Source organism: Emys orbicularis, chromosome 2 (genome assembly GCF_028017835.1).
Source record: "Emys orbicularis isolate rEmyOrb1 chromosome 2, rEmyOrb1.hap1, whole genome shotgun sequence".
Classification (NCBI taxonomy): Eukaryota; Metazoa; Chordata; order Testudines; family Emydidae; genus Emys; species Emys orbicularis.
In genome coordinates this window covers 56,394,243-56,538,421 of record NC_088684.1, presented here as the reverse complement: position 1 = coordinate 56,538,421, position 144,179 = coordinate 56,394,243, and the positions used below count along the sequence as shown (strand labels likewise).

Sequence of the window (144,179 nt, the reverse complement as noted above, 5' to 3'; positions counted from 1 at the left end):
ACCAGATACTGGGGAACCTCGCTGCTGCTGCCTCCGCTATGTTGTCTTTCACTGGAACCCTGTACCCACACCAGGTCTAAAGCTCAGTCCCCTAGATCTGCTCAGCAGTGATTTCATCTCCAGTAGTAACTGAGAAGAGACAAGGACGCTCAATTGAGTTTGATCAGCTCTGTCTTTACACATTGGAGGGGGAGGATCAAATGGCATCTAGTACTCGTTAAACAGAGTCCTCATTACACTCTGACTTTCACTTGCACCTAAGACTTTTAATCCAAAACAGCCACGATTGATCACCTTGGAAAAGCAGAGCAGTTTATTGATCACCTTCACTGAGGCCTGGGCTACACTAGCGGGAGGGGGGAGGTGTCGAACTAAGATACGCAACTTCAGTTACGCTATTTGCGTACCTGAAGTCGAAGTATCTTAGTTCGACTTACCTGGCCGTCCTTACGGCAGCAAGTCGACCGCCGTGACTCCCCCGTCGACTCCGCTTACTCCTCCTGCCGAGGTGGAGTACAGGCGTCAATTCGGGGATCGATTTATCACGTCGAGGCGAGACACGATAAATCGATCCCCAATACATCAAACACTACCTGCCGATCCAGCGGGTAGTATAGACGTACCCTAAGTATGTGTGTCTATGCAAATAAGGTCTGCTCCTGAGGTCTTTTCTTCCATTTGATCAATAGATGGCAGCAGAGAGCTCATTCAGACCACTGGCTTACACTTGTTAAAACCCTCATGTAGACAGGGCAATCTGTATCTTCACATGTGTTAACTTGTAAGTGTCAACCCTGGGGAGGAACGCAGGGTTTTGCTGCAACCAGTTAACATGCCTTAAAACTAGAACTTACCTTGTCTACACTAGGATTTTAGCACATGCTAGTTAACCCATGTTAGCTAACACATGCCAAAATTAACTTTTTTCCTAATGTAAACGTGTCTATAGGTGAGGGGAAGTGGGCTCAGGGACCACAGCCTCATTATGCTCATGAAAAGTGGAGACCCAAAATCCTATAGCCAGATGCACTGACCAGCTAGTGGATCAGGGGGCTGATAGTGGAAGGAGCGCAAAAGGGCACTGCAGTTGCTGCTCCCCAGTGCACTCCCAGAGCACCTATGGGAACTGCCATTGGTGCAGTTCTACTCCCATCCCTGCATGGAGGGCCCAGTCCTGTCAGGTGCTGAATGCCTCCTGAAAGGTGCCGACTAAGGCCTAGATTTTTCAAGGTATGTAGGGACCTAACTCCCACTAATTTCAGTTAGGCGCCTACATACCTTGAAAAATCATGCCCTAAGTATTTTGCAGAATCAGATCTGAACTATAGCAATAGCTTTATTAGCCACAAGAGAGCCCACAGCAAGTTCCATACTGACATAGGGAATGAGACGTTTATTTTCACATTAGGATTAAAAATCACTTTAAAATAATCTTGTATTTCAAACAGTCATTTGCAGCAAAAATAAAATGAAAATACTGGAGCAGAATGAAATCACAGGAATGCAGGCAGACACTATTTTTACAACAGCAACATTGTCATTATGAAAGATTCTAGGATTCAGTCTTCTTTGCCAAAATACACATGTAGGAATATTAATTAAATGACTTGTGCTGCTAACACCTAACTATAGAATCATATGCAAACACTTTTATTAAACCTACAGTTAGGTGATAATTCGAGATTCCTTATCCACTTATCTCCATGCTCATTAGCTCCTTGCCAGTGGCTTGTTCTCCTTACCTTGAGACTGGTGCCTGGCAATTCCACTGTCACTAGGTTCGTGGGGTTGAATGGGGGATGGCCACTTTTATTAATGCTCCATTGCTTCTACCTGAGATCAGGTCTTAGACTTTTGACCTGTAAAAAAGACTTGGACCCATAACCCATCTACAGGATTGAAGGAAATGCCATGGACTCCAATGCCTTCCATGGAGCTAGAAAGACACCAGTGGACTCAGGCCTCCCATGATGGAGGAGCTACTTTTGAACCACTGGAGAACTACCAGTAGTTCATTACAGATACGTTAGTGACAAGCTGTATACCGAACACTGGGTATTTCAGCAGGTAGAAAAACACCAATCAGTGCCAGGCCTGCTGCTGGAAATAAGCACTGACCAGTAGCTACTGGCTGACACATTGTTTTTTGTCCCTAGATTAAACTGTAATTATTTGAATAAGATACTGGTTGTTTATATGTATAATAGCAAAAAGGCTGGAGCCTTTACGAAATCAGTCAAAAACATGTGGTTGCTGATATTTTCTCTGCTGACACAGGAGAGACTTTTTGACTAGAAACTTTGAATATTAAAACATATATGTGGCTCCAACAAAAAAGTGTCATTTTTGCTACTTTGCTACTTTGTTTTCAGATCATTTTTTGTTACAATAGGAACACACACGTATGCATATTATGTATAAAAAATGCTATGAAACATTACTATGTGTTTTACAGAGGTTGATTTTAGGCTTCAATAAAACAAGAGTTTTAATTTAAAAACAAACTAAAATTAATTAACTTGCATTATATGGATTATTTCAGCAAAAAAGGTGCAAAACAGCATCTGAAACAGACACTTGTAATTTTGTTTCTCCTGGCATTCTTTTAACTTAAACTACTAGAGAGATTTTATTGTTTTTTTTTATATCTATATATCATGTGGGAGTGACAGACCCTGAATGCCAATTGCCAAATATGGTTGAGGCAAAATTCACACTGTTACAACCTAGATATAACCCCCAAGACTTTTTTTGTCTGCATGGCCTAAATCATCTAATTCTACCTGAATTACATGTACAGACAAATTCAATAACTAAATGTTATTCCCTTGTTTAATATACTCCAAATTATTGGAGCAGAACACAAAACTGAAATTAACATTTTAATTTTGTAGCAGTAGTAATACAAGAGGACTTTGGGGCTTAATCAAGGAACACACTGTGCTAGCCACACATGAGGAATAGAAAGAAAGCCTTTGCCCCAGAGACGTCATAATTTAGGGTTATGACAAGATGCAACAAGTAAATTAAACAGAAGGCTGGAAGGAAGGATGGGAGGACAAGGGAACAGTAAAATAGCATATTTTTGCATAATAAACAGTAGTCTTAGCTCACCACCTTATCTCCCCATTTTACATCTCTGAGCAGCTATTTGGCCATAATCTACAAGAACAAGAGAACAATGAGAAGTTCCAGTTATGATGAAAAATACAAAAGGGGCATGATGATCCCGCTCTCTTTGAAATCAAAGGAGACACTCTCATTGATTTTAGTGTAAGTAGGATAGGGCCCAAGGTGATGCTCCTGATCTTTCCTCAGTGTCATAAGATAATGTAATGTTCTGATGGCACTACAGGAATGAATGCTTCTAATGTTAGATTCTCAATAGTCACTCAGCACCATCACAAGATTCCAATGCACACTGATGTGCAAAATTGGCTATTACTTATCATTCCAGTCATATACACCATGTTGGATTGCAAAAACCATAAATGCTATGGAATTGAATTATACAATTCAGTTGACAGGGACTGTCTTCACTGCATTGTTAGCTCAAGGCGTAACTTGAGTTTTGCCCCTAACCTGACTCCAGTCCTCCCACAAAAATCTGTAGCTTGAGTTAAGTGGTTACTTTAAACTCAAGCTAGCTGGCCCATTGGTGTGTGTCTACACTGCAGCAAGGAGGTGCGATTCCCAGTGCAGGTGGACAGGCTCACACTAGCTCTACTCAAAAAATAGTGTGGACATTGCAGCATGGGCAGTGACTTGGGTTAGCCACCCAAGCTTGGACCAAGGGAGTTGAGTGGGCTTGGACTCAGGTGACAGCCTGAGCCAGCACCCATGCCACAACATCCACATTGCTATTTGTCTGCCTACACTGCAAATCAGACCTTCCAGCTGGAGTGTAGACATAGCCTCAGGGGATGGGTTGAAGCTCCAGGGCTACTGATGCTTGATCCAGTAGTGCAGTGTGGATGCAGCAGCTCAAGTTACAACTCATCACCTGCTGATCCAGTCACGCTGCAGCTGGAGTGTTTCATAGTATGACTGCTCTCGCTCAACTAGGCTAGCTTGAATGAGTGGAGTAACTTGAGTATTAACTTAAGACAAGCCAAGTGAATTGTTTAACACAGTAGCAAATTGCTAATGCAATTTGATGGAAGATATTAGTTTTCTTTTTTCTCCACCTTCTCTCAGTGCTCCCTTCTCCTCTCATGTAATGCTGGAGAGGAGAAAACACTTGACTGATCTGGGTTAGTGTTTGTGGGCCTCATTGAAGAAGTTAGTTATTAGAACATAACTGAATGAGGAGATAGTGGGAGCATGGTGCATCGGGGTGCTTGTTTGATAGAAGACATAGCAGAAGGCTCAAAGACAGGAGTGGGAGAAAGAAACAAAGGGAATATCATGGCTTCTTTATTCATTTGCTCCACCTGAGCTATGTTTCTTTTATCCCTGATCAGTAATAACCAGATCTTCAGTTTGTGTAAATTGTCATAGCACAGTTGAACTTAATGGAGTTATGACACTTTACACCAGCTGAGGATCTGGTTCTAACCACTAACTTTAAAAAGCTTTAATTGAAAACTGTGTATGAACAATATCTGTAAGTAACACAAACGCTTCTACTAGTCAAGTACAAAGCAAATTAAATGAGATAAATAGACTAATTTTAAATGCTTTGGAAGTAGAATATGTAATCAAAGCATCCAAAGAGAATCTCATTGCAATAATTTCTTGTGTTCTATTATCTCTTTACTCGATTACAAACTTTTTTTAACTCATAAATTTGAGGCTCTTTGTTATCTCAGTTCCCCTAAAAACCAACCCAGGGTCACACTTGTGTTAGTTTTATTATGATGCCACTGTGGCGTCAGATAGAAAAGAGATGGAGCTTATCCACACATGCACACATTCACCGCATTCATACCCTCATGCACCCACACACTTACACAAGCGGAGAGTTACCGGTGACAGCAAGGAAGCCGAGAAGCCACAACGTGGTAGATCTGGTGTGTCCGCCTGCGGTCATGAATCCAAGCTGGTGAGCAGGTCAAGGAGCAGCAGCTTGTGTGCATGCCTTCTTCCTTTTTCTGGAACTGAGTGGCTCCTGTCACGTACACTGAGTTTTTCTTCTGTGTCCATCATCGAGAAGCATTCCCAGACCAGATTCTTTCATGCATACCAGGTTCTTCTTTTCTTTACAGCACCCCATGATTGCCTTCTCAGGGCAGATTACATCAGGCATCCTTAGCTTCTGTTTCCGGGCTCTTTTCTCCTTGCAATTCCTCTCCACCCAGTCACACATACACTTCCTTGTTCCCACTCCCTTATCTTCCCAACACACTCCCTCCTTCACATTCTCTCTGATTGTGTGATTGGATATTACAAAGCTTGGAAGTTCTTACAAGTGGTAACATGAAAAGGTTACAGAGCTTGCAAAGATTACAAAACTTAAAAGGCTATGTTAACAATAACTGAAGTTACAAAGTCTGCAAAAAGGTTGCAGAACTTAATGATACAAGTTACAGATCTTACAATCACATTTGAGCGGAGGCTTTACATAACACTCTTCATATTACTGCAGTCTGTTTTAAAAGGGACCAAGCATGTTCCAAGGCTGCTATCAAATACAGATCTTCTGTTCATTGACAGTGGTTGTGTAAGAAGCTTTTACTTTGTTTAGCCTTCCAGTACCTGTTAATGATGTGCTTACTGGAGTGTGGGCGCCACATTAGAAACTCAGTGGACCTGCTCATGAGTACAGCAGTTTCTTCTACTCATCAATCTAGTGAAGCCACTCTTTCGCCTCAGAGGGTGGAGGTTTGCGGCTTTGGAGCCTGCGGTTAAATCCCAGTGCTATGTTTGTAGTTGGCTGATGATTCTGGGGACAATATGTATGTGGCTATGGATCATTACACTATGCAAACTGCAGCTCTTGTAGCATATCACCAAAAATTATACACTGTGGACACAGCAGTGACTCCTAAACCCTCTGGCAAGTTTTAATCTTAAATCACTCTTTTATTGAATGTGTACACCTGAATTAGTTTTGTGTTTCTGGAAATAATGGAAAAACAAAAAATTAACTCCAAAATCACATATCAAAAATAAGGAAACTCTGTATAGTCTATTAAAATTCCCACACAATTTATCCAGTATGGGAAAACTACAAATGCTTCATAAAATATCCCATTAATGACAATGGGCTGTGGATCAGAGGTTGTGGAAGATGACTGATCCAAGCTCAAGGCATGTGCAAAGATAATTATGGGCCAAGTCCTGTTCACCTTCCTCATGCAGCATTACCACTGAGATGAATGGCTGTCTTCCATAAATCAAGTAGGATCTGAACTTATTTGATTAATAGTAGCCCCCGAATGACTAGACTCACAGAGTCAGTTCACACACCTGTAATCTTCAGACTGAACTAGGAGATTTCCAGAATAAAAATAATCTCTCAAATTTCCCTACCCCCATCCTCTTGCTCTCCCAAAACATAGAAGGGAGAGGAATTGCAGCAGACCATCTGTATAACCTAACAGAATTAAGGTTAGTTGACATGTGCTTAATAGACAAAGGCCTGGTCTACACTGGGGGGGGGGGGGGGGGGAGAATTAATCTAAGTTACGGAACTTCAGCTACATGAATAACGTAGCTGAAGTCGACGTACTTAGATCTACTCACCGTGGTGTCTTCACTGTGGTGAGTCGACTGCTGTCGCTCCCCCATTGACTCTGCCTGCGCCTCTCATGGTGCTGGAGTACAGGAGTCGACGGGAGAGCACTCGGGGGTCGATTTATCAGTTGTGATAAATCAACCCCCCCAGATGTGATAAATCGACCCCCCGCTGGATCGATCGCTGCCCGCCGATCTGGCGGGTAGTGTAGACATACCCCTAGAGATTAAGCTACAACATCTACAAGTTAAGGATTTTAATAAACAGGAACCTTTTGAATGATGAGTGCATTGCTAGTTTACCAGAAAACGCAGATGGCTTTCCTGTGAGTCTGTTAGTATACTGCTTGATTATTATTATTATTTTTTATCAATTAGCTGAAAGAACTGGCTCAGAATTTGGTCATGCTAATCTTGTGCTTCCCCCAACTCCTGAAAAAGAAGAATGAAGAGTAGTGCCAAATTTTGGAGTCTCTCTGAAGAAAAATTGATACCATGCTCAGATATCACTATCTTAAGACAATTCCAGTCCAGTCACCCATGATCTTTCAAATTGTATGTGTAGCACTACCTGCTTAGCTATTAATAATGTAACCATATTTTCAAAATAAAATATGGATGCTTTTTCTGGCAACATTTTTATGGTGTGAAATACTCAAGTGCTCTGTATTTTCATCCTTTCTTTGATCAACTATGTGCAGAGAAGCAGAGCTGATAAGAGAGAGGCTGAGCTCCACTCCCTCCTCTTGCTATCCTTCTTTCCTTCACTTCCTGCCTCTCTCTGATTCTGGTGTCTGTAGATGGAAGGAATCCCCCAGGCCACTGGGGGGACAAAGCAGGCATTTTGCACTGACTAGGCAGGTTTTTGTCTCAGACTCATACTGAAAGGTTGTCACCTGACAAGTTATGATAAGCTTAGGTGTGGAACAATGGTTGATGCAACACATGCATGCATGCAAGACATGCACTTTAAAACACAGCCCAAACATTTTGTATTACTATAGCAATCTTTTGTCGCAAATACATTTTGTAGTTATAAAAATTTTTTTTTTGAAAGATGAAATAAAAAAAACCCAGGACTCTTCAGGTACCCTGAAAAAAAGGTCTTAGGACAATGGGACATCATATTATAAAGTGGAACTGTCCCAGAAAAAAAGATATTGTCTCTTTAGGTATTGATCCAGCTAGTTGTGGCCTTACTGTACATGGGGATAACTCAGGGACAGCAGGGATTTAAAAAGCCAGTTCATAGGTGACCAGAGGAGCTAGCAAATGGGAGCAGCAAATGGGAGTTTTGTGAGGGAGTTCTCCTCGTGTAGGAGGCATGACTACATGACCCTTGGTGAGTTTGCTGTCTGTTAGTTTGATTGTTGTTGTGTGCTTGCTTGCCTATGCCTGCTGGATGGAAGTTGATAGTGCTATCTGTTTGGGGGGCTGTGTGCTGAGCCTAGCGATCTGCTAGGCAAGGCTGAGCACTTCCTAATGTGGCTCTAGCCTGCCATCCTTTGATCCCTGATCACTTTAGAATACTTTGACAAGAGTGTGGGGCTAACTCAGAGAGAACTGAGGTTTAAAAAGCCAGCCTGTAACTGACCAGAGGAGCTAGCAAACAGGGGAGTTTTGTGAGGGAGCTGAGAGAGAGAGAATGTGAGAACTAGATACACCTAATAAACATTCTCTAAATTTAGGTCAATAACACCCCCCCCCCCCCCAAAAAAAAAAGAAAAAGAAAAACCAGCCATATTCGGGTGCACAAAGAACAAATAAACACAAACACACACAAAACAGGAAGAGTAAAAATAATGCAGGCAAAAATCCAACAGCAGATGGGTGCTATCCAAATTATTGCACTGAATGCAGCATGTATAATTACCTGCCTTGTGGGCATGTGGAATATGTGTGCATTTGGTGCAAGCAGCTCACAGCCCTCCGAGACTGAGTATGGGTTCTTGAGACCAGAGTGGCTGAACTGGAGGAGCTAATGGAGATGGAGAGTTACATAGATGAGATTTTCTGGGACACACTAGATTGGTCTCACCCCCAGTCTGACAACATCTATGCTGTTGAGGAGGATGAAAGTCTTGGAGAAGGAGAATATCAAGCTGGAGTGAGAGAAATGACCCCATAATTGGGCCCTTCCTTCCAGATGATGTCATGGTATCCTCTTGCACTGAGGATACCTCTTCAGGGGAGGGTGCCGCAATGATTAGGAAGAGCCAGGTAATGGTAATGGGGGATTCAATTATTAGAAATACAGAGAGTTGGGTTTGTGATGACCGGAAGAAATACATGATGAATTGCCTGCTGTGTGTGAAGGTTGCGGACGTCTCAAGAAATCTAGGCTTACTGCTTGGGATGAATTGGTGGTCCTGGTACATGTAGGTACTAATGACATAGCGAAAGGTAGGAGAGAGGTCCTGGAGGCCAAATTTAGGCTGCTAGGCCAGAGATTAAAGTCCAGGACCTCCATGGTAGCATTCTCTGAAATGCTTCCAGTTCTACATGCAGGGTCAGTTAGACAGGCAGAACTGCAGGGTGTCAATGTGTAGATGAGATGATGGTGTAGGGAGGAGGGGTTTAGATTTATTAGGAACTGGGAAACCTTTTTGGAAGGGAGGAGCCTGTACAGGAAGGATGGGCTCCACCTAAACCAAAATGGAACCAGATTGCTGGCATGTAAAATTAAAAAGGTCGTAGAGGAGTTTTTAAACTAAGGGCAGGGTGAAAGCTGACAGGTATGAAGGAGCATCCAGTACAGACAGACACATTCCTTTCAAGAGGATTTATTAAAGGGGATTCTCTATATCCTAATAAAAAGGATAGCATAGAAGTTGATAAAGGACAGGTAGAAACTGAAAAGAAACAGTCAAATGAACGAGAAACCTATTCAATTACATTACGTGAAGGCAAACAACTAAATATTGACAAATTTTATAAGTGCTTGTATAAAAATGCAAGAAAACTAAATACTAAGATGGGTGAACTTGAGTGCCTGGAATTAAATGAGGATATTTATATAATAGGCATCACAGACATTTGTGGGAACAATGATAATCAATGGGACATGGTAATACCAGTGTACAAAATATATAGGAAAGACAGAGTAGGTTGGGCTAGTAGGAGAGCGGCACTATTTGTGAAATAAAGTTGAGAATCAAATATAGTAAACATCTTAAATGAATCAAACAGTACCATAGAATCTCTATGGCTAGAAATTCCATGCTTGAATAATAAGAGTATAGTAGTAGAAGTATACAACCAACCACCTGACCTGGATAGTGACGGTTACTGTGAAATGCTCTGGGAGATTAGAGATTACAAAAACAGAAAACCCAATAATGATGGGGGTTTCAACTATTCCCATATTGACTGAGTACACGACACCTCAGGACGGGGTGCAGAGATAAAATTTATAGATACCATTAATGACTGCTTCTTGGAGCAACTAGTCCTGGAACCCACAAAGAAAGAGGCAATACTTGATTTAGTCCTAAGTGGTGCATGGGATCTGGTCCAGGTGAGTATAGCTGAACAGCTCTGTAATAGCAACCATAATGAAATTAAATTTAACATCCTTGTGGAGGGCATACAGAGGAAATACCAAAGAAACCCACCACAGTAGCATTTAACTTCAAAATGGGAACTATGCAAAAATGAGGAGGCTAGTTTAATAGAAATTAAAAGGAACAGTCACAAGAGCAAAATGCCTGTAAGCTGCATGTAAAATAATAGAGGCTTAAACTATATGTATACTCCAAATAATAACAATAAAAAAAAAACAGTGAGAGAACCAAAAAATGTCCCCATGACTAAACAACAGAGTAAAAGAGGGGGTAGAGACAAAGACATCTTTTAAAAACTGGAAGTCAAATCCTACTGAGGAAAATAGAAAAACATAAACTCTGGCAAGTCAAGTGTAAAAGTATAATTAGGTAGGCCAAAATAAATAAATAATAATAATTGAAGAGCAACTAGCAAAAGACACAAAGTAACAGCAATTTTAAAAAAAGTATGTCAGAAGCCGGGACCTCGCCAAACAATCAGTGGGGTCACTGGACAATGAAGGAGCTGCTATAGGCGCACTCAAGGAAGAAAAGGACATTGTGGAGAAGCTAAATGAATTTCATCAGATGAAATTCAATGTTGATAAATGCAGAGTAATGCACATTGGAAACATGATCCCAACTATACGTACAAAATGACAGGGCCTAAATTAGCTGTTACCACTCAGGAAAGAGATCTTGGAGTCATTGTGGTAAGTTCTCTGAAAACGTCTGCTCAATGTGCAGTGTCAGTCAAAAAAGCTAACAGAATATTTGGAGCCATTAAGAAAGCCATAGATAATAAAACAGAACATATCATAATGCCACTATATAAGTCCATGGTACATCCACACCTTGAGTACTGCATGCAGTTCTGGTTGCCCCATGTCAAATAAGATGTCTATATTAGAAAAGAAAAAAAAGCACAGAAGGGCAACACAAATGATTGGAAGTATGGAACAGCTTCCATATGAGGAAAAATTAAAAAGACTGGACTGTTCAGCTTAGAAAAGAGACGATATGATAGAGGTCTATAAAATCATGAATGGTGTGGAGAAGGTGAAGAGGGAAGTGTTATTTACCCCTTCATATAACACAAGAACAGGGATCATCCAAAGAAATTAATAACCAGCAAGTTTAAAAACAAACATAAGAAAGTACTTTTTCACACAATGCATAGTCAACCTCTGGAACTCGTTGACAGGGGATGTTGTGAAGGCCAAAAGTATAACTTGGTTCAAAAAAGAATTAGGTAAGTTCATGGAGGATGGGTCCATCAATGGCTATTAGCCAAGATAGTCAGGGACATAACCCCATGCTCTGGGTGTCCCTAAACCTCTGACTGCCAGAGGCTGAGACTGGACAGCTGTGGATGGATCACTTGATAAATTGCTCTGTTCTGTTTATTCCCTCTGAAGCATCTGATACCAGCCACTGTCAGAAGACAGGATACTGGGCTAGATGGACCGTTGGTCTGACCCAATATGAACATTCTTATGTTCTTATAAAAGTCTGTAAATCTTTAAAAAGTACTTAAGTATTATGGGATTTTTTATGGGGATTCATTTATGGAAGGGAAAGGAAGAGAAACATGGGAAAATCTGTTTATGTAAAGGAACCATGATGATAAACGTAGCTTTGAGAAAGGGAAACTGCAATCTAATCAATGTGCAAAAATACTTCTACCACCAGAGAATTATTTCTAACACTGCAGCATTATAATCATCATCAAGATTAGGGACCTGTTGTGTTAGGCACCATGCGAATGCACGTGAAGACATGGTGCCAGCACTAAAGAGCTTGCAATCTAAAAAGACAAGCAACATCTGAAGGCTGAGAGAGAAAGAATCAACATATACCACTTGAAATACCATGGTTGAAAGCGATGATATTGTCTTAAGAAAGCATACATATGATGTGTGTTTGTGCATATATCTTTAAAATTATATACATAGACAAAGTAGGTGTTAATTATCCCTACTGATGTTTCAATCTAGCCACCAGTGATTACTTGATTTCTTTTAGGGATTGCACTAGAAGTGAGTCTTGAGAAGGGATTTGAAAGTAGCCATGCACTTCTAAACACGAAAAGATTACATAGGTCATAAAAGATACTGTGGGAGAAGGAGACATATGCTTTGCCCTTGCCTAGCCTTCTTTTGCAATGTTGGAGGGTTTTATTGTACAGCATACTAAACTCAGATTTGTACATAATAAGGAGTCTCATTACTTTAACGTTCTAATTAATGTCATTATTATTACTGGCTCTCGCATGTCTGTAATTCTGACAAACTAACAGATTGAGGGCGACTATGTTAGTGTAGTGTATAGCTGTTTGTGGCTTTCCCATTGGAAAGAGTATATTAAAGTTGGACGCAGATTACAAATGTTTAATCTGGCAAAGAGAGTTGATGGCCTCTAAAATAAATATTGTGTCACTAATACAGCAATATCCACAAATGGGCCTGGCAACATATAATGCTGTGTCTATGAATATATTCAAATTATGTTTAGGATCCTTAACTAACCCCATTCTGCCTAGGTATTGCAGCTCCTATCCCTTCAATACCTAAGCATAACAGAATGCGTTGACTGTATTTTTAGCTAGACTCCCTGGAATTCCCTCTAAATTCCCAGGAATTTGTGGTTTTAAATCAGATCCTAGCATTATCTGAACTAAGACTTTTTTTTGTGGTTCAATAGAAAATAAATACTTTTTAATTTTAGCTTTTAGTAGATTTTTTACAATGATATTAAAAATAGCAAAACCTTTCAAGTTTATTCAAGTTGAAATGATGAACCATACTTATACTGTTTAGCACAGTTTATTGTATAAATACAAGTTAAGAATTCTTATGGTGGATTTTGACCCAATGGGCAATAACAGTTCTTTGAACTATTTATGCTGATCATGACATGATACCTGGTAATGTATTATCTTGATCCAAACCACAGAGTTATTACAATGTTCTTATAGGAAAGAGGTGTGGGCCAAAAAGATGTGAGTATTAAAGTTAGGAAAAAATTACTGTACAGTAGCTAATCTTCAAACAATTTGGTCAGTTTTATTATTTTTTAATAGCAAAAGAAGAGCTCAGTCCATATTATGGACTGCAAGCATTGTGGTGTGGCAGTACACTGGACTAGCAGTCACACTGGGTGAAGTAAGGCACTGCAGCTGTGCATCCTGGCCCTCAGATGTTGGAGTGGCTTTTACAGCCCTAAATGTTCCACATACCACCAGCACAGATTCCAAATACATGGGTGTTATTTGGCTGGAATGACCTTCCTCCATTATGCATTCCATGAGACCATATATTATTTATTATTTTCATTACCATAGTGCCTAGGAGCCCTATTTATGGATTGGGACCACACTGTGCTAGATACTGTAAAAATACAGAAGATGGCCCCTGACCCAGTGAGTTTGCAATCTACGTCTCAACCAAGAGATAACAGATGAATACAGACAGACTGATGGGGGAGAACAAGGAAACAATGAGACAGTATTGGTCAGGATGATAACCTGTAATCTCAGCACACCAGCAGTTTAACAATTGTCAAGTTTTTTTGTTTTCTTTTCGGTAGGCATCACAGTGAAAGATTGTTGTAAAGAGGGATTTGAAGGAGGATAGAGAGGTAGCTTTTGCATATTTACAGTGAGTTCCTCCCAAGCATGAGGGGCAAGAAGAGAGAAAGCATGAAGGTGCTTGTTTGAAAATTTTAATGAGTGGGTGATGGAAGCTGGCATCACGAGCTGATCGGAAGTGGAAGTCGACCTCTTGAAAATGAATGATAGATAATAGATTTGGTGAAAGGTCTTGAAAGTGTAGACAAATAGCTTAAATTTGATATGATATAGACGGGGGAGCCAATGGAGGGATGCAATGGAGTGACGTGGTCAAAGCCAGGGGCTAAGAAAATGATCTTTGCAACAGTATTCTGAATAGATAGGAGTGGCACAAGATTGCATTTGGCCTTGAAGTTGTAGTAATTGAGACCTGAGATGATGAGAACCTGGATATAAACAGGCCATATTTTAATTCTCAAATTGGTCATTAGAGACAGTAAAATCTACCAGTTAAGTTAGTGCGTAAAGACTTGCCGTTGTGGAGAGATTCTGCATGTAAAATTAGTAATTACGGTAAGTGAAGCAGAGCCGGAGTCCCGCTTCTTGCTTTCCAGAATTGTCTTCCTGTCTCCATCTTCCCTCACACTATTTTGTTTCTATCAAAGGTTATTCTCTAAATGAGTGCCACATAGTGAAGCTTACCAGCCATTCAAAGAAGGAGAGGACAAAAACTCAAAGCCTTTCAGGAATGTGTAGTAAAAATCTTTAGGCAACCAAAATACAACCACCTTTATATTGAAACTGTAAATATCAGCTCATTATTAAAAATGCATATATTCCATGGAGTGGAAGGAAGGAGAAGGAAAGATCAGAGAGTTATGGATTTCCTAAGTCGTAGTTATTTATTTGATTTATAAAACGTGTGTATCATATTTCATCGGTTATTATATGTTCCAAATATATATGCTTTCATCACACTATATAGCCTTTTTCCTAGTGGTCCTGCATGGTAAATAAATATTATTCTAAAGGCAGATCCAGAAAATAGCCTGTAGATTTATTTTCCTGCAATGCTTTGAAGCTACGTTAGAATGCAAACACAATGGATTAAATTTTTTTTTTTTAAAGTATATTCTGTGGTTTGCTATGCTAAGATGCACACAGACTGGCACTGACCCTGCTCTTATTTACACCAGTGTACATCAGAGAGTAGCTTCACTGAAGTAAATGAAGTTACAGTGGCACCACACCAATATGGGCTTGTCTATGCTAGAATTTTTACCTTGAGTTAATTGAGTGTTCCAGGATACCATTATTTGTTGTGGTTGAGCCCTTGGATTAACCAGCAGAATTAGGGCTCTTGTGTTCAATCAGTCTCCATAGTTCAACACTGCTCACAATATTTGCTCTAAACTGTACTGAACACTTCCCTTCCCCATTACTCAAAGAGTCCGGTTAAGTGTCTTTGAGAGATACAAACAGTAAAACAAGTGGATCATGAAAATCCCTCTTAATGTCATTGATGCAAAGACTTTAGATCAGAGATGGGCAAACTATGGCCCGTGGGACCGTCCTGTCCGGCCCCCGAGCTCCTGGCCTGGTAGGCTAGCTCCAGCCCTTCCCCCGCTGTCCTCCCTCCCCCGCAGCCTCAGCTTGCTTGCTCCACCACAGGTGCAATGCTCTGGGCGGTGGGGCTGTGAGCTCCTGGGGCAGCGCAGCTGCAGAGCCCGGACTGACCCAGTGCTCTGTGCTGCGTGGTGGCGGTGGTGGCGTGGCCCGGCTCCAGACGGGTGGCACGGCTGTAGCACTGCCAGCCACTGGTGCTCCGGGCAGCACTGTAAGGGGGCAGGGAACGGGGGGGGGGGGGGTTGTATAGAGGGCAGGGGAGTTTGGGGTGGTGGTCAGGGGGCGGGGGTGTGGATAGGGGTTAGGGTGGTCGGGGGGAATGGAGGGTTGAATGGGAGCAGGGGTTCTGGGAGGGCAGTCAGGAAGGGGGGGGTTGGATGGGGCAGCAGGGGGCAGTCAAGGGCAGAGGTTCCAGGGGCAGTCAGGGGACAGGGAGAAGGGGTGGTTGGATGGGGCAGGGGTCCTGTGGGGGTGGTCAAGAATGAGAGGAGGGGTTGGATGGGACGACGGGGGTCTGGGGACGGTCAGGGGACAGGGGTGTGTGGAGGGGACAGGGGTCCCGGGGGGGGGGGCTTTCAGGGAACGGGGGGGTTGGATGGGGCAGGAGTCCCAGGGGGGGCAAATAGGAGGCGGGGGCCGGGCCACAACCCCCTCCCCTAACCGGCCCTCCATACACATTTACAAAACTCGATGCGGCCCTCAGGCCAAAAATTTGTCCACTCCTGCTTTAGTTAGTCCAGAATGTGCTTCCATATCTCCTAATGGGAATGGATCGGCAAAAGCCAAATGAGGGTTAAGTAGACTCATTTGGAAAATACACACTCAAACATGTGCACATATAAAACCTTTGCCCATCCTTAGAACCAGTAGTGCAGTTGAGGGTAAACTGAGTTAACCTACTTCTCATTTGGGGTATATAGAGTTTACCCATTTTGCATTTAGGGAATACGACTGTTACATTCCGGGATGCAATCCAGACCAGTGAAGGGTTGTGTCATCTCCTGCCCCACAATGTTGGGTGTCTCACAACGCTTTGCTGCTGTAGCTCCCAACCTGGACTACTCACAAACTGCCTAACAGCATGCAGGTCACACCCTGAGTGTCTGTATACAGCTGCAACCCTGCTCCAGCAGCTCTGACCTTTGCAGCCTGTCAGCAACACACCAATCACACTCTGGTTTCCAGCAGCCTTGGTTACTACTTGCAGGGTGACCCCCCACACACACTCTCAGTCCCAGATTTTCCCCAAAATGTGTATTCTTCACTGTCTAGCCCATTCCTGCACAGTTCAGATATTAAAGGTCTGTTGCCCCTGTAAAGGATCATTATTCAACAGTTTGCTACTTCAGCTGGAGTTACCAAATAGTTCAGTTCATTAAAAAATGAAACAAGTTTATTAATTAAAAAGATGGATTTTAAGTGAATTCAAGTATAAGACATAAAGTTAGAAATGGTAACAAGGAAATAAAAGTAGAAACACACATCTAAAAGTCTAAAACTTAGTCTAGCAAGAGGGCCTTTCTCACCCATAGTCTTCCAGCGAGATGGTGACTGACCCTTTCCTTGGTAAGGACCTCTCTCCCAGAGGTGCAAATGTGCTGGCGTCTTTATTTTCTTTGGTGAAAGAGAGAGAGAACTTTGGGTTCTCTGCCCCTCACTTATAGTCCAGTCAACCTTTGAAGTGGGTTCTTCTGAGGAAGAAATAAAGTTTATTCAAACAGTAAAGAAAGCAACAGGGAATCTGATGGTGAAGGAGCCTCCATGCTCTTTCTTCTCACCTGTGTTTGCTGAAATGCAAATTTGCTTTGCCTCCTGCCATTGCTTCTCCCTGTGGTCTCAAGAACCTTGTTTACTTCTTACATGTAAACTGAGGTAAACACACATTTCTTCATTCAGGATAGACCTGTTGAACAACTTCTGCCTGGGCAGGCTGTGTGGTTTTGAACATGTGCTAATAACATCATAGAGCAGGATTTCATAACTTTACATATAATGTTGCTATATACATTTCACCATGATATTATTGACCAGTGAGTTATTAGTTTTCAAATGAAACCTTATAAGGCATGTTTTGTACAAAGATTATTACAGTGGTATGTAGGCTGTGAGTTTCAGTCACAATGGCACTGAGATTACCCACTTACTTTTTTTTAACCTCTACACCACTGCTTAGAACTGAACACAAACCAAACTTTTTTATTTTTTATTTTGAAAGTTATAAAAAAGATTAGGGATTGTGAAAATCCAATGTGTGCTCAAGGAAAAAAAGCCAATGTATACTTAATGTAGAAAGAGCACTCAGCAAAAGATTTCTGCGTCTCACAATCCCGGAAAGGGGAAAGATAATCAACATCATGAACAGTTTTATCATTCTTAATATCTATACAAGATACTGTACAGACATTAACTAGTTATAAGGAAACAAGGATTTTAATCACAGAAAAGTGTGGCACAGAAGACTTGATTTGTGTAGGAGTGAGCTTAATAGATTTCTCTCTTTTAAAAACCAGGAGGAGAGAGTGGCATACCAATACATTGAAGATACATTGGAAGCAACAGGTTTACTGGCCATCACCTCGAAGACCCTGCAGAGGGCACGCTCATCTAATGAAGAGAACAGAACTGGAAAGGGCAGCCGGCCACAGGGCTTTATTCACAAAAGATCAGCCTCCAAGCAAGAAGATGCCATGGTCTTTTGTGTGAAGGAAAATTGCACAAAGTGGAGAAGGGGAGGGCCAGGAGAGGGAAAGCAGCCTCAAAATTTCAAGAAATTTAGATAGGCTTCCAATATATATCAAAACATCTGGATACATATGGAATGCTAGTCCAAACTCTGGAGAGTTTGAAGTTTGCCTGTCACTAATATATGAAGTAATGGACTATTTTTGCTGCAAAATGCAATAAAATAAACACAAAAAGAGTCAGTGAATTGTCAGTGTTTCACTGCCATCTATTGGATTTAAAGTGAATGTAATGTATTATCATCTTTTAAGTACAAAAAACAATGAAAGTACTTATTCAACAACATAAAGCAAAGGACATGCTTCCACTAGGAAGAAATACTTTAACGCTATCCATGAAAGTAATTGACCTCTCCAAAGTAGGGGCAGAAGCTGTACACGTATCCTGTAGGAAACACAACTTTTCATTTACCCTGATGAGAAATAAACATGTTAGGATGTCAAGGAAAGATGTCAGCTGCTGATAGAATTGAGAATGCCAAGCTTGTGGGGCCGTAGGACAGTTGAAAAGTGGGATATCCTAGTATATGCTCCGTTTGGGAAAGAATGACTAACACGGGCTTTCCTTTACTTTCCAAGAAATTAGCGTTTAAAGAGAAGCCTAGAAAAGTTTGGCAGCAATGGCACTTGGATTGTTTTTATCTCACCTTTGAACCATAAGTAATAAAGAAAGTGCTTGGAGAGAAGCCTTTTACATTGCTTCGCCATGACAGCAACCACTCGTGATCTGCTCACACACAGCCTCCAAACATGTAAGTTACTCCCAGTTATGCTATATGAGTACTATTGCCAGTCACTCATGAATTATACTGCAGAGCAATATCAACAAACTCCCGGTCCCAGATTTTCCCCCAGAAATGTGCATCTTGTACTGCCCAGCACCCTCCTGGACAATACAACGTCATAGAAAGTCTGTCATTTCAATAATAGAAAATGATATGCACAAATCCTGTTATCCCAAATGGAGTTTCCCAAACACTTTAATCCAAACACACTGGTTTAGATAAAACAATACAAGTTTATTAACTACAGAAAGATAGATTTTAAGTGACTACTAATAATGAGGCATAAAATTCAGAATTGGTTACAAGAAAATAAAAGTAAAACAAAACTAATGCTTAACTTAACAAACTAAGTGGATTAAAATTAAAGCTCTCTCTCACCACAGTCCTACTGGCTGAATCCTTTAAAATGTATGAAGCATTTTCTTTAAGCCACAGGGCTTGTGAGTTGACCTGACTTATAGAATGGTAGAGCTGGTTGGAAAATTTCTATTAGAACATTTTTCTTTTGGAAAATGTTGATTAACTGACAGTGAAAAGTTTGGTGCAAACATCAATTTTGATGGGATTTCATCTAGAAAAAACCCTACATGAAGAGATTTGTTAATGTCAAAACATTAAGTTTTGACATGATCGGAATAGAATATTTTGATTTTCATTTTAAAAATGGCTCTTAATTTAAAAATTTCTTTTACTATAACATTTGTTTAAAAAATTAAAATGTCAAAATCAAAACAAACTGTTCTGATGTAATCAAAAAGAAACATTTTGATCAACCCCAAACAGTTTCCCCCCCCAGAATTTGGCTTTGGATTGAACTTCATAATTTTTGTTTTCATTCTCTTTTGGAATAGAATTTTTTTTCAAATTCATAGAATTGTCCATGAAATGGAAAATCCAGTTCTTGCCTAGCTCTTTTGAACAATGGACTAGAAACTAGTCCCAGATCTGAAGCTGATGATTGATGGTAAGTGCTTCACATGCAGGGGGAGTGAGCATATCCCCTGGCTTACAAGTTTGCCCACAGTCAGATATTCCCACAGTTATCTGAGTGCTTACTTCATCCAGGATATGCAGTAGGGGTAGTATCAGGAGGTAGCTGTGTTAGTCTGTATCCACAAAAACAACAAGGAGTCCGGTGGCACCTTAAAGACTAACAGATTTATTTGGGTATAAGCTTTCGTGGGTAAAAAACCCCTCACTTCTTCAGATGCATGGAGTGAAAATTAATTTTCACTCCATGCATCTGAAGAAGCAGTAGGGGTAGGGCTTACTACTGAGAGCAACAGGGAGTTGATTTGGCCAAAGATGCATATCCTTTAGTCGGAGGGACTGGGAGAGAAATTGGTGGGGAGCTGGAGCAAAGGGTAGCAAGATTAAGGCAGCATCTTAAAAATAAACTTACTAGATAGCATTAGAGAATTGGTTCCCAGCTGCTGGTGTGCGTACCAGTGCCAGGTAGATTCCCTCTTCCTACCTTAATTATCAGCCTTTGTACTGGGCCCAAGTGCACCAGTGCTACCAGCCACTCATTCGGTTGTACACACTTGCATCTGCAATGTAGCTTGTGCTGGTCCAAGCCCCAGTCTTGTGGTTGCAAGACTGAGGCTTGGAGCAGCCCAAGCTCCATTATGGGTTAGATAGCACCTAAAAGGCTTGGGAGCCACTAAGATGGATTGTATAGTGGTAGTCATGCTAGAGCTGCACAAAGATTTCAGCTCATTGCTGGGACACAGGATTCAAAATGACAGAATTAGATGCCCTTAAAGCTCAAGGGGAAATAACGTATGTATCAAGTCCCCTGCATTGAACAGGAGACTCATACAAAGACTTCATGCACCAAGAAGCAAACAAATGTTTTCTCGTGGTGTACTTATTCGAACCTGATGCCCCATCCCTACATGCTCCAACAGAAAGACAAGCCTTCAAATGTATCACATACATAGACGTATCTACACTGCTAAACAGAACTTAATTTAAGAATAAATATTGACTTTGGATAATATATTTTGAACATACCCAAGGAACACTTAAAAATAATGTTTTGCGCAGACAACATTCAGATCTGGAAAAGAAAGTTCTTTAAACATTTTAGCCTTTAGATCCAGAACAGAAACAAGCAGTATGTGATAATAGAGAGATGAAAGGTTTCCCCTGGCCTTCCCCATATTACTGGTTCTTCTATTGAAGGAGCAAACAGCTTTAAAATTTTTTAAACTATACTTTGGCCCTCTCTAAATGGTTCATTCAAAAAAGATTAAACATTACAGCCTGTATTACCCATGTCCTCCCTAGCAGCAACACTATGTCTATTTACATCTCCGGGAGCCTGGAATAGATCCAGCACAGTTTTTTCAAATGTTATCCATTTGATTCTTATAATTTTCTGCTGGAGTCTGTTCATTGGTAAGACCAGCTTTGCTCTAGTCCCTGCTCTCGGCATCCTCAGAGATCATTCAGGACTCACATATGTGAGTAGTTCTCACTATTGTCAAAGTCACTGTATGACTTAATACCTTTCTATCCACATGTAGGGCCAGATTCTGTCATGCTTGCAATAAATCTTGCACTCCCTGAGTAAGAGACTGCTCACTGCGAGTAAGGATAGCAGAATTTGTCCCTTAAGGAGTAATAGCTAGTGCTCATGTGAAGCAATGCGTAGAAATATGTTCATAAATATTTGTTTCAATAAATCCAGCAGTGGCTTTCCCTCAGTTATTCATGCATTGTGCTGTCTACGAGCTCTGAAATGGTGCTTTTTTCTAATGATGTCATGATTGCAAAAACACACTCTCGATTTCATGCATTTATGCAAGTTTGAGAAAAAAAATTACATTTTAAAAATAGTGAGTTTAGCCAGTATTTTTGATCAAACAATGAAATCTGACCTATCCCTCTCTCTAGATATATTGTACAGACCAGATTCTCTTGGTCCATGAGGGCCTCTTTGCACTGCTGAGGTGAGGTATAGGGATTATAACGCTGTATTTACTGGACAGATGAGGATTCTTCTGACTTGGGGGAATTCTTAGGTGGCATGGAGCAGGCTACTAAGGCTCTGCAACATGCCCCATACAGCGTCCAATCGGCAGGAAGGGGGAGGGGATAGGCGGAGTGCTGCTGCACTGTGCCTTAGGAGTGGTCAAACTGCTGGGCAGGGAGCTACTCCTTTCAGTGAAGCAGCCACTGCTTTATATTCTGATATTAGTGCACAAAACTTCACCATATAAGGAAGCTGTGTGCTGCTGTTGCTCCCCCAGGCCAAGAAGTGAACACCCTCCCCTCTCCCTGTCCCCGTCCCTTCCACACAGCTGTCTACATCTCCTGTCTGAGGGCATGCGTGCCGCTTGAACACAAGAGCGTGACCAGAGAGATATGCCTGTGAGCCTGGTGTCCGCCCCAATGGGCGGGGCTGGGGGCGGTACAGCTGCGCCGCAGGAGCTGCTGGCGTGGGTGCTGGCTCCTGGGAGCAGCGGCCCCACGTTCTGCTCCTTTTGCCGCTGCGGTTCCCGGGAGAGCCCTGCGGTTCCGTGAAAACCGATTTATATCCGTAGATATCCTCATCTGTGGATATTAATTTGTATCTGTGCAGGGTTCTACCAATCAGCTTAACTTGAGTACTTGGAAAGATAATGGAGCAAATAATTAAGCAATTTGCAGACACCTAGAAGATAATAAGGTGATAAGTAATAGTCAGCATGGATTTGTCAAGAACAAATCATGTCAAACCAACCTAATAGCTTTCTTTGACAGGGTAACAAGCCTTGTGGATGGGGGGAAGTGGTAAACGGGGTATATCTTGACTTTAGTAAAGCTTTTGGTACTGACCTTCTCATAAACAAACTAGGGAAATACAACCTAGATGGACCTACTATAAGGTGGGTGCAAAACTGTTTGGAAAACCGTTCCCAGAGAGTAGTTATCAGTGGTTCACAGTCAAGCTGGAAGGACATATCAAGTGGTGTCCCATAGGGATCAGTTCTGGATCCAGTTCTGTTCAATAACTTCATCAATGATTTAAATAATGGCATAGAGAGTACACTTATAAAGTTTGTGGATGATACCAAGCTGGGAGGGGTTGCAAGTGCTTTGGAGGATAGGATTAAAATTCAAAGTGATCTGAACAAACTGGAGAAATGGACTGACATAAATAGGATGAAATTCAATAAGGACAAATGCAAAGTACTCCACGTAGGAAGGAACAATCAGTTGCACACATACAAAATGGGAAATGCCTGCCTAGGAAGGACTCCTGCAGCAATGGATCTGGGGGTCATAGTGGATCACAAGCTAAATATGAGTCAACAGTGTAACACTGCTGCAAAAAAATGCAAACATCATTTTGAAATCTATTAGCAGGAGTGTTGTAAGCAAGACATGAGAATTAATTTTTCCGTTCTATTCCATGATGATTAGGCCTCAACTGGAATATTGTGTCCAGTTCTGGGTGCCACATTTCAGGAAATATGTGGACAAGTTGGAGAAAGTCCAAAGAAGAGCAACAAAAATGATTAAAGATCTAGAAAACATGACCTACGAGGTAAGATTGATAAAATTGGGTTTGTTTAGTCTGGAGAAGAGAAGACGGAAGGGGGGACATGATAACCGTTTTCAAGGTCATAAAAGATCGTTATAAGGAGGAGGGAGAAAAATTGTTCTCTTTAACCTCTGAGGATAGGACAAGAAGCAATGGGCTTAAATTGCAGGAAGGGTTGGACATTAGGAAAAACTTCCTAAGGGTGGTTAAGCAAAATAAATTGGAATAAATTGCGTAGGGAGGTTTGGAATCTCTGTCACTGGAGATTTTGTAAGGAGTGCGAGAACATATTTTGATTTTTGATAAGGGGTGCGAGAACATATTTTGAGAACCAAAGGGGTGCAGGCTGGAGTAAAGGTTAAGAACCACAGGTCTAGAATAATACTTAGTTCTCCCTTGAGTGCAGGGGACTTGTCAAGGCTGCTTCCCCACTCTGAACTTTAGGGTACAAATGTGGGGGCCTGCATGAAAACTTCTAAGCTTAACTACCAGCTTAGATCTGGTCCGCTGCCACCATTCCCAAAGCTAATTCCCTTCCCTGGGAAGCCTTGAGAAACTTTTCACCAATTCCCTGGTGAATACAGATCTTAAATGGATCTTGGATCTTAAAACAAGGAGAAATTAACCATCCCCCCTCCTTCCTCCCACCAACTCCTGGTGGATCAAGATCCAACCCCCTTGGATCTAAAAACAAGGAAAAATCAATCCGGTTCTTAAAAAGAAGGCTTTTAATTAAAGAAAAAGGTAAAAATCATCTCTGTAAAATCAGGATGGAAAATAACTTTACAGGGTAATCAAACTTAAAGAGCTCAGAGGACCCCCCTCTAGCCTTAGGTTCAAAGTACAGCAAACAGAGATAAACACTCTAGTAAAAGGTACATTTACAAGTTGAGAAAACAAAGATAAACTAACACGCCTTGCCTGGCTGTTTACTTACAAGTTTGAAATATGAGCAACTTGTTCAGAAAGATGTGGAGAACCTGGATTGATGTCTGGTCCCTCTCAGTCCCAAGAGCGAACAACCCCCAAAACAAAGAGCACAAACAAAAGCCTTCCCCCCCCCCAAGATTTGAAAGTATCTTGTCCCCTTATTGGTCCTTTGGGTCAGGTGTCAGCCAGGTTACCTGAGCTTCTTAACCCTTTACAGGTAAAAGGATTTTGGAGTCTCTGGCCAGGAGGGATTTTATAGTACTGTACACAGGAGAGCTGTTACCCTTCCCTTTATAGTTATGACAGGACTAGACTAGATGACCTCTTGAGGTCCCTTCCAGTCCTATGATTCTATGATTCTACCCTCTACTAACAAAAGCCAAAGTGCTGAAATGCTTTTGAAACAAAAAAAATCTGTTCTCAGCATATTTTCAGCCTGATCTGTTCAAAAGTAAAAAGTACTTCTTCTTGCAAGAATTTCAGCACAGCTTTTCAGACTCAAGAGATTCAGATAATTTGTATAAAGCTCAGCTAAATATCCAAACTTTTGTTCTCATCTGAATACAATGGAACCTCAGGACCCTTTGGGATCCAGCTATTACCAGTAAAGAGCTATTAGAGTTTAACTGATAATTTTTCAATATACCATCTGATTTTGCAACTGAGAGCCACTGGAAAAGTACTTCAGTTCTTTTCCAGAACTCAGCCCTATGTCAGGAACATTATTGTTGCTGGGGAAAAATAGACCACAGTAATATCAACATGAGTGGAAAAATTTGACTCATATTCTGGTGAGGTCAAATGAGGTTTTCAAGTGACCTAAATATCAGGGTCATAAGACAGATAAAAAAATATTCACATAGCCTAGAGAAAGGGTAAACATTGAAGAATGTCACCTGATCCCCAAAGTTCAGTATGTGTCAATTTTTGCCTGGAGGAGGAAGAGAATCCATTTTGTCTGTGTTCTTTCCAGATGTTTTTATTGTCTGGCTGCTTCAGCATGATGCAGGGGGCCTCAAAGGGCATGGGAGCATGAAAAGTGAAAATAAAACATTCAGAAAATTACAGAGCAAACCTCTTGCAAGTTCTCCTGTGCTTGTAGAAATGGCAGTTTTCTGTGCCTCAATTTGTCCAAATCTGAGTCTTTTCAGTCTGATGCCAAGACTATTCTCTGCCAAGTTTCAAGTTTCTAAGTGCTAGATTTTTTATTTTTTTTAAGAAAATTTAAGGAAGATTGCTAGAAGTATACTTTTACCCTCATTTTCAAAAACAGCTGAATTGTTTTTTGGTTTTTTTTCTGAAACTTTCCCAAAAACATTTAACCCGAGGCAGCAAAAAGGATCACAAACAATTAAAGTTGGACATTGTTATAAACAATTGAAACCATGCAGTTATGCAGGGAAGTATTAGGCAAAGTTAATAGCAGAGGCTGCTACCACTGACCCCTTTTAATGTTTAGGATCACCTCCACATTAAAAGCTATTAATCACTTCTTCCAAAGATCTAGAATCTTCATCCATGGAGATTCTTGTAACCAAGACAGTTCTTCACATATCAGACCTTCAAGTACCAATAAGTTTTCCATACAGTGGGTACACTAGGGCCCCTCCATCAAAGTAAAATAATGTGTTTAGCACAGGAAATGTCTACTGTTGTCCATTTTCAGTAGCTGCTGATCACCTTCTTGAAAGGCAGCACAGTCATGTAACAGAACCATTTCAGCAAAGTAGGTCTAACTCAGAGCATCCACAGCTGGTCCTGGTGAGTGCTGCAGGAACCAAGTAAATATTGGGAAAGCTAGGGAGATGCATCGTCAAGTTCACCAAGCAACTAAATATATTTCACTAACCTTTAAGAAGAGCCTTCCACTAATATAGCACCAATGTGGGGGACAACGTTCAAAATACTGTGATACTCACAAATATGTTGTGCTTCCTCCTCAGTTTTGTCCCGGTTTCTCTGCTTCCCCTTATCTGTGTTCCCTTTTGAAGGCAGCCAAGCAAAGAAGAAACCCAAAACTCTCCCCTCTTCACTTAGGTTCCCCTCTGGCAATTGAGATTAAAAATATCTTATTTGGAATCTGGGAGTAGTGGGTTCACCTTTGATGCGGAAGATGGAGCCCTATCATGGTCTCCCTACAATGCTGCTTTGCAACTGAACTGCCTCCGACAGGGCCCAATCCTTTGGGGTGCTGAGTGACCTTAACTTTCAGTTGTAGTCAATGGAAGTTGAAGGTGTGAAGCACATGTCAGGGGGCACTCAGCACCTTGTAGGATCAGGATCAGAGGAATGAAACACTTCTTCTGTAGCAGTGAAGGCTCCTTCTTGTAGGTGATGGTAGTGCAAGCTCTCAGGGTACTCCTCTGTTCTTGCAACACCCATTAGTCTGCTGCTCAATAGATCGAATATTTAGCTAAGAAAACTGTGAACAGCTGAGTGGGACACCACAATTAACTCCTGCTCAGTTCATCTGAAAGGGCCTTCTCCTAAACATGCCTTTTATGAGACTGCCACTATTTGATCTAGTCATGGGTTGGAGTGCCTCTTGTAAGTCATCTGACGTGTGCTGCAAAATGCAGATCATTTGGAAAATGCAGGTCATCTGGGAGTTGTTCAGGGCTCCAGCTACCTGTTTTCTCCTCCAAATACCTCCTTCCTTGATGCTAGCTGCCACTGAAGGGCATTCTCTTGTAGCCTTTTATTTTATTTAAAGTGAATTTTGCAATGTGGTATTACACCACCGTGGGTTTGGCTCTGGTGGCTACAGTTTCAAGCTTAACACAGTGAAAATCACCTCTGCTATTTGCTTCAGAGTTAGAGTCTCTAGGAATCAAAAGTAGTGACCACACAGACATTCACAAGTACAAGGTCTAGCCTATTTTACACGTTTTATTAAAGTTACAGTTAAAGTTATGATTACCCAAGCATATAGAAATTCTATACAGACCTATGCAAAAGTTACAAATACAGTTATACTCACATCCTTAATAATAGTGTTAGGGTCTGATGGGTCTCTCATGGCTTGATCATCAGTAGAGGGATGGTGCCTGCTGGAGTCTCCCATAGGGAGCAAAATTTTCCCGTGCTGGGCATCGCCCTTTTATAATGTGATTCTGTCTATACCTACATTCTGCACATGTCCATAAAAGTGTCAACCCTCTTTTCTCTTGTTGGTCTGTGTCCTCTGGAAACTTAAGGGACCCCAATTTTCTATAGGCTGTGTAAGTTCCCTTTATTTTCATTAGCATTGATGCACAACCTGTATCCTGTGGTTCAGACATGTCAGAGACAGATGCGCCTTTACAGTGTTTTTATGATCTAATATTAATCTTCTGAGTAATTTTTCACAATTTTACCAGTTGATACCTCTGTTCCCATAATCTTAGGGTATTGGGTTATTTTCCAGTCACTTATGTCTTCATTTCTTGTCTCCAAGGCCTAAAATAGCTAAGCTAAAGTGTTGCAGGCCTCAACCTACAGGTTCTTGCGTTTCAGCTTGTCTTACTCATGTCCAATATGTGGTTCCTCTAAATACTGATCAATCTTATACTTTTATAATCCTACAAATTAACTCTAATTAACATACAATGAATATATGTAATATAACATATTGATTAATCATAACATCACACAATAAATGGATAATAAACTAAAATAATTGGCTACACTCTAGAGTGAAGAAAAATGAACTCTCCAGAGCTTCTCTTATGAACTCCATAAGAAAAAGCAATCTAAACTCACAAGCACATCAAAAATACTGGTGGCATTGATTTCACTGTATCCTCCAGAATACAAAACATGTCTAGCTGTTTTGATTTTATTTTAATGTTTGTTGTGTCTCTTCTTGTGTTCAGGGGACAAAGGATTCAGCAATTGCCAGTCTGGAGAGAGAAACAGTAACACCCACGGAGGTGTGAAATTCCATCCTTTCATCTTAATTGGTGTTAACTTCAAAGTCCATTTTGATGCTAACTAATTTTAAACAACCTGTACAACATAAACATCCAGCTAAAGTTATTTAAATTTAATTATAAAAGAGGACAAGGTCTGTGTTTGGTTTTGATTCAGAAGACCCCCTGAGAGCAAGTAAGAGGAAAAATAAACAAAAACCACAAAACCAAAATAAACTTGGACCCAGCTGTCTCATGGCAACTTCGCAGACTCAGGAAGAGGAAAATAAAGTTCATTTTTCTGAACTACTAGTGCTTTTATCATTTCATCTAGTTTTAAAAGACATTACTTTGATATGCTCTTTAGCCAATGTGCATCAAATGAAAACTTCTCCCTTTGGGGATTTCTTTCCCTGCACAATAGAAAGGACCTGGGCACAGTACTGAGTATCTTCTGTGAGCCACTGCCATTCATCCTCATAGAAGCTGTTAGGAGTGCTAGTGATATTGTAGGATTCAGGCCTGTATTTTCACCTGAGATAGAATTTTAGGTCTTGTTTGCCTGTTTGATTCTTGATACACCTATATTCTTATTAGTATTTTCGAACAGAGGGATCCTTACTAATATGTGTAAACAAAGGACAAAGACACTGTGTATGTTGCTTCTGCCTAGCCAGATGGGTTTGTTAGTATAATGGGAACAGATAAGAACAGTTAAAGTGTTACTGGGCATGGTGGGAGCATAATGTACGAGCTCACACTTCAAGACTGCCTCATCTCCTATCTCAAGGCAAGGTCAAGCAACCAGTTGGGAGGGGCAAGGGAGGACTGGGGAGGGGGGAGGGTATAAAACCGTAAAAGGCCAAAGAAATGCCTGTCCCTGACCATAGCACAAGCTCACTCCTTACCACTCCCGGGGGATACAAAAGAGGTGGGACAAAGACCCCAGACTCACGATCCCCCAGAACGGAACATGACCATAAATTGTAAGGGTTGGGACAGAGGATGTGCATTTCAGATATAATTATGCCTGCTAAGGGGTGGGGGTGGGGCGGGAGAATGGGACACTGGGGAACAAAGCTCTGCAGCATCAGGGTTTTGGACGTGCTTGCTTGAAACTAATCCCAATAAACATTGCATTGCCTGCACTTCGGACTTCTGGTCTTCTGCTTTCTGTCTGCGTGACAAGAACCAGGACAAGGGGTGAAGGGAAACCCCCCCTTCCCCCCCAACAGAAGCCAATGGGAGATGAGGATTCTTAGCCTCTTGCAGAAAGTACTCAGTTATTTTGCAGGCATAATCTCTAACTCTGAAACATTTTTCATGTTATTTTTGAAACAAAGGAAGAAGCTGTGTCAAATAGCATTGCTGTAATACTAATAAACAGTGTTCCCTCCCCTCCATTACCACTTTCCTCCTTGATGCCAGCTGATACCCTGCTAACTGCCTGCCTCTTCTTGGAGAAAGACCAAAACACACTGGAGTGGAGTAGGGTTAAAGTGGCATGACTTAGCTCCACTAAGAGGGGCCTAGGCTCTAGCCAGGAGAAGGGAGATGACCTTTTACTGCTGTGACATTCTCTAATTAAAATATAATCATGCAAATCATTATTTCTAACACTGTTATGTAATTGCAACGAATCTTATACAAAATATAACTCATGGTCAGAAAGGGTTAAACACCTTGCAGGCTGAATGACCCAAAGCCAACCTTTAAAGTCATGTTAGAAAGGTCTGCAAATGGGGATTAGGGACATTCATGGTAGGTAGGCGAGAACTTTGAAATGCAATCCTATATTGTTAGAAGTGATACTAATTATGTGTATCTTAGATGCTACCCATGTAAACAGACAGTTCCTGACTGTCACTATAGCTACTAATTCAGAGATCAAAAGAGAATATTAACATTTAGATGAATCTTGGGTGAAATAATGTCATTGTCTATATGTCTCTTTGAAGTTTGTGATAGACTGCCTAATGGATAAATTGCGCTATGTTAATTTGTGTAACTAATTACTGGTGGTGTTTAGAAAACAGAAGGTTACATCAAAAGCCTATTGTTTATCCAGGACTGTATGGTCAAGTGGATGCTAGAACACTGTAGAAAAAGACCCTTGGGTCCTGATCCTGTTTATCTCAGATCTGCTTGAGGTTTCATGCAGGGGAAGCCTAAGCCACAAGGACTGAGATCCCACTTCTAACTGGACCACCCTGAAATAATATTGGACATTGGACTATAACCTATGAACTAAATTCTAAAGGAACTCTTTGCAACTACAAAGCTCACCATCTCTGCTATGAATCTGAACCTCAAGAATTGAACTCATGCCTGTAAGTATATTGATCTTTTAACCCATACTCACTCTCTTTTCTTTTTTAATAAATTTTAGTTTAGTTAATAAGAATTGGCTGTATGCGTGTATTTGGGTAAGATCTGGAATATTCAATAACCTGGGAGGTAATGTGTCTGATCCTTTGGGACTGGTAGAACCTTTTCTTTTCTATGATGAAATGAAGATTTCTGAAAATCCTCATCATATTTGACTTGGGTACCTGGATGGAGGCCTGAGGCTCGGTTACTTCAAGGGAACTGTGTTGTTTGGACTTCTGAGTAACCAGTAAGGTATAACAGAAGCTGTTTAGTGCTGTGTTAAGTCTCTTGAGTATTGAATTATCCACCAGCTTTGGGGTTTGTCTGCCCCATTCTTTGCAGTTCACCCTAATTGGGTAACCTCAGCTGGCCCCCACTGGGACCCCGGTCACAACTGTCTACCAAAATGAACTCCTAGAAATATGAGGTCCATAGGGCTGAATTACAAGGGGGAACTGTTTCTTCAGGGTTCTATTTACCTGTTAAGACAAACAATTTTATAAGCACCGTTTTGCTCCACCAGACACTCTGACATTACCCAGGCAGGGCTTAATTTGTGCCAGGACTTGCCAGTGCTGAGGTCCAGCATTGCTAGACTTGGCAGTTCATAGTCCCCCCATGCCTCGCCATGTCAGTTCTGAAAGTAAAAAAAAATTGCTTGATCCCAAGTGCCTCTTTCATAACAAATTAAGCACTGTACCCAGGGTACAATCTGGATGGGTGAATAGCTGTGTCCCCTCAGTTCTCCAAACTGGAGTGCCTTTTACACTGCTTCACTGTGAGAGCAACCACTCCTAGTCTGATCACAAACAGCCTCCAAACATGTAAGTTACACCCAGTTACGCTGTATGAGTGCTATAGCCAGCCATCCTTGAATTACACTTCAGGGCAACACCAACAAATTCCCAGTCCAGACTTTCCCCAGAAATGTGCGCCTTGTACTGCCCAGCTCTCTCCTGGACAATTCAAGCTCATATAAAGTCCATCATTTATTAATAGAAAATTATATGCACAAATCCTGTTATCCCATATGGGGAGTTTCCCAAACACTTCAATCCAAACACACTGGTTTAGATAAAACAACACAATAAGTTTATTAAGTACAGAAAAATAGATTTTAAGTGACTACCAGTAGCAGGGCATAAAACTCAAATTGGTTACAAGAAAATAAAAGTAAAACGCAACTAATGCCTAACTTAGCAAGCTAAGTGAATTCAAAGCAAAGTCTCTCTCACCACATGTTCCAGCAGTCTTACTGGCTAAATAGAGAGAAAGGGAGAGATACTTTGGGGCATCTGCTCTCCTTTCTTATAGTTCAGCTGAGGTTCAGGAGACAGCTGTTTCTTTGTTAGGATGTAGATTTTTGCCCACATCCTCTTTTTTCCTGCTGAAGAATGGCCACTTAACTGTTGACACCTGGCTGAGGCATTAGCTAGTCTTTTGTCTCTGTTTGTGGCTGCTCCCCCAGACTTGAAACATGTCTTGGTAATACCATGCAGAGGAAACTTACAACTTTACATACAATGTTGCCCCACATATTTTACCAGGAAAATAATGATCAGTAAATTATGAGTTTTCAAATGATACCTGACAAAGCATACTTTGTACAAAATCCATCATAATCCTGTAAAAGGGGTACAGAATTCACAGACTCCCTTTTCCATTTAAATTAACCAAAAAAAAATTGTTTTCCTATCCTTACAAATCTGACCCTTCTTCCTGATTTATTTTAGAATAACAGTGTGTCTGTTTTAGAATGGCAAGATATGTTTAAGCATATTTTTGCTAGTTGTTACAATGTAATATTGCCAACCCAAAATGTTCAAAAATCATGGGTCACACCCCAAATGTACAGAATTGGCTTGCAAATAGGATTCTTTAAAAGAATACATTTTGGGGTCTGTTTATTTGCCTTCTGGTTGTTGAGTCTTTAGGGTTCACATTTTAATTCCCCCACCCTGAAACATGACGAGAAACATACTTTTTTCTCTCTTTTTTTCCCTCTCATGAAAGCTGAGATTTTCATGTGATCACAATACTCCAGGATTGGGGTCTTTAGTAAACACACCCAATATAGTGAGATTTGGGATTACAAATTCAGCATGTGCATAAAAAAAGGAACCAGGCATAGAGAAAAAATAGTCTTGACCATTGATATTTATGTTCTTTGAATTTATATCCTTTCCACTGAGCTTTCTTAAAAGAGATCCAGATCATGTCAACATCCCACCATCCTGATGATGGCAAATAGGATAACTCCACAAAATGTATTAAATTGAGCCTCCTTTAGTAATTTCTGAGAATTTGTGCATAGAGAATTATCTGATCAAAGATCCACAATTTTGTCACACAGATCTTAAATCTCACCTGTGGTTAAAAAAAGAGTTGCCATTAATACTGCAAGAAATTTTGGCAGGGGGTTAGACTAGATGACCCCTGCAAGTCCCTTCTAACCCAATGATTTTATCGATGACAATTTGTTGGTAGATATTAAACAGCCTTGCAATACATTGATTAACCAGAAGAGGGAGCAATTTACCTACAGACTCACCTGCCCTTACTTCAGCAAAAGTTCATTGCTTACATTTTTAAAATTATATTTTTTAAGAAATTAGGGGAAAAAGAGAGTTCTTCCCTTTCACAGTGATGCTTTTAAGTATCAGACAGTTATGACAATATCTTTTGCAGTATGTTCCAGTGCATTTAAGTGTAACACTAACAGCATAGTGGGAAGAGAAAAGAAAAGAGTATTTACACAGGTGAAGAAAGCACTTTATGAGATAGCCTGTGAGTTTTAACTGCATTGCTGGAGAAAGTAAACATATTTTTGATGTCTTTAAGGGATACAGGGCCTAATCTTGTGAGCTGAAGTTAGTGGGAGCTGAGGGTACATGGCACTTTATAGGGAACTCTCAGGACCTTGCAGGATCCAGGCTATGAGGATGTTCTAAAAGTGACAGAAGGGAAGAGAATGTTAAAACCGGATCCCTGTAACCCTCATTCATGTGAGTAATCCCTAGTCATATTGGTAGTTCTTACTCACAGGAGTAGTTCAATTGGCTTCATGTGGGTAGGGCATGAAAATATTTATGAAGGATTTTTACTTAGCATTTTGATCACACTAACTATAAAAAAGGTTATTAAAAGGGAAATAAATAAATTAATGGAGATATCCTATCTCCTAGAACTGGAAGGGACCTTGAAAGGTCATTGAGTCCAGCCCCCTGCCTTCACTAGCAGGACCAAGTACTGATTTTTGCCCCAGATCCCTAAATGGCCCCCTTAAGGACTGAACTCACAACCCTGGGTTTAGCAAGCCAATGCTCAAACCACTGAGCTATCCCTCCCCCCTTAATTATATTCACTGTGACAGATAGTCTCTGACTGTGCACATCACTCATTCAGATGGAAGAAAGTGTAAAAAAAAGTGAAGATAAAGTATTAGAATGTTTTGGTGAAATGCTTTAGACACTTTTTTTCTTTGTAATTTTGTATTATGATAAACTATTTTTATTCTCCTCTTTGTAAAAATCCTACTGTATATAAAAGAGACTTTTTAAAAGGACATAAAGTACATTGCCTTGAGTGACCCCTGTATGGAGGTAATAGTCACAGTTTTTCCACTTGTTTCAGGCAAAAATTCTTCCAGCACTAGTCTGAAGAGTTTCATTAAACACATTTGCTGGCAAGGCTAAAATATTAGTAAGCTTTTAAAAATATAACTATTTCAGAGCAATAAGTATATGCCTATGTACTTCTATGCAGTGTTGTTGTAGCTGTGTTCATCCCAGGATATTAGCGAGACGAGGTGGGTGATGTAATATCTCAGGTGTGGCCAAACTGTGGCTCGTGAGCTGCATGCAGCTCTTTTACAGTTAAAGCGCTGCTTGTAGAGCCCCACATTATCCCCCTCCCATTCTCTGCCTAACAGACTGTGGGGAGGGGAGCTTGAGGCTTCTGCCCTGTGTCAGGGTGGTGGGACTAGAGGCGTCTGCTAGAGATGACCGGTGCCCAGGGCCGGTGTAACCACTAGGCCAACTAGGCAGCCGCCTGGGGTGCCAAGATTTGGGGGCACCAAAAAGCGGTGCCCCAAATTTTTTACACTATTGCTTAGGATACCTGTCAGTCTCCAGTGCTCGGCCCGAGCCCAGGGCGGCGGCAGCCTCCGTGGCAGCAGGGGTAGGCAGGGAGCGTAGCCCGCCATGAGGCAGGAGAGGCCACGCTGCGGCTACTGTTTCTCGGCCCTGCCACATGGTGCAAAGGACGACAATAGGCGGGAAACAGCAGCAGCAGCGTGGCCTCTCCTGCCCCATGATGGGCTACGCTCCCTGAGCGGCGCCCGGTTCCTGTTGCTCTCGGCCGGCAGGTGCGGGGCCCCAGACAAGCCCGGCCCCTTGCGTCTCCTCTGCGGCAGTGCTCCCCGCCCACGTCTTCCTGGGCGGCAGGGGCAACAGCTGCCGGGAAGCCTGAGAGGAGGAGCGGCCCCCGGGCAAGCAGGGGGAGACTCCGAGGTGAAGAGGCTGCTGGCGCGGCCCGAGCGCTGGAGACTGACAGGTATCTGCCCCTGCCCCGGCCCCATCCCGGCACCGCCTGCCCCCCAGCCCAGTGAGTGTTACCTGCCCCACCAGCCTCAATGCCCTGCCCCATACTGTCAGCCACCCCAAGCTCACTGTGACACCAGCACCCCTTGGCAAAGGGCCCCCTGATCTTCACAAACAGCTGTCACCGCAGGCCTGACAAACTCACTGCACCCCACACGTGTCTTACAGGGCACTTACCCACAAAGAGGAACGTGGAAGGGATCTACACCAGGCTGGTAACTTGTCAAGAGTGAGAATCTTTGTGAGATGTGTGCATGGGTAATATTGAAGGAATAATGTATTTCCCTTAAAAGTCTGCTTTATAGACTTGGAGTAGAAATTAGTCACCAGGGAATAATGGCCCTTTGGGGCAAGGGGGATTTGTCACCCTGCCTAACCTGGCTGGTGATGCAATGCAAGGCTCAATTGTTTAGCTTTGCACAAATAATAAGACTTTGAAGGGACAGCATCAGAGGTAGTGGCAAACAACTGAAACGCTTTAAAGGTAAAAAAGAAACATTGCCACAGCTGTTACCCATTCTGACAGGCTGTTTATAATGCTAAGTTTACTAGTTTTCGGAGGCTGTGAGGGGAGGGGCGGGGAGGGACGGTGCAAGGTGGAAGTTTTGCCTAGGGCGCAAAATAGGGCATTTTGCCTAGGGCGCTGGGGGGGGGGGGCACAATTTAAAGGTTCACCCCTCCCAACAGCTTGAGGCAAGCCCGCCTGGCACACACCCACACACCCACACCCCTCTTACCCTCAATGGCGCCTCCCTGCAGCTCCCAAGTGTTAGCATGGAGAGGCAGGGGCAAATAACTGGGAGCTGCCACTTCAGCTCCATGGGGAGAGGTAGCAGCAAAAGCAGTGGCTCGCCCTGTGGCTCCCAGCTGTTTGCTGTAGCATCTCCCCACGGCCGGTGCTCTCAGTTTGCTGGCTCCAGCAGCTGCTGTGCAGAGAGGGGGCCCTGCAGCACCATGTGACCAAGCGGGGCCAGCAAACCCTAGAAAAAAAATCTGAGGGAGGGAACATGACCCTACGTGACTCCCCATGTTGCCCCTGGCTTCTGCCTACTGGGGAGGGGGTCTCAGGGCTCAGCCCCATAAAGTGCGCCTGCCAGGGCATCAGCAGGAGTGGGGCTTCAGCCCCGAAACTCCCCTCCCCACAGGGCTGAAGCCCCGAGCCCTGGCAGGTGTTCCCCAAGGTGCTGAAGCTCTGGCAGGTGTGCCCCGGCTCTCGAACTTCTGAAGATTGTTATACTCAGCTCGGAGGGTCTGTAAGTTTGGCCACCCCTGTAATATATTTTATTAGACCAACTTCTGTTGGTGAGAGAGACAAACTTTCAAGCTAGAAGAGCTCTGTATAAACTTGAGAGCATGTGTCTCTCACCAGCAGAAGGTGGTCCAATACAAGATAGTGCCCCACCCACCTTTTCTATTGGTGCACTTATATGTTAACATTTATTTATTGATTTTTTTTCCTGATAACTAATGGCCTGTCATCCTTACTCATGGCAGTAGTGCTCAGTAAATATGTTCACCTAAGTGAGAATTACTCACTTGAGTAAATGTTGCATTTTAGATCCCTATACCATTTAAATACTAAAGGCCCAATTTTGCCAACCCTTGCTCATGTGAGTAGTCCCCACTTGAATTAGGTATTCTCATTGAATGCAATGGGACTACTCAGGTAGGTAAGTGTTGGCAGGATGTGGCCCTCATTTGATTTTTTAAAGCAAGTTAGATAGCTGGTGCTATTATGGGACTGGACCTATGAGGAGGTGCTGAGAACGCCTCTGACTTCTGTGGGAGAAGACGGCTCTCAGCACCTTGCAGGATTGGGCTCTTAACCTTAAACTATTATTTACTGAAAATGATCAAATGCTGCCTCTTCTGAAACAAGAGCTAATATGAGATACCTTGCAGCAGAAGAGGACTTTCATCAAACGTGGAGGGCATCCTGAGAACTAGTTCATGAGCTCTGGTTCAAGTCTGCACCAGGAACACTTTTCTTCTCCCTCAAGAGACTTCGAAGTCCAGAAGTTAGTTCTGCAGCATTAACAGAGGTAGTTAGTCATTAAGGGCCAATAGGTCTAAGCCTCAGCCAAAATGTCAAAACTGTGAAGTACTGCGGGGTGCAGTGCCATCTACTTCCTCTAGGGGACTTCCAGCCCTGCAGCATATAGACTGCAGGCAGCCTGGAATACTAACTTCTGTGAGAGAGTATCCTGTGATACATCTGAAGAAGTGGGTCATAGCCCACAAAAGCTTATGCTCTAATAAATTTGTTAGTCTTTAAGGTGCCACAAGGACTTCTCGTTGTTTTAACTTCTGTGAGGGATTTTTGTTCAGCCTCACTGAGTGTAGAGATGTGAGCACATGGTCCCTGAAGCCTCAGACCCAACAATAAGTGTGTGTCAGGAGGGGATTTGAAGGGTATGAAAAGGGGTCTGAGCTGAAAGAAGGGGTGTGGCTCCTCTTCAGACTGGTAGTGGTGCATGTCAGGTAAAAGGAGAAAGGGTCCTTGTGATGGGGTGTACAGGCTGCAAACTGGTGAGCGGAGGGTTAAGGAGCAGCTGTGGGCCCAGAAAGCAACACCCAGCCAACCCTGCTAGGCATGCTCACAATGGAGGCTGAGCTCAAAAGGGAGCAGTTCAGCTCAATCTAGGTGGACTGAGCAGGAGAGCAGCTGTGCGATGCAGGCTGCTGCCAAGAAGCTGCCAGGACTCACTGCCAAGTTGCCACAGGCCCTTCAGACTCAGAGGGATTGGACGACAATGACAAGTCCTGACTGACCGAGGGAGGAAGACCCTCCAGACTATGGCCAGAATGGACTCCAGGGGGAACTGAGAAGTGAACCAGTGGCACCTGCAGAGGAGCCAAAGAAGGAATAGGAGGTAGGTTCAGAAGCTGGTGTAGGTGTGCCTACTCCCTAGGCTGCATATTTTGAATTATTGTCCCATTGGGCCCTGGGTTGGAACCCAGTGGAGCCAGGAGGGCCTGGTTTCCCTTACCCCCGACTACCAACTCTTGCCACTGGGTGACGCGGCCACTGACCCTTGCTGCTGGGCAGCACTGCCAGGCATGGCCACCAAGCCCCCTTCCCCCTGACAGTCCTGAGCCCTGGGAGGGGGATGCTTGAAACCAGAGGGAGAAAGAATTACTTGGTGAATGACATTGCGGTTGTGTTGTCAGTGGCAGATTAGCCACCGGGGCCCAGGTCCAGGGGCCCTGACCAATTGGGGGGTGTCACGGACTCACAGATCATGCCCACTCTTGGCCCCATGCGGTCCGTGGGGGGGGGGTGTGCCCCTTTCAGTGCGACAGCCCTTCTCGGGAGTCCACTCTCTCTCGGGGTTAAGCCCCACCACCTCCTGGAGCTGCACCTCTCTGAGCCTTAGTACACCTGTTTCTCGCCGTGGGCCCCCTCAGGGAGTCCACTCGCTCTGGAACCCCCGGGCCTCCACCCCCGAAGGGGTTGATGCAACCCTGTTCTCTAGACCGGAGTGACTCCCAGCCAGCGTAAAACAGGAGGGTTTATTGAGAGTTGAACACAGCACAGGAAACTCTCAGGGCCTCAGGCCTGGCCTCCCTCAGCCCAGCACATCCCAGTCTCCCTGCATCCAGGTGGGCTCTGCCTGATCCCCCTCTCCAGCCCCGAGCCCCCCTGCTTCCCAGCTTGGCATCTGAGGTCCCCGGCCCCAAGCCCCGCCTCTGTCCATTGTCTTCTCTCCAGGTAAACAGGGTCGTAAACTGGGGCCTCCTCTCCTCGCTTCTGTCCTCTGGCTGGAACCGGCTGGTTAGGTCACTGGGTCCTCACTCTGCAGCCCATTGTTCTCCCACTGGCCAGAACCGGCTGCAACTCCTGAGCTGGGTCTCCAGGTTGAGGTCTCAGGTCACCGGTCTCTGGGGTATCCATCCTCCAGGCCATTGGCTGGGGTCCCAACTTTCCTCTCCGGTCCTCTGTAACAACAAACTCCCTCTCCCCTCACCTCGTTAAACCAGTAACACCCAGGGAAACTGAGTCCCACTCCCTCCGCATGCAAACCATTGAAACCCCACCGAAAACAAGAAAAAAACAAGAAAATCCCCCACTTCGTCACAGGGGAGCCCAGAAAAATGGGTGCCCCTGTACCCTGACCCGCTCTGCCCACCTACCTGGTGCTCCTTCTAGGGAAGAGGGTCAGAACACTGGGCGGGCGGAGCAAGACAAGCCCCCCGTGCCCTGACCCTGCTCCCCAGCAGGAGCAAGGAGCTGCAGGCAGAAGGGGTAGGGAGGGGCCTCCACTTGCTCTGGCCAGGGCCTCACAAAACCATAATTCACCTCTGTGTTTTGTGTGTTGGAAGAGGAGAGGTTGAGACTGGAAAGAACAGTAAAGGGGTCACAGAGGGCTACGTAGCTTTTTTTCTCCCACAATGCACTTTACAGAAAGGGGAAGAGCATGGGGGGAGGGAAGAGGGCACACATTTTCTTCCCAGTTTCCCACCAATCTCCCTTATTCCTTTGGAAAATGCTTCCCTATGAACTACAGTGTTCCAGTTTTTCCCATTGAAAATATGATCAACATGTGGGGTAGGATGCCAAGATTGCAGACTGCTACATGTAGCTTTATCATTTATTTTCGGCACCAGCTGCTACTGATCGTCTATCATAATTGCAGAAACTTGCATCAGTAAAACTTCAAAGCACTTAAAATTATAATTGGCAAAGGTAAATATTTTATCTAACCAATTAAAGAAAAAGAAGGTAGCCATAAAATACAACACATTCATGAAAAGAGCTGTCTATTCTTATGAATCTTTCTGAGATGTTTCAGATAGCACAGAGGAGTCACCTTGTGAGCCTGAGAAGATTTGGATTAACTAAGTCTGCTTATATAGTACTATATATAGTCAACATGTGGTTGGAAAATGGATCAAAAGAAGCTATTCTTTGGGTGGAGGAAGCATGAGGGCTATGAAGAGTCTGTCGTAATTGGTACCTTTGTTTGCAGTCTCAGGAGAGAGAGACTAAATTAAATGAACAAGGAAAGTTGAACTAAAAATAAGTTATTATTGGAGGAATGTACTTGACTATACCAGACACACCCTTTCAGAGGGTATGACCATGCCAACAGCAGACCTTAAAAGTAAGAAGAATCTGTCATAGAACTGGGAATATGGTGACCCAAAGACACTAAAGCCAAAAAATGAGGAAAAAGGAACCCAGCATAATTCCCTACACCCTCTTTGATCTTGTTCCTGACAAGTTTGGGCATGCATGGGGGGGGGAGACCCTTTTGGGGGGAATCACCTCAAGAATAGAAACTTTAGCTGATTCAAGAAGGTGCTATGTAACACTGAGAGACCCTGGTTGTTGGGATTGAACATGGGACCTCTGGAACTTAGCGCATGAGCTAAAAGCCCCATGGCCTTTAGCTAAGGCTCTAGAGAAGACTCATTACTATTACTCTCTCTCTCTCGTCTCTGTGCCACTAGATGGGACAGAACACCACACCCAGGAGGTGTGTGGGTTACACTTAAATACATGCTTAACTTAATCGGAACCTTACTGCATATTCACACAAACCCAAATGTTCCCACACTGGCTGGGGTAATTAGACCAGTTACAATAGCCTCAAACTCCTGAGTGCAAGACAAATTAAAAATAAACCCCAGCTGTATAGGACTGTGGATGGAGCACCTGATCTGGCCCACATCACCACAACCTGACTTGATGACTCATTGCCCCCTTCTGTCACAGCTCACATCAGCAGGATACACAGCACACCATGAGTCCCAAGGTAGCAAGGAAGCTGGACTGGCCACCATATATCTTTCCAACCTCAAAAGCAGAAGAGGCCCTTTCTGCCAAAGATCAAGATCTTCAAATGTATCTGTCATCATGCAACTTTATGGAGTACAATCCCTTTGAAGATATAATCCCAGTAGGATGTTGCTGAAGATTTATTGTTGCATAGATAACTATGGTAACTGGCACACTAAAATATGCATATCAGAAGGCAGGCAGAGGGAACTATCCTCTCAGTGCAAGGTAAGGTAGAGAAAACTGTGTTAGAGGCAGGGAAGTTTGCACCATGGCTACCTCGGCTTTACTATTTCTGTGGCTAGAGGGCTTTACTCTACAGGCCTCTACTCCAGCAGCTTCCAGGAGCACTACATTCATATTAAAAGCAGGGAAAAAGCTTCCTTGAAGGAAAGACATTGAGGTGCTGTAAATAGCTATCTTTGAGCAGCTGTCACATAATTAAATATTATTTTGGTGCTGTTGCCTGCAACTCAACTATGGTAGATCAAGAAGTAACCAGTCAACAGAAATCCTGCAGCATTTCATGCAGCTGGATTTGCTACTCCAACAACTAATGATAGAGTTTAATTCTGTCTAACAACAGGAGGTAGTGAAGTGTCCTCAACTTTCAGAGAAGACAATGAGAGTTGATGGCACTCACAGCTTCCCAGGAGATGCTCAGTCTCTCACATGAGGCAAGCGATGTTGTTTTTCCACAATTTCTGCCTGTGCACGTCGGCGGAAGCATTCTATGTATAGGTCCAGACTGTCATTTCGACCCTCAAGAGGAGTCCATGTGGAGTTCTTCTTCCTGTGTTCTTGGTGGGAGGGTATCTGTGTATCAGTGCGCTGTTCAGTGTTATCTTGAAAGTATTATTTGAGTCGGAGGCGGTGAAAGTAGGCTTCCAGATCACCGCAGAACTGTATCATGTTCGTGGGAGTACTGGGGCAAAAAGAGAGTCCCCGAGATAGGACTGACTCTTCTGCTGGGTTGAGTGTGTAGCTGGATAAATTGACGATATTGCTGGGTGAGTTAGGGGTACCCCTGTTGTGGCCCCATGTGGCAGGTAGGATTTTAGACAGCTTACGGTTCTTTTTCCTTTGTAGAGAGATTCAGACTAACACGGCTACCCCTCTGATACTAGTCTCTCACATGATGGTCCCTAAAGTGTCAATGCTTCCTTTTATCAATTGTTTGTTACACGGTGTCATGGTTCTCAGGGTACTCAGGACTGAGAGTCACCTTGCTACCCTCTGCCCTCCAGAGAGAGGGAGACTTGTTTGTACTTAACTGGATATCATCTCCCTGACATCACCAGCCTGTGAGCCACCCACACGATCTTCTCTGGGCTATACCAGCCCTTATTTTGCCTTGCAAGTTAACAATAGGTGCACTCCAGTCTCCAAGCCCCTTTGAAGCATTCCCCTGTGGCGTCCTGCCCCTTAGCCACTAACATGCACAGTAACACTAGGTCTGCTGTGCCCAAAGGAACAGTGTACACACCTGCTTGGATGATTCAACTCAGGACCAGCTCCATGTGTACTACCATAGCACGGAGATATACGTATAGTGAAAACAAGAAGTTTATTACCACAGGTTCAAGATCTGAGAAATAGAGTGAGACAGGATAATGGAAGCAAAATCATAACATGATCTCCAGAGACTAAACAGGCTAACCTTTTCTAAAGCAGTTTATCTTTGCAACATTTTAACCAGCGTAGATTGGGATCCTGTTTTCATGAATGTAATCACACTGCCTGATTATTTCCAAGGTGCAGGATAAAAAGAGGTCTTCCTTGCCTTCTCCTTCTATCCCCCCAAGTTCATTGTCTGTCCCCAAAATCAGGATAACCCCCCCCCCATTGCTTATTCTCCAGTGTGCTGCCTCCCTGTTGATTTCACATCCCCCTGTTGACTTAGTATGTTAATGTCTCTCCAGTGCATTGGTGCCAACTCAGTGGGTGCTCGGGGGCTGGAGCACCCATGGGGGAAAAAATGGTGGGTGCTGAGCACCCACCGGCAGCCCCCCCATCAGCTTTTTCCTCCTTCCCCCAGTGCCTCCTGCCTGCCGGTAGGCCCCATCGATCAGTGCCTCTCCCTCCCTCTCCATGCCTCCCGCCCGCCGCAATCAGCTGTTTTATGATGTGCAGGTGGCTCTGGGGGCAAGGGGAAGAGCAAGGATGTAGCATGCTCAGGGGAGGGGGTGGGGTGGAGTGGAGTGGGGACAGGGCCTGGGCCAGAGCCAGGGGTTGAGCACCCCCTGGCACATTAGAAAGTCAGCGCCTGTGCTCCATTGTGTTAATTTATAATGCTTAATTTACATGCCAGAGAGACAGGTGAATAAACATCTTTTGTCTGACAGAAAATCCTTTTGTCATATTTTCAGTATACAAACATAACTTCATACATTGTATCTGTACATACATTGCACAATGATATTAATGACCAGCATGATCATGGTTTTCATTTAAGACCTTACATGATATTCTTTGGTGAACCAGAATATACCAGGATTGGGATATTCTTGTAACCCTCTTCTCAGTTGGCACTGAGAGGTCCTTAGGGTCACACATATATTACTGCATTTGAAAAAATCATTCTTATTTGAAATGTTTTCAGCATTTTACTTATTTGCCTTTGATCCTCAAATTTTTTCTGATTGTTTTTTATAACTTTTTTCAGTCATTACATTTGTAGTTTAAATGCCCTCTTACACTATTCTTCATAATCCCTCTTAACTATATTAATTTCTATTGTCCCTTTTGCTTTCTTGGATTTTACTGCAGAGAAATTTGATTTTTATCTCCCTCACTGTATACTCTTATTTTTCCATTGTGGATTTCCCATGCATTTTTGAATGCCAGCTAATTTTATTTAAATTATTTTACATTCTGTCAAGGCTTCCTTTTTAAAGTCCAATAGTATTAAATTACTCCCCTTTCCACAGACTTTAAAATCAGTATATTAAATTCTTTATAATTACTAGATCTTAGGTGTCTTCCAACACTATTTTTAATACCAGACTCATTTAGTTGTTAGGTCGAAACTGACCTGTAAATTTATTTGGCTGTTTAACACATAGAACTGAATAAGAAAGCAATCCTACACTTGCTCTATGAACATACTTCCTTCCTTAGTTTTTCAAGTCAATATTTAGGAAATTTTAATCCCACATTAACCATGCTCTGGCATTTTCACAAGTCTCATTTAACTGCAGAATTATTTCCTGGTCTACCTTCTTATGCTGTCCATGTGATCTATAGCAAGATCCAAAGATCACCTTTTGTCCTTTTACCTCAATCACAGTAGTTACAGATGCGACAGCCAAAACTCTAATATTTATTTCATATGAAATAACACTAAGAAAGGAACAAATGAACTGCCACACTAGATCAGACCAATGGTCCATCTATTCCAGTACCTTTTCTTGAATAAATACCAGCCCCAGATTCTTCAGAGGAAGGTGTAAAATCCACATAATGGAATGCAATAACATGCCATTGGGTAGTTTTTTAACACGGAAAGTTAATAGCTGGTTAATGTCCAGAAACATGATGGATTATATCCCTGAGAAATATGTATTTTATTGAATAAATTGCAGATATTCTTATTATTCATATAAATGTCTAATCTTTCTTGAAGTCCTACTGGGCTCTTTGTCTCAAAAAAATCTTGTGACAGTGAGTTCCACAGGTTAAGAATGCAGTGTGTAAACACATTGTTCCTTTTGTTTTAAATGTGCTATCCTTAAAATCTATTGGCTGTTCCTTTGTCTTTGTATTATGAGAAAAGATAATTAAGAGCGTAACTGATATTTTTTAATACATTCACTTTTTATATACCTCAGTCCTACTGCCTCCTCATATAGAAATATTGCCATGCCTCTAATCATTTTAATGGGCCTCCTGTAAACTGGTTTTATTTCTATATTCTTTTTGAGAGGGAGCGACACGAAATAACACAATATCCAAGGCAAGGACATAGCAGTAATTTATATAATGGCATTATGGTTGCAGCACTATTCTTTAAACCTTTGTTAGTGAGCTGTGACATCTTGTATACTTGGAGACCACCAGTGCAAAATGAGCAGGTACTTTTATTGAGTTGTCCAGAATGACACTCAGAATTTTATCTGAGTTATTAAACTTAATTTAGAATCCATCAATGTGTGCAAGTACTTCAGCCATCCGTCCCAATGCAGATGACCCCGTACTTGTCTATCCCGTATTTTACCTGTATTGTGTCACCCTGCTACTTAGATTTGTTAGGTTCTCTGGAGTTCCTCACACTTCCCTATAGAATTTGGACAATTTTTGCCACCTCACTTAATATTCTTTCATCACTGAATTTTAGAAATTCTGGGGGCAAATCCAGTTAGTTCAGCAGGAAAGCATGCTTCTTGTGAGTTCCACTGCAAATAAAGTGAAAACGCCTCATAGCTTCTCTAGTCTGGAAGCTCTGCAGGAATGAGTCCCATTTGCAACTCAGGGGCATTAAGTCAACTCAAAGGCATATCCTCAAAGTTTGGCAATGAAACAGCCATTTTGATCTTCTTCTCTGTGCCAGGCAGAATCTGTATAAGAGCTCTTCAAATCACTTCATACCAAATGGCCTTCTTCAACTGACAGATCTGAAACATTTACAAAACTGAAACCTCTCTTCTAGGAAGCACTGAAAACAGCATAAGTGCTGAATCTCTAGGTCACGTGACTGAACATCAAAATTCCACTGCAAGCCATCCCAGAGCACTAATAGGCTGGCATGATGTTTAGCTAGTACTCTTTGAATAATATGAAAAGAGGTGTGAATATTTTTGAAATTAAAAGTGGAGTGTCTGGTTCTCTCTGATTTGTGAGATCACAGTGTGAGGGATCTGTTAAGCAGGGGACTACAACTCCCATCAACCTCCTCCCCATTGCACATCCCTTTCTTCCTTGCCAGTTAAGGGGGAAAGTCCTAAAACAGGAAGTGGCTGGACTCTGTTTGGAATTGGCAGCCACATGGCAAGCAGAAGCTGCAGGAAAACTGAAAGTGCAGCCACATGGCAAGCAGGGTGCTGGAGAGAAGCTGAAGTCAGAGATGAACCACCAGTAACTGAACATAGGGCCACATGTGGAACAGGATGTGAGTGATGGACATTACAAATGAGTGCTGGTCTGTGTGGGACATATGGGGGAGCAGCAGTGGCTGGGCAGGGAGCAAGGGAAGAAGGGTCCTAATGAGAGACACTAACTGAGGCTGTGCTGGAAACTTGAAAGTGTTAACTTGCTTGGAATAGAGTGTGAACTAGAGAGGGCACCCCAGGCACTAAGCCTGAAGAGCCCCAACCTTGATTGGACTGCCCCAGGGGCCCAGACAAGAACCACTATTGCTCACTCTCAACTGTAATTGTTTAAGCCACTCTGACTAGGTATCTGCCACCTTTCTCTGTCCTGCTGGCCCTAATAAAATATCCTTTCACTTCGTCACATGCCCGAATAGTTATTGGGACCTACCAGGCCTACCTGCTGAAGCACTTACAGTGCTTACCTTTGAGTCATGGTACACCCGGCATGCTACTGGCACCCTAGCCTGACGTACTGAGTAGTCTTAATAATTACAATATTATTCCTTGTTTGTGAGTGTTTGGAAGGCTAACTAGTAAGGTTAAAGAATAGTTAGATAAGTTAAATGTATTCAAGTCAGCAAGGAACTAGCTGAAACAATCTTGGAGTCATTAGCTGGTAGCTTTGAGAACTCATGGAGGACGGGTGAGGTCCCAGAGTATTGGAGAAGGGTGAACATAATGCCTATCTTTACAAAGCGGGGAGGAAAAAGAATTATAGAGCAGTAATTATAGACCACTGGCCTAGTGGTTAAGGGAGGAAGCAGATGATGTGATCTATCTTGATTTTAGTAAAGCATTTAACACTGTCTCTGTGATGGGGTGTTCAACCCACACAAGGCCTGAAAGGGTTAAAATGGCTAAGTAGGCCTATTAACTGCCCAGACTGCACATGAAGAAGGAGACAGGGAGCAGGCATTCAAGTAGAAGAGGCTCAGCTGGGCAGGAACAGGTGGGGCCTATATAAGTCAGGACAAGCCAGGAGAAGGGGGAGAGCCAGAGAGGTAGGCAAGGCTCAGCGGAAAGGCAGAGATAGGTCAAACCTTGGCTGCTGATAAGAGGACTCCTGAGCCGGGATGCAGAGTAGAGGGTCTCAGGTCCCTCTACCGCTACTGATGAAGTGGCACCAGCAGGGCAGTGAGTAGGAAGACTGCCTGAGCTAATCTGTCAAGAGTGATTTTGATACCCAAAAGAGGGGGAACATGTATGGTGACTCAGATAGAGGGCTGAGTCATGAAAAGGAGGCTGCACAGCTCACTCATCTTTGAGTGAGAGGAGCCACAGGGTAAGGCAGGATGGGTGAAGACACCACAAAAGGAGGGTGTGATGCCTGGCAAAGCTAATTCCCAGGATGGCCAGGAGGAGGTGCCACCAGTGGTGAGTGGACCCCATGACAGTCCCACAAGCTATTTTCATAAGCAAGCTATGGAAATGTGGGCTAGATGAAATTACTATAAAGTGGGTGCATAACTGGTTAAAAAAAAAATCACTCAGAGTAGTTATCAATGGTTCACTGTCAAAATGGGAGGATGTATCTAGTGGGGTCTTGCAGTGATCAGTCTTTTATATGGTACTATAATACTGCAGCCTAATCTATAATTTGGAAGTTCACTTTAATTTAAGATTCAGTGGCCTCAGAGGGTTTGTTCCCCAGATCAACTACAGCAATGAGATTGTCATTAAAGAGAAGACCCGAGGAGCACATGAGAAACAATTCAAAACCTTTACTACTAAAAATTTTATTTAACAAGCCAAACAGGATCACACACCCTGCAATATAGCAAATGAGAGGGAGAGAGAGAGAGAGAGAATACAAAATACCCAGCCCTTGTCTTACTCATATCATCCCTTGCAGGGAACCCCAAAATGTGAGTCATTATCCTAAACCTCCTCATTTTCACTATCATCATCACCAGTGGTAGTCATCCTAGATCTCCCACAGCACACAGACTGGGTAACAATCTTTTATAATGTGTTAGGCTGATGCGCTCTGTATATTATGCATATTTATGATGGTTTCAGTCCTTTTCCCTTTTTTAAACTTCTGCATTCCACATCTTTGGGGGTATACACTATTGGTTACTTACCCATTTACCTTATCATCATTTAGGTCAATTAGTTGCCATGGTATTTGTGGTTAATGTGTTCAGTTTCATTTATACTTATTCCTTAAACTTATCCTAAACTATCAATAACCTTCATATTGCCAGTCTCACTTTCCACGGTGCTCAATCTTGTGATTTACTGTCAATCTCCTATTAATTCCTTATATCAAGCTACTCATGTCAAGCTAGACTTTAGTTATGTTAAACAACTTATCATACAGGCTCTGGGCCTGCTATTTGTCACTTACATCACTGCATTAAACAATACTTCTCACTACATACATATGCAAGGCTACAATTGTGACGTTGCACTCTATGTTTTATGGAAATATGCTAATGAATGTGAATATAATGTAACTGGAATATGCTTCATGCAAAAGGTCTCTTGTAAGGTATCATTACAAAGCTTATAATCTACTGAGTGTGTTCATCCTATTTGTTTGTATGTATTATTTCTATGTCTGGAGTTAGGAGAATAAGATATAAACTTGTATTACTGATGTAAACATGTTAAGTGGAAGCCATTAAGGGTGCTTCAGAATCAATGAACTGTGAATGGGTTTGTTTACTTGCAAGCCTTCCTATGTATGTGATCATGTCACCTGAACTGGAATCCATCTTAAACCTGATGCTTTTCCATTTAGAAGGAGGGGTGCTGACCCAGGGAGACAAAAGATTCCCACGTTGGGCCAAAGCTATAAAAGGCGGTGGAACAGAACAAAGGGGGCTGCCAGTCATGAGAAAACCCAGTTACAGTTCTTGATAGTTCCAGCTCAGGTTGTGCCAGGGGAAAGGATTGGGCCCAGATTACGAAGGAGTTTAGTCTGTGAAAGAAGCTTATTGGAACATCTGAGGATGAGATTTACCTGTATTCAGTTTCTTAACTGTATTAGGCTTAGACTTGTGTGTTTTGTTTTACTTTGCTTGGTAACTTACTTTGTTCTGTCTGTTATTACTTAAAACCACTTAAATCTTACTTTTTATACTTAATAAAATCACTTTTGTTTATTAACAAACCCAGAGTAAGTGATTAATACCTAGGGGAGCAAACAGCTGTGCATATCTCTCTATCAAGGTTATAGAGGGTGGACAATTCATGAGTTTACCCTGTATAAGCTTTATATAGAGTAACGGATTTATTTGGGGTTTGGATCCCATTGGGAACTGGGTGACTGGGTGCTGGAGACAGGAGTACTCGCTGAGCTGTTTTCAGTTAAGTCTGCAGCTTTGGGGGCATGGTTCAGACCCTGGGTCTGTGTTGCAGCAGGCTAGTGTCTGGCTCAACAAGACAGGGTTCTGGAGTCCCAAGCCATCAGAGAAAATGGGCTTAGAGGTAGTTTCACATCAGGTGACAGTCCCAAGGGGGTCTCTGTGACCGAACCTGTCAACAATATTTTCATTAGTGATTGGATAATGGAGTGGAGAGTATGCTTAAAAAATGTGGATGACACCAAGCCAGGAGGGGTTGCTAGCACTTTGGAGGACAGGATTAGAATTTAAAAACAACCTTGACAAATTGGAGAATTGGTCTGAAATCAACAAGAGGAAAATAAACACAAGTGAAAAGTACTTCATTTAGGAAGAAAAAAAAAATCAAATGCACAGCTTCAAAATGGGGAATAACTGGCTAGGTAGTACTTCTGAAAAGGAGCTGGGGATTATAGTGGTTCACAAATTGAATATGAGCCAACAATGTGATGCAGTTACAAAATAAGGTTAATGTCACTCTGGCGTGTTTTTACAGGAGTGTTGTATGTAAGAATACTCCCAGCCCTCAGTCTACTTTCTTGTAGGTATTTTCTGTGTTTTGCTCTGTCCAGAAGTCCTTCTCTTGAATACCTGTGCAAGAGAAGTAGAAAGGTGACTTTAGGAAACCCAGTGGCATTTATAATGTGCCAGCCGAGTAAAGTTCAGCCAAGTAATATAAATACTTGGTGCTTTAACAGGGCCAATTTCACAAATCAGAAAACAATTATGAGCTAAATCAGCTGAGAGGAAGAATTTAATCAGACAAATATGAATGATAATTGGGAATCATTGAAGAACACCTTACCAGATACCCCAAAAGCCACAATCGCACAATTGAGGAGAAAGGTTGTGCTGGTTAAAACACTAATGTGGTTTGGAGGGGAAGTGAAGGCAGCTGTAAAAAAAAAAAAAAAAAAACAGAAAAATATATATAACAAATGGGGAAAAGGGGGAAGTTGTTAGTAATGAATATAAACCAGAAGTTAGGAATTGTAGAAAATTGATAAGGGAAGCCAAGGGACACAAGGAGACCTCTGTAGCAGCAGAGTTAAGGACAATAAGGAATTTTAATAATATATTAGAAAAAAATAATCCTGACAATTGTATTGGTCCATTACTAGATGGAAATGGTAGAATTATCAATAATAAACACAGAAAAGTCAGAAGTGCTCAATAACTATTTCTGTCCTGTATTTGTGTGTGTGTGTAGGGAAAAGAGATGATATAGTTTTATCAAATGCTGATAACTCTTTGCAGTCCACTAGTATCTCTGGATATGTTAAACATAAGCTACAGATAACTCTTTTAAAATTCTTGTATGCAAGTTGACTGAGGAGCTCACTTGGCCGTTAATGCTAAATTTCAATATGTCTTGGAGCACTGGGGAAGTTCCAGAAGACTGGAAGAAAGCTAATGTTGTGAGACTTTTTAAAAAGGATAAATGGGATGACCCTGAAAATTATAGGCCTGTCAGCCTAACATCGATCCCAGGAAAGATGGAGTGACTGATAAGAAAGAACTACAGGAGGGTAATGTAATTAATGCAGATAACATGGGTTTGTGGAAAACAGATCCTGTCTAACTTGATACCTTTGTTTTATATTATTACAATTTTGGCTGATAAAGGTAATAGTGTTGATGTAATATACTTAGACTTCTGTAAGGCATTTGACTTGGTACCATCCGACATTTGATTAAAAAACTAGAATATAAAATGAACATGGACACATAAAATGGATTAAAGCTGGTTAAATGATAGGTCTCAAAATGTAACTAAATGGGGGATCATCATCAGGTGGGTCAGTTTCCAATGGGGTTCCACAGAGATCAGTTTTTGGCCCTACGCTTTGTAACATTTTTATTAATGATCTGGTAGAAAACATAAAATCATCAACTATAAAGTTTGTTGGGGGAGTGGTAAACAATAAAGAGGACAGGTCACTGATTTAGAGTGATCCGGATCACTTGGTAAATTGGGTGAAAGCAAATAATGTGTTTTAGTACTGCTAAATGTAAATGTTTTCATCTAGAAACCAAGAAGGTAGGCCATACTTCCAGGACGGGGGACTCTATCCTGGGAAGCAAAGACTCTGAAAAAAGTTTGGGGATGGAAGCAGATAATCAGCTGAAAATGAGCTTCTAGCACTGTGGCCAAAAGAGCTAATGCAATCCTGGGATGCACAAACAGGAGAATCTTGAGTATAAAGGTCATTTTTCCTTTGTACTTGGCAGTGGTGCGACCGCTGATGGAATACTGTGTCCAGTTTGTGGTGCCCACAATTAAAGAAGGATGGTGATACATTGGAAAGGTTCAGAAAAGAGCCACAAGAATGATTTAAAGGATTAGAAAACATGGCTTGTAGTAACAGACTCGACAAGCCCAATCTATTTAGCTTAACAAAGTGAAGGTGAAGGGATGACTTGATTAGTGTCTATAAATAGAACAAATATTTAATAATGGGCTCTTCAATCTAGCAGAGAAAGGTATAACATTTAATTATTGGAAGTTGAAACTAAACAAATTCAGACTGGAAGAAAGGCACGAGTTTTTAACAGTGATAGTAATTAACCATTGGAACAATTTTCAAAGAGGGTGTTGGTGGATTCTCCATCACTTTTAAATCAAGATTGCATGTTATTCTAAAAAGCTGCTCTAGGAATTATATTGGGGAAGTTCTATTGCCTGTGTTATACAGGAAGTCAGACTAGATCAGGGGTAGGCAACCTATGGCACGTGTGCTGAAGGCGGCACGTGAGCTGATTTTCAGTGGCACTCACACTGCCCGGGTCCTGGCCACTGGTCCGGGGGGCTCTGCATTTTAATTTAATTTTAAATGAAGCTTCTTAAACATTTTAAAAACCTTATTTACTTTACATACAACAATAGTTTAGTTATATATTATAGACTAATAGAAAGAGACCTTCTAAAAACATTAAAATGTATTACTGGCACGCGAAACCTTAAATTAGAATGAATAAATGAAGACTCGGCACACCACTTCTGAAAGGTTGCCGACCCCTGGACTAGATGATCACAGTGGTCCCTCCTGGCTTTAGAATCTATGAACCAGCGTTTACTGAAAATCAGTGGTGGCTCTGGAAAATATGCCCCGGTAGTGTCTTTCCTGTAAAATGTTCCCAAAACAATGTAGAGAGTTAGATAATGCAGAGTTAAGTAGGCATAACTGCAGGTGAGAAAAAGACATAAGAGGACATATGTTTTCAAATTATTATTATTCCAGTACTACCTAAAGGCCTACTCACAACTGGGCCCCATTGTGCTGGGCATTGTACACATTTGAAAATAGATGGAGTAATGGATAAAGTAAAGAAACAAGAAGGCTGTACTACATAGAAGCCATTGCAGAGGAGAAGGGTCTCAACAGTAGTGAGATTCTATGGAGGACAATGCAGTTTCTGCTCTATTTCTTTTTAGTATTCACTTTTCTTCATCAGTTCTTGAGAACAACTAAAACTAATGAAAGCAAAGTGTCCTCTTACAGTGTAATATCACAGTTGCTTCACGGCACTTTAAGATATTGCCAGTTTATTTAGGTTTCTGGCAAAGCGTGCTCACTTCTGCTTATATTTAATGCATTTTAAAGGTCTATGCTTTTTCCATGTGGAACTTTCTTGTAGAACAGCAAATGTTTTACGAATAGTAGTTATGTGGTTGTGCCACTGTGGCACTGTGGTTGCAGTGGCAATTACTATTTCTCTTCACTGCCCAGTGTGCCTCTTTTACCACTTAGACAAGCAGCCTGATGTTGCGGTGAGGCTAGCAGCCAAAGGGTAGTAAGCTAAATCCAATATACAGAAAGCAATTCTGTGCAACTGCTTTTTAGCATATTAAGCTATTATTAGGCAAGAGTCAGTAAGCTAGAGATGAAGAGAAGCCTTAAAACAGAGTTGTGAGTGAAATGAAGAGGACAGTACGCAACTTCAGTAACCTCATCTAAATAGTTCGTTGCACTTCATACAGGGATTAATCTTTTATTTGTAAATCAATTTGATCCTTTTGTGCCCATCTATTCATCTATTTCAATCATACTCAGCAACTTTTAACAGCTGAGATGCAAATTTCTATATTTCACTCCACTGCCTATTTTGTCCTACTTTAGAATTTCAAGCCCGCTGATCTTACTTGAATTCAGTGCACAACTTGGTCACCCATGTACTTCATGGTCTGCATACAGCCTGCAGAGACTTGTAATATGGCCTGCCTGGAAGCAGGGTTTTCTTACTTGCAGACTGTCCTGTGCGATTTCTTCCCCTTCTGACTAATGTGCTGGTGAGCCACACTGAGATTAGTGTAACAATAGCCACCGGAATCAATGAATATTAGCCATGTGATAGTGGTATGATCTTTTGTGCCCTGACCCATGTCATGTGATTGAGGCCATGAAAAGATACCAGCACTCTTGTGTGTTACATCCTTATTACATGGTGTCAGAAGTAAAGTAGGCTTTGTCAAAAATTGAACAAATGAAGCCATTCAAACCCCTGTCTGGAAAGTATCCTCTAAGAGAACTGTAAGAGGTAGCTACAGTCCTCCCGAATTCTCCTAGAGCAAGTAGTATTGCAGAGAAATTGGAAAAGTTAAAATCTTCCACATTGCTACAATAGGTCAGCCCAGAGGCACTGGAAATCTGCAGCACACTGCAGTTCCACTGGGAGCATAAAGGGAACTGCACATGGGTAGACAAAGACCTTCAGAAGTGTCAAGAATAAGTAGATACTTAAGACTGCAACTTGGGAAAGGCACATTTTCTTTACAAGAAACCAGTTACCAGGTGAGACCATTTACCATGATGTTACATACATGTGTCCTAACCCTAAATCATATTCATTTGAACTGTTAACACATGGATTATTTTTGATATAACGGACAGCTAGGTCCAAATACAGTTATTGTAACAAAGGGCTTAACTTTCCAAAGAACAATAGATTTTCAGGGCTAGTGAAAAATGTGCTTCCCAAATGAAAGCAATGCAATAACAGGAGAATATCTAACTAAAAATGCATACTAGGGTATTAAGACAGACTAAAAAGAAAGATAAATGGCAAAGACCAAACTGATTGCAATAAATGTGGAAGAGATGATACTTACAATATCTTGCAATGGTGTAGAACCAGTATACCACAAAAAAATACATGCCCCATATTAGAACTGAGAAATAAAGTAAGAGACTAATTTGATCAGATTATAAAATTAGATGCTATTGAACAAATACAAACAGTAAATGATTGGGTTAACAGTATGCTTGCCAAAGTAACACCAAATACATTTTGGTAAAGATCCAAGAGATTTGAATAAGGCCATCCAATGTGAAAGCTACCACATGAAGACAGTTGTTGAGGACAGTCATGTTGTCCCAGGGCAAGTACATCCCATCACCCTGGGGGTGGGACAAGGGCATGACAGCCCTGCAGTTAAGTCAATATGGCTGCCCTCAGCCTCAGGGCTGCATGGCCCAATGGCCAGAGTCAGTAGGACTCCCCTTGGCTGTAGGGAAGCACAACCTAATAGCCAGAGTCAATAGGTGGGGGTTTAGAGGGCCAGCCCCCCCAAAGGGACAGCCAGGGTAGGGGGACCCAGGCCCTCCTTGCTCCACCAGGTCCCAGCCTAGGGCTTTGGTAGTGACAAATGGGTTTGCCACTAAGTCAGCAGGAAATCCACCCACAACACACTGACTGCTGCAGGGACACTGGCTAGTCCCTCCATGGGCTACTTCCTACCATGACTCCTGCAGTTGAAGTCAGGGTATCTTCAGAGTCTCAGGGCTCCTCGGGCAGCTGCTGCAATCTTCCTGGGGTGTTCGCAGGTACCTGGGCACCTGCCTGGGCCTCGGTGTCTCCTGCTGCTGTGGTCCGGGATCCTGTCTGCTCCTCCACTGGAATCAGTGAGGTGCATCCTTCCTCCTCAGCAGTCAGCCCAGACTGAGCTAGGCTGCTCTCTTTTATACTGCAGCAGCAGTTGGAGCATGCCCAGTAGAGTCAAGGGGGTGTGGCTTCCACTGCTAAGAGTGCTGCTTTAACCCCTTCTGCTTGCGTGTGGGGAAAGTACACCCCGTCACACATGTATACAATTCAAAATGAAAAGATGCTTTTCATCCTTGGATGCAAGAGAAGGGTTTTGTCAGGTCCTACCTGATATTGCAAGTGCAAAATTCTGCACCCTCAACTCACTGAATGAAGTCTTGAAGGAAATTAGTCATATAGAGCACGTACACAGCAACAAGGAATTCAGCTAGGCCCAAGGAAGATGGAATTCTTTGTACAAATGATCAGATTCCAAAACAAGGAATTATTATAGAGATTCTTTCAATAGTGCCTACAAATAGTGAAAGTAAGGAGACACAAGACAAGGAACTGGTTGAGTCATATTTACTTCTATTTCAAAATCTGACAAGCTATAATAAGAAACACAAAATGATCCAACATCACAATAGCTTGAGAGCAGTTCTAGATGGATGATTTACAGAAAAAGCCCAGGCACCTCAAACCACAGAAAAAAATCATTGGAAATATGGCAATGATAGTGCTGCACATAATGTGACTCTGTACAAAGGACATTATATCATAACCCACAGTGCTCATCTGGGTATGGAGAAGTACAAGAACAGAGTTTGAGGTGTGCTCTGAGGCATGAATGCTGCCATCCAAGAAAAAGGATCGTGTGTGAAATCTGTAATAAATACACAAAACAAGATGTAAAAGAACTGCTGGAATCACATGGGATTCCTGTTCACTGTTGGTCTAAGGTTTTTACATAGCTATGAAATAGGGAGGGTTTCCTCTTATTTGTGGAATACTAATCAGATTTCTTTTTACATTGAGACATTGCAAAAAAGGAAGTAATAATGCACTAACACATTTTAACTCAGTTTGCTCACATGGGATTCCAAAGTAGTGTCCCAGTAATTCACTAGTGGCTTTTTGAAACAATTCTTATTGATACATCAATTTATGCATATCACATCAAGCCCTTAGTAGGCACGTCAGATGGATTTAAAAGATCACCAGAGATTTGGAAGCGGGACAAAAAAACCTACGTCCCTTAGTGAGAAATCTAAGAGCCTTTGAAACCAAAGACAATTAGCTCTGAAGCAGTTATAAAAGGACCACACACCAGGAAATTAGAACAGATGAAATGTAACAAGAATGCCACACAGTTACCCCCCTCCCCACACTGCAAGTGGAAGAGATGTTAGTAGTCACACACAAAGTGGTTGGTCACCTGCCAAAGTAACATCTATAAAATGTCAACCAAAATCATTAGGTATAATGCTACTTACAGTCTTCCTGCACTCACAGAAGTAACACAAGCACATCCAGCCACTGACAATAAAAACCCAGAGCAGCAAACACAGGATCTAGGGTGGACCCACCTCAGCTGCCAAACAGGCCACTGAAGAAGGAATAAGAGCAAGAATAGAACAAAAACTGGCATGTGATCAGAAAGCCACTGAGGTTCAGCAAAATGGTAATTATTGTCAGATACTCAGTACTCTGCTTCCCATCTTAGACAACTTTATTTCTGTTTTATTAATTAGTTTATTTTGATATTATTGTTTTTGTATTTGACTTTTTTAGAAGGGGAAGACATAACATTAACCACCCAACTCAGCGGATACTGACCCCAATCGTTTGACAAGGGTCTTAACTATTTGTAAACCTTGATCCAGGTCATGTAACTGGGAAGAAAAATTACCAGCACTTGTGTGTCACACCCTTATTACATTTGGTACTTACAGTTAGAGAGGCTGTGCTCTGCTAAGTTCAAATGCAGTGCAGGAACTCCTCTTAGGTAAGTACAGCTTACTAGCATGTCAGGCAGATGGAGCAAGAAGGAGAATTGTGAGGTTATAAAGGCAGAAAAAGGACAGACATACAGTGAATGGCGATGAGGAAAGAGAACAGCAAATAACTAGGGTTAAGAACAAATGCAACGCACCCTGAAAAGAAAGAAAAAAAAGACCCAAGGAAAGGAACAACATAGATGAGAGGGAATGTAGAGGAGAGGAATTCAGAAAGAAAAGAGGAAGGGGGAACTAGAGATTTAAAGAGAGAATGAGAAAATTAATTCTGGCAGACAAAGAATCATGGGAACAATTTTGGGGTGGACACATTGTGGAAACTATTTTTTTAGTAACTGGAGAAAAATCCCTGAATTTGGTACAATATGTGTCTAATAGCACAAAGTATAGGGTTGAACATTTTATTCTTATACACAGGTGCACTACACACCAGTGAAACAGTAGATTCATCATATTCAACAGATGGTATGTAATTGTTCATGGGACATTTGAACAAGCATTCTGAAAGTGCTTTAAACTACATCAACCTTGGTCAGACATTTCTGAGGGCCTATAAAGAGCAGTTGGATGTTCACCAGATCTGGAATATCAGCTTGCTCTCTGGAAAATTCTACTGGAAAACAACCCTTTCTATTTAGACAAAAAAATAAAAATAAACTTCTACAATGTGATATAGCTTGCATTCCAAAATGTACTAGTAGATTATGGAAATGCTGAATCACCAGTGCTTAAGGCCCAGTTTGAAGAATTTTTTTGGTGCATGGAAAGGTGGAGACCTGGCAAATAGATTCTGGAAGGACATTCTAGCTTCAGGGGCAGAATGGAAATAGGAAAAGTAGAGAGGGAAGGAGGAAATAGGAAAAAAGAAAGAAAAAGACTGGGAGGAAAAATGCCAGATCTGAAGGTGGTACACGGACAAGAATAGAATAATATTCAGCAGGGATTGGCGACGTTTGCAGTTCTTCCCAGAACATAGAAATGGTCCTCAACAATTAACGGTTCTAGACTCAAAGTTGCCAGCAGAAATGGAGAGGTCTGCTACTCAGAAAACATTCAGAAACAATAAAGCAACAATTTTGCCAAATTGTCTAGATCATCAGAAAGAGTCAACAATGATTGATTCTTTTTCAAGCCCAGTGTTCAAAACTCCCACAGATAGAGTAATTACGCAAACTGAGCATTACAGGGACTATTTGGGCAGAATAATCTCCAGATAACTCTGGAGTAACTGATAGTCTATTCCTCAAGTCAGTTAATTTATTGTGATTTTGTAAATACTGCATTAAGTGAGTTGTACATTGAAAAGTATAGTTTAGAGGAAATAAAGTCTGGTCATTCATAAGTCAAACAACGGCAAAAATAACAAGTGGTAATGTTACAGGAAATGTTGGGGAACCTAAAATTCCTATGTGAGTTGTAGTGGGGAATGTTTTCAATCCACACACATGAGAGTGTGGGAGGATCGTGCAACCCCTCTCTTGTAATGGGGCTAAATATGGGGTTAAGTATAGCAGAAAGAATTTCATTCAGATCTCCTACAGTACAGTACATAGAAATATTAGTTATAGCTTGAAATTCTTATTTTAAAAAAATAACTTAAAAAAAGAACAGATTCTGACCTTTGCTCCCATTTAATGTAACCACTGCAGCTCTCTACCAAACTATCCTCTCTCTTCTTTAATGGTGTTTCCTTCATGTACCATTGTCATGTAAACTGTCTTAATGTTAGAAGAAATGGCTTTTCTAGTATTTTTAAAAGAAACATACCATTTATTGTACATCTGGAAATAATGCATTATATAGCTTTCTTGCAGCATTTGTTTTCTATTGTCTATTTTGGGAACCTAACAAATTTCAAAACCTTTTATTGAGATTAGTTAAGTATATATGCAAGTCTTGCTGACAAGTCATTTTTCAAAACCTTATCCTATGTCACTGGGTGGGTGGTCCCCTAGTCAGAAAGAGAATTTGGAGAGGGCTGGGGTTGAAGGGAAGAGGTAAATAGAGTTCATAGATTTGTCCAATATCAGGTAGGTTACTACACAAATCCTATTTTGTGTGTGTGTGTGATATAAGTAATAATTCAGTTATAGTTCATACTATAGGAAATATTTAGCAGATCCCCTCACACACATGAATAACATCCAATAATTTTCACAAAAACTATAAGGGTCATTTTACATTATATAGGCTCTCCAACAACTTCTAATCTCAGTGAAATACCCTCTTGGGCCACTACTTCCACCAAGTATATACACACATAATACAGCAAAACCTCACTAATATGCACACTTTGCCATTTTTTGTGAAAATTCTAATCTCTCCCACTTCTCACTACATATTCCCCAGAGTGCTGCAGTGAGTTTTATTTAAGATTAGATTATTTTTACAAGTTATATTACATCATGTTTACTAATATATCATTAAATGTTCTCATAAATAATTAAAACCAAGCTATAGGCTCTGATTCTGCAGACGTAAGCATGTGTGTAGCTATATGCACATGTGTAGTTCCAATGACTTCAGTGGGGCTAATCAAGAACCTGGTTCAGTGCCTATCAAGGCAATCATATTCTTTCCATTGACTTCCAGGGGTGCGGGATCAAGCCTCATCTGAGCAAAGTATTCACAGGCTTAAATCTTTAAAGGATCAGGGCTCATTGCAGAATAAAATGAATAAAGTAACTTTTCTGATGCAGCATCCTTTCTTTTTTGTTTGTTCCTTGAGTAAGTCACAAAATTCAGTATTTCACAGTGGAGCTTTCGTTTATTAGTGAGTGCGTAAGGTTCTACTTTAGGACATGTAGACAGCCGCATGCCTCTGACTTCTATTAAAGGTTGCTTGTAGGCTCAGCCTGCAATACATGATGTGGGCAAACAGCACACACACTCTCCCTCTGCTCCAGGAGACACTGTTGCCAATTGCCTAAACCACACTGAGGGCCTGACTAGCATAGCTGAAACCTGAAATATTCCTCAAATCTTACTTCACCTGGAAATAATGCAGTAAGCACTCCATGCTGTGGTGATAGATGTGGTGCAAGAACCTGAATAGAATCCAAATAACACCTTTGAAATAAACTATTAAAGATGAAAAAACATGACATTGTATTGGAAAATTAACAACCCAGCATTAAAACATGAACTTCTCAAACAATCACACTAGACAATATTTTAACAGACCAAAAACTACATGCAGCTTCATTTACAGCAGCAGAAAAATAAATAACAGCATGACTTTCAATTGTCACTGTTTAGAAAACATGAGTAACACTTGTGGGAGAGATTCTTGGCTCCTGCAGAAAGACTGAGTAATGGAATTTGAGCTCAGGAACGAAGATGATTGTAGGGGAATGAAATTCTCCCCCTTCCAACCAGGAGTCAGGATATAGGGTAACAGTGCAGCTAGTCCACAAGTACCACTATAAGCTGCTGTAGAAGAAGCAGGCAGCTGTGCCTCTCCATCTATATGTAGAAATAATGGCTGGTAGATCTGTTCAGGTTGCTGACCCCAGTGGCCATGCCCCCACCATTCTCCTTTAGGATCCACAAGTTCCCCTCCATCCTCCTTCAAAGTGGGCTGCCATGGAGCCTTGATTCAAGATGCACAAGAAGCTGAGTAGTCCTTCTAACTGGCCTCTGCTAAGTCTGGCCTCCAGTGCAGCTACAGTAGTTCTGCTGCATTTCGGACCTTTCACACCTCCTCTCCAGCAAGGTGGATTTCTCCCATGGTTCATAATTATGAAAATAAATCTGCTTCAATCTCTTTCTCAAAGGCAGCCTAAGTAAACTTTGTAGCCTCCACTTTCTTGGCTTCAGTAAGTTTCATAACATCCTCAGGAGAACTGATCACAAAAATATGTATGTCCCACAAAATTTACTTTCAACTTGGCCAGGTACCATACTGCTGTAGCGATGCCAAGGTACCAAAGCTCTTTTTGACATCATCAAAGGTGTCTTTGTCTGTATGTTGTCTGCAGATTTGAAAACCTTTAGAATACTGTTTCTTCAGGAAAGCGAGACACTGGGCCCAATGGGTTTTGTGAATGTATATATTCTAACAGTTCTGCACATACAGGTGTTAGTCTGTTTAAAGTACGAGTGTTCAAGAGCATATACCAAAGATTCCCCCCAAAAGGGAAATTGACTTTGAATATTTACCCATAAAGTTTTTTACCCTCCTAACTGATATTGGTGACACATTTTCAGAAAGTCTTTATAGGCTTCGTAACTCTTACAGCTATTTTGCAAAACATTTAATATATAACTTGCTTGATTCCACTTCTTCTGGGGCCTCAACAATCTACCAATTTATTAATTCTCACTTTTATTTTTCATTAACATGGTGTTCAGAGAATAGTATTTTAATCTAATCTAAGTATCCTGTACAGAAATTAGTATACATCTATTCTGTTATTAAAGGATCAAAACTATTCCTTACACTCATTTTAGGCTGCTTTCTGAATTGCAGCAGCCTCAGTAATTTGTTGTTATTACTTTTATAATTTTATATATAATATTTGTAACAGGGTTAGCACCCTCCTCTTGCGAGCGCCTATTCTGGTTGGGTGTATCTGCATTCTTTCAGTAAGTAGTCCCAGCCCTGGTATGGGGCCATATCCCCAGGGCTTCCTCCATGGAGACACTATATTCCTGCAGCCCTCCCCAGGCTCAGTCCCTACTCAGTCCCCACAGCCAGCCATGAGCTTCCTCAATGCTCTCCCGGTCCCTGCTAGCAAACTGTCTTAGGCACAGTCCTAGCAGCAGCCTCTCACTCTCCCGGTCCCTGCCAGCAGACTGTCTTTGGTACTACTGCTCTTCCAGCCAAGCACACAGTCCTTTTTTCTCCAGCTCCAAGCATCAACTAACTGCTGCACTATTCTGCAGCTCCTTTTATATAGTCCTCCTGGCCCCTGATTGGTCGTTCCAGCAGCCCCTCTGATTGGTTGCTTCCTTGCAACCACTCTAGGCCACCTGGGGGACCTCTCCACTGCTCCTTTCCTGGGATGGGTGTGGCAGAACCCTGAGGCTTCTAGTCTTTGGGCCTAGTCCACCCCATCACAATATTGTTTATTTATATAGCACGAATGATGTCCTAAAATATCTTCAGGAGGAATGTGGCTGAACTGTTTCATGCCTTGAGCTGTATAAAGCTTTCTAATGGAATTGTGCTCTGAAGATAGTTGAATTTTTGTACTATTGTAATTATTATTTTTTTACAGAAATCGTGGATTGGGGCTCCATTGTGGTAGGCACTGTACATACACGTCTTTAAAAGATAGTTCCTGCCCCAAAGAGTTTACAATCTAAATTACACCAGGACACAACAGGTGGACAAAGCAATGAGTGGGTGGGATGGAGGAGGGATAGAAGTGGAGAATGAGATAACAGTTAAACAAGTGTATCTCAGCACAATGAGCATTAGTTCACCACCTGCCTAGCCATTGTTGACTCTCAATGTCTCGAAAACATATGATGGATGAGGTAATGCCTAGGTGGATTTTGTTGGAGAGTTTTTCCTATAGTTAAGAAGGCACATAGGTGAAAGAATGAAAGCATTTTGAAAAAGCTGAAATGCAGTGGAAGCTGAGAATGTTGGTGGAGTTTGGATAGTGATTGATGTCACAATGAGTTAATGGACAAGCTGGACAGCTTGGGGCTAAGTTATAAGATCACTTCATGTTGAATCACCAGCTGAAGTTTTGGTATGGTCTTCCTAGCCTGGAGTTGATCAAGCCTTGCAGTATTGTGACTTGGTCAGCATTTAAGATGAAAGAGTCATAGAGTTCAGCACCAGAAGGGACCACCAGATCATCTAGTCTGACTTCCTGTATCTCACAGGCCACCAACACCATCTAGCACCTGAACACTAAACCCAACAACTGAAAAGGCACAATATCTTGGCTTTCCAAAAAGTGAAAGAAGACATCTCTCTGGCCTGTATCTTCAGACACAGACTTGGACAAATAAGACTTAACAAATGGAAAAAGTAAAAAATAAAATAAAATACAATAAAATAAACCTATTAACAACAACAGCAAAAACACCTGTGTGATGTTACAGTGTGTATTAATGCTACATGCTATTTTCAGTCTCATCTTTCTGTAACCATATTCTTGTCCACTTGATTCAACAAGAAAAGTCACGTGGCAAGATACACAGAGCCTGTAACACATCAAGAATGGGTCCTCACCTGACATGCCTAAGACAATTTGCCCAGCACAAGGAAGCAGTTATCGGCTGGCGGCTCCTTCATGGGGCCGTGAGCACGGGCGTGTACTTGGCGCGGTTTACCCGTCCCAGACACCTGCCCTTTCTGCGGTGTGAGGGAGACCCTGGCTCACATTTACTTGGAGTGCGCCAGGTTGCAGCCCCTATACCGGCTCCTCACCAATATTATGTTGCGTTTCTGGCTGCACTTTTCCCCTCACCTTCTCATTTATGCACTCCCTATCCGTGGCCCCACAAAGTCACGGGACCTCCTGGTCAACTTCCTCTTGGCCCTGGCTAAACTGGCCATCTATAAAACCAGGGAGAGGAGGTTGGCCGATGGAGGCTCCTGTGACTGTGGGGCCTGTTTCCGATCCTCTGTCCGTTCACGTATCCGGGCAGAGTTCCTCTGGGCGGCGTCCACTGGCTCCCTTGACACCTTTGAGGAGCAGTGGGTGCTGTCTGGGGTTCTCTGCTTCGTGTCCCCGTCAGGTTCCCTTCTTTTGGCCCTTTGACCACACTCTTGTCCCTGTTATTACATTAGTTGTCCCCCGAACTTAGTTGGGTTTTTGGGTCTTGTAGATCCTCCCCTTAGGCTGGGGGAGGGTCCTTTAGCAGTGGGCGGGCTTCCGCCCACCCACTTCCTGGATCTCAATAGATACAAGGAAGCAGTTAAGTAGTGTTAACAGTCCAGGCTGAATGCTGAATTGTAAATGACTAGCAAATAAGCTATTAATTAAAATAGAAATTGAATCCATCTTATAGGATTCTCAAAAGGTCTTGTTGGAGTGCTCCTATAATATAGCTAGAGGCAGTATTTTAATTTTCAAATAATCCAACTCTATAATTAAAGTTACATTTTGCTGTAAATTTTAAAATATTAATAAAACTTGAATAAATCTGGCCAAAGTGCTGGTAGGCAAAAACAGAAGTATGCTAATGACCACCTTTTTCAAAGAGATATGTATGAAAGAGACACATTCCAACTGACAAAGTTCACTGGTCTAGTTTAGTTGTGCTTTGTAATTCTAATTAAGTTTTCTTTATCAATCAGTTTTTTAAACAATTTTTTCCTTTCATGAGTCTGAATCAGACATTTAATTAAATTTATCTAGAAAATGTAATAACAAATCTTAGGCCATCTTTGTTTTAAATGCTTTGTTGTTTTTTGCCACCCAGGATGCAATATTAAGAAAAATTCATAGGTGATGTATAAAGTGGTGTACATTAATTGTTAATATGTGCGTGCTTGGAGAATTTCCAGAAGTCTAGCTAAAAACTGTCTTCAGGCTGAAACATGGGGTTTCACAAAGTTTCTAATTTTTAACTCTTAATTTGTGTTCTATGGCTGATATCAAGTGTGTCTTTGATCTGCAGGCAATCACAGAACTTGAGAAAGCTGATGGGCATGCCAGCTATTTTGTAAAATATGGAGTAAAATAGCTGGAGACAGTGGAAACCTTAGGCAAAGACACTAAGTCACATGCAAAGCCCAGCAGCTGTAAAGCCATGAGAGCTGAGGGGTTTCCGTGCGAATTGAATGCAGATGCAGGGGCTGGGGCATTGATTGGCTGGAAATGTGCATGAAGAGCTCTGTGTGACTTGAAAGCTTGTCTCTTTCACCAATAGAAGTTGGTCCAATAAAAGGTATTACCTCACCCACATTGTATGTGTCAGAGGCAGAAAACAACCAGAATGCCAACAAGAATGCCAGGAGAAAGTGAGCAGAAAGCCAGAGAAATAGCCCAGCAGAAGAGTCTGTCCTATCTCGGGGCCTCTCCTTTTGTCCCTCCAGACCCACGAACATGATACAGTTCTGCGGTGACCTAGAATCCTACTTTCGACGTCTCCGACTCAAAGAATATTTCCAACATACCTCTGAACAGCATACTAACCCACAGAATCCCCCCTACCAGCACTACAAACAAAAGGATTCTGCGTGGACTCCTCCGGACGGTCGAAACAACAGACTGGATTTCTACATAGATTGCTTCCGTCAACGTGCAAAGGCTGAAATTGTGGATAAGCAACATCACTTGCCCCATAACCTCAGCCATGCTGAACACAACGCCATCTACAGCCTCAGAAACAACCCTGACATCATTATCAAAAAGGCTGACAAAGGAGGTGCTGTCGTCATCATGAATAAATTGGAATATGACCAAGAGGCTGCTAGACAGCTCTCTAACACCACATTCTACAGGCCATTATCCTCTGATCCCACTGAGGATTACCTAAAGAAATTACACCATCTGCTAAAAAAACTCCCTGACAAAGCACAGGAACAAATCTGTACAGACACATGCCTAGAACCCCGACCAGGGACATTCTATTTGCTACCCAAGATCCATAAACCTGGAAATCCTGGACGCCCCATCATCTCAGGCATTGGCACCCTAACATCAGGCTTGTCTGGTTATGTGGACTCTCTCCTCAGACCCTACGCTACCAGCACTCCTAGCTATCTTCGAGATACTACTGACTTCCTGAGGAAACTAGAATCCATCGGTGATCTTCCAGAAAACACCATCCTGGCCACTATGGACGTAGAAGCCCTCTACACCAATATTCCACACACAGATGGACTACAAGCTATCAGGAACAGTATCCCCGATAATGTCACAGCTAACCTAGTGGCTGAACTCTGTGACTTTGTCCTCACCCACAACTATTTCACATTTGGGGACAATATATACCTTCAAGTCAGCAGCACTGCTATGGGTACCCGCATGGCCCCGCAGTATGCCAACATTTTTATGGCTGACTTAGAACAACGCTTCCTTAGCTCTCGTCCCCTAACGCCCCTACTCTACTTGCGCTACATTGATGACATCTTCATCATCTGGACCCATGGAAAAGAAGCCCTTGAGGAATTCCACCATGATTTCAATAATTTCCATCCCACCATCAACCTCAGCCTAGATCAATCCACACAAGCGGTCCATTTCCTGGACACTACTGTGCTAATAAGCGATGGTCACATAAATACCACCCTGTACCGGAAACCTACTGACCGCTACACTTACCTACATGCCTCCAGCTTCCATCCAGGACACACCACACGATCCATTGTCTACAGCCAAGCTCTAAGATATAACCGCATTTGCTCCAATCCCTCAGATAGAGACAAGCACCTACAAGATCTCTATCAAGCATTCTTAAAACTACAATACCCACCTGCTGAAGTGAAAAAACAGATTGACAGAGCCAGACGAGTACCCAGAAGTCAACTCCTACAAGACAGGGCCAACAAAGAAAATAACAGAACACCACTAGCTGTCACCTTCAGCCCCCAACTAAAACCTCTCCAGCGCATCATCAGAGATCTACAACCTATCCTGAAAGATGATCCTTTACTCTCACAGATCTTGGGAGACAGACCTGTCCTCGCTTACAGACAACCCCCCAACCTAAAGCAAATACTCACCAGCAACCACACATCACTGAACAAAAACACTGACCCAGGAACCTATCCTTGTAACAAAGCCCGATGCCAACTCTGTCCACATATCTATTCAAGTGACACCATCATAGGGCCTAATCACATCAGCTATACCATCAGTGGCTCGTTCACCTGCACATCTACCAATGTGATATATGCCATCATGTGCCAGCAATGCCCCTCTGCCATGTACATTGGCCAAACCGGACAGTCTCTACGCAAAAGAATTAATGGACACAAATCTGACATCAGGAATCATAATACTCAAAAACCAGTGGGAGAACACTTTAACCTGTCTGGCCATTCTTTGACAGACCTGCGGGTGGCTATCTTAAAACAGAAAAACTTCAAAAACAGACTCCAACGAGAGACTGCTGAGCTGGAATTGATATGCAAACTAGACACAATCAACTCAGGGCTAAATAGGGATTGGGAATGGCTGAGCCATTACAAACATTGAATCTATCTCCCCTTGTAAGTATTTTCACACTTGCTTCTTATCAAACTGTCTGTACTGAACCATCTTGATTATCACTTCAAAAGTTTTTTTTCTCTTACTTAATTGGCCTCTCAGAGTTGGTAAGACAACTCCCACCTGTTCATGCTCTCTGTATGTGTGTGTATATATATCTCCTCAATATATGGTTCACTCTATATGCATCCGAAGAAGTGGGTTGTAGCCCACGAAAGCTTATGCTCTAATAAATTTGTTAGTCTCTAAGGTGCCACAAGTACTCCTGTTATTTTTGCGGATACAGACTAACACGGCTGCTACTCTGAAACCAGAGAAACAGTCGTCAGCATGGACCAGCCACAGGTTTTTAATTGCAATGTAGACATACTCTAAGAGGCTATTCTGAGAGAGAGAGTGAGATGTCATGTGCTCCACTGTGAGCGGTATGCTGAGAAACACCCAGCTGTATATCTCATTATCACAATGCCTAGAGAAAATCAGTTCCTGGAGCAGCTAGCATAAACTCCACCCAGGTAAGGTCTAAGTGATGCTTGTTGGTAGGATGGCCATATTTCCCTATGCTGAATACAGGACACCTGGTAAAATTACTCATATTCAAGTGAGTTCAATGGCAATCAATCATACAAACGTTCAAATTAACATCAAGTTGACTGAGCCCCTGTTAAAAAGAAATACTGCGTAGTTGGATTCTTTTTATTTACCTTGTTATCTTTAAGGCTCTAGGGCAGTGTTTTTCAACCTTTTTTTGGGCAAAGGCACACTTGTTTCATGAAAAAAATCACGAGGCACACCACCATTAGAAAATGTTAAAAAATTTAACTCTGTGCCTATATTGACTATATATAAAGTAATTCTCTTGAATAGGAATCAAATAAACACAAAGAAAGTATTTTATAATTACTTTATTATGAAATAGTAAGTAAACAGAAATATGAAAAATTATAAAATACTTTATTCAGTGCGCAACCTAGGCCTGTTTGGCTGAACACAAAGCTGATATTCTGAGCTATTTATAGTCCTTAACATCAGTGGTGGGATTCAAAAATTTTAGTAACCAGTTCCGACATTCAAGCATGGTTTAATATTTTTTTCCCACGGCACACCAGGCAACATCTCGCGGCACACTAGTGTGCTGCGGAACAGTGGTTGAAAAACACTGCTCTAGGGTTCACATGGGGAGAGGTCTCTCTCTCACACACACACACACACACACACACACACATTCCGGTACACCTCTCTCACACAGAGGGGTGACCGATTGACTTGATCCTCCCTGCAGGTGCTCTCCGCCCTCCATGCCTGGCTGGGCCCCCCCCATGGACCCGCCTGTCCTTGTACCTGGTGCTGCATCTTCGAAGGCAAAACATGGAGGGGCACACAGGGTCACTTGACCCCCCACCCCCGATTCCTGCCAGAGTTCATACCAGAATGTGTCCAGCAGCAGCCTTGTCTCATTGGGCGGGAGGGAAGGGACAGGAGCTGCTTCCAGTCGCAGGGGAGGAGGAAGGGGGAAGGGATGACCTGCCATGCGTCTTTGCAGAGCTCATCTCTTCTCTCCCTCACACCACCTCCCCTGTGGCTGGAAGCTGCTTGTCCCTTCCTGCCCGCACAGTGTCGAAAGGCAGCTAACACCTCCAGACTACTGCTGGCCACCGACATAACCCAGCCACCTCCTGTACCCTGGCTATAGCATGGGCAGGAAGGGGTTAAGCCCTAAGGGTGCGTTGTGCACCAGGGCCCAGGGAACCTGACTGCAGGGCCTTCAGCTAACCTGGCCAGAGAGGTGGCTCACAGCAGGGGTGGGTGCCTAGGGGACGGAGCAGCCCTAGCCCTGGACTCCCAGGGGGCAGGACCCAGGGCAGGGGGGGACGGGGAGGTGAAAAGGGTGCAAAGTCCCTGCCCAGGGGCATGAACAGGCTGAGGGGTGGAGAGGCTTCCCCGTGCCAATGCTGTGTGGGGCTTTGGCACACGCAGGGCTCCGATCCTCATGGCCAGCGCCCCATGCAGGAGGGTCTTGGCCCAGCCAGAGGCAGTGGGGGAAGGAAGGAGCCTGCCGGCCAGGCTGTTAGTGACCTCAGCTCTCTGATCAGGAGCTGGATTTCTGCACAGCCATGGGAGTGGAAAACGCCCTGCCGGGGGCAATATGGAGGAGCAGCCGGGCTGGGGGGGCAAAGGGGTAAAGCAGGGAGAGGACAGCGAGAGGGGGAGCATGTAAAGGGCCGATGGGTGGGCAGCAGAGGCAACATTCAGCTGGCCGCCACCTGGCGCCTGTCCACACTCACCAACCTGCGCGCAGCCAGTGCTGGCCAGAAACTGGATGCAGAACGGTGCCCTGCTGGCTGAGAGCAGGCACGCAGTACAGGGTGCACTGACAGACCAGCAGGGGGAGTGGCCGGACCCAGCGTGCTGCAGCTATGCCCCGCCACCAGTCTTGCACACCCACACCCATCGTCAGCCACGGGACCCCCACACTCACCGCTGGTGGGCAGGCGGCTGGTGAGCAGGGATCAGACCAGCAGCAGGATCTGCCAGTACTGATGGGAGGAGACAGAAAATACAGGGCAATTTGCCCGTTTTTAAGAAAAAGTCAGGACACCTGCAGGAGGGCTTAAATATGGGACTGTCCCTTTAAAAATGGGACATCTGGTCACCCTACTTGTTGGCAAAGGGAAATGGTTGGAAGAATTAGCCAGGACTCTGCCCTCACTTGTCCTTAAACCATAGAGCCACCATTTCTCAAAGCTGTGTGATGCCTCAGGGTCCAGTTTGACCCATCAATGAGCTTGGATAATCAGGTAGCATCAGCGACTTAAAATGTCATATGTCACCTCCAGCTCACTAAGAAACTTCACCTTTTCTTCCCAGATGAGGACCTGTCCACAGTGATCCATGCATGGGTTATCTCCAGACTGGAGTACTGTAATTCACTGCTCCTGAAACCAAATATGAAAACAATGCAAAGACTCCCAGCTGGTACAAGATGCAGTTTAGGTTTGTGTGAGCACATCAGTTCTGTGCTCCAGTCCTTCCACTGATTTCCTGTCTGCTGACAGTCTAATGCCTTGGTCCTAATTTTCAAAGCAATTAAATTTTCAAAGCTGTAACATTTTCAAAGTTGCCTAAGTCCCATTTTCAAAAGGGCAGATTGCAAAGGTATTTTGGAACCTAAAGATAACTCCCATTGACTCCTAGGGGCCAAGGCTGCCTAGGCACTTTTGTAAATCCTACTATATACCTAATTGCATCTTCAGACACCTAAATACCTTTGCAAATCTGGCCCTGCAGAGCCTACATCCCATTAACTATCCTGGTAACATTTCAATCTATGAATCACCATTTCAATCATAATCACCACAGTTGTGTTCTGCTGGAGCAATGCAGATCACAAAGATCTGTAACCAAAGCATTCTCAGTTGAGGGGATCCAGCTGGCAAATGAACTTCCTGAGCAATTAGAGGAAGCCAGAGTCTGACCAATTTTTGAAAATACTTGGAATAGGAATTATCTTTTGGGAGATGGGAAAGAAGGATGGAAAGAGGAGACATTCTTTACATTGACCATGCCCTCTTTCCTTCTTTCATCCCTCTTTCCCATCCCCCCCAAAAGAGTCCCTACTCCACGCAGTTTGTCAAATCTAAACAGGGAGAAAAAACAGAGACTGCCTGAAGTCCTCAAGAGGTGTTGATACTATTTTACATGGGAGGTGCTCAGATACCACAATGATGGGTGGCTGTAGAATACAGACAGAAATAGATAAAATAAATGAAGATATTTTTACATCAACAGAAATCAGACCCCATTTTAGCTTATTTCTTTTGGTCTTTTAAGTAAAGTCACAAGCTTTTACAATTAAACATATCCTCTCAATATGGGTATGTATATTTCCTAGATCCATTCTCTTTGCCTTTATCAATGTACATAAAAAGACAGCATGGGTCTCTCTTTTCATGTAAACTGATAAAGACAAAAAGAATGGAGCAATTACATGTATATATACACACATATTGACAAGATAGGTCAAAACCACATTTGTCAAAGTTACAACATTTTTAGGCTGTCACAAATCATGGGCTGTCACAAACCAAAGGGTGTCGCTTAAACACAAAATGTAAGGAGCTTATTTGCTTGCTGATAAATTAACTTATTTTTATGCATTTTATTGAGAACAAAATCTGTACTCCAATATCGTAACATAGCTTTCAACCTGCCAAGCTCCAAATATGTCTCAGTGACTTGTAAAATTTGTGACGAATACCCAAAATGAGGGGTGCAAGATGATGGTTGGTGTGTGTTTCACTTTAAACTGAAAGGGGTGCATACTACTGAGGTAAAGAAGAGAGATATAGAGCCTCAGTGATTTACAGGAGTACCATGGCTACCTTTCCCTTTGAGAATTTTGAATTTGTCATGTGTGATAATATGCAGCCATAAACTACTACCAACAAAAGTTCTCATTCATAGTTTCATAGATTTCAAGTCCAGAAGGGACCATGGCAATCATCTCATCTGAACTCTTGTATAACACAGGCCATAGAACTTCTCCAAAATAATTCCTAGAGCACATCTTTTAGAAAAAAAAAACATCTAGTCTTGATGTAAAAATTGTCAGTGATGGAGAATCCACCACAAATTGTTCCAGGGGTTAATCACTTCAAAAATTTATGCTTTATTTCCAGTCTAAATTTGACTATCTTCAGCTTCCAGCCATTTGATCTTATTATACCTTTCTCTGCTAGACTGAAAAGCCCCTTATCACATATTTGTTTCCCATGTAGGTACTTTCAAGTCATCCCTTAGCCTTCTCTTTGTTAAGCTAAATAGATGGAGCTCCTTGAGACTCTCACTATAAGACATGTTTTCTAATCCTTCAATCATTCACGTGGCTCTTCTTTGACCCCTCTCCAATTTACTAACATCCTTCTTGATTTGTGGACACCAGAGCTAGAGACAGTATTCCAGCAGCAGTTGCACCAGTGACTCTCTATTCCTACTTGAGATTCCCCTGTTTATGCATCAAAAGATTGCATTAGCTCTTTTGGCCACAACTTTGCACTGGGAGCTCATGTTCAGTTGATCTGCCCCTTAACCAAACCTTTTTTTAGAGTGACTGCTTCCCAGGATAGAGTCCCCCATCCTGTAAATATGGCGTACATTCTCTGTTCCTAGGTGTACACATTCCTGATGCTATTATATGATGGAAACACATATTTAGGCATGTACACAAGAAAAACGCCCATGTACAGACAGAGGAACAGAAGCACACACAGCATGCAAACTGAGATGGAAGCATTACAAAATCTGGCATGTGGCATTACAAAAAGCATTGCCCAGATCTGGCATATGGATCCTGCCAGATCCAACCAATTTTTGGCCTCCACTGAAATTCCACAGCATCAACAGAGAATAAGTATAGCCACTCCCACTACACCCAAAAATTCCAGATTGTGATGAATTCTGGTGCATAACCCCTGCAATAACCTGACTCTAGCACCTGGATCCAGATGGATATTGGCAATTGTTTGCCTCAAACCCCAAACTGTACAATCTAAGTAGATAACAAGTTTAGCTGCTCCAGTTTCAGTGGAGAAATCTGTATGTACTCTGATGGATCCCAAATCAACAGCACTGAAAAAAACTCACATAGCTGGTGGATCCTGCCAATTTTTAACCTCAATCCCTTAACTTGTGTTGTCTATATAGTGTGTGTGTGTGTGTGTGTGTGTGTGTGTGTGTATATATATATATATATATATATATATATAATTCCTAGGGCACCGAAAAACTCAGACCCTGCTGCAAACTGGGGCAGCAGTACCAATGGATAAATGTATCCGGCACAAAGTCAGCTGGATCCTACCATTTTTTGGACCCAAGCACCTAATTCATCAAAATAGACAACACATGTTACCATTCCCGACTTGGCTAGAAAAATCCAGGCTCTGACAAAGCTCCGTGTAAGAACAATGCAAAACCACCTATTTAACAGCTAAGTCTTGCTGCATTCAGCACCCTTTTGGGCGATAAACTTCTAAATTCTACTGCGGGGAGATCAAGTGCAGCTGCTCCAACTCTATCTGGTACCTGATAATTGGATGGATTCAGCGGGTTCCATGTGTTGGATCTGAGTTTTTGCAGTGCTGTTGTGCCCTAGGCCAGTTTTTGTTGTTGGGTTTTGTTGTTGTTGTAGTTGGACCCGTCATCCCTTTAGCTGTTAGGTTAAACTGTAGGGACAGATGGGGCAACATTTGGCTGGATCCAGGGGTTTGACTTGGGTTTTTCCAGTACGCATGTGCTAGGATCCAGAATGTTTTGCTGCAGTTGGAGCCGTATTTGTCTTGACCTGATTCGAGGTTTTTAAGATTTGGAGCTTCACGGCCAAAACTTGGCTGGATGCAGCTGCAGGATCTGGGGTTTTAACGCGCCCTTGCTGCGGCTCTGGATTTGCTTGGTCCAGTGAGGACCTTTGTTCTCTATTCTGATGGTACAATTTGGGGCTAAACAATCTGCAGGACGGAGGCAGGTAGCTGAAGCTCAGAGGGAGCCAGCTTTTCCCTCTGCAGGCAGGGTTTGAGTGGCGCTAACAGAGCCCCTTTTCGAGTCTCCTGGCGGTGCCGGCCGGCCGGCCGGGCGGGATGCTGGTGGGGCGGGGTGGCCAGGGCACGTCACTGGGGGCGCGCTCTAGGCCCGGGATAAATGGCTGGGAGCAAAGGGGAAGCAAGCGCTGAGCTCCTGGCACTGGCAGCTGCAGGGAGCAGGAGGGGGCCTTCGAGAGGCCGGAGCGAGCGCGGGAAGGGGACTCCCACATCCAGAGCGGAGGGCAGGGAAAGTGTCTGCGCTGAGGGGCTGGGACTGGTGCACAAACTTCTCGCAGAGTTTGCAGGCGCAGCCTCCAGCGCGCCCCGGCTCCTGCTCAGCTGCCCAGGCAAATCCGGCGCGTCTCCCGGCTCTGCGAGGCGGGGAGGAGACGCGGGCGGGCGGCGGACCGAACTCGGCTGGGGCTGGGTGGCTGCAGCCTGGACCTTGCTGTCCGAAAGGTCGGGAGAGGTAAGGGCTTGGCTCAGCCTCGCTTGGGAACGGCTCCGCGCCTTTCAGCCCTGACTCCCGCAACAATCAGCAGCGCCCCAGCTGCGACCCTGCGCGCGCCGCCTCCCCCCCCGGGACCTGCGGTTCTTCCCACGCACGAGTCGGGGACTTCCCGGGGAGACCCAGCTCCTCGCCTGGCTTTTTGTCCAGTTCGCCTCGCCTTCCCAGCCGGGGCCGTGTAACAAAGGGCCGGAGGGGGGAGGGGCAGGGGGAGAGCTCCAGGTCTGACCTGCTGGAAGACTTAACTCTCCGCACAGTTGTTGCTCCATCGCGCGCTCACAGGACGCGTGCTGCTGAGAAGCAACTTTGGGGCAGCAGCAGTTGATTTGTCCTTAGAAGCCGGGCGGGCGTGTGGTTGAAATGCAGCCCAGAGAAGGCAGATTGATATATATTTTTTTTCATAGGAACGGGAGCCAAAAAGCCAGACTTTCTCATTTCAGCATCTTTATTTAATGTCTAACAGGTGTGGAAAGTGCAATTTGGCCCAGTAGTATAATACGATATATCTTCCATATTGGAACATTGGGTATACTGGGCACCTGTGCAGCTTCTCTGTGCATTTTCTTCAAGACGCCAAATGTTCCTTTCCCCGTCTACCCTCCACAGCTAGGTCCATAACTGGAGTGCTAGGGGATTGGTGTTAGTGTTAATATATTTTGAACTGGGATGAGGGAGCTACTGTAGATAGGAAGCACTGCAGCGTTCCAAATGGTAAACCTTCAAGCAGTAGCGGGCATCAGAAGAACATTCTTGATGGGAGAACTGCATTTTAAAACCGTCTTTTAAAATAATTCATCATTTTTGTTCTGCAAGCATAATAAATAAACCCTGTTTGACTAACAGGTTTTAATAATCTAAGTTTTGTTGTTAAGTTTGGAGACTCAAAATATTTTTAAATCCTAAAACAAAAGCTTCTGATCAACATCAGATTTGATAGTTCTGGTTTTTTTTTTTAAAGTATACTTCACATTCTTTTTTGGGGTTGTTTTCATTTTGGGGGTTGCTGCAAGCCCCTTTAGCTTGAAAACAGCTATATTTATACACTGGGATCTTATAAGAGGACCTAATTAATTTAATTTAATCATCTAATTTAGATTGCTTAAAGGCACTATCAGATGAAGGCAGTTTATGAAAAAATTCCTTTTATTTATGTAGACTCTTAAGTGTGCTTTACATAACTACCTGAATGATCTTCAATTCATGAGGTCAAAGCCACAGTGTAAAGGATGGGTGTCTATGTTCTCTGGCATCCCTAAAAACCACACTGGCACACTCCCCTCCCAACTACAGTTTGACTTTTGTTATTTAACAGATTAATTCAGGTCAACACTTTAACCTCAGAATCACTTTACTCTCTCTTATGCCTTTGCAGCCAACAGACCTGGAAGAAAGATTTTGTCCTGGAATTAACCCTGGGGAGTTTTGAGGTCATTCATCATGAAGTGTGTAGCACAGGAATGGCTCAGAGTAACTGCCTTACTATTCATAGCTCAAACAGTTTCTGCAATGGTTCTTCCCAATGGTACACTATTAGAGGAACTTTTGGAAAAGTACATGGAGGAGGATGGTGAGTGGTGGATCGCCAAGCAAAGAGGGAAAAGGGCTATCACAGACAGTGATATGCAGAGTATCTTGGATCTTCATAATAAATTACGGAGTCAGGTGTATCCACCAGCTTCCAATATGGAATATATGGTAAGGATAAATTGATAGTGGTGTCTAGAAAGAAATGTTAATGCAGTAGTTGCTGTCATTGTGTAAAATAGCATACTTTCAGTCATTGTTTCTTGATGTTTGTCTGTTTAAAACATTGTTATAAAAGGATGAAATGCAACACAATATCTTCAGGAGCTAAAAGATAAGCAGGGTGCTAAACTAGAAACATTGCATTGCAAAATAACACAGGTTCTTCCTAGCTCCTAAACTGGTATATTTCTATGTTTAATATATTGGTATGTGATGATTTCCCTTAGTTTTTGGCCTTTCTATTTATTTATTTATTTATTTATTTATTTATTTGCCTCAGTGTATATTTGGTATTTGTTGAACCTAAAGCTTTCACTTTTCTTAACTTCTGTGGAGTGTGTAGTTTTTTGGGGTGTGTGTGTGTGTGTTGTGTTTTTTTTTGTTTTGTTTTTTTTTTAAATAGGATAATTTAGGTTTCATTGACTATGGCCCTACCAAATTCAGGGTCCATTTCTAGGTCATAGGATTTTAAAAACAGTCAATTTCATGGTTTCAGATGTTTATATCTGAAATTTCAGGGTGTTGTAATTGTGGGGGTCCTGACCCAAAGGGAGGCCATGGAGGGGTGGGGGGTAGTCGCAAGGCCATTGTAGGGGGGGTTGTGGGATAGCGCAGAAATAAGGGTGGCAGCTGCTGGTAGGGATGCTGCCATCAGAGCTGGGCAGCCGGAGAGCAGTGGCTGCTGGCCAGGTGCGCAGCTCTAAAGCGAGCATCACCGCCAGAAGCAGTGCAGAAGTGAGAGTCACAGGGCATGGGGAGTTGGTTACCATATGTTCCAGTTTTCCTGGCAGCCTCCTGTCCGAGTCCAGGGCTGACAGCCACCCTCACTTCTGCGCTGCCTTTAGAGCTGGGCTCCCAGCCAGCAGCTGCGGAGCTTCCTGCAGCCTGGGGAGGTTCCCAGAGATGGGGCTTCATGAGTGGCCCCTGCATGGGAAGAGGAAGTCCCATCCTTAATCAGCTTGGGCCGGGATTAGCAGCTGGAGCCTGGTGCACGGTAGGAGCCCCCGGCTGGGGCACTCACAGCCCTGCCCTCCAATAGCCAGATTTTGTGGTCCATGACACGTTTTTCACGGCCAGGAATTTGGTAGGGCCCTATTTATGATCCTACTAACTTATTGGAGCACCTTGGGAATACTAAAATTCTATCCTTGGAACTCCTCAAAAGGCCAGTGGCCTGACCAGAATGGGGCAATTGTATTATTACGCTTACATCTGCAGAAAAATTAAAACTTTTTGTCACAGTGTTCATGTTTTATTTTTTTGACTATACAAATATCAAGGAGATTGCATTATTATAGGCAGGGCTGATTGCACCCCTTTTACTAAGGTTGCCCAACAGTTCCCATCATAAGATTCTGTTTCAGCTGCTTATAATTTAGCCAAACTTGAACTGCTCAGGCTGAAATTTTCCATGCCAGGTATTTGCCACAGGCTAGTGGGTTTTTATGTTAATTTCAGCCACAACAGTTCAGCCATATGCAAAAATGAGGCTAGGAAAAAATGTTTAGTTTTTGCTAGAAAATTCTGATGACCATTGAAAAGCATGCTTTCAAACAGGAAATTGTTAAGGCAGTGCTTTTGTTATCCATGTGAAATCCACCCAAGTTTAAGACAAGTCAGAAGCCTTTGAAAAAAATCTGTTTGCACATGCTCAGTAGAGACTTCTTAGAACTTTAGCTGCTAAAGTTCCTGACAATTCTATTTGTGCTGAACATTCTCCAGTGCGGGGCTGAGCAGGCCTACTGTGGGCCAGGTTTGGGCATCTGAATTGAAAGCAGGAAGACAATTTCTTCTTTGCTGTCAATGACCCCAGTGCTGGGCTCAGGCCTGGAGGAAGAACCTTCCTTATTTGAATGCAGAGGGAACAATAGGCAGACCTGTGCAGGGTGGGGTGAGGTAGATGGGACAAGGAGCCGAGAGAGGGATTGAGACTGGGACTAGAGGCTAGTTGGTGGTGGAGCAGGAGGAACGGGGACTTGACAAGAAGACTGGGACTCAGAGCTGAGGGGGGACTGACTCACTGGGCAAAGAAATTGGAAGGTGGGAAAGGAAACAGGTGAGGGAAGATACTGGATGGGGAACCTTGGCAAGAGACTAGAACTGGTTGGTCAAATAAACTGTGACAATGAAGTGGTGGGATAGATGTAGGGGGACACTGTGGTGGGCTCAAGAGCCCAAGGAAGGAGTTTGGAACAGGGAGGTATTGAAGATAGGGAATGTGGGTGGGAGGTAGCTGGAGGCCAGGGTGGGGGAAAGAAACAGATTGGATGAGGAGCCAGGAAATGGGGACCTGAAACTTACTCAACAAGGAGACTTGGGACATGGTGCTAGGGGTGGGAGGGAACTAGGACTGGTTAGTCAAGAAGACTGAGACTAGGAAATTGGGGGACACTGGGACTGCGATAGAGAGTCAAGAGTGCTGAGACTAGGACTGGGTGGGCCAGGAGGCTGGGACTGGGATGGAAAAAATTTGAAGAGTAGAAACTGGGACAAGGAGAATGGGACTGGGATGTGGTGCCAGGGATGGGGAAGATATAGGAATGGGTCAGCAGGGCTTTGGAGCTGTGCTCTGGCTCTGATCCAGCTCCAGGCAAAAACCTGCAGTTCCACTGCTCTGGAGCTGCTCCAGGCTCCGCTCCAAAGCCCTGGTCAGGGACAGGTTGGGAAGGAAGTAATGGAAGAGGTTATGCTGGAGTGAAATGGACAGACTCTGTTCCCACTAGAACACACTTCCCCCAAGAGCCTGGAATGGAACCCAGGTTTCCTGAGTCTCATCTATCCTTTCTCTGCTATCCGCAAATATTTGTGAAACCCACTGGCAAAGCCTCTCATCCTCCTCTAGTGTTGGCCCACTTAGCAGTAGTAAGTTGTTACCCTCTATCACTTACTCTGTTAGCTCAAGTGCCAGAGGTGCATGTAGTGGATCTAAAGGTTCCATCCCTGCTGATGACCCACGTGGGTGTCAATATGATGCTACATAGTGAGGTTTCTGATTTTTTCAGTTTGCTTTTTTCATAACCTAGGAAATTACAAACAAAAAACTAATGTTAAAAGAAAATAATTAAGGTTGCAAAGTGAAGCAAACACTCAAAAGTTAGGAAATGCTATAATTAAGGTTAATTAATTTCTCCACTTGTAAGGTAACTCCCTTCTCTTCATGTGCCAATATATATTTATGCCTGTATCTGTTATTTTCACTCCATGCATCTGAAGTGGGATTTTTACCCACGAAAGCTTATGCCCAAATAAATCTGTTAGTCTTTAAGGTGCCACCGGACTTCTCGTTGTTTTTGTGGATACAGACTAACACGGCTACCCCTCTGATATAATTAAGGTTGCCTAGGCAACCTTAATGCCACCCCTTGTGTGTATGTGTTACGATACAGTCTTTAATTATATGATCAAATACTAATTTTTCTACAGGACCACTGCCTAATTCACTGGCCAGGATGGATTTGCTCTGGGGATTCATAGATTATAAGGCCAGAAGGGACCACTGTGATCATTTAGTTTGATCTCCTGTGTAATACTAATAGGTCTTCCCCGAATTAATTCCTATTTGAACTAGAGCATATTTTTCTAGAAAAAACATCTTAACCAGGGTTGTTTAGTGTGGGATATGGTTGTCTGTAGGCATCCCTGCTTTGTGTTGTCCAAGTTGGAAAGCGTGTAATGAAAGAGACAGGAGATAGCAGGAAGAGAAAGGATAGTCTCGTGGTTAGGGCAGTTGAATACAGTACTACCCAGGCGAACTGAATTCTGTCCCTGCCCTTTAGACAGGTTTCCTGTATGATTCTGATCAAGGCATTTAAACCAAACTCTTATAGCAGTCACTAATTGTGTTTTCCTCATTTTTCTGGGTGCCTGACTTGAGACCACGGGGTCTGATTTGTGGAAGTGTTGAGTACTCACAGTGCAATGGAAGTCCATGGGACTTATGTTCTGAACAAACATAATGTTAAGTACTCTGAAAAATCAGAGCCTGTGTGTCTCAAATTGGGCACCCAAAATTAGTGAACACTTCTGAAATTAATCTTTATATGCCTCAGTTCCCCATCTGTACAATAGAGAAAATACCACCTCTCAGCGGTGTTGTGACAATAAATGCTCAAAATGAGTTAGCCTAACTTCTATTTAGGCTTCTCACTTCCACTGATTTCAGTAAAAGTTAGGCTCAAATTCCTTTTGAGCATTCAGCCCTTAGATAGTATAGTGATGAGCAGGGCTGTCCGTAGGGTGGTGCGGGGCCCGGGATAACCCCTAATTCTGGCCCAGGCCCTGCCCCCACTCCACCCCTTCTCCCAAGTCCCTGCCCTGCCTCTTCCTGCTTTGCCCCTGCTCCGCCCCCACCCCCATCCCGCCTCTTTCCAGCTTCCGACCCCTCCCCCGAGCGATGCCAGGAGCCAGCCAAGCGGAGCAGGCTGGGTCTGGGTTGTTTGTTGCTGCCGGCACCAGGCCCCCCGCTAACCACCCAGTCTGCCCTGGACCTCGCGTCCCAAAGCGTGGGGCCCCCCAAAGCGCAGGGCCCGGGGCAGTTGCCCCAGTCTGTCCTATGGACGGGATGGCTCTGGTGATGAGCACCAGAGAAAAGCTTGTGAGGAAATTAAATATGCCATCTCCAGAGCAGAGTTGAATTAAGTGCATTACGTAAAGCACGGGGCTACATACTGAAGAAAAATATGAATACAAAGACTTGGATAGCTGTTTATTATTTGAATTCCATCCATTCTGTGCACTGAATGACGCCAGGGCCCTGTGGAAAAAATCGTATGTGATCATGTAATTAAAGACTGTATTGTAAGGCATAAACATCTAGTGTTGCACAGGCAACCTTAATTCTGGTATTTCTTAACTTTTGAGTGCTTGACTTTGCAACTTTAACATTTGGGGGGGGGGGGGGAAGAGTAGGTAATATGGTATATAAGAGAACTAAATGCTGAGACCGTCAGTGCACATTTTCATGTTCCAAGACACACTTTAGTAATAGAAAAGAGCAATTTTTCTTAAAGAAATATTGCCTTTCAAAATCAGGAATAGCCACTTGCAGAATGTCTGGTTTTAGGAGTTATATGGTCCTATGATTTCTGGATCTGGGTTTCAAAACTAAGATTAAAGTAGGCAAGATTTGTTAGCTGCTTTTAGATATTGTTAGCATTACAGTTGGGTGCTGGTTTATGACTGGGCTCCTAGATGTGCCTATAATACAAATAATAAATTGATGATGATAATAAAACTGAGCCTTGGCTGTTAATTGAAAAATAAAGGTGGGGGACCAAATTTTATACTCGGATTTGAAGCACAAGCAACAATAAAAAATGAATTGTAGCGACCCCATGCAGATTTTTATCCCCATTAAAAAAAATTTCTGCTAGTATTTTACATTAGGAACATGAGGTCTTATTGAAAGTTGAGCTTCACCGTTCCTTAGTAGCCCTAAGCTGAGGAGGAGGAAAGGCTCAGTCTTTAACAGAGAAAGCTTTTATCCTAAAAGTTTGTCAGATTTGACAGGAGTTGAGCAGGATTTAACAAAAACAAAAGGGGAAAAAAATCAAAGTTTAAAAGGTTCTCCTATTCTCTTGTGTGCTCCCTGAGTGGAGTGGGGTAGGGAGAAGAGTCCTGTGCTTCCCTAGCCCCCCTTTGATATTCCCAAAGGGAGTGTATCCAGGTTGCTGGGACTGCAAAGTATAGCTGGCCCTTACTTGAGATGTGCATGGGAGAAAGACTTCTTACACCCTCTGTTCTTTGGCAGTAGCCAATATAAAGAATCGGGAGGCAGACAGAGGGAAAGAATAATATTAATAAAATAAACAAACAATCATGCATGATTTCCCGATGACATTACAATGACTGGATTTTGAGTTTTGCCTCAGCCTGTGATGTTGATTCGCAATGACACAATGTCAACTGTATATGATGATGTTACACTATAATACCCCTGGGGGAATTTTGTGCCACTGCGCAATACAGAATTCTGCAGTAATGTTGGGCTGGGCCTGCAGAATTTTCTCTTCCTCCCCTCCACCCCCCCCCCCCCCATTGGGCTGCAGAGCTGTTGGCTGCCACTAGGGGTCGCTGGACCCAGCAAAGCCCAGCTCGCAAATAGAAGACAAGGCCAGCGGGGTGGGAGAGGGAGGAATCTGGAGGGTTCCCAGGACTCCCTGAAGGAAGGAGGCAGCGGTGTGCAGGAAACTCTGTGGAAACCCTGGGCTCTAAGAGGGTAGGGTCTATGAGTGTCTGGGCCAGGGGGCCCTGCAGCTGGCCTCTGGGGGATAGGGGATTTGAGTGTCTGGCCCCCTGGCTGGGCTCTGTTGGGGAAGGGGCAGAGAAGCAGGAACTGGGTTGTCATGGGGGTTTCTTTAACTTTCTACTCCGGGGGGGAATTTGTGTGTGTCTATACTGTTGATGAAATTTGGAGGAGAAATAGTAATAGATGTACCCAACAAGATCTGGCAGACTGGTGAGTGGCCCTCCATCTGGACACAGTCACTAATCATCACTCTGCTAAAGAAAGGCAACCTGCAATTGTCAAAATTACCAGACCATAAGCTTAATTAGCCATCCCAGCAAAGTGATGTTGAAAGTCATATTGAACAGATTGAAGCCGCAAGCGTAGAATGTCATCACTGGAGAACAGGCTGGCTTTTGTGCTGGAAGAAGTACCACAGAACAGATTTTCAGCCTTTGTGTTCTATGTGAGAAGTACTTACAACACCAGCAGGACATCTACCATATCATTGTTGACTTTAAGAAGGCATTTGACAGAGTATGGCATGAAGCTCTCTGGGCAACCATGAAGTACAATGTTGGTTGTAAGCTTATTCTTACCATTAAACAACTGTATGCTAAGGCCAGCAGTGCAGTTCTCGTCAATGGCACAATAGGAGTGGTTTTGCACCTCTGTTGGAGTCCGGCAAGGCTGCCTTGTTTCGCCCACACTGTTCAACATCTACTTGGAGCGCATAATGACTGATGCCCTAGAAGATCACAAATGCACAGTCAGCATTGGGGGGTGAACAATCTCAAATCTTCGGTTTGCTGATGACATTGATGGCCTGGCAGGCAGCAAAGATGAACTTGGCAACCTTGTGAAACGATTGGATGAAACTTCCGCAAAATGGCATGCAAATCAGTGCAGAGAAAACCAAGCTGATAACAAACATGATGGGATCAGCTCACATATCATGGTCAGTGGACAAGAGCTGGAGACAGTGAAACAGTTCAAGTATTTGGGGGCAATCATCACTGATGAAGGATCCAAGGCTGAAATTCAGGCAAGAACTGTGCAAACAGCAGCATTGGCAAAGCTAAAGCCAATTTGGAGGAATAAGAACATCTCCTTGGAATCCAAACTGAAACTGCTGCATGCATTGGTCATCTCCATTTTTCTGTATGCATGCAGAACTTGAACAGAAAATACAGGTAGTAGAGATGAGATACTTTGGTTAAATCCTGGGCATCTCCTACTTCAACCACGTCACTAATGAAGAGGTCCGCAACATCATCACCCAATGCGCTGGGTCATATGAAGACCTCCTGATGACCATGAAGAAGCACAAGCTGAAGTGGTATGGCCATGTAACAAGATCATCTGGCCTATCCAAGATCATCCTCCAAGGGACAGTACAGGGGAAGAGAAGAACAGGTAGACAGAAGAGGAGTGGACTTCGTGGAGACTTGAGCACTGACACACAATCGTCAGGGGTGGAGACAATTGGTTGGTTGCTCATCAATGATGGTTCCCCAACGACCAATGTGGTTATGGGACATGATGATGATATTGATACAGACATACTTGCTGATAGGTATTGAAATAAATTTCCAAAATAATTGAAACTGGTGTGATTTACATAGTGTTTTGACAAATAAAATTTTGTAGAATTTTAAAATTTTTGGCACAAAATTCCCCCCGGGAGTAACTGTAATTATGATGTGGCTCTTGGAGATTCCACTGCATCTGTTGGTGTTTATGGCTGGCTACTAATTATATAGACCCTGATTTTATAAAATAAGCTTTCACTTTAAATCCTAGTTTTCTTTTTCGCTATGAACCTTACTTTTCTGTGCATGACAGGAAAGGTTTTAGTCCAGAAATGTATCAAATCACAAGCTACCGTAAGATCTATATTAGCACTAGCTGTGTATAGTTACATTGCATCTTTTTTCACAGGCCACTCTCTTGAACAGTAAGGCAGTTTTTGAACCCACCCTCAAATAGTTATTCACATGAACCCCACCCACAATGTGACATCAGTAGAATCAGAACATCACTTTGGGTTATGAGTGATGAGTCATAACATGCATTATGAAAATGCTACATTCAATGGAAATGTGCATATGTTATGTAAATGTAGGCCCACATTCTGCCATCCATTGTACAAGTATGCTACTGGGAAAAGCATGAATAAGGAGCTTATCCTCTTCTTGTTCCCCCCTGCCCCCTTGTGCACCTGTGCAGGAGGAGCAGCTCAGGTCTAACTAGCACTCAAGAGAGGGTCCTGTGGCACCTTTAAGACTAACAGAAGTATTGGGAGCATAAGCTTTCGTGGGTAAGAACCTCACTTCTTCAGATGCAAGTAATGGAAATCTCCAGAGGCAGGTATAAATCAGTATGGAGATAACGAGGTTAGTTCAGTCAGGGAGGGTGAGGTGCTCTGCTAGCAGTTGAGGTGTGAACACCAAGGGAGGAGAAACTGCTTCTGTAGTTGGATAGCCATTCACAGTCTCTGTTTAATCCTGATCTGATGGTGTCAAATTTGCAAATGAACTGGAGCTCAGCAGTTTCTCTTTGGAGTCTGGTCCTGAAGTTTTTTTGCTGTAATATGGCTACCTTTACATCTGCTATTGTGTGGCCAGGGAGGTTAAAGTGTTCTCCTACAGGTTTTTGTATATTGCCATTCCTGATATCTGATTTGTGTCCATTTATCCTCTTGCGTAGTGACTGTCCAGTTTGGCCAATGTACATAGCAGAGGGGCATTGCTGGCATATATAACGTTGGTGGACATGCAGGTGAATGAGCCGGTGATGTTGTAGCTGATCTGGTTAGGCACACAAGGAAATAAAGAACCAAATCAACAGAGCCAGACATGTACCCAGAAGCCTCCTGCTACAAGACAGGCCCCAAAAAGAAACCAACAGAACTCCACTGGCCATCACCTACAGTCCTCAGCTTAAACCTCTCCAACGCATCATCAGTGATCTACAACCCATCCTGGGCAATGATCCCTCGCTTTCACAGACCTTGGGAGGCAGGCCAGTCCTCGCCCACAGACAACCCGCCAACCTTAAGCATATTCTCACCAGCAACCACGCACCGCACCATAACAACTCTAACTCAGGAACCAACCCATGCAACAAACCTCGATGCCAACTCTGCCCACATATCTACACCAGCAGCACCATCACAGGACCTAACCAGATCAGCTACATCATCACCGGCTCATTCACCTGCATGTCCACCAATGTTATATATGCCATCATATGCCAGCAATGCCCCTCTGCTATGTACATTGGCCAAACTGGACAGTCACTACGCAAGAGGATAAATGGACACAAATCAGATATCAGGAATGGCAATATACAAAAACCTGTAGGAGAACACTTCAACCTCCCTGGCCACACAATAGCAGATGTAAAGGTAGCCATCTTACAGCAAAAAAACTTCAGGACCAGACTCCAAAGAGAAACTGCTGAGCTCCAGTTCATTTGCAAATTTGACACCATCAGATCAGGATTAAACAAAGACTGTGAATGGCTATCCAACTACAGAAGCAGTTTCTCCTTCCTTGGTGTTCACACCTCAACTGCTAGCAGAGCACCTCACCCTCCCTGATTGAACTAACCTCGTTCTCTCCATACTGATTTATACCTGCCTCTGGAGACTTCCATTACTTCCATCTGAAGAAGTGAGGTTCTTACCCACGAAAGCTTATGCTCCCAATACTTCTGTTAGTCTTAAAGGTGCCAGAGGACCCTCCGTTGCTTTTTACAGATTCAGACTAACACGGCTACCCCTCTGATACTTAGCACTCGAGAGCACAAAGAGGAAACAACTCTGCTTTCTGACTGTCCACACCCTCTGAGGAGCAGCGTGTGTTGTGTAATGTGCTCCATTCAGCCTCTAGCAGTTACTCTGGTGTGTAGCATATACTAATCTAAGGTGTTTGCTAATCTGTTTTAAAAACATGCAGATTTTTAAAACTGTGTGTCACTTCCGATCCTGCACCCTTGATTATGGTGTTGTTTGCATTCCAGACTCTGCATTGCTTCAATGGACAACTGATTTACTCTATAGTGCGTGTGGTTTTAAATATCTTGTTGAAGTTCATAGTGCAGGAGTACATGAGGCAATATGCTGTGTTTGTGGCTCTATTCTTCATTTGGCATTTCACCATTCTTGAAAACCATTCATGGCCTTATAGACTCGTCTGCCAGGAATGTTATCCTTTAAATTCAGTAAGTAGCATCAAAAGGACACTTCATCAAATAAACCATGGAAATATTATAAATCAGAAAGGCCTGGTAGCCATATTTACATTTGTACTGTTTGGAAAATACAAGGAACTCTTTCTACAAGCTATTTACTCCTGTATTCCTAATAGGTGGTCGGGGAGCTCCATGTGCTGTCCCCACCCTCGAGCGCTGCCTCCGCAGCTCCCATTGGCCTGGAGCCCGCACCCCAGCTCCCTGTCCCAGCCCTGAGTCCCCTCCTGCACCCAAACTCCTCTCGGAGCCAGCACTGCTTCCCACGCCCCCAACCCCTTGTTCCAGACTTGAGCCCCCCTGCACCCCAATCCATGGACCTGAGCCCCCTCCTGCACCCACACTCCCTCTTATGCACCCCCATCTCCTACCCCAACTCTGAGCCCCCTCCCATACTCAGAACCCCTCAGCCCCAGCCCAGAGACCCATCTTGCATCCCAAACCCCTCATCCCCAGCCCCACTCCAGAGTCCGCACCTCCAGCCGAAGCCCTTCGCACCAAGCCTGGAGCCCCCTCCCACACTCTGAACCCCTCAGCTCCAGCCCAGAGCCCACTCCTGCTCCCCAAATCCCTCATCCCCAGCCTCATCCCAGAGCTTGCACCCCCAGCCAGAGCCCTCTACCCCCCCCAATCTCCAGCCCCAGGCCAGTGAAAATGAGTGAGTGAGGGTGGGGGAGAGCGAGCGAGGGTGGGACAGTGGAGAGAGGTGGGGTGGGGCTTCAGAGAAGGAGCGGGGTAGGGGGTGGGGCAAGGCTGTTTGGTTTTCTGCTACCAGAAAGTTGCCAACCCTAATTCCTAAACAACTGTGTAAGACCACAAAAATGGTTTCCACAAATAAAACCTTCCAAAGGCATCTTTAACATGAGTTAGCCATGAATTCTGTTTTTAAACTTGCCTCCTCCCATGTATTCCTGCATTTGCCAGAAGTAGGTGTCTTTTCTGGAACAAAAAGAACAATGTGGATTAAGTATAGTTCACATAAGACCCTCATTCCCCCCCGGTGTAGACCAGGGCTATGTGTGGTGGAGCCAGTCTCTGTCGGTGTATTGTGAAGAACTAAAAAGGGGCTTAGAAAGTGTACAGGGACTTTCACTGGCCTTCCACACTTGGGTGAATTTCTCCATTCTGTGTATCAATGCCCATATTTAAGTTCCTAGGCCTTTCTGAAACATCTCTGGCATGTCTGTTTTTTTTGTTTTTGTCATCTTGTCAGTTTTTCCAAAGCTTCTCAGGGACACTTGAAAAAACACAATTCCCATTCCTTTAGTGCTGAGAACTATAGTCTGTGGAATCCTTTAAGTGGCTGGAGGGCACTTAAAAAAACAACCTAGCTCCCTTTTCAGAGCGAACTTGTCTGCTTCCTTTCCGGCTTTCCACTTTCCTGCTTCACTTCAAAGCCTGGTGGAAGTGCTTCAGCTTCTTTGCCCGGTGCTAAGGGGCTACTGATGCTGCATCAAAGAATATCTGGCATTTTTCAGCAAAAGATTCTGCAGCTTGAAAGTGGCCCAGTGAACAAGTGGGTAAGTCCATGTTATGACTTTGATGTAATGCCAGTAGCAACTAAGTGGCTCCAGCAACAGAAGCTGGAAGTGGGAAAGCAGCAGATTGGTTTACTGTTTCAAAATTTAAAAGAGCTTTACCAAAATAAAAATAAAAATTACAAAAGTAGGAGGGATGCAATTCATCTGTCATTTTTATTTTGCTGTCAGAGAATTTCTTAACCACTGTTAGCAAAATTATTAATTTGCAGTAGCAGAACATAGAGCTTAAGCAGTAAAATCTATAGTGAAGACAGAAAGAATTGTTGATTTACACTGAGTAACTCTAACATGTCTTCTCCATGTTATCCGACTGGGAATCTGATTTAATTTAAGATTTATTTATTGAGAAACATTGCCTGAAACTCCCCTGAATGCTATGTAGATGACAGGCCAAATTCATCCAAAAAGAGGTGCCATCAACCCTTGATTTTACATGAAGCAAAGTAGCTTGTGAGGCCAAAAGTCACTCTTAAAAGAAAGCAGCTTTTGTCCGTAATGAGAACCCTTTTTTCATATTTTGTGAAAACAATACCATTTTGTAACATAAAATGAATTTACTTCAGTCATTATATCCACTGTTTGGGGTGCATTTACAAGAAAGACAAGTATTCGTTAAATAGCTCACCATATTTGTCCTGGGTCCCATGTTGGCCCTCAAAATCAAAATGGCAAGCAACTCTTACTTGAAGACAGTTGCTCAACTCTGTTTTTTTATGGAAAATATTTAAGCAGATCTCTTACAGGGGTGCTAAATCATGTCTTATTACTCTGTCATCCTTTCCAATATTCCATTTCTACTGCATTAAAATCAGATTCACAGGACTCACCATTTAAAAAGCTAATATTCATCAGACCATAGTATCTGAGACACTGCAATTACTTCCCGCAACACCTCTTGATATATTATATGGTAACAGTTGTTAAAAACTGGCTTGTAATGGTGGTAGGAGGTGATTAAAGGAATATTTAAGGCTCTGATCTTCACACAGGAGGATATATGTAAATATGAATAAGTTGTAATAGAAGTGGACTAAACGACTTTGTCAATAGAAGGTGTTGGGAAATTAAGGTCAGTTATCGCAGTTCTTTTGCTACTCCATAACACTATTGCTCTTAGAATATACAGTTAATAAGATGATTTTAAAATATTGTGGATTTTATCTAGTTTTAAAACAGCAACATTGACATTGCAGACAAAACACCTTAGAAATCTGAATATTTCAGCAAGTTCTTAATATGTTTAGATTACACTGAAAATGAAATGTAATTCGTCATTTGTGCTGTTCCTACTTTTTGTTTTTGACTCTTCTAACACCAAAACTGCAAACACATGAAACTGTAATACAGGGTTACTTCAGAAATTGGTGCGGTTTACTCAGTGTTCAGGAACAATATTTTTGGCTTCAGACCACTCTGCTGTTTCCAGGGAAAAGCCACAGTTTTTCCTGCTTTCTACTCTTTTCCAAAAGAGTAGCTGAAGCCTCTGGGTCTGTGTAGGGATCTTTTTAAAAAGTTTTATAAACATCAGTCTGTCACAACTGGAATATGACAAAGTTCTTGCCACTTTCCTTCCAGTTACTTTTCAGTGCTATAGTTGAAAATGGGTTCATACTTTCCTCAGTAAGGGAAAGTATAATAATGTCATCTATTCCCTCTTTTTTTACTATCTCAAATATGCTTGATGATTAATAATGGAACTGGTAGTCTTTAGGGTGGTATAGTTGTTTTCGTATTTGGAAGGAGGGTTATGTAATGGTTGGAGCAGAAATGGAGCATTTGATCCCAACTTCTGTCACTATCTGTGTGGTCTTAAGTAAGACACTAAGTCCAAAGTTGTCATGGCTAAATTCAAGAGCTAGATCCATATTTAACTATTTAAATAAGTGACCTGACTTTCAGAGGTACTGAGCATCACCACTTTCCATTGATTTCTTTCAGGTGCCTAAATATGAATTTAGATGTCTAACTTCAGTCATCTGCATTGGAGAATTTGACCTTAACTACTCATTGTGTCGGTATACTCCTCTGTATTAAACAATATAATAATTTTTACCTATATTGAAATGATATTGAGAGGATTAAGTGTCTGTAAAGTGCTTTGAGATCTTTGGATGGGATTTGCAATGAAATTCAACTTATTATTATTACATGGAACATATAGTCATCATAAAGTGAGGCTCTGGGCACCTTGTCTTTCTTACTAGCATAATATGCTGGTGATTTTTATTTATTTTTGGCTTATTTGACCATGGTATTTTTCATCCAATATTTCATCCTTCCTTTTTTCCTCTCTCAATGTAATTAGTCTTAAAGAATACAGTGGAAACTATTAAAAACTTAAATACCATACTGTACCATGGTATTTTTGTTAAAACTCTACTCCCAATATTTAGAATGTATACCGCTGTGAGGTATTTATACCATGCCATGGTAAATGTTTACTTTCACTGGTACTCACTGTACTTATTTCCATCTTTAGCAAGTTTAAATTTACTTCCATAGAATCACGGAAATGTAAGACTTTGAGGTCCTGCGCTGAGGCAGGACTGAGTATTACACCTCTACCTCGATATAACGCTATCCTCGGGGAGCCAAAAAATCTTACCGTGTTATAGGTGAAACCGCATTATATCGAACTTGCTTTGATCCATCGTAGTGCGCAGCCCCGCCCCCCCCGGAGCACTGCTTTACCGCGTTATATCCAAATTCGTGTTATATCGGGTCGTGTTATATGGGGGTAGAGGTGGATCTAGACCATCCCTGATAGGTGTTTGTCCAACCTGTTCTTAAAAACCTCCAGTGACAGGGATTCAACTCCTTTGGAAGCCTGCTCCAGTGCTTAACAATTCTTATACACGTCTACACTGAGATAGATAGATATATCTATCTATATAAAACGCGGTAAAGCAGCGCTCCGGAGGGGCGGGGCTGTGCGCTGCAGCGGATCAAAGCAAGTTCGATATAACGCGGTTTCATCTATAACGCGGTAAGGTGTTTTTTTTTTTTTTTTTTTTTTGGCTCCCGAGGAAAGCGTTATATCGGGGTAGAGGCGGAGTTAGAAAGCTTTTCCTAATATCTAATTTAAATCTCCCTTGCTGCAGATTTAAGCCCATTACTACTTGTTCTACCTTCAGTGGACGTGAAGAACAATTGATCACAATCCTCTTTTAACAGCCCTTAATACAGTTGAGCACTTCTCTTCTCAAGACTAAACATGCCCCCCCCCCCCGCTTTTTTTTTTTTTTTTTACCTTTCCTCATAGGTCAGGTTTTCTAAACCTTTGATCATTTTTGTTGCTCTCCTCTGGCCACTCCCTAGTTTGTCCACATCTTTCCTAAAGTGTGGTGCCCAGAATTAGACACAGTATTCCAGCTGAGGCCTCACGAGTGCTGAGTACAGTGGAAAAATTATCTCCTGTCTTTGACATATGATGCTCCTGTTTAATGCATCCCAGAATGACATTAGCCTTTTTATTTCCTACTCTATCATGTTGTTGACTCAGATTCAATGTGTGATATGCTTTAGCCCCCAGATCCTTGTCAGTAGTACTGCCTACCCCATTATTCCCTATTTTGCAGTTGTGCATTTGATTGTTGATCCCTAAGTGTAGTACTTTGCACTTGTCTTTATTGAATTTCATCTGTAATTCCCTGGATCCCCTTTGTTTCCCTATTTAAAGATAGGTATTATGTTTGCCTTTCTCCAGTCCCCTGGGACTTCACCTGTCCTCCATGAGTTCTCAAAGACACTTGCTAATGGTTACTAGGTTGCTTCTGCTAGCTCCTCATTACCCTAGGGTGAATTTAATCAGGTCTTGCAGAGTTTAATACATCTAACTTACCTAAATATTCTTTAACCAATTTTTTCCTTATTTTGGCTTGTGTTCCTTTACCCTGGTTGTTAATATTAATAGAATTGAGTATCTGATCACCATCTGTCTTTTTTAGCGAAGACTGAAACAAAACAGGCATTGAACACCTCAGCCTTCAATACACTGCTTTATGCCTTTTTTTCCTTACCCAGAGTATGTGAATTTCTATCTAGCTATGTAAAATGTTATTTCAGTATTCTATCTCCCGCTAGAAAGTGCTTTGGGATTCTGTTTGAAGGTGTTACAAAGTAGAGAGATGCTGCACAGTTCTAGTGCATGAAAGATTAAATGAGATCCCTGCTTGTCACATGGGTGATCAAGGATGAGGGCATAACTGCAGAGGGAAAGTGGCTGTGTAAATGGTTCCTTAGGAAGAAGGGTATGTTTTTCTTCTTCTTCTCTCAGCTGACTAAAAAGCTGGAAGGGTCTCTGGCAATTAGGACCCATTGTTCTGAGTGTCTTTGTTTGTTTGGTTTTTTTGGAACTCCTTTTTTATAAATCAGTAAAAGCAAGCCCTAAGGAAAGGGATTGAAACTCTGCCACTGGTCAGTATTATTCATCTTTTTTGGCTGGGGATTCTGCCCATTGGCCTACAAAAAGGATGTCCTCAGTGCTTAACGTGTAATGAAAGAGGTGCCGGAGCTCAAGCAATTAGATGCTGGGGCTCAAGCAATTTTTTACATTCATAACTGATGCAGCGAGCTCAGAATAGTTGCTGTGAAGAGAGTCATTATTACAGTTCATTGTTGAATATTGAGCCAGGGCGATGTTAGGAGTGTTAGAGCTCGAATGCTTGGTCTCCTAGGCTTTAGACAGCAGGTAACAGATTGACTGGGATTGCTGAATGACTCAGTCCCAACTTCTGGAAATTTAATTTTTAAAGTCCAATCCTCTTTTAACGCCTGTCCTCTCAGTTACATCAGTCGGTTTTAAAATTCGTATCTTGGGTTCTGAATAGTAGTAATGAAAAGGTGCTCCTCTTTTCCACCTGATGCTATTGAAATCAATGGCAAAATTCCCATAGACTTCAACAGAATCTGGATTTGGCTTCATGTTAGTCAAAGACAAAAGCAAAATTTGGCAAGCTATCCGTTCACTATTAACAAGCTTTGAAGGTCCAGCTCAAGAGTCTGATTAAATTGATATTCCTAATACCTTAATTTTGAATAGAGAAGTTGCTTCACACAATTGATTTCCATAGAAGCATGCCACTCTGAGGATGAGCTCTCATGCATTGCAGTCATACAAATTTTTGAGATTTGTAGTCTCTTTGCAGACCTATTACTAAAGTAGACTTTGCATCAATAGCCACCAGCAACTTTGCAGGCTATGTTTTTCTGATTAACCCCCAAACCAATATATATATTTATCCACTTAAAAAGAGCCTTGTCCAGACAGATGTAAGAACAAGATCCTGTGTGGTCTTTTCAGCGTGTGGATTTTTCACATCCCTGACATAGCTGTACCGATGTAATTCCTAGTGTAGACCTGGCCTGAGTCAGTATAATGATTTGTCTTCTTCCTGAATGCCATATGAGTTCTGACATGAACCAGAAAAAAAAAAAAATCTGAAGGCTTGTCTACAGGGGGACACCCAAGAAAATTTAATCTGAATTAACTAAAGGTGTGAATTTGAAGTGGATTAGTTAAACTGCATTAAAGCCTTGTGTGGAAACCCTCATTCAAAAGTAAAGCGGCCTTAATTCAGTTTAGTTTAATTCAATTCCAGAGTGAATTAAGCTAAACCAAATTTAGACCACTTTAATTTTCAATAATATCTTCACAGGGACCTAATCTACTTCACATTCACACCTTTAGTTAATTTGGATTAATTTTCCTGGTTGTAACTCTTTATTCCACCACCTCCCTATATGCCAGAAATATGAGAGAAAGATTGACAATAGATACTGTTATTAAGAAGCTTAGTTCTGTTGTGTTTTCTGGATAATTCTACTTCACTGAATGTGTAATAATATGTTCATGTAAAATATAATTTTATGTGAAATTGTTGTATAGTGCCCAGAGCAAGAATAAATGAAATAAAACACACCTTCCTATTAATCCTTTTTGTTTTGATGGTAGAGGTAATTTTTCACTCCACTGTAGATGGATAGCTCTACTTGATGTCAAGAACACAGTTTCATCTAGGAAGGGGCCATGGTCTTAATGTATTGCCCACCCATTTCTCCACAATTCCCCCCTCTCTCCTTTCCAAAAGAATCCATTAACCGAATGAAACCATATGATAGACAAGAAAATCACCATACTTTTCTGTCAATATGCTATGGTAGCTAAGTGCACTGTCCTCTTCTACTGGTTGGTCCATACAGAGAATAAGATTCATAGATTCTAGGACTGGAAGGGACCTCGAGAGGTCATCGAGTCAGTCCCCTGCCCTCATGGCAGGACCAAATACTGTCGAGACCATCCCTGATAGACATTTATCTAACCTACTCTTAAATATCTCCAGAGATGGAGATTCCACAACCTCCCTAGGCAATTTATTCCAGTGTTTAACCACCCTGACAGTTAGGAACTTTTTCCTAATGTCCAACCTAGACCTCCCTTGCTGCAGTTTAAGCCCATTGGTTCTTGTTCTAGCCTTAAAGGCTAAGGTGAACAAGTTTTCTCCCTCCTCCTTATGACACCCTTTTAGATACCTGAAAACTGCTATCATGTCCCCTCTCAGTCTTCTCTTTTCCAAACTAAACAAACCCAATTCTTTCAGCCTTCCTTCATAGGTCATGTTCTCAAGACTTTTAATCATTCTTGTTGCTCTTCTCTGGACCCTCTCCAATTTCTCCACATCTTTCTTGAAATGCGGTGCCCAGAACTGGACACAATACTCCAGTTGAGGCCTAACCAGTGCAGAGTAGAGCGGAAGAATGACTTCTCGTGTCTTGCTCACAACACACCTGTTAATACATCCCAGAATCATGTTTGCTTTTTTTTTTTTTTTTTTTTGCAACAGCATCACACTGTTGACTCATATTTAGCTTGTGGTCCACTATAACCCCTAGATCCCTTTCTGCCGTACTCCTTCCTAGACAGTCTCTTCCCATTCTGTATGTGTGTCAGTTTTCAACTCAGATGGTAGAGTCAGATGCTTTTGGTACTTAGGTTCAATCCCCACAGACCACTTATCATGTGGGGGTTATATTATAATACTTATTTTAAATGGGAGCACAATGGAAGCAGATGGCTGAGGCCTTCTTCCATAAAAACCACAGAGGAGAATTACTTGAACTCCTGAATGCTTTGGAGTAACTTCATGAGTGGTGTGTGTGTGTTTGGAGGGGAAGAAGATAAGGAATTTGGCATTATTTGCTGCAGAAGCAAAGTTTATATGCATAGTCTCTCTGCTTTCTGGTTGGCTCCAGATCTTTCCTCAGCTCAGTGCCACTTACATTTTCTTTATGACCAGGTTTCACTTCAAAAATGATTATCTGCCAAACAATTGCCTATTTTTTTAATATACATTTTAGTCATGACTTTTCATCAGGACAGCTCGTTTCCTCTTTTATCGTGTCAATGAATGAATTAAAATCATATTAAATTAATATCAAACATTGATATTGTATCATGTGCCAGATATAGCAGTAAAATGGGCAACTTGATAGAATTTAATTTTATAATTAAAATGTGTATAAAAGGGAAATCAACTCTAAGTGATATAGCTTTGAACAAAATATTGTAAACTTTAATGACCTTACAGGCAAACCGGTGAAGAAAGAAAGATTGCATTTATATTGTGTTTTTTGTTTCGCTTTTTTAGTTTAAGTGATAAAGTGAAGAAGTAAGGCTAATGTTTGCAATCAAGCATGTTTTTGCTATTAAGTTAGTGAAATACACTTGTGCTGAAAGAGGCGGTAAATAAAAGAACTGAAACCAAATAGTGTGTGTATAAAGACACTTGACCACAGAGTGTAATAATCAGAAATTTAACTGTTTTATTAATAATATATGGACTCAGCTCATCCATACATACTAAGGTTCTACCATTGATGTTAAAACAAGGAGATCATAGGTGGAAGATTTATCCAGCTGTTCTGGCTTGCTGGAGAACAACAGTTCTTGAAGTGACTTTGCATTATATAATGGACTGTTAAAACAAGTTTAAAGAGCATCAAAGAATATGGAGAAATTTGTATACATTATATGAATGTTAAACTGGACAGTTCATCAGCTAGCATAGTGTTGATGGAGAAACTGCAAGTTGAGCAAGAATAACTGCAAAATTGGCCAAGGTATGCTCCACAAACAGGCCCACAGAAAGCAACTTGTGGAGGTAAATTGCTGACCCAAGCAAGCCAGCCGCTGTTCAAGGTATGTCCCAAGATGGTTGTACCAACAGTTAGAGCCTAACTGATTATCTTACACAAGCTGGTGTGACAAGATGTTACTCAGAGAGACTGGAAAATTCCAGTTGCAGTTTCAAGAACTCAAAAGCTGATGTCCCATTTCGTGATTGGATGGTGAGAGAGGATGACTTTCATTTTCGCTGGACATTTCAAATCTTAGCAAGAAGTATGGGACACTATCTGATTGGTCCATGCCAGCACTTCCAAGAAGAGAAACCAAGTTGGGTAAGAACCAAGAAATAGGATAAAGTGGCTTGTCTCCTTTAGCACATTGCTTCCTGAAAGCAGAAGACACCTGTTGAGACAGAAGACTGAGGTCATGGGCTAGTCACTGGTGGAGTCCTCCTAATGAAATCAAGTACCTGTCTTGGATAAGCACCTTTAACTGTCTCTCTTTCTATTTTCCAGCAATTCATTTTGCCCCCTACCACATCACTAAAAGCTTATGATAGTCATATCATCCTTCTTTGCACCTGTTTGCATTGTCGATGCCTGCTGTGAACAATAACTGAGCTTAAGGTTGGCAGCTGAATAAAGATCTGATGATAAGTAACGTAGACTTTCTCTTGGGTGGTGACCCAAATCAGTCAGTTGACCACTTCCTGAAATGGAGTACCTGATTAGTAAGGAAGTAAACATGCTTTTGCATGTGCTCTAAAGATAGTCAGAGATATTGGAACAGGTTCTAATTAAGATGGTTGTAAACTAGCTTTAAAACTGAACAAGTTACTGTTAAGTAAGATTGTAAAACTGTACATTTTGTCTACCATTGGTTATGGTTTTGTACTGCCTTTCAAGTTCTAGGTGTACACAGACCTAAAATGAGACCAAATGAGCAAGCTTCTTGTCCTGTACTCATTCTGTATAGTCTGTTATAAATGTAGGAGTTTATTTGAGGTAGTTAAGAATTTTAGTCAGATCCTGGGGCTAATCTTACTCCTTAGGAAATAGGTTAAAAGGGTTGATTACTATAGATTGGGCAGAACAAGTTGGTGAATTGGCATGTAAGTAATTGATCAAAATGTATTGTGATCTAGCTTTGGATTGTTTTTCCTTTGTGTCAGCAATACTGGAGTTGATCATCAGTTGGCACAAGTGAGATCCTGTTCTGAGTGACTCTTAATAAAAAATCTAAACAAAGTCACCTTCCCAAGATAGTAATTGAGTATATGTTATTTTCTATTGTGATTGTGTAATTTGATTCTGAAACCTGACTGGTTATATCAACCAATTTTCTGGTTAGTGTTAGCCAAAGCATAGTCAAATACCATTTTTCCTTTTTATATCCTATGCTATTAGTTGCTATTGTTACAGATATTTAATAAACTCTATAAAATTAGTTTCAACTATTGCGTCCTTTTTCTTTAGTTATGCAATTGAAATTAAAGGAACCCTAAGAAAGGTGGCACAGGTAATCAGTTAAGCAGTTGATTAACAAAGGTTTGTTTTATACCCTATTCTTTTTATAAAACTTATTCAAAACTAAATGGGTGTAGTAATTTCTGGAATTTTCATTACACATTTTTCATCTTTTCAATGTTGATATGGATGATCTGATTTTTGAGATAGTTGCTATGAGCTATTAAGAAACTCAAATGTTTTGCAAATGCATTGTAATGAAACTGACTGAACTTTAGGCATCAAATTCTTTCTACAAAGTTTTACAAGTAACTGAAGTTATCAGAGCTGTTATAAAACATTATTTGATAATTGGATTATATAATTTATCAAACAGATTAAAGAGGTTTATTTTATTGTGCCAAATGCTGATGTCCTGACTCCAATTAACTTGCCTGGGAAAAGAGTAAAGAATAAAAAATTAAATGTAACTCGTTTCCTCTCACTTAGAGCTGGTTGGATTTTTTTTCCTGTAGAAGATTTTTACTTTTTATCAAAAGAACTGAAAGTTGAAAATGTTTAGCTAAAACCTGCTTAAAAACAATTTATTTCTAGCATTTGTTGTTACAAAAAATTGTATCTCTTTGAGAGAAGACGCTTTCCATTAAATTTTTCATTTAGATGAACATCCGTGTTTTTGTCAAAAAAATTAGTGACCAACAATTTTTGACCAGCTCAACTCTGGTTGTCACCTCTCCTCAGCTGCTAGTATGTACTGTACCAGGGACTGAAGACTCTTTGAGCTTCTCTTGTGTGACAGTCCTTTTTTGTAGGTAGAGAAGGAACGGCCAAAGAGGGGTGATGATATCACTTCCTGGCATCCATCTTAAAGAGATAATCCTCCAGACTGGGAGATGCAGAGGGAAACCCAAGAGAGAAACCATACTGTCACAGCCCCTATACAACTGGGCCTTGCTCACCTTTACTGCTAGTGCTGCCACACCCCTAAAGGAGAAACCCTGTGTAAAAATCCCACCTGGGTTGCAGACACTCCAACAAAGCAACCTAAGCAGCAAAGACACTGGGCACCAAAGTGGAGTGATTCTTTGAGTTTTTTCTATTTGTAAATGGAGTATGGGGCCACACTAAACTCACTAACATTGGCTGTAGATTGGTCTAAGTGACTTCTTGTTTATCTGTTTCATTTGCTGAATATTTTTTAACCTCCCGATTTAAGTTCCTCATCCTCTCCGCCTGTATCTAATAAATGTGCTACTTTGTGGCATATACCATTTGATAACTTCAAAATCCCAATCTGACTACAGAATTGTGGTGTTCCCCTTATATTGTGCAGTTTGTTTGTTTTTCCTGGAGATTTCCAGTTGGAAGCACCATCTGCTAATATAAAAACCGTAATCCAGGGATTACCCCAAGGCCACAGCTTTAACCTCTGCAACATTAAAACCTAGAGTAGTTATATATCAATAGTCCTCAGAATGTGTCCCATTATGAAACTTTGAGGCTCCAATCCTATGACACACTTTGGCTGTTCTCAGCTGCTCTGCCACAACAGATCAGCCCTAACCCTGTAGACCCAGGCCCTAGAGGATCTCACATGCATAGAGGGATCTTCAGTTGGAATAGAGCTCCTACAATGGCTCGTAAACCACTACTCTCCTGCTGCTGCAGTATGGGCTGTGGCTGGGAGGCATGCCTAAGGCATCCCTGAACCTCAGTAATCCACTGCTACTTGAATGTTTCCTTGAATCCATTGGCAGCTGGTGCAAGTTAGAGCAACCTAATCCAGGAGCCTGGAGCAGGAGAGAGCTGTTCTAAAATAGGGAGTCTGCACAGGCCACCTTTGCACCTGCTCTACTCAGCCATGCAGAGTGTTTCTCCACTGCAGCTGAAGATGTAGCCTAAGAGCAGGAAGAATTGTACATTCCTATTTTTGGTGGAATAGAGAGGATATTTTTTAATGTGGACAAAGAAGAGATGAGAACACTGCACCATACCTTCTGGCCAGAAAGCATTTTGAAAAATGGAAACATTTCAGAAACTTTTTGAAGACTATACAATCTCAACAGTGCCCTGGAGTACAGTTGTTCATCTGTCATCAGCAGTGACAATTAATAAAATGTTTTCATCAGAGACTGTTCTTGCAGCTCTCTGGATGGATACATTTCATCATTCTCTGCAGAAAATGTATTAAAAGTCACTTAAGCATGAGCTTTAGGTCTTGCTCGCCAGCAGACACAAACAGACTAACTAGATTAGATCTAGCAGTAAATCAGAATTTGATTTTGGATTAACTGTATAAAGTATTTGAAACTTCTGAAAAGGAAGATGGTAAAATTCTTTTCTGTGTGACTAACTGCTTTTAAGGAAGAAGACATAATGAGGTCTTCGGAATAGAATGTTAATATAGTTTGGGTGGTTCTTTAAAGAATAAAATTAAGCTTAGTTTGCCTTGGAGACAGAATATTCTAGAGATTTGCAGGAAAGAAGATTACACTTTGTTTTTGTATTAATGCAAAGCACATCCCTAAGATCTACTTAATAAGACCATCCATATGGGTAATTGTTTAGAGTGCAGTTTGGATTTAAATTTGGACAGGGCACAGAGTTCAGAAAATATACGAAACAGCTTGAACCAGCTATGTTCACGTTCACTGAACTAAATCTAAATATAGCAAAATCTGAGCAGACTTGAATGGAGTAGCATTGTCACAATGCACATAGCAAAAGCACAGTGTAGTGACTTTTAAGATGCAGCATTACCAAGTCATGCTGTCATCTCAGAATGCTACATAAACTGTACTGCCATTGATTTATAAGGCATGATTAAAAGAGCTAACTCTCTGTAGTCTTCTACTCTCACCTCAGCCAAGGCAAATGTGCCAGAGGAGCAGAAAAAAATGCTACAGGGACCTCCCCAAGGCTAATATGAGGAAATGCAACATTGATATCAACTCGTGGGAACGTATAATCCAGGATTGACAATAATGGAGAAACTCAGTTCTTTGAGAATCAGATGTGATTACATGTACCGGAAAAATGGAAGTGACAGAGCATGCTCTGGCCCAAACCAGTACCCCACGTTCACCCTCCCTGCTCAGAAACATATGTCTGCAATGTGGCAGAGTCTGCGACTCCAGAATAGGCCTTGTCAGTCATCAGCAGACCTCCTGATAATTTGAAATCGACAATCCATGAAAGACAATCATACTCAACTTTGAAAGATTCCCGATGATGATGATGGTTAAAGATAAGATAGAAGCCACTGTGTTAGACTTCTTGAAAGAAGTTTTTGTACTCTGAGAGACAGTTTTCAGAGACTGGAAAGGGGAGATAAAAGTTAGTCTCTAAACTTCTTGGTAAAATGTTTGCATAAGCAAAGGCACACTGAACTTACAATAAGTGTCCGGTTACTAAGGTTGCAAACAACCAGATCTGCAACATCGTAGGAAGATATGATGACAATGAAACATTGACTGAAGATATATTATGACTCAAGGAAATTTGGCTGAATTTCATGGGACATGTCATCTTCCTATGATGTTGCAGATCTGGCTGTAACCATGGTAACCAGACTCTTCTATATTCTTCAGCTCTAGCTTAGAGTTTTCAATTTTTAGCTCTGCTATAGATTTTAGATAGCAACTCCAGCTTTTGCATGGGAAGTGGGGTTAGGAAGCACTGAACATTGTGTTATTTAAAAATAAAACAAAAAACCCCCTCATTGTTAAGAAACTGCTAGACCGAACATACAAAGGAATAACTTTGTTTTCTATCAACAAACCTATTTACTTCCTAGAAATATTCCAGTTTGCCGACCTGAGTAATTTCAGCTCCAGTGAATCCAAGATAACTTTTCAAATATTTGGAAGCAGTTTCTGTAACTACCAGTTAAGAGATAGAAGTCAGGCAGCATTAATATGGTGCTTGAACTAAAAAAGGAGATACCTGCTCGACTTTGACAAAAGCTTCTTCTAAAATTAATATTGCATGGTTAGTGCAGTACAGACAGTACAAACATAGGTAAGATGTGGTCTCTACTGGTGATGTGCATCAGAGAAAAGGTGGGTTTTCACATATGGTTGGAAGGAGAGGGAAACTTCCAAGTTACTGTTTCCCTCTCAGCAATAAGCTTATTCCGACAATTGCTTCTAAAGGACATTGTGATAAACAGACCATAATTCATATATTAGTTTATTTTACTTTTCTAAAACACTTTGGAATGGACAGAAATATTTTTCACTTAGTGGCATAGTGAATTGCTTCACATGCTGAACATAACCTATTTTACCAGCCTAACAATAGAGCCAAGACAGTCATTTTGTTTATATTCTGGAAGCTTGCACTATTCCTCAAGTAGATGTTTGCATTGTTTGTTATTTCTACGAAAGCTGATTATGAAAAAGGAGGAGAAAAACCCTTCATTTCAGATAAACTATTGGATTGGGGGGGAACCCCTTATGCTGAAAGTGTGAAGGATAATACCCTTTTGGCTAAGAATTGTGCCTTCTACTATACAAGAAATCTCAAAAAACAGAAAATATAATTCAGCTCAGAAAGTTGAACTGAGCTTGTCACTTTCATAATTTCTCTTTCCTGCGCTGAACAATGCTGCTGAAATTGTTTAAATGGGGGGGGGAGACATTTTTTAATATTGTGAAAATATTTCTATTACAGCATGGTTTTATAAAGAAGTTTTTTTTCTTACATAACCCAAATGGGGGGGGAAAGCTATTTAAAGCTGCATTTTTAATTGAAAAACAAGAAACTTAAAAAAAAAAAAAAAAAGCAGATTTGGTGAAATTCTTTTCAAATACATGAAATAGCCACAAAATATATCTCAGGTCGTGCCTCTCTTTTTTTTTTTTCCCTCTCTTGAACTGTAGGTGTGGGATGTAGAGCTGGAGAGATCTGCAGAATCCTGGGCTGAAACTTGTCTGTGGGAACATGGACCTGCAAGCCTTCTTCCATCAATTGGGCAGAATTTGGGGGCACATTGGGGAAGGTAGTTTAAAATACCATTTTTATCTCAAACAATTTTGAATCATAAGGAAATCTATTTCTTATTTAAAATCAGAGTGATGAAAGATACTTTTTTTTTTTTTTTTTTAGGGTTGTTCTATAGTGGTTATAATTTTATTAAACATTGTCATTTTTTTTATAGATACAGGCCTCCAACATTTCATGTCCAAGCATGGTATGATGAAGTGAGAGACTTTACCTACCCTTATCCTCAGGAATGCAATCCCTATTGTCCTTACAGATGTTCTGGTCCTGTTTGCACTCATTATACACAGGTATGTGTGTTTGGTTTACCACAAAGTTATTCCTGTTTTTCAAAGTTGTAATACCATGGTGCCTCAGGAGGACAGCATTAGGGAAATACCTGAAAGAAAATGTGGAAGCACCATGTTCCTATGATTCTTGGGAGCCAAAGTCTATAGTCCTTACTACCTTTTCAGTCAGTTTCTACTCTTATCCATTCACGTTGGGTAAGGACCTTAGAATTTAACTTATTAAGTTTAAGGTTAGCCAAATATGTTCCACTGAAGGATGTTTGGGTCTACTGAATTCATCACTGGCTGTAAATCAACACAATAGGTGGTATGGAGTGGGGTTGTGCTGCATATCTATTGACTTCCTGCAGCTTAGGGATGTACGAGTGAGAGAGTGAGAATTCCACCTTCTCAACCTATGCGGGAATTCCCTACAAAGCCCAGTTCTCAAGGATAATGGGGGTGCGGTTGTGTGAATTTCATCCAGTACTTGCAAAATCCTCTTCTCAAGTCCACTTTGCAGATTGCAGATTCTGCACTTAGCTAGTTGACAGCAAGGGAAGTTTCATGTGCAGATACGCAGTAGAGATTTATAGTGCAGAAAAGAAAGAAGAGATTTGTCCTGTGAATAATCAGGAACAAACATCATATAGGAAATAAACCACCTTTTATATAATAATAAAGTATTATAGCAATGGACTTAGGTTACTGCTATTGTAGCAATATTTTGAAGTGGCATAGTATCTTCTGTTTTCTGTATGGGTCCTGTCAGCACCTTGACTATCAGGTGGGCTGGGTGGGATGAACTCTTTCTGAGAAGTTCCCACCATATTGCCTTGGCATTGACAGACAACTTCAGGCACAAACCACTGCAGCCATGTATCAATAAAAGTAGTATTTAACTTGAAGCCTAAGCATAGTGGTGTTAAAAACGGATAAATAAAAAGATTTGAAAAGTACCAGATTGCACAGAAATAACCAAACAGGATAACAAAAAATTGTTAAAATTATACTTAGTCACTACACTGTCCCAAATAACTCCTCCTATCTAGAACATGTTTTTCAGTTCGCAAAGTCTCCTTTTGCCTGAATGTTTCCCCAATGCTGTGTATTGTATGCTTCTAAGTCAGGGGTGGGCAAACTTTTTGGCCTGAGGGCCGCATCGGGTTTCGTAAATTGTATGGAGGGCTGGTTAGGGGAGGGGGTCGTGGCCCGGACCCCACCTCCTATCTGCCCCCCTGGGACTCCTGCCCCATCCAACACCCCTATCCCCTGACTGCCCCCAGACTTCCGCCGCCCCATCCAACCCCTCCTCTCATTCCTGACGGCCCTCCTGGGACCCCTGCCCCATCCAACCACCCCTTCTCCCTGTCCCCTGACTGCCCCCGGAACCCCTGCCCCTGACTGCCCCCCACCCCCCCATCCAGCCCCCCTCTCCTTCCTGACTGCCCCCCGAGACCTCTGCCCCCATTCAACCCCCTGTTCCCCCTCCGACCGCCCCACCCCCTATCCACACCCCTGCCCCCTGACCACCACCCCAAACTCCCCTGCCACCTATCCAACCCCCCCCCCCCCCCCCGTTCCCTGCCCCCTTACCATGTTGCATGTAGTGCTGGTGGCGTGGCCGGCTCGAGCCAGGCCACGCTGCCGCTGCCACCACGCAGCACAGAGACCGGGCCAGGCCGGGCTCTGCAGCTGTGCTGCTCCAGGAGCTCACAGCACCGCCGCCCAGAGCATTGCACCAGCAGCAGAGCAAGCGAGCTGAAGCTGTGGGGGGACAGCAGGGGAGGGGCCGGGGGTGAATCTCCTGGGCCAGGAGCTCGGGGGCCGGGTAGGACGGTCCGGCGGGCCACTTGGCCTGTGGGTCATAGTTTTCCCCACCCTTGTTCTAAGTCCTGACCTAGGAATTTCTCTGTCATTTGGCAATAAAAACAAAAAAGTATTGCTAACTTCTACCAAAGTCTAATATGTCCAATTCTGATTTTTTCCCCCTTAAGTACAACCAAATCATATTTCCAGCTAGAGCAAAATACATGATCCTCACATTGGACCAATGTGCACACACAATTTTAGACTGATTTCTAGAAGCCTTGAAAATTATTTCTTAACTGAAGTTCTACCCACATGGTAAAGGACATTTGTACGGAAGGCTTACTGTCAATTTTTTTGCTAGTAGTAATTTGCATAAGTCCATTTTACCTAATATTAAGACATGTTTCCTATTAAAGTTCTTTTAGAATACCCTTCTCCATTACAGGCAGGATCCCCACCACATGGGTATTCTTAGGCTGTATCTACACAGTGCGCCACTGATGGTAGGGTGTAGAGTATGTGTGTAGCTACACACCACAATGAAAAATGGGCTGTGTCCACCCTAGTGTGTAGGTACACATGTCAGAGAGAGGCTCAGGTGGGGGAGGCAGAGAGGAAAGATTCTGGCAGCTCCCTGCTGCCGAAACCTTTTATTGCAGCAAAGATAGCCTATCCTGGCAGTGGGAAGCCTCCAGAGCCTTTCCCTGCTGCTGGAGTCTTTCTCTGCAGTGGGAAAAGGCTCTGGCACTTTCCTACAGTGGAGAAAGGTTCCAGGGAGCTGCTGGGGTCTTTCATAGAATCATAGAATAGGGTTGGAAGGGACCTCAGGAGGTCATCTAGTCCAACCCCCTGCTCAAAGCAGGATCAATCCCCAGACAGATTTTTGCCCCAGATCCCTAAATGGCCCCCTCAAGGATTGAACTCACAACCCTGGGTTTAGCAGGCCAATGCTCAAACCACTGAGCTATCTGGTCTCTCCCCCCGCTTTTTTTCTTTCTTCTTTTTTCTTTTCTCCAATTAAACTGAAGAACTGCTGCAGTGAACCTAGGTGCTGTAATTATATGAAGATATACCTATCTCATAGAACTGGAAGGGACCTTGAAGGTCATCGAGACCAGTCCCCTGCCTTCACAGCATGTCTAGGATCTTGCCAGGATCTTTCCCTGTGGTGGGGAAAGACTTCCACAGCAGGGTGGCAGTGGGACACCATCCTGCTAAAAATAGCAATGTAGATGGGAGAGGTGCTGCTTGGGCATGTAGAAAGCCATGTAAGTTATACACCCACAGCGTTCAGGCGTGTCTTTAGTCACTTTAGCAATGCCTCACTGTCTACACTGCTATTTATACTTGTGTGTGTGTGTGGGGGGGGGAAATGTAGTGTATGTACTTTATACTCCAGTGAAAGGAGTGTGCAGTGTAGACATACCTTTAATGTGCTGGCGGTTCTGCACAGAATCGATCTGAGCCTTTAGGCTGGGATGGTGCAAGAGCCTAAGGGAATGAGATTTGCACTGCACCTAACTCCCTTCAGCACTTTTGAAAATCCCAGCCTTAGTCTTTCAGAATCTTTTAAAAATTCTGTAATGAGAGTTGTTTCAACAGCTGAATGAAGGAAATACAACTTTCCTTTCAACTGCAATGACATGAATTCCCTAATTGTTTAAAATCTGTGGTCTGTAGTAGACATGAGTATTTTCAGTGAATGAAGCCTTTTGTTAATAGTTTAATTACTTGTGTTAATTGCTAGCAATTATTGGCTATTGTCTGTCTACCTACCTAATTCTGAATTTCTTCTGTGTTTTTAGATTGTGTTCATAACTGTGATATGTAAGAGCCCAACTTCTCACAAGTATCAGAGGGGTAGCCGTGTTAGTCTGGATCTGTAAAAAGCAACAATCACAGTTTAGGTTTTTTTTGTAAAACCTTTATGCATCAGCATAAAATTGTTCCTTATAACAAGGGATATAACTGAATGGCCATATCATCAGCTGGTGAAAATCAGCATTACTCAATTGATGTCATTGGAACAACACCGATTCATAGTAGCCAAAGATCTGACCAGCAGCAACCAATATACATGACCCTTGGTACTGAATGTTCAAAAATTAAATAATAGTTGAATTCCATGCATGAGTGTCTCCCCTGTCCAAAAGTATGTGTGTGTGAGTATGAGAGAGACCGAAACATTGCTGCTTTTTTGTGATTTGATTTTTATAATTCAGTGTTTCATAGATATGTTTGTTTTGCGTTAATCACTCATTTAATTTTCACATGTATTCTTGTTTCCTGTCATCTAGGCGGTATGGGCCACAAGTAGCAGGATAGGTTGTGCTATTAACTTGTGTCATAATATGAACATCTGGGGACAGATCTGGCCAAAAGCAGTCTATTTAGTGTGCAATTATTCTCCCAAGTAAGTATATACAGTAGGCTAACACTTTCTGTAAAATTTATCTTGAAAGGGGAAAATACTTCATAATCCAGGAGATAATCCCACAGAAAATCAAGCTAAATTTTCTATTTCTGTACAGCCACAAAAAGATACTTTGTTTCTAATGAAGCCATACCTGAATGAAGCAAAAACAGGCTGTTTGTTTGTTTTCTGGCCTTTCTTTTAGTGCTCTGGGGTTAGAGACCATTATTTTCCAACAAAATGATACATCAGACCACAATAAAGCTATCTCCCCATTGTTATTTTAGCAGATTTATAACATTACCAAAATAAACAATAGATTCCTCATTTAGAGAGCCTACCATGCCTAGGGTAAAATTGTGCCTTCAGGTGACTGAAGTCCAGGACAGTAGCAGTCCCATTCAGTTATGGTGGAGGAATTTAGCTTAGGTGGCATACTAGTAACAGGGTCTCACCTGATCCAACACTGGACCATGCTACTGCCTCAATTTCCCCTTCATGAGTTTCTCAGTGACTGAACCCAGACTCTTGTAAGTCCAACACCCCTTTGGGGGGCCTGGTTTATTGTAACAACATCACAGTTGAAATGTCAACATAAATAGAAACCGGTTTTTCCTCATTTTGTTTGACCACATATTGAAATGATGTTAATATTAACGATGAATGCATTTATGCATATTTTTTAAATTAGCATTTTTATTTTTAAGGGGCAACTGGTGGGGTCATGCTCCTTACAAACATGGCCGCCCTTGTTCTGCATGTCCACCTAGTTTTGGAGGAGGCTGCAGAGAAAATCTTTGCTACAGGGGTATGTACCATTTCAACAAATGCAGCTGCAATTGGATTTTGTGGTTGGATTCCATAAATGTAACATTTTTGTTTACTCTCTTTATTATGCTCTAAGACAGTGGAGTATACTATAGTATAATTTTGCTCAGGCAACTATTAAAGGCCTGATGATGTGACAGTCTGAGCCCTTTTTATGAAGAGTTGTGTGCTGAGTTCCCACTGACTTCAGTGGTGGTTGAAGGTGTAGGATGCAGCTGCATACTGTTTACATCACTTACTGATGAGTAAGGCTAAGATTTTTTTTCATGGTTATTTTTAGTAAAAGTCACGAACAGGTCATTACTTTACTACAAATTAGTTGCTATCTGGTCACCCTATGAAAAACCAGGACAGGGGGTGGGGGGTAATAGGCGCCTATATAAGAAAAAGTCACCAAAACCGGGACTGTCCCTATAAAAACAGGACATCTGGTCACCCTACTACAAATAACCGGGGGCAGGGCTAGGAAGGCAGGGAGGAATGGAGTCCCATGGGGCGGGGAGGGGACAACTGACAGGCTGAGCCCCCCACCAGGGCAGGGGGCACAGCCCTGACTCCAGTGGCTGCAGCGGGGGTACAGCCATGCACACAGCCCCTGCTCTACAGCTGGCCCAAGTGTGGGACGGGTGCACAGCCCCCAGTGCAGTTCCTACCAAGCCCCGTCTCTAGTGGGGGGGGGGGTGCACAGGGAAGCTGCAAGGGGGGTGCACGGCCCCCAGCTGCAGGTCCTGGGAAGCCACGGGGCTGGGGCGCACAGCCCTGGCTGCAGTCCCGCCAAGCCCGGGATGGCACAGGCCTGGGGTGCACGGCCCCAGCTGCAGCCCCCCAGAGGAAGCAGCGCGGCTGGGGCTGCAGGGTCCTGGCTCCAGCCAGCCCCAGTTACAGGGCAGGGGCTCACAGTCCTCCTTCCTCCTCCTGAAGACCTAGAAGTCATGGAGGTCCAGAAAGTCACGGAATCTGTGACTGCCGTGACCTCAATGATTAAGTCGTAGCCTTACTGATGAGTCACTGAAAAGTCTATGTAATAATTTGTTTAACTGGAAATTCCTGCTATCTCTCAGCAAAATACCAAAGGGGATTCTATAAAGGAAAAAAAACAGTGTCAGCAAAAAGAACATATTCATTCCAGTAAAATGCCGGCTTGCATCGTTATTATCTTATATATTTTTCAAAATTGTATTAATTACATTTTGTAACATTAGAATGAAGCATATTATGGGGCTTATATTTCTTTTCTTTTTTTTTTTTTTTTTTTTAAATAAGTGACTTTGAAAATTACTTACATTAATACTTTTGAAAAGTAAGATTACTGAATACAGTTCTTCAGCTGTTCAATTGGGTCACAGTTGAGTGCCTAAATCTAGGTACCTAAATAACGGACTTATGCTCAGATGTGAACACCTCTGAAAATTAGGATCCTTATTAACTTACCTAGAAAAGGGCCTAATTTCAGGTGGATATAGATTTAGAAGCCCAATTTCTTTAATTATAGCAAGCTGCATTTAAAAGGTTGGTTAGGTAGCATCATGTGAAGAAATACCACTATTGGTCTATGGATTCCCTCATGACAGAGGGAAGTTACCGCAATAGAAATATTGCCGGCACATTCACACTTAAAATTATGCTGTCAGTGCTACAAAGTGAGCAAGACATCCATGTAAGACACCAGTAAGGTATATGGTGTATGTTACCAAACATCAGCTATTCATCTAGCTGATGAATCCCATAAGTCAATGGAAGGATCAAATTTTTCATTTTATTCATCTCTTTTTAAACCGTTCCATGAAAACAAAATATTAAAAGCATGAATATTCACAAAAGTTGCCACATTTATGTCAGTGCTGTTTACAAAAACGGACTAAAAGCTGTTCTGAGAAATTATTTGTCTCATTCATTCACTAAAACAGAGGGTTCAGACAGGCATTACTCCCCTCATGAGCCAGAGGAGGAAACCAACGAGATTGAACGGCAGCAATCCAAAGCACAGGATAGAACATCACAGAGTCGATCCAGGACCCATTCACCTGCAGGCTCTACAAGGAGCGATGATAGTGAGAGAAATGAAGTAATAAGCACACAACAAATGTGTAAGGAGTTTGCATTTTTTTTCATATGCCAACTAATTTGAACCAAGTGGTACAAAAAACATTCTAAAACATTTTAATGAAACTGGCTTTTTGTTATTTAGCTCAGATTGTTTCTTGTGAAGTAAGGCTAAGAGACCAGTGCAAAGGGACAACTTGCAATAGGTATGATACATTCTACAGTTTGCCTATCTGAGATTATTCTAAACAGTTGTGTGTATGTTAACTAAAATATTTTCCCTGTTGCAATCATAGGATCTCAAGCCAATTTGTATTTTATATCTCTAGGTATGAATGTCCTGCTGGCTGCTTGGATAGTAAGGGCAAAGTGATTGGAAGTGTTCATTATGAAATGGTAAATATATATATATATTTTTTAATTGAGTTTAGTATAGATATAATTAATGAAATTCTGTCTTTTTAATTTGGAATATTAGCTAAAATGTGTTATCAGCAAGAATGCATTCTGAAGAAGTTTATGCTCAGAAAAGTAAAAAGCCTACTGCAAATTAAGGTAGCCTCAACCTGGTCTAGATTTGTTCCTGCACTTCTGAACATGTAATTTTTGGGTATATAATACCTCACATTTTTCCACATAAGCAGGATTTGTGTGTGCAGATCATTTAGACAGCTATAAATCTGTACAAATGCTGTTTACGATTTTGTGGGTGTATATTTATAGGCTGCTTTTGGGAATATGGGTCTAGATGTATAAATGTAATCCTTAGTTTTAAATATCTGGTCCTTCAGCTTTAGTCTGTTGCATATCATTGTGGGGCACTAAAACAAAAGGGAGGAAACAATAGACACTATGAAAACGTATGCTTTCATTCTGAGTTATAGGAAAATGACATTTTCTTCATGTGGGGTGGTGGCTGTCCCAACTACATTAAGCTCAATAGGAATGTCTGTGGAGGCTTCAGCCCCAGCCGGTAATGCTACCTATGCTAAGTTTGGTAAGGGCTGGATTCAGGACCATGCTCCTACGGCTTTGCCTCGCTTTGGGGGCACAAGCAGCCAAAAAGTGGTTTCACTGGCTACCTCTGTGTAGGGGAATCCCCAAGTGGTGAAGGCCTCATGTAGTGACTCACCCTCCCAGTCCCCAGAGGGTGTGGGCAGGAAAAAAAATGGTGGATTTGCTACTATATGTGACTGATCCCTGGCTTTTGGAATAGCTTGATGGGCATGAGGACTGCAAGGCATAGGATTGAGTAGCTTTAACAAATGCAGATATTGGACACAATTGTAATCAAGAACTGCCTTTTCACATTTAAAATATAATGGAAAATAATTGTTTCACCTGACGTGGAAATGATTTTCTTGCTCCATTTTTTAGCAATCCAGCATTTGTAGAGCTGCCATACATTATGGTATCCTAGACAACGATGGTGGTTGGGTTGATATCACTAGGCAAGGAAGGAAAAACTATTTCATCAAATCTTATAGAAATGGCATTCAGTCAATTGGGTAAGTCCAAGATTACTGATACTTTGAGTGCTTACAACTAAAATGTGTGATGTTTCCAATATATTGCATTATTTTTTTGCACCTGAAATAAGTCACAATAATAGTTTTCCCATATACTTTTTTTCATCCTGAAGGATCTGAAAGCATTGTAAAAATGACACATTCTGGAATACAGGTATCATTCTGAAAGTGTAGCCATTCTTAAGAGCATACTGCAAAATGACAAAACAGCTATGGGCTAGGAAGTGACAAAAATGCTATATCAAATAGAAGAGGCAGGGAAAATGTATAATGGTTGCCCTTGGCAATTATGTCAGATAGTCAGACCTGAAGAAGAGCTCTGTGTAAACTCAGAGCTTGTCTCTCTTACCAACAGAAGTTGGCCCAATAAAAGATATTAACTCACCCCCTCCCCCTTGTCTCTCAAATAGCTAAATTAATATTTATGATTAAATTACCTCAATATTTGCAGCATTCATCTATTTCTGATACAAATGTAAAGATGTACCTACAAAGGAACCGTGCATACTGAAACTGAGTTACAGCTGGGATTGACGTTCTGAGATTGATCCACCGGCGGTCGATTTAGCAGGTCTAGTAAAGACCGACCAAATCGACTGCAGATCGCTCTCCAGTCGACCCCTGTACTCTACCCCCAACAAGAAGAGTAAGGTAAATCAACGGGAGATGTAGAGCCCGCAGTAACTTGACCTAAGGTAGGTTGACTCCAGCTACGTTATTCACGTAGCTGGAGTTGCATAGCATAGGTTGACTTATCGCAGTAGTGTAGACATAGCCTGAGTTAAAATGATCTGCTCATCCTGTGTAACACTGGTACTGTAATGTTTTTTTAAGGACTAACCATGGCAGTGCTGCCTAATTTTAGGAGATTAATAATATTGTTTATACAATATGGGTTACAGGCTCACCAAATAATCTAATCAGAAGATAACAAGGTTCTTGTCCCTGAATCAGGCTACACAGAGTTTGCAAGGACCCTCGGGATGTATGACAAGGACACTCATACTGAGAACAAAATACAGCCTTAAAGACTTTTATTGAGATAAAAGTAATCAAATAGAAATCAAATGGAAAATCATCAGAATTACAAAAGCAATAATATTGTTTTAGAGGTACATGTGATATATATACTGGAAAGGTTTCTAGATTAGCATACTCACACCCTTCCTTGATAACCTGGTGGAAAGAGACAAAGGACCAGCCTTGCCTCTTGCATGCTAAGAGAGTCCAATGGTTCAGGTTCCTCAGTTCTCAAATGGGTGGTGAATAACTTAGGAGAAGCTAGAGCTAAAAAGCTATAGAAAGACTCTAGAAGCTAACTTAGAGTTTGACTCCACTGAGTAACTTGAGAATTAAGAACTAACAATTAGGAATTAAGAAACAACTACAAACTAATGAACTAACTGAACAATGATGAACTGCCCTTTAATATGGTGGGTTACTCTTCATATAGAACCTGAACACTATATGTCCTCCTTCCATGTCCAAACTGAATTTCCTCACCCACAAAGTATCAGGGTACATGTACTCTATAGGCTGGCATGTTTGAACATATTAATGACATATTCATGCCTATTAATGACCATTCACTCATTCTCACATCTGTTATTTCTGGCCGAACCGGTTATTTCCATGTTCTTTGGGTTGTACCTGCAAAGTTTAAAGAGGTTATGAACTTAGGTAGCCCCTACCTATACCAACTTGATTGAGCAACCTCACTTATCTATGTTAAAGGTAACAAATATATATCCTTTCTGCTTTAGCTCATCATCACCTATCTAGGCTAAAGGTCTCGAACGTATGTATGCTAACTTGCCTTAACTCAACATACAGGATGTGGCCTGTAGTTTCTTTGAGTTATGGCCAAAAATACTCTAGTACAAATCTGTAAACCTGTTATACTAAAACAAATAATCAAACCCATAAGAAAAGCTATATAAGCAAGCAAACAGGCTAGCCCTGTAGGGCTACAGTAGGCAGAATATTCTATAATAATTAGCTAAACTGGAATTTTCCCAGGATACTGGAGCACATCCCTCTCTGCTCTTCTGAAGAGTGCTATGGGATCTTTAATAATAACCATAAGAAATTGTATTTAGAAGTGAATCACTCCTACTACGTGCTCACATAAAACAAGAAAGTACAGCTATTTAAGTAAATGTTTAACAGTTTCCTTACAAGGCTAAGGGTATGTCTACACTACGAGAGTAGTTCGATTTTAGTTAAATCGAATATGTGGAATCGATATTACAAAATCTAATGTCTGTGTCCACACTAAGGACAGTAATTCGACTTTGTGAGTCCACACTAACGGGGAAAGCGTCGACATTGGAAGCGGTGCACTGTGGGCAGCTATCCCACAGTTCCCGCAGTCCCCGCTGCCCATTGGAATTCTGGGTCGAGCCGCCAATGCCTTCTGGGTAAAAAAATGTGTCGAGGGTGCTTTTGGGTAACTGTCGTCATCCGTCCGTCACTACTGCCCTCCCTCCCTGAAAGCGCCGGCGGGAAATCAGTTCGCGCACTTTTCTGGTCAGTGACAGCGCGGACGCCACAGCACTACGAGCATGGAGCCCGCTGCGATCATCGCTGCAGTTATGGCCGTTGTCAACACCTCGCAGCTTATCATCCACCTTTCCCAGAGGCAGATGCAGAGAAATCAGGCGAGGAGGCTACGGCAGCGCGGTGAGGGCCTGAAGTCTGAGAGTGGCACAGACCTGTCAGAAAGCACGGGACCCCGCGCCGAGGACATGACGGTGGCAATGGGTCATGTTGATGTTGTGGAACGGCGATTCTGGGCCCGGGAAACAAGCACGGACTGGTGGGACCGCATAGTGCTGAATCACTGGGATGAATCACAGTGGCTGCAAAACTTTCGCATGCGATAGGGGACTTTCATGGAACTTTGTGAGTTGCTGTCCCCTGCCCTGAAGCGCAATGACACCCGGATGCGAGCAGCCCTGACTGTCCAGAAGCGAGTAGCCATAGCCCTCTGGAAGCTAGCAACGCCAGACAGCTACCGGTCAGTCGCGAACCACTTTGGCGTGGGCAAATCTACCGTGGGGGTTGTTGTCATGCAAGTAGCCAACGCAATCGTTGAGGTACTGCTCTCAAAGATAGTGACCCTGGGAAACGCGCAGGTCATCATAGAGGGCTTCGCCGCGATGGGATTCCCAAACTGCGGTGGGGCTATAGATGGAACTCACATCCCTATCCTGGGACCGGACCACCAGGCCAGCCAGTACATCAACCGAAAGGGCTACTTTTCAATGGTGCTGCAAGCACTGGTGGACCATAGGGGACGTTTTACAAACATCAACGTCGGATGGCCGGGCAAGGTTCATGACGCTCGTGTTTTCAGGAACTCAGGTCTGTTTAGACGGCTGCAGGAAGGTATTTACTTCCCGGACCACAAAGTAACTCTTGGGGATGTGGAGATGCCTATAGTCATCCTCGGGGACCCAGCCTACCCGCTAATGCCCTGGCTCATGAAGCCCTATACTGGCGCCCTGGACACTGAAAAAGAACTGTTCAACTACCGGCTGAGCAAGTGCAGAATGGTGGTGGAGTGTGCTTTTGGCCGTCTCAAGGGGAGATGGAGAAGCTTACTGACTCACTGTGATCTCAGCAAAACCAATATCCCCATTGTTATTGCAGCTTGCTGTGTCCTCCACAATCTCTGTGAGAGCAAGGAGGAGACCTTTATGGCGGGGTGGGAGGTTGAGGCAAATAGCCTGGCTGCTGATTACGCCCAGCCAGACAGCTGGGCGATTAGAAGAGCCCAGCGGGACGCGCTGTGCATCCGGGAGGCTTTGAAAGCAAGGTTCCTGAGTGAGCAGGGTAACCTGTGACTTTTCAGTTTGTGTACAGAGAAGCTGAACCTGCCCCCGTTTCTTTACCCACTAAATGTTCAGTATCCTCTCCATTTACATACCCCATTCCCCCCCTTCCAACACACGTTTAAAAATAAAATCACTTGAATTTTGTTAATGAACACCGTTTTCTTTATTACTGTTTTCGCGGGAAAGTGTTGAACCTGGGACGCAGACTGTGGTGGGGAGCAGGTGTAGTGTGGTGATGCAAATGACGCTTCTAAACTTCAGGAATGACAGGCTCCGCAGTGGTGGACTGGTTGTTTCAACGGAGCCTGCCACCCCTCCTGTTCGGGACTCTGTGTGTGGGGGGGCTATGTGACTTTGTGGCAGGGGGAGGACGGCTACAGATCCCCTGCTGCGTGGCTCTGTGATCCAGGATAAGGACCGCTGCATAAGATCTGTAACTGCCCTCCCCCGCCACAAAGTCACAGAGCAACCCCCACCCCCCCATCACAGAACATGAAAACCATCTCCCAGACTGACCAGGGTAACTAGTGACTGCACTGTGTGTGTGCCCTGCTGCTGAACCTGCCCCCCGCCTCTGTACCCTGGTAAAGGTGACTGTCCTGTCCAATTACCAACCCCCTTCCCCCCCCTTCAGACAGACTCTCCTGTAAAAGAACATGATGGAAACAGTAATTAACAGAAACATATTTTTTATTAGCAACTACACATGAAACTGGGGGGTGAAACTTGGACGGGGGCTTGGGTGAGGCAGGAAGGAAAGGACTTGTCAAATTTTGGGGAATGAGAGCCTTCTAGTAGTAGAGCAGTCTGCAGGGGTGGAGTGAGAGTTTTCACGGACTCTGCCGCCCCTCCTTCTTTGGACTTTGGGTGAGGGGGGTATGGGACTTGGTGGCGGGGGAGGGCGGTTACAGATAGACTGCAGCGGGGCTCTGTTCTCCTGCCTCCGGTCCTGCAGAACATCCACAAGGTGCCGGAGCGTGTCCGTTTGCTCCCTCATTAGTCCAAGCAGCGTTTGAGTCGCCTGCTGGTCTTCCTGCCGCCACCTCTCCTCCCGTTCCATGTGTGATCGGTGCATTTGGGACAAGTTCTCCCTCCACTGGGTCTGCTGTGCTGCCTGGGCTCGGGAGCAGCCCATAAGTTCCGTGAACATGTCCTCCCGTGTCCTCTTCTTCCTACGCCTAATCTGCGCTAGCCTCTTGGAGTGTGATGCCAGGCTAGGTCGGGAGACAGTTGCAGCTGTGGGAATGGGAAAAAGGGAGTGAATTCCTCAGAAAGATAAATTTAGTTGTGAACAAAGAACATAGTCTTTCTCTGTGAACAAGACCATGCACAGCACCTATCACATGCGCACTCAGGACAAGGTCGAATTTTCGGCCTTCGCATTCAGTGCCTGGGGTCTTGCAGTGCAGATCAGAGAAGCGGGGCAGGACACCAGAATTTGTGTAGCAGGCCGACATGGTAAGCCGTAGACTTGTGGCTGCTTAAAACTTTAATAGTAGCACTTGCCTCCTTTCACATTGAAAGCAATGCCAGTCCCTGCTGCCAGCAATCCAGCAGGCATGAACCCTGCCCCTGTCCCACCCCCTCGCGGCTGTCCCAGGGAAAGATCCCTGTATGCTGCCCCTCTCCCGCCTCCACCGCGTGGCTGTAAACCGCCGGTTACAGTTCTGTAAAGGGACAGGCAAGCAGTCCCAATACTAACATTCCCCTACCTAATTCAAAGCAGGTCACCATGAGCGACATCACTCTGATGAGGATTTCAGAGACGGAAAAAGAAAGGATGCTTCGGGAAAGCCTGCAAAGACCAGGGCCGTATGCCGCCATGCTCTGCAGGGCAATGATCCCGGAGTACTTGCTTGTCTCCTGGCGCGGAAATGTTTGCTACTACGGAGGACCCAATAAGGCCGCTCTCCCCAGGAACCTGATGCAAAGGCTTTCCAATTACCTCCAGGAGAGCTTCGTGGAGATGTCCATGGAGGATTTCTGCTCTATCCCCGGACATATAGACCGGATTTTACTGTAGCTGCACTGTCAGGGACTAAACAGTAGAGCGGCTTGGGCAGAACAATCATGCTAAACCGGACATTGTTAGATTTTTTTTTTTTTAGTAGTTGCACTGCCAGGGACTGAACCGTTAAGTGCCTAGGGCAAAGTAATCATGCAAAACCCATTGTTAATATTGTTAATATTGTTAATATTCCTGTTCTGTAAAAAATAAATGTTTAGATGTTTTAAACACTTACTGAGTGATCCTTCCCCTGATTCTGTGTCCGGGTTAACGGCTGGGGACGGTTGGTAGGGGATCTCTGTAAGTGTGATGAAGAGATCCTGGCTGTCGGGGAAATCAGCGTTGTAAGCGCTGTCGACTTCCTCGTCCTCCATCTTCCCCGTCCGCTAACATGTCCGAGGAACCGGCCGTCGACAATATCCCATCCTCAGAGTCCATGGTCAGTGGTGGAGTAGTGGTGGCGGCCGCACCTAGGATGGAATGCAGTGCCTCGTAGAAACGGGATGTCTGGGGCTGGGATCCGGAGCGTCCGTTTGCCTCTTTGGTCTTCTGGTAGCCTTGTCTCAGCTCCTTGATTTTCACGCGGCACTGCGTTGCATCCTGGCTGTATCCTCTCTCTGCCATGGCTTTAGAGATCTTCTCATAGATCTTTGCATTCCGTCTTTTGGAGCGCAGCTCGGAAAGCACGGACTCATCGCCCCACACAGCGATCAGATCCAAGACTTCCCGATCAGTCCATGCTGGGGCCCTCTTTCTATTCTGAGATTGCACGGCCATCTCTGCTGGAGAGCTCTGCATCGTTGCCAGTGCTGCTGAGCTCGCCACGATGTCCAAACAGGAAATGAGATTCAAACTGCCCAGACAGGAAAAGGAATTCAAATTTTCCCGGGGCTTTTCCTGTGTGGCTGGTCAGAGCATCCGAGCTCGGACTGCTGTCCAGAGCGTCAACAGAGTGGTGCACTGTGGGATAGCTCCCGGAGCTATTAGGGTCGATTTCCATCCACACCTAGCCTAATTCGATATGGCCATGTCGAATTTAGCGCTACTCCCCTCGTTGGGGAGGAGTACAGAAGTCGAATTTAAGAGACCTCTATGTTGAACTAAATAGCTTCGTGGTGTGGACGGGTGCAGAGTTAATTCGATGTAATGGCGCTAAATTCGACATAAACTCCTAGTGTAGACCAGGCCTAAGTATCTGTATGTGAAACTTCAGGCAAATTTACAATTCTGTACTTGGCACAACCTTTTACATTTGCTAGTGATGGGATAACTTAAAACACTCTGGAGGTCTGATTCAGAAATGTGTGGCAAAGTTTGGATCCTTATCTGGGGACTTGTTGGAGTGATTGTACAGGAAAACAGGTCCAACTACTTCTCAACTTGTAAAAGAAAACAAAAAAAAATTTGGTGGGTGGGAATGGAGGATATAGTCTGCCAGGGTTCAACTATGGCACAGCATCAGTACTAACTCTTTAGAATACTAAGAGGTTAATGTTACTTCAGTGTTAGTATTTACAAAGTAGGGTTCACCCTAGCATATTATGATGAATTGTCAGTTGCTGTTTTTGTTCATGTCTATCTTGTATAAACCGGGATGTGGAGTGGATGGAGCCTGGCCTCTGACCCCACAACAGGCCAGTGAGGTGCACACAGGCTGGTGCAGCTGAACCAGCACAGAGGAGAAATCCCAGTTTACTTTCCACTTAGTACAAGGAGAAGCAGGGGCGAGACTGGGTCTGAGTTCTCATCCTGCTCTGATGTGCTGCTCCTTACTCAGGCTGGATTGCCACATGCAAATCTAGTCATTTGTTTCTCAATGATGCAAACCTGAAAGAAGATGAAACAGCATGTGATTAGCCAGAGGACATTACTTGCAGTGTGAATATTTGTAATACTGACCTCGCTCCCAATACCGGTATTTTTAACCATAAAAGATATCGAAAAGAAAATCCTACAAACCATGACTGACTTTATATAGCATGTGGGAATGTAATCTATTACTACTTTTACTACCTTGGTAAGGGAAAATGCAGTAATGTCCAGCTATAATTCACATGCTTCTGTGTGTATAGAATAGTGTGCAGTATTGAAAAGTCTAGAGCAGGGTTACGATGCTAAACTAGGGATTGGACAGAATGTCATGTGAGGAAAGGTTTCCTGAGGTAAGGCCCGTTTGTCTGGCTCACTCTGTACTTTGCATCAGCCATGCAGCATAAAGAGGACAGAAACTGGCTTCGTCTTCCCAGGTGGAGATTATCCCAGTATGGAGAAACCTCCAGCAAGCATACAGCCAACATAGCTGACTGTTACCCAATTTTCCTTCAGCCCTTGATGTGCAGGGTGGGAGCATGGTTAGAATGCACTTTGCCCAATCTCCAACTGGCAGAAGTCCCCTTGCATGCCCTAGTCAGATGGTATAGATTAGAGCAGACTCCAGGTCTGTCTAATCTATGTTGGGGCAGGGGCCATGGTAGAGACAGCCATAGGAGCTATGAACAGCCCCTTGTTGCTCTCTCTCTGCTGTGCCCAGTGGTGATCAAGCTAGCATGCCAAAAATAGAAGTGTAGCTGTGGCAGCAGGAGGGGCTAGCTGCCCCAAGTCTGTACTTAGGGTCTTGGACAGGACCATACTTAGGGCAGGCAGCCCCTTCTGCCACTTCCACCACTACAGCTACACTTCTATTTTTAGTGCTCTAGCTCAATCAAAGCACCGTTATGTCTACTCAAGCTGAAAATTATACCTTCCAGCTTGAATGTAGACACATCCTGAGTGTGTTAGATGGTCAAGATGAAGCTAGACTTGAAATCAGGCTAAATTTTTCCATTTTCCCCCTCTATTGGGGTTCACCTTGACCAGCTAGCACATGTTAAAATACAGCTTGCCCTGTCTATGCCACCACCTTTATCCTAGTCTAGGTGTACCCTAAGGGAGCAAGGATCCAAACTATTTATATAATAGGTTAAAACCAACATCTTGTATTGCAACTGGAGGCAAATTGGAAGACAGTGGTGACTTTAGAGCACATGTGCAATTACCATCCAATAGGAATAAATAAATTAAATAAGCAGGCAAACCATTCCAAGTACAGGATGTAGCCCAACAAAAACACATCACAGTAATCCATTCTGGAGATGACTAAGGATTCATGTCCTCCTTTAGAAATTAAACTTACCAAAGTCAAACAAGGTCATTTACTTCTTGGTTAAGGGTGTTGTAAAAAACCCAAAGATTTTAGGACTAGTAGCAGATCCCTTGAGGTGAAGAAGTAATGAAGGAAAGTACTGACCAGTTATTAGATAAAAGTTCAGAGACAGGAAAAGGAATTTACATTGCTGATGACCATGTAATTATTAATAAAAAGAAAATTGGTATCCTTTTTGCTGCCCTGATGATACCAGTAACAATGTAAATGTAGAAACTGAATGTAAAAGCAGAAATGAATCTGAAAAAGCATGTTCCAGATTCTGACACTGGTTTTGACTGAACGGCATCCTGTGCCTGCATGATGCTAATGTTGTGGTTAGATCCTTAATGAGGAAACAGTCAATGGATGCTTCTGCTGATTGGCACTTCTGACTAAAACAGAATCACGGAACCCAATTACATTAGCTGTTATTGTACTGTCAAATGAAGTCATTGACAATGTGGGAAATTCAGAGCTTAGCACATTTTTGTGCTAATCATTGATTTCATGCTGAATTTCACTGTGAATGTAAACTAAATGTAGTAATTGTAGTGAACATGCAGGGATTCCATACTTTGGGTCTGAACTAGTGGATTCCAATGAAGCATAATCATTGTTGGGCCTATGTCTGGAAATCAATTAAATAAATTGTTTGATTGTTGACTTTTTCTTTTATTTCTTCTTTCTGTTAGCAAATATCAGTCTGCTAATTCCTTCACAGTCTCCAAAGTAACAGGTTAGCATTTATTTATATATTATCTTCATCGTACATTGGACTGTATTTTGACTGCATATATCTATTAGTTTGTGTTTTATTTCTTCAGTTCAAGCGATCACCTGTGAAACAACAGTGGAACAGCTATGCCCATTTCAAAAACCAGCCTCGCATTGCCCAAGGTAAAAGTCTTGAATCTTTCTGTCATATCAAAGCACAAAGAAATAGTCTTTTTTGTCAAAGGTGTTGAGCACCCACTATCGTTACCGATGTTAGTGGGAGCTGTTGGTACTCAGCACCTTTGAAAATCTGGCCACAAATGTTTTGCTTGTCTTTCAGTCTCTGGTTTAAGAACACTGTCAGCTAGTAAATACATTCTGAGGAGAGGAGGATCTGTATACTTTTATTTATTTTAAATAAAGGGTCTTTTACACTTTCTATAGCACATGAGTCTTTTTGCACTTTTGAGAAGTGTGCCCTAGTGGTATTCCATTCTATATTACGGACTTGCTGTGTGCCTTGGGCAATGGACTTCTGAGCCTCAGTTTACTCCTCTGTAAATAGATATCATGAAAGGGTCTGACACAGCCCTCTGTCTTAGGTGTTGTTTGTTTGGTTGGGTTTTTTTGGAGAATAGTAGGTCAGGAAAATATTTATGTTTACAAAGAAATATTAATAGATTGGTAAAGTAGGCCACGGTGAGAATCCTGTGTATAAGCCAATTTATAGCTTTCAGCAAAATGTGTGAGCTGTGTATTTGAACTGTGTATTTGAAATCAACATTTTCACTCTTTGAAAGAAGACTGTGCCTCAGTAGTTTGAGGAAGGAAACCTGTAACAGTTCTTAAAACCGTAGATGAGTCAGAGGTAAATACAGTGTAGCATGATTTACCGTGAGATTGGAGATAGCCACAAGAGTAGCTTTATAGCTGTCCTACAGTCAATAGAGGAAGCAAACACAAAGCCAGAACTGCTAAGAAAACATCCCATAATGTAGCATTTGGGACCTTGGACTCATGTGGTGTTTGGCTATAGCTGCATAGTCTTGCTGGATAAGGTGTAGAAATAAGTAAATGAATGAAATGCAGGAATGGGTGGCGCAAATCCCATCCTTATACCCATCTTTCTTCTCTCTTGTTACTACACAATATAATACATTCTGAAGTGAAAAAATAGAAGCCTTTTTTAGGAAAACATTTAAAAATAAAAACCTGAAGTCAAAGAGTGACAAAGAGATCAGTTTTAAAAACTCCAAAGCAAAGTCCGATCCAACACTGTCTGGGTGCCCTGGACACACATCTAAAAAACACAACCCAGCAAGTTAAAGCAGCAATAAATTGTGGCAACAGCACTTCTCCTCCACGGTCTCCCAACCACACTTCATATACTAATCACAGGTGACACAGGCATTAATCACAATGGCAAGGTCTGCCTTCAAGAGGAAAGGCTGTAGCAGAATGGCCAGGCACAGATTGGAAAAAGGTAGTCTTGGTCACTGTTGCTAGTTGATCATCCAGAAGCAGCTGGGAGTCTAACCACAATCCCAAATAACAACCTTTGGTCACAGATGTTGGAGGAACTGATATAACTTCCAGCTTTTGTGCTTCCTTCCTCCAACCCCCACATCACCTCCGTATTCTCATGACAAAGTTTCATCCAACTCACTCTTACCCATGCCCCAGAGGTGCCTAGACACTGAGAAAGGCATTTGTTTGTTCTGTCTGGATTGGATGCAGTAGAGATGGCTGTCATCAGCACAGTGAAAATAATTTAGCCAGTGTTTTTTTTTACCCACTTTCCTAACAGTCTTGCACGCGCATTTAATAATAAGAGGGTACCAAGCAGATCCTTGTGGCACTCCAAATAGATATCATAAAGGGGTCTGACACAACTCTGTGTTTCATTGGGGAGGTCTGGGGTTGGAGGATAGTAGGTCAGGGAAATATTTGTTTACAAAGAAATATTAATAGATTGGTAAAGTAGGGCATGGTGAGTATCTTGTTTATAAGTCAATTTATAGCTTTCAGCAAAATGCATAAGCTGTTTCTTTGAAGCCAACATTTTCACTCATCAAAAGAAGCTTATGTCTCAATATTTTGAGGAAGGAAACCTGTAACGGTTCCTCAGGGCAGAGGCAGCAATTGCCCAGCATTGCCCTTTGGGTGTTCTTTGTCAGAAAAGCCCAGAGCTACTGAAGTCCTCCACCACCCACTCTTGCCAGGGACCAGAAGTGCATCAATAACGCCTATTAGTCCATAGCATCAATGCTAGCTGATCGATCTACTATCATCAGTATGGATACCTTATCTTTATCCATCACTGAATTCATTGATTGTCAAATCTTGAAGCCCAGTTTAATGAAATATCATATGGTATTGTAATATTGTCGTTACATTCTTAAAATGTATGTTTGTGTTCAATTTTCAGAGTGTATTGTCCTCGCAACTGTATGCAGGCAAACCCACACTATGCTCGTGTAATTGGAACTCAAATTTATTCTGATGTAAGTAGCATGATTTATTCAAGCATATTCATAAATGTGGATGATGAAACAATGGAATATACAATGAGAGGATATTGTATAGTGTGATAGTTCAGGCCTGATCCTATGTACCTCATGCACTCAAAGACCAAAGTTTTCAAACTTGGATGCCTAATGTTAGGCATGTTTACTGGCCTGATTTGAGCACACACAGCTCCCACAGAATTCAGTGGTACTCAGCTCCTCTAAAAATCAGGACAGTTACTTGGTGCCTAAGTATAGATTTACATGCCTTACTATAGGCACCCAAACTTGAAAATTTTGGTCAAAATTGCCACTGACTTGTATGACATGAGCAATGAATGAAGGGTTAGACCCTTAATGACCCTTTCCAGATACAAACATATTTTCTAGATTCCAGTGAAACAAAATACCATGTTATTCTAAAAATAAATATACATAATCCAATTATTTTGGACATATCTCAGTTATGTACAGTCACATATTTGTAGCAGTCTTCAAAATTATAAATAAGACTTTCTGATGGAAAGCAAAAGAATACCATAAAGCTATTTTTGGAAATCTGAAACTGAAATCTATTTCTCTGTCATCTCTTTTTTTCTCCAGTGGGAGTACAGTACCCATTCATTGTTATTGGAGAATGGCCCCTGAATACTGAGATGCTGACAGTTATTCATGTTTAATTCTTTTTAAAGAATGTTTGAAGCATGTTTTCAAACATACAGCATGAAAGTCATGCCCCAGCTCTCTCTCTCTCTCTCTCTCTCTCTCTCTCTCTCTCTCTCTCTCTCTCTCTCTCTCTCTCTCTCTCTCTCACATACATATATGCTTGGCGTGGGTGGAGTTCATCCACCAGAAGCAGAGCACAGCTCCATTTCCCCTTTTTGAATACTATTTTAGCCCTTGTCACTGTAGGGTTCCTGCTCACAAAATCTGTATATGGTGACTGCTCTTCCAATCCCCCCAAAAGCTCTCCTGATGGCAGCATATATGGAACTGGCACAGATCCCACTCCTCTCTGTTCACAATGTGCTTATATGGCTGTACCCCCTGCACTCGTATACGTTCCCCTTGGGGGTTCATATTGTTTCTCACTGGGCTCACAAGAGGGTTGAGGTGAGGATCTCTCCTACTTTGTGTGGAAAGGGGGATTGGATTTCTTTATGATACTTTTCCTCCTGGACCTAGTGATGGGATCTCTGAATGGGCTAGGGGTTGAATCAGAGGATGGGGACACACGTGATCCTCCCTCTGGTCCTGCAGAAAATAGTCAAAGTTACTTCAGACACGAGACTGTGTTTTCTCCTGATTCTTCTCAGTGTCACTTGGTGCCACCTTGGCACAGAGGGGTCCCTGGTAATGCAACTCTGTTTGAGCCATGATTATTCAATCTTTATATTATGGGAGAGCCCAAGGTCCCCAGGTAGAGCCCAAGGTCCCTAAGCAGGACCACATTGTGCTAGGTGCTGTACAAACATGGAAAAGAGACAGTTCTTGCCCTGAAGTGCTTACAGTCTAAGATACAGACAATGGATAGGGCCAGAGCATACAACATGCAAACAAATGGACCTGGTGAAGATTGGCCTGGCTTTATTATACACATGTATAGTATTTTTTTTTAATTGCGATTAGAGGTACTGAAAAATGGTGTAGGGAAGGGAAGACCCATGATGGCAAGCAGTCAGCAGAGCTGCAAGGAGCCAGTATGAGTGCAGGCCCATCCACAAGATCAACTGTGTTTTGGAGTAGTATTACTGTGGAGGCAAACACCACTGATTGGACAATGGAGGGGGATCTCCTCAAGGAAATCTTCATGGGAAATCTAATGAAAAGTCCCCTTCCATGGATTTGAATACGAGGGAAAATCTGGGCCCAGGATACTGGATAGAGAAGTTTTGTGGCATGAATGTCACTTAGAAAGAATTGCATGAATCTTCTCCAAAAAGCGGAAATGAGGTCAAATTACAAAGGATGAATATTTAAAAAAAAAAAACTACACAAGCATGTAGGGACAAAACTAGAAAGACCAGGGCACAAAATGATATTAAACTAGCTAGAGACAATCTACAAATACATTAGAAGCAAGAGGAAGACCAAGGATGGGTAGGCCCATTACTCAACTAAGAAGGAAAGACAATAACAGAAAATGTGGAAATGGAAGAGGTGCTAAATGACTTTTTTCCTTTCTTTTTTCACCAAAAAGGTTACTAGTGATCAGATGTCTAACATAGTGAATGCTAGTGAAAATGAGATAGGATCTGAGGTTAAAATCGGGAAAGAACAAGTTAAAAATTACTTAGACAACTTAGATATCGTCAAGTTGGCAGGGCCTAGAATACTCACAGAGCTGGCTGAAGAGTTATTTGAGCCATGGAAAACTCATGGAAGGCTGGAGAGATTCCAGCAGACTGGAAGAGGGCAAATATAATGCCAATCTGTAAAAGGGGGAATAAGGACAACTCTGGGAATTACAGACCAGTCAGCTTAACTTAAGTACCCAGAAAGATAATGGAGCAAATAATCAAGCAATCAATTTGCAAACACCTAGAAGATAACAAGGTAATAAGTAACAGTCAACGTGGATTTGTCAAGAACAAATCATGTCAAACCAACCTAATAGCTTTCTTTGACAGGGTAACAAGCCTCATGGATGAGGGGGAAGCAGTAGATGTGGTATATCTTGACTTTAGTAAGGCTTTTGATACTGTCTCATGTGACCGTCTCATAAATAAACTAGGGAAATATAGCCTAGATGGAACCACTGTAAGGTGGGTGCATAACTAGTTGGAAAACCATTCCAAGAGAAACAAGATAGACCAAGTTTTAGATCAATTGACTTTGACAAAGTTCCTCTTTATCTATCGAGTCCAATTTTGTGCAGTTAATCATTTGGATTATACTCATAGATTCATAGATTCTAGGACTGGAAGGGACCTCGAGAGGTCATCGAGTCCAGTCCCCTGCCCGCATGGCAGGACCAAATACTGTCTAGACCATCCCTGATAGACATTTATCTAACCTACTCTTAAATATCTCCAGAGATGGAGATTCCACAACCTCCCTAGGCAATTTATTCCAGTGTTTAACCACCCTGACAGTTAGGAACTTTTTCCTAATGTCCAACCTAGACCTCCCTTGCTGCAGTTTAAGCCCATTGCTTCTTGTTCTATCCTTAGAGGCTAAGGTGAACAAGTTCTCTTCCTCCTCCTTATGACACCCTTTTAGATACCTGAAAACTGCTATCATGTCCCCTCTCAGTCTTCTCTTTTCCAAACTAAACAAACCCAATTCTTTCAGCCTTCCTTCATAGGTCATGTTCTCAAGACCTTTAATCATTCTTGTTGCTCTTCTCTGGACCCTTTCCAATTTCTCCACATCTTTCTTGAAATGCGGTGCCCAGAACTGGACACAATACTCCAGCTGAGGCCTAACCAGAGCAGAGTAGAGCGGAAGAATGACTTCTCATGTCTTGCTCACAACACACCTGTTAATACATCCCAGAATCATGTTTGCTTTTTTTGCAACAGCATCACACTGTTGACTCATATTTAGCTTGTGGTCCACTATAACCCCTAGATCCCTTTCTGCCGTACTCCTTCCTAGACAGTCTCTTCCCATTCTGTATGTGTGAAACTGATTTTTTCTTCCTAAGTGGAGCACTTTGCATTTGTCTTTGTTAAACTTCATCCTGTTTAACTCAGACCATTTCTCCAATTTGTCCAGATCATTTTGAATTATGACCCTGTCCTCCAAAGCAGTTGCATTCCCTCCCAGTTTGGTATCATCCGCAAACTTAATAAGCGTACTTTCTATGCCAATATCTAAGTCGTTAATGAAGATATTGAACAGAGCCGGTCCCAAAACAGACCCCTGCGGAACCCCACTCGTTATGCCTTTCCAGCAGGATTGGGAACCATTAATAACAACTCTCTGAGTATGGTTATCCAGCCAGTTATGCACCCACCTTATAGTAGCCCCATCTAAATTGTATTTGCCTAGTTTATCGATAAGAATATCATGCGAGACCGTATCAAATGCCTTACTAAAGTCTAGGTATACCACATCCACAGCTTCTCCCTTATCCACAAGACTCGTTATCCTATCGAAGAAAGCTATCAGATTGGTTTGACATGATTTGTTCTTTACAAATCCATGCTGGCTGTTCCCTATCACCTTCCAAGTGTTTGCAGATGATTTCCTTAATTACTTGCTCCATTATCTTCCCTGGCACAGAAGTTAAACTAACTGGTCTGTAGTTTCCTGGGTTGTTTTTATTTCCCTTTTTATATATGGGTACTATATTTGCCCTTTTCCAGTCTTCTGGAATTTCTCCCGTCTCCCATGATTTTCCAAGGATAATAGCTAGAGGCTCAGATACCTCCTCTATTAGCTCCTTGAGTATTCTAGGATGCATTTCATCAGGCCCTGGTGACTTGCAGGCATCTAACTTTTCTAAGTGATTTTTAACTTGTTCTTTTTTTATTTTATCTGCTAAACCTACCCCCTTCCTATTAGCATTCACTATGTTAGGCATTCCTTCAGACTTCTTGGTGAAGACCGAAACAAAGAAGTCATTAAGCATCTCTGCCATTTCCAAGTTTCCTGTTACTGTTTCTCCCTCTTCACTAAGCAGTGGGCCTACCCTGTCTTTGGTCTTCCTCTTGCTTCTAATGTATTGATAAAATTAGGCATTAAAATTGTGTACATTTTTACCAATTATGATACCTGGCAACACTTTCCTAGTTTTACCTTCAGTTTAATTGTTAATTGTTTAAAAATAGGTGGGAACTCTTCTTCACCTTAGTCTATGATCCTTTAAACTGAACTGCTTTTTGACTTTCTAACAAACCAAATCCATTTCCAAAACATCCATTTTTCAGTAAGAAAACCAATGGATTTTCCTTTATCTATCTATTTTGAGGAGAAAGTTGTTGCAGCAGAGCAGTGGTGCTACTCGGAGTTGCGTTGTTTTGCTATAATATGCAGGGGACTTTAGATACAGACTGCACACTCTTTCTAACCTGTGTAGGATTTTTACATAGGAGGAGATATGCTTAGTCTTGGAGCAGGCAGCAGGGGGGAAGTAGGGAGGATACTGTGTTCCTCTGTCATCTGTCCAGAGAGCAGCAATGGGTTAGCTGCAGAGGAAGCAGTTCACCGTTTTCCCAGTAAGAGGCATTAGCCTGCATATTTAATCAGACCTCAGTAGTGTGATGACAAATAGCTGGCCAAGGTGATGATACTCAAACACTTTAAAGCACTTTGAAATCTATGGATGAAAAGCACTATATAAGTACTAATCATTATTATGAGAAAGAAGTAATACTTAGTAAATAACTTGGGCTCCCACCTTGCAAACACTGATGTACGTGAGTAACTTTACATATGGGAGTAGTCCCTTCAGTTCAGTACATCTCACTGAGTTATTCATGTGCATGTTTGTTAGTATGTATGTCAACAGGGGAAATGGAAAAGTGTGTGCCTTTTGAGGAAGGAATTACTTTCAGCTCCTCAGTAGCAGTCTGAAGTCAATGCCCTGTGGTCAAGATGAGTTACAGGAGATTATCCTGTTAGAGGATAAACACTAATTTCTACTCCCCTCATTCAAGCAAGAAGTCCCATTGATCTCAAAAGGCCAAATCCTGTGCGCTTTGCTCAGAAGTAGTCCCAAATAGCCTCTAATTAGTCTCCTAAGAGTTCTGCTTTTAAACAATTTGCTTTCTCAACATTCATCCATGTTATACAGAAATATTTGCAGCCATGTTGCTTGGAAAAAATGCATCCATTGTGCAAAAGAAATAAAAGGTTTTGCAAACCTGTTTTTGCAGCATTCGTGAAGCTCTAATTAAGACTTTTTTTTTTTACACTAGCTAGGGTAGAAGGTTGAAAATACTGCTACACAGCAGGCTGAGCAAAGTGTTTTATTCTTAAATTGATTTAGAAAATTTTGGTTCTGCTTCCATTCTCCCTGGATCTAAGCAGGGACGACTCTGAGTCCTCCATGGTGCCCCACAAAATTTTTGCTATTTTCTTCTCTTACCATTTCCACCAAACTCTGAGGTTACAGTGACTGCCCCTAATCTTGATGAGATTGCTAGTCATTGCATTACCCTCTGCTCTGCCAGCAGTACCAGTCTATTTGTCAGCTTTTCCCACAAATTAACACAAAACTGTGTACTTGTGCACAGTGTGTCAGTAACCACATGCGTGTTTCTGTCACTGTTACTCATCCTCCCTTCCCCTGTACCCTCCATTGGTTTGTGCAGCCTCTTGTTTTGTTTTATCTTAAAATAGATTGAGTGCTTTGAGGCAGGGAGTGACTCTTACTCTGTGTACGTACAGTGCTAGGACAATGAGGTTCAATGCTAAATAGGGCCTCTGGGCACTATCATAATGTAGATAATAAATAACTATAGTATATGCCACTCTCACAACAGCTTCCTGCTTTCCACTCATGGGAGCAGGAAGTCCATGCTTTCAGCTTCCCCTATTCCAATTATCTAAGGCTCAGAGCCTTATTTCTGGCATTTTGATATTATTCCTTATGCCACAGAACTTTTTAACAGTATTTACACTTCAACAAACAGTTCAGTGTTGACTTTGGTGTTTGCAAAAGGTGTAAGATTTGCAGAAAACTGAGTCAGATGAGGACTGAGGTGAACTGTCAAAGCTTTCGGGAGATGCTTTTGAAGCACCTACTTGTACAGTGACTGGCTTTTGTCACTGCTGTTAGTCCCTGATTCCGAGCACCAAATACACCTACAGAATAAAGAGAGACTTTTGAAGTTGCCAAGTTATCACTTGTTTCACACTTAGAATTTGTTTTGATAAAAGATTTGATGGGCCCAGTTCATGCCTGGTATGACTCCATTGACAATGATGACTCGGTGTGTTCTTAGCTACATCCCACATATCTTCTCAAAATAAACTCTTAGCAAATTCCTGTTTCATCGTCTTATTTTCATTCCAGGCATCACTGCCCTGAGAACAATCTCTTGTGATAGAGAATCCTGTGGTAATATTGTTGAGTCAATCACAAATGTTAAAAAGTGGGCCAGATCCTCAGCTGATGTAAATCAGCCCAGCTCCATTGACTACAGAAATTAAAGGAGCTATGCCGATTTACACTAGCTCCGGATCTGGCTCATATTTATAAATGCTTTTGCTTCAATTAACTACATGGAAATACTTTTCCTAATATCTTCGAATAATTGTCCATAGCATTCTGCTGTGGAACAGTTTAAAGTACTGAGAGAAAAACAGAACTGTTAGCAATACTATCTGTTATAAATGACATTGGGAACAATTACTATTTGTGAAAGGGAGGCTTGTGGGTAAAGTGCCTTTGCAGAGTAATGCTATGCTGTGGTATTTTGCTGAGTAGCAAAAGAGGGAAAATGATTAAGCAGCTTGGTATTCAGATTCTATGACCTGTTAAATACTGATGAATATCAGAGAGTTCACTGCACACCGATAAAGTAAGGTCATGTAATGCTGTATGAAATGTTTGTTACCTTAAAAATGCATGATGTTGGCTTATATATGTTTTGGCCTGAGATAATATCTGAATTAAAGCAACAGCTCAAAGCTACTGATGGAGACTTCCAGGGAGAAGTATGCCTTTAAGGCTGCTAATAAAATGACTTGCTAAGTAATATTTAGAAACAGAAAATAAACCTGTGGGGGTGAAATCGTGGCCCCACTGATTAAATCAATGGGAATATTGCCATTGACTTCAATATGGCCAGGAATTCACCCAAAATGTTTACCCAAGAAAGGCTGGACAAGATGTTAGATGCTCTGACCCTTCAAAATAGGAAACATCCCCCTATTTAAAATAAATTTACTTCAATACAAAAATTGGTTAAGAACTAAGACTGAAGGTCCAGTTAACACCCAGAATTAAATGACACTTCCTTTAGAAAACTTTATAAATTTGTCCCATATCCTCAACTCTTGCATCAGCCCACAGAGCAGGCCAGGACATCAGGGTAATCAATCTCCTCATCCAAGCCCTCATCCCATGTCTTCACTACTGTAACCTCCTATTTTCTGGCCTTAACTACTGCATATTTGCATCCCTCAAGTCTATTCAGATTTAGCTGCTGCTAAAGCCAACTTCTTGACTCATTATTCTTACCACATAAACCCCTCCTTTGAGTCTCCCACTGGCTTCCTCTTCCCACTGTATAAGCTTCTTGTCCATATTTTTAACACCCCAAATATCATATCCCCATTCCACCTTACTGATCTAGTAACCTATTGTGATGTCAGCTCTGCCAGTGTTCCTAACCTTTACCATCCACCCTTCAGCTTCTCCCTTAAACACCTCCAAGCTTTCTCCCACACTGTCCCTTTTGCTTAGGGAAAAACACACTGATAAAATCCAAGGAGCCATTATCTTCCTTCAGATCCTTCTGGAGCGTTCACCTCTGCCATGATACCTACAAAATCCAGCCTGCTTGTCATGCTTAGACAGGTGACAAGCTGTGGCCTTTCCTCTTCCTCTTCTTTCCTTTTCCTACTCCCTTCTTCACTTCCTCTAATGCCAATTAAAAACAAACAAGCAAATGAACCCCTTAAAATACATGTAACTACCTGGGCCAATTCTTCACCGTACTCATTTGCACCATACTCATTGTGGTACGTTGCATTCACATCCCCTACCCTTCATTTGTATCTTTAGATTGTAAATCCTTCAGTACAAGGATTGTCTCTCTTCTGTTTTTGTATGACACCGAGCACAATGGGACCCCAATCCTAACTGGGGTCTTTGGGAACTACCCTAATATTAATATTTAGGAGCAGCAATAGCCCTAAATAATTTAAATTAGTCTCTTGATCACTGGCTGCCAGGTTGGGAATACAGCAAAATTCTAAGGCTGTTAGGGAGGAAGGAAAGAAAGGTACAGAATAGTATAAACTGTATCCCCTCTGGCTTGTTTAAGAGCTGCAGTCAATCATTCTGAGGAGGAAAGCTTAAAAGGGCCTTTGGATTAACTTTGTCAAAGTTATATTCTCAGAAATTTTGTGACATTAATGGACTGACTATATAACAGTGAAACTGGCAACTTCAATGGTTGGAATAGGAGATGGAAAATAATTGCTATTTTGAATTCCTGTATTTTATATAGCATTAGATTATAAAATAACTACAGTTACAGATATGTTATTCCAATTATAGCTGGAAGGTAATGCAGGCCTTGTTTAAACTGGTCTTTCAATGTTGATATTTATACTGGTTACGTTTTTAATGTTGATTCCGTGGAATCCTCTTACAGTGAAGACTTTTTTTTTCTTCTTTACAAAACAGCTTGGTTATAAATGGAGATTCCCTGTACCTGGAGTTGCAAATTGCACAGTGCTGTGCATTGAAACAAATAAAGACTCATCTTCTACAGTATAAATGGAGTTTCACTAGATCTGCAGTTCGCTGAAAATAGCATTAAGTTATTAAAAGTTTTAAGTAATTAAAAAGAGAGATTGACTACTCTTTTTTAGCATTATCCTGTTTCATATCACTTTGGGACATTAAAACAAAGTGAAGGACTGGTGAAGGGAAACCGATGTGGTGGTGGCTTCAGCTTCCTTCTGCAAAACACCACATCGGTTTCCCTTCATCAGTCCTTCACTAATCTATGTACATCCTGGTGTTGGCAAAACACTCTGAAGCTCAACCCAGACAAGACTGAGGTGATAATGGTGGTTTGGGGAAAGAGCAAGAGGAGCTGGCAGAGGGAACATCATCCACTTTGATGGAAGGAGTATGTCTGTCATTAGTGTTTGCAATTTAGGAGTGATTTCAGATGCAGACCTTACCACTGTTATCCAGGCTTTTGTTACCTCTCAAGGTTTGACTATTGCAACATGCTCTACATAGGGCTACCCCTTAAAAACATTTGGAGACTGAAGCTGGCACTTATTGAATGGGGCATCTTTCTGGGAGACTTGCTGTCCATTGGTCTCTGGCTGGAGTTTATGGTATTGGTTATAAACTTTAAAGCCCTGGAACTGGCCTACCCCAGGGACCACCTCTCTTGCTGTTTTTTATGGCGTAACCATTAATTCTTATTGATGACAGACTATCTGAGTGCGATGTTGCCACAGCAGCAGTCAGCAGGGGCACTTGAGCTGGATCCCCTCATTATAAAAGTGGGGGGGGAGGGGGGGGCGGCTGACAGGACATCCCTGTGAGGGCTCCAGGACTCTGGAACTTTTTCTCCCCTCCTTTCACACCTTGGTCCTAAATATCCTGAATTTGGTGACTTTCCAGACATGTGGCAAAAGAGACCCTGTTCTCTGGACAAAGCTAATGGGGCTTGCTTCCAGTTGATGGAGGGGGCTGGTGGCCTGCTGGCCAGCCAGCTGAGTTCCTGTGGAATGTATTTCAGTGCTGCTGAGGATTAATTTAATTGCATTTATTATATGACTAATTATGATAAGGTATCTAGAGCCATGGATATGCTTATTTATTATTATTTGTAAATCTAAAAGTTAATGAAAAACATAATAGAACTAATGCAAACAAAAACTCTTCTGCTCTTTTCTCAGGTGTCTAGTATCTGCCGGGCAGCAGTACATGCTGGAGTAGTTCGCAACCAAGGAGGCTATGTTGATGTTATGCCAGTAGATAAAAGGAAGGTGTACATCGCCTCCTTTCAAAATGGAATATTTTCAGAAAGGTAAAAAGCTCAGTTTAAAAGACTGTTGTTTTCCCTTCTCCTAGTAATGCATGCCATCATTTTCAGATTCTTGCACTAAGTCTCTGTGTGTGGTGAGGTTAAGGGGTGTGTGTGTGTGTGTGTGTGTGCTTGAAAGCTAAATAAATAGGCTAACATGGGTGATTTACAGGGTTGTGTAAGAGTCACAATGACTGGAGAAGCTGCGGTACCAGAACTGCCTGTCTCCTCTAAGCTCATAAATCATAACCCTAAAAAGCCGCTTATAAATCAAAACGACTCTCTTGTTTATTGATCCAGTGGCAAATAATGCAATGTTTGCTAAGAAAATTACCTTTGCCTCCTTTTGCATTTTTTAGATTAGTGATTCATTCATTTTAGGGGAGCAGGGTTTGGAATGGTCCAGTACTTGCTGTTTATATGGCACCCTCTTATTGAGGGTGGATTATATGAATGGCCATTAACTTTTTGCATAACTTTGTATCAATGAGCATAGTCTACAAATGATATGGACAACAGATTAACGTATAGCATGATTTCCTAAGACATACAGATGTGTATCTGAGTCTTTTAAAATCACTTACCATTATATAGTACCTTCTGTGATGACATGTGCCAGCATATTTCCAGTTAATTTGAAGCTCTGAATATTTTTCCGGGTTCTAGCAGAACAAAATTTTGACTTTACAATATTCTTGGTACATCCCATTCACAATCATGAAGCTAATTGTGAACTCTGGAGTTGCAAGCAGTGTGCCAGATCATCCCTTACACAAGAATTACATGCATGTGGAAAAGAAGAAAAAGCGAGAATGACTGTATAGCCTAGTGGTAAGGGTGCTCAATTGGGAGGCCCAAATTCATGTCCCTGCTTCAAGCACTATTTATTTATACATAGTGGAACAGCTCCACTAGGTGAGATTAAGACAGCGTCCCCTGCAAGAATCTTCCATAGCCCAGGGACTACAGCACTCCGCTATACCACTCACTTGAGATGTGGGAGACCCAAGTTCAACTCCCTTCTTCACATGGGGAGGGTGTTTGAATTCAGGTCTCCCACAGCCCAGCTAAGTGCCCTAAACATTGGGTTATAAGGTGGGTACTGCCTCCCTTCCAATTTTATGACTGGCACCTAAGTCCCCCCCAAAAAATAAATTTGCCCAAAACTATTCTGTGAATTTGTCAAATTAGTGACAATTTTGGGGTCAACCAAAACTTCATTTTATGGTAAATAAACAATATGTCTGAAAAATTTTGCCCCAGTCTAACTGTGATTTGTATTTGATTAATTGCCTGGATTTTATGTGTGCAGAAAAAAATGCTAATGGGCACTATTAACCCATTGCAGCCTTTTAACCGTTTATTAAAGTAAATAGATATCAGTTGTGTGGTCCATGTAAATGATGTCAGGTATTTAACAACATAGAAGAACCTGCATCGTTAATCCATATCCCCAGGCGAGAGGCATTTATAAAGTACAAACTAATGTTTCAAAGCACGTATAGCAGTTGTGCAACCAGTTTCAAATGGAAAGAAGCCAAGATAATGGCTCCAATGTGCCATCTGTCTCGGGACTGTTGTCCTACAGAACCTGCAGTTTGTCCTACAGAACCATGACACTGTTCAGCTATGTGGTTGAAAGAACAGCAAAACTAAGCAGTTCTGCTATCACTAATGTTTACAAAACAGCATTAATTCCATAAATTGTACCCTCACGTTCTGTAATAATTGACTAGAAATAATTGACACATTCAAGGCTTTCCCCTAAATATGAGTATTCGCTTTATTTGTTTTGTTAATAAGCATTTCTTTTGAAATAAAGAGCATCAGTGGTAGAACTGTTACTATAGATTATTTTATTTCTGGCAGAAAGTTCTATCGTTCTGATAAATTAACCCAATCCTGCTCCCATTGCAATGAATAGCAGGGTTATATAGCAACTTTGCCATTGACTTCAAGAAGAACAGAAGTAGGCCCTTACTCAGGATTCTCTAAAACCTACTTGCAATATGTCATATAGCGAAATATGGCCTGAATCAACATTCCTCCTGCACAAAATAATTTGCAGGATCAGAGCCTAAGAGTCCAGTCAATGAGAGTTCTGGACTCAGAGGGCTTGCATCAGTTCCTGAGAGTGAATTGGAGTGTTGTGGTCTTATAAATAACCTCTGGGATGGTTTTATTTTTCAGTTTACAGAATCCTCCAGGAGGCAAGGCTTTCAGAATATTTGCTGTTGTCTGAGTCCAGTTACTAAAGTGTAAAAAAAACAAAATAAACTGCAACCAGAGCACTTGGAAGAGGATAATAAAGATCACTTAGTATACTTCCTAAAGTTTGTATAAAGCTGTAACATTATTGTACAGAAGATATCAACTATTTTCTGCCAAAAGACTTTCAGCTGCATGTAAATCTTAATGGAGAAAAATCTGTAAAATTAAACATGGGAGAAAATACATTTGAAAAACTACAATGATATATAACAATTTTTTGAATCCTGTGTTAAATATTGCTATATTTTCTTAGCAGTTATTCCTATACAGTTAATTCAAATCTCATAAATGTTCTACATTTTTTTATCTGAATACATTATTATATGGTGCTTTATGTATGCCACTAACAATAACTTAAAAACTACACCATGGATAGACCAGTGATTTTATATCCAATTTACATTAAAAAATAGCCATCCCAATAAATTGACACAATAAATCATGCCTGTAAGTCAGAAATATAACACTTTTTATGATTTACTCTAGTAATAACCAACCTAAAAGAAGAGCTGGAGTGTTTTATAGTTTACACTAATTATTAGACAAATATCAGATTTTTTTTAAAATTGGAAATGGAGACGATCATTAAAATGTGTTCCTTTAAATAAACATTTTTTTTTTGTTAAGAACGATCAATTTACATTTTCTTTATTTTCTAAATTAAATTTGATAAACACACTGTTATTGGATGTTGGTAACTCAGTCAGTTCAAATAACCAGACACTGAAAGATCATTTTCACACTGAGAGGAGGAATAAACTGAAATGATTAAGTTCCTGATTCTGCAAACTCACACAAGCTTTACTTTAAGCCTGTGACTAGTTTCATTGAGTTCAGTGGGCTTCCTCACGGGAATAAAGTTAACCACATGCATAAGTAATTGAAAATTTCAGGCCTTAAACTGTACATGGTATCTGTGTACTACATGTAGATTTGAGGGTCAACAGTCAACACAATCTCTACACTGTTAAGAAAATGGTAACAAGGCCAATCCCCCTTACTTCTCACAACCTGGCGGATACTCCTGCAGGCCAGGACGTATAGCGGTATGGAGCCTAATGAAGATTAACTCATTTATTGCCTCACCATTTCCTTTTAATTCATTTATGGTGAATAGCCTTGTGCATTAATTTTACCATATTATGGTATATGAAGAAAATATAATGGTGATACTATGTTTCTTTCTATGAAAAGTGTATTGTGCTTTAAGACTGAAAAGCTGTTGAACTTTATTTTTGGTGTTTTTGTTTCTGCTGATGGATTTATTATTTCTTTCTAACTTGTAAACTTATTGGTATTCTTCATATTTCAGAGTATTATTTTCTGTCCTTTGTTTTGCTACATGTACTACCTCATGTAGTTAGGCAAGCCTTGTTAGTTTTTTAATCAGTTTTGAATAAAATTAATTTACATAGGAACTGTAAAATTGGCAATCTTTATTTTTTTTTCCCCACAGAAAATGTATGTTTGTCCTAGCTCAAGAAAAAAAATACCAGCTACATAAAGTTTACTTTTGTTGCTGACCAAAACATTGCAAGTGGTTTGTAGGACATGGCTATAGAAAGAAGTTGAGGTTTTAAAAGCTGGCTAGGCCATTTTAGCTGCATAGCTCCCATCAATTGTACTGGAAGTTGTAAGGATAATTCCTCTAGTTGGTTTGGAAAGTCACAATCAGGATATATGGAATTAGGCTTCTTTATAGTACAGTCTGTATCAGGAAACTGACTTTGTAAAAAAACGCCACCACTTTACTCAATCCATCTACTTCCTTTATATGTGGTTAAATGGAATTTCACTAGTGCAAAGAGGCCCAAACAAGAAAAATTCCTGGTAATATCTGTTTATAGTTATTACAAATTTAAGGTTTTAATACGTTTATTCTCATAAACCCTACAGAACCCATACAGCTATGGACGAATGAAATGGAGTCTTTTCTGGCTTGCATTTCGTCAGCAAATTGTTCACTAAGTTCTGATTACACAATATTTACTGATGATAATCGCGATCTCTGGGCCACAAAGAACTCAGCTTGGCTTTCAGACTCGAGGTTCTGGTTTGATGAGCTGACAGTTAGCAAAAGTCGTTATTTGTAATAATTTTGGTGGGATTTTTGTTAGAGCCCCTCCTTGGGATGGATTGTGAGGTGAATTCCTCCAACCCCCACAGTTGGTCACCCCTCCTTTTTTCTATCTGTTCTTTCTGTCGCTTTCCTTCTGGTCAACTTTTTGCTCTTCTGTGTGATTTTGCTGACTCTTCTCTCCCCTCTGTTTTCTCTAATCCCCCTCCCCATTCAGCAGAAGGCTACGTGAGGCAGGGCACCACTGATGCCACCCAAGCCTGAGCTGAATACCAAGGAAGCAGAGAAGAGAAGCTTGGGCTGCAGGGGGAGGGGCTGCCACCCTGTATATGGGCGTGGCTCCTGTAACCAGCCTTAGGAGTAGCTCTATAATAGGGCAGTTGCCTCCCAAGCACCCCTTGCAGCCTCAGGTGCCTCTGCAGCACTCTTCCTCTTTTTCTCTTCTCTCCTGGGGGCTCCTCAATAATTCACCATCACAATCCAATGACCGTTAAAACACTCCCCTTCCGGGATCCAATTTATTTAGTCTTTACACACATTAATACTCCACACCAGCTTTGCCCAGCTGGCCACTGATTCCACAGTTCTCTCCTTGAAACTGAAGCCCTGAGCCCTCCTTCCTGGAGTTGGGTTCAGTTCAAACTTGTCCTGTTATTCCCTGTAGCACTCACCCACAGCTGCTTTATTCCAGTCGGCTGTAGATCTCCAGCCTTCTGTCATATTTAGCACTCCCTACTCTCTTAGCTGGCATGTTACCAGCTCCCATTCAAGCTCCCCCTCTCAGGGACTACTCCAGGAGTCTGTCCCATCCTCCCTTATATTCCCACACCTGGCCTGAATTAAGCCTATGATGATTTTATTACCTTGTTCATTATTACCCATCTGAAGAGGTGAGGTGATCTTGTCAACATTTCCTCTTAAAGGGCCAGCCACCCTGTGACTGGAAGGAGAGCAGGGAAGGAGGATGAGTGGGTGACTTATCTTTACGACACAACTCTCATTATAGCTGCCTGCACCTTTTCCAGTAGATGAGGCAGCATGTTTGCAGCACATACCCTGGGGGATCTGGGCTGCTTCAGCTTTCTCCAGCCATCCTCTGAGTCAGGTTGGTCAGCCCCCTCATGTTGCAAAAGTCTGCTATAAATGAACTGTAAATTAAGTGGGAGAGGCTGACAAGGAAGGTGTTTCCAGGCAGTTACAAACCTTGGGCCAGTTCATCAATAGTTGAAGTCAACAGCACTACACCAATTTACACCAGCTAAGGCCCTGTGCCCAGAATTTGATGACAGGGTGTGGGGGGTATTACCCCAGACAATCATTAGTAATCAGGAAAAGCCCATTTTTGCTATTATAAAATGTGAAAATATACAAAAAGAAACCCCTCTGTTCGCTCCACTAGCTAGCACACACCACTATCCCACAGGGAACGCTGCCAAGGAAAACTGCAAGCCGGGGAGCCGGGTGGAGTTTCCAGTCCTTTAGGTGGGTACTTTCTGCAGAGGAGACAATTTGGCCTGTCAATTCTATGTACAGTATATGGGGTAGCTGAGCCAGGGAGGCGACCCATATATCCTCAGGTAAGAATAACTTTGTGTAGAAGTTTGTCATTTCTTGAACTGGCAAAGTGCTAAATTTCAAGATAGGTAAACATCATAGACATTTGGGTGGAGAACATCAGCTGATTTTGAAGCATGAAAAAACCTAGTTTGTTTGGCTGTATTGATACATATGCAGAAAAACTTGAATGCCGTGTAGCTTGAGATGGCTGAGATGTACTCATGTCCTTACACACACTGTCTTCTGGGAGGCTATCGCTTTTGAAGTATGCTTTGGATTTGGCGAAGATATAAGATAACCCAGATTCATGTGAACACACTAGAGGATATTTACTTCCTGCATTTTCTCTATTCATAAAAAGGAACAGACTTAGAAATATAAATATTTAGAAATTATAAAGATTATGCATATAGTACAATACTGCTTTTGCAAGATTATGTAATAGCTTAGACTGAAATATTGTGCTGTCATATTCCTATAGTTTCTAACTATCTTAGGGCTTTCTATAGCACTTAAAAAACTATAGGGAACTATACAGAGAATGAAGATCCTGAAGAGCTTGGTCTCATTGCCTGTGTACTGTGCAAGATGCACCTTGTACAATTTTTCTAAAATACTGTGATATTATATTCTATTAACTGGGAAATAGCATGTGATTATGTAATTCAGGACCATCTTACAATGTATATATTATGCATATGAAGGTACTTAAAACCCTGACCAAAGTCAGGCCATGTGCTGGCATGATTATTTTAATTTTTCAAATGAATATAATGGGAATATAATATAAAGCCATATATTCAACCGTAGCATATTCCTACTACTAGGCACCAGTGATGATAAACACCTTTAGATCATTGGTTTAAATCTGACCCAGGTTGATAGTGAGAGCATCTGAAAGTTGTCACCAACTATTCAATAGTCCATGTTAAATGATTTGGTTGGGTTAGTCTGGGTGCTAAAAGTCTGGTGTCTATGTCACAAAATACCACCATTGTTGTTTGCACGAAAACTTTATATTTATTCATAGATTATAAGGTCAGAAGAACCACTCTGATCATCTAGTCTGACCTCTTGCATGACATTGACCACTGGACTTCCCTGAATTAATTCCTGTTTGAACTTCAGCATATCTTTTAGAAAAATATCTAATCTTGATCTAAATGTTTCCAGTGATGGAGAATCCATCATACCCAGTGGTAAGTTGTTCAGTGTTGAAAATGTGCACCCTATTTACAGTCTGAAGGTATCCAGCTTCAGCTTCCAGCCATTTAGTATATATTATTTAATGTTTGTATTGTAGCAGTGCCCAAAGGCCCCAATAAGACATGGGACAATAAGACATTAGGCTAGACAGTGTACAAACATAGGAAGAGAGAGTATCAAGAGTGTACAATATGATCAGACACAAAAAATATGAGGGGTCAGGGGTGGAAGGAAAAAGAAGACACAAACAAAGAAGTCAGAGTCATGATAGGCATAGGCCTTATTACTTCCAATATTTTTCTTTGATAATAAAATTAATGACTTATGTCACAGTCCCACTTTAGTTCCCAGATTCCATATCTAGCCAACACTGACTGTATTACTCTTGTTCATGACCTTACTCTTTATCAGCCAAGAGGCCAAATATTGAAGGATGTTTAGAAGTGTTGTGAATGGTCAGAGTTGAGGTGCACTGGCAAAAGCAACATGGGGAAATTTGCATTGCTGTCGTACTTGTTTAAAGGATGTACAAAGGACTTCAGTTTTCTCAATAAATCCACAGAGGTCTTTTCAAACCCATTATATTCATTTGAAAAATTAAAATAATCATGCCAGCAGCACATGGCCTGACTTTGGTCAGGGTTTTAAGTACCCCTGACATATAAGTTTTATTGTTGTTATGACTAGAAATACCAGAAATGCTTTGATAAGAGATAACGAGTAGTTTGCTGAAACTAGAAGAATTGGTGACCCAATAGGAGTCATTGTGAGTTATGTGCTTTATTTAAGTTATCTATAAAAGATTAAGCAAAAGGATACACTTTAGAGCAGTCCAAGGAAGCTTTTCTTTGTGCAAGGAGCTGACACATGAACTTCCATGGAAGGCTGGTTGCTGATTACTCGAACCCAATTCAGACTTTGGGTAAATATAAATGTTTGGAATTCTCTAAACCTACTGCTACAGCATACATGTGTGTATCCTTAAGACCTAATAAAAATAATTTTAGGTAAAAGCACTCTGGTTTGTATCAATAATTTATCAGACAGAGGGGCTGTGTCCCCTTTGATTTATTCTTGAGAGTGACTGGAGAGAAACAGTTAAATTACCACTGCTTTGGGTTCAGAAAACCCTGGGTTTTCTCCAAGCCAGCCAGGAGTGGTGGAAAGGAGTGGACAATTGGTATAAAACAGTTTGTCTGTTTGTTTGCTGTCCAAGAGAGGGGGATGGTGGGAAGGGTAGAAACATGTAATTTTATGTGACGTAGTCCCTGGGTCAATTTATGGATACATTCTGTTACTGGGACTCAAGGCTCAGGCTGGTAGTTGGTCAAGTGAGGAAACAGAACACCTGGAAGGAAAGAAAGAAAGAGTTGGAAATGGTTTTGGGAAACAGCCTGGCCAATTTTGTACAGGAGCATTGTAATGGTCTTTGGAAGCCTGGAGCCTTCACCGACCCCAGATCATTCCTGCAGCTCTGTAATCAAATGGTAGTAGATAAACAGATAGATCAGTTAAAGGCAAGAGTGGAGGACTCAGAGAAGGATGGGGTCAAGAAAGAAAAGGAAATAAAGGAGTTAAAGAAAGATAAAATTGAGAAAGACCAAGAGACATCCAACCTGAAGGCAGAGTCAGACACGCTGTAGGTGACAAACCTGATTCAAACAGAGAGAGTGATGGGCTGGAGCAGGAGGTATTTGGTTTGAAACAGCAGACAATAGAGAGTGAAGGAACTGTTACATCCTTACTGAAGGATTCCCAGGATAAGACTCAGGCAGATCATGGGGAATGTAAGAGACAAAGTTGTGCTCTCAGAGCCAGGTTGGGAGAGCAGAAGGGAATAGTGGCTATGATTCGAGGGAGTTGTAGTCTGGGAAGGGGAGATGGGTCAGAGAAGGACCCCAGCTTGTATCCTTCTCATGATTATGAGAGGGATGACCCCCATGAGCTTTCCTTTTATCTTGGGCCCTTCAGGGCAGTCCCCATATGGTCCCTTGCTTGAAACACTAGAAGAATTGCAGAAGCCCCCACCCATAACTTCCATAGTAAACACCCAGTAGAGGAGATTGGTCCCCAAGGGGCTAACCAAGGTGGGGAAAAATGAGTAGATGTCAGGCCCTTCTCTCCTGATCAGGTCAGAGTTGCAGGGAAATCGGTTGACCCGTTAAATTGGAGCACAGCCTTGGGGTGGCTGGTGAGGATCCCCAGGTCTCACTTCGGCAGATGTGTTGGCATCCCCCACTCTCCTCTCAGAGCCAGGTTAGGGGCCAGGAGTATGGGTTCCCAGATGCTTTGGCCAAGGGAACTCCACTTCTAGATTTATTGCTGTCAGTAGTTTTTCTTGGCTTAGGTTTCCCTTGCTTCCTA

General features: G+C 42.2%; 1 protein-coding gene across 1 annotated transcript; it reads left to right on the top strand.

Annotated features, from left to right (window-relative positions):
* Positions 1-75,957: 75,957 nt before the first annotated feature.
* On the top strand, positions 75,958-136,946 carry CRISPLD1 (cysteine rich secretory protein LCCL domain containing 1). Its single transcript, XM_065399298.1, has 14 exons — positions 75,958-76,215; positions 102,762-102,880; positions 103,040-103,172; positions 107,261-107,376; positions 108,084-108,184; positions 110,112-110,291; positions 110,393-110,453; positions 110,577-110,643; positions 111,625-111,755; positions 121,500-121,543; positions 121,632-121,704; positions 123,950-124,025; positions 134,577-134,707; positions 136,895-136,946. The coding sequence occupies exons 1-14, from the start codon at positions 75,958-75,960 to the stop codon at positions 136,944-136,946; spliced, it is 1,542 nt and encodes a 513-aa protein (XP_065255370.1).
* Positions 136,947-144,179: the final 7,233 nt, after the last annotated feature.

Coding starts and splice junctions, on each gene's coding strand:
- CRISPLD1 (XM_065399298.1), top strand. CDS start 75,958: ATGAAGTGTGTAGCACAGGAATGGCTCAGAGTAACTGCCTTACTATTC. Junction 76,216..102,761: donor CTTCCAATATGGAATATATG/GTAAGGATAAAT, acceptor CTTGAACTGTAG/GTGTGGGATGTAGAGCTGGA. Junction 110,292..110,392: donor AATAAGCACACAACAAATGT/GTAAGGAGTTTG, acceptor TTTGTTATTTAG/CTCAGATTGTTTCTTGTGAA.